This window comes from Bombina bombina, chromosome 11 (assembly GCF_027579735.1).
Source record: "Bombina bombina isolate aBomBom1 chromosome 11, aBomBom1.pri, whole genome shotgun sequence".
NCBI classification, from domain to species: domain Eukaryota; kingdom Metazoa; phylum Chordata; class Amphibia; order Anura; family Bombinatoridae; genus Bombina; species Bombina bombina.
Window position 1 is genome coordinate 29,214,270 of NC_069509.1, and position 129,740 is coordinate 29,344,009.

Here is a 129,740-nt window from a genome sequence, read left to right on the forward strand (position 1 = left end):
TTTTCTATGAACCTAACCAATATACATAAACAATATAACAGTACCTGAAGAGAGTTAACATTGCCCCCTGACATCCTTTTTACATTGAACTGATGAATATCCAAACTAGCTATTAAGATGGCATAATAGGGAGGTGCTTTGTCAGACCCAACTCCTAGCAACTGCAATTAAGTGAGAGGAGTCTAAAGGGCACGTAGATGGGTTACTAAAGCCATCCTATTGAACATAGAAATACAGCTAAGCTAGCTAGACACTATAAAAATCCTATGAGTCTATATGGCTAGTGGAGCAGATTAAACAACAAGGCTAAATAATAGCTGGTTAAAGGGAAAAAGCTCTAGCTATGAGATCCTTAATTGTCACGGCAGAAGAGGACCATGTCCCATAAGGGGAAATTTGAGCTGACTTCAAGGTGTCCCATTTTTCCCGGCCGCAGGAAACAGGACTAAGCGAGTTTGTATAGTCTTAAAGGGACGCTGAACCCAAATTTTTTCTTTCATGATTCAGATAGAGCATGCAATTTTCAAGCAACTTTCTAATTTACTCCTATTATCAATTTTTCTTCATTCTCTTGCTATCTTTATTTGAAAAAGAAGGTCCAGAACCTTGGACAGCACTTGTTTATTGGTGGATGAATTTATCCACCAATCAGCAAGAACAACCCAGGTTGTTCACCAAAATGGGCCGGCATCTAAACTTACATTCTTGCTTTTCAAATAAAGATTCCAAGAGAATGAAGTAAATTTGATAATAGGAGTAAATTAGAAATCACAGAAACAACAAACTCCGGCAAACCTCCAGGCGTAAGAAAAAACGTCCTTTATTTGTAGCGGAAAACAAGCTAAAACATATAAAATAAAAACAAAGTGTCACAGCAGGACTAGTGTCTGTGTCTCACGCGTTTCGGCTATGATCCAGCCTTACTCATAGACATACCTATTACCCATCAGTCAGGGCTTAAATAGCCCTAGACTGATTTGTTAACCCTGTCCTGCTGTGGTGGAAAACACATTTAAAGGGAACCACACCAATACAAAAAGAGAGACAAATAACCCTGGTGATGAACAAATCTACATAGTGAACGTTAAGCAAGTGTGCACATACTTCAAATATTATTAAACAGACATTAAAAAATGTATATTTCCTTACAATGCAAAAATGGACCAATCTACACTAAATAAGCCGTATAGAGATAACACAATCAGTCTATACTTATAGACAATATAAACCTAAGAAGGACACTTTAAAAAACAGATGTCAAATATTGAAAGATTACAGTAAGTTTGACTTTTACCTACTAAGTCAGACATTCCTTCTTTTTGGCTCGTATACAAGGCAATTAGTGGCCCTACTGATTCTGCTTTTATTTATAAATACAAGGTTCTAAGTGAAGGTCCATGCCAAATATTTACATTATATAGGTTAAATTGACACTTGTTATTCAAACCTTCCTTCTTTTTGGCTTGTATACAAGGCAATAAATGGCCCTACTGATTCTGCTTTTATTTATAAATACATGGTTCTTAGTGGAGGTCCATGCCAAATATTTACATTATATAGGTCAAATTAACGCTTGCTATTCCTCATACACTCATATCATTAAGGTGAGTTTCCATCATATCACTTTCTTTGCCAGAAGTTTATAACATCATAATCTATATTGAGCCCTCCTGGTCTACGACTTTTTAACTGAAAAATCCAGTATGCTTCTCTATACAACAATCTTTGCGCCTTATCACCCCCTCTGGAGGAGGGTCTAATGTATTCAATGATCTGCCATTTGAGACTGCTCACATTCTGGTTGTGCACTTGTATAAAGTGCTGTGTTAAGCCTGAACACTCAATTGATTGCTCAATATTCTTTAAATGTTCTCGTATACGTGTCCGTGCTTCTCTCGTTGAGCACCCAACATATTGCTTATCACACAGAGAGCATTCTACAAGATACACAATGTGTGTAGTTCTACAATTGGTCAGATCAAGAACATTGTACATTCTCTGAGTTACCTTAGACTGAAAAGTATGCGTGGTCTTAGCATAGCTACATGCTATGCATTTACTGTAATGACATTTGTAATGTCCTTTCACCTGAAGCCAACTACTTTCAGATGTATTATCTGCCTTTAGCATGCTTGGTGAAAGTACGTTTCCCAAAGTGCAACCCCTTTTGGCAACAAATTTACATCCTTGTGAAATATAATTCCTCAAGCTGTCTTCAGCTGACAAAATGGGAAGATGTTTGTTGACTATATTGCAAATAGCCTTGAACTGAGGGCTATATGTAGTGATAAAAATAGGTTTCTCCTCACCAAACTTAGTGATAGCTTGTCCATGACTGTCACCGTGTATCATGTCATCTCTAGACATTCTGCTTACTTCTAGGTAAGCTCTATTAATAACTTTGTTCTTATAGCCTCTCTCCTTTAGCTGGTTCTTAAGTATACTACTGTCTTTCTCAAAATTCAGGTTACTCGAGCAGTTCCGTTTAATACGGATGAATTGCCCCTTGGCAATGCCAAAACCCGTGTGAGGGGGATGGTTGCTGCGTGCATGCAAAAATGCATTTGATGCAATAGGCTTACGATACAAAGTTGTATCAATATGACCACTAGATACATCCCCCATCAGGGTGATATCTAAATATGGAATTTCAGTCTGATGGTGCACAAAAGTGAATTCCAGGTTCACTATGTTATCATTCAAAAAATGGACAAATTCTTGTGCATCCACTTGTGTGCCTGTCCACACCAACAGCAAGTCGTCTATGTATCTTTTATACACTTTGATACATTTTCTAAAGGGGTTTCTTTCTACATAGACGTGGGACCGCTCCCACCAACCCATGAAAAGGTTGGCGTATGCCGGAGCAAACTTTGCCCCCATAGCGGTCCCACGTCTCTGCAGAAAGAACTCCCCACCAAATTCAAAAAAATTATGTCTAAGTAGAAACTCAATAACCCTTAATAGGTACCTCTTCAATCCACTATCATAATTGCTGTACATGTTCAAAACATTTTCAATAGCTTCTAAACCACACGAATGGGGGATGGCAGAATAGAGCCCAACAACATCTATCGTAAGCCACGAGCAGTTGGCATCCCATTGCACTTCTTCAAGTGTCTTCAAAAGATGTTTCGTATCTCTTACAAAAGAGGGCAACAGATAGACGAAGGGCTGCAGGAGGGTCTCAACCCAACCGGACAATTTTTCAAACAATGAGCCTATACCTGATACAATAGGTCTTCCACGCACCTCCTCCAAGGATTTATGTACCTTAGGGAGGTGGTGGAAGATTGAGGTAACAGGTCTGGCCACAAACAGAAAGCCTCTGGTATCTTGGTCAATTATACCCTCATGCAAGCCGCCGTCCAAAAGGTCCCACAACTGATTTTGATATGCTTCAACCGGGTTTCCTCTTAATTTACTGTATACATTTACATCATAGAGTTGCCTTTTCGCTTCTGCTATATAGTCACATTTGTTCATAATGACTATACTCCCCCCCTTGTCAGAATTTTTGATGATAATATCCTTTCTACTTTTCAACTGTGTGAGAGCCTGTTGTTGCAGTGTGTTTAAATTAGGGAAGACATGTTTGTGGTTCTTAGCTAAGTCAATGAGGTCTTCCTCTATTCTGCGGTGGAAAGCTTCTAGGAAAGGTCCACGTTCTCTAGTGGGGTAAAAAACTGAGCGGGGTTTAAAACCCCCATGTGCACTTCTAGTGTTATGAGCGGTATCATAGGCAGAAGATTCAGAAAGAAGGTCATGCAAAGAGAGATAGTCACATGTATCTGCAAAATCTATGAGGTCCGAGGGGTTACCTATGTCACAATATCCAATATCTTTGGCTAGTTGTGTATTACCATATGTCATACCCTCAGTTTTGCTTCTGTTCCAGAAGAACCTTTTTAATGTTAGATCTCTAACAAGCCTATTTACATCGACTATCGTTTTAAACAAGTCAAAATTACATGTGGGTACAAATCCTAACCCTAGGCTTAACACCTGTTCCTCTTCTGGGGTAATCAATACATCAGATAAATTGATTATTTTCAAATCCTGTACTTGTTGTGACCCCCTCTTGCTCTCCTGTAACCTCGTCTTCCTCTTGTGCATCTTCCTCTTTCTCCTCCCCCCTCTCTTTCCTTGGTGTCCACTTGAAAAACCTGCTTATCATTAGTTTTGATACATGATTTCCCTGGGTGGTTTAAAGGTCTAACATCCCCTTCATTATCACTCAAGAATTCTAGTCTTCTGTCATCTAGACGCTGTTCTGTGCTGTTTCTCTCTGCACTAATTAACTTCTGTGAATTCCTGGTGATAATGGGATCAGTCCTAATAGTACTGTTTGTCTTCGGTCTAACTATAGGTGTTTCTTCATCTGACAAACCACTAGAATCCCCTCTAGGGGCTAGTTCAGTTGTATCCTCATCAGAGGGTTCCGTATCACTGAAGGTAACTCTCTTCTCTTGTACTGGGCTATTTTCCCTGAATCTTTGGCGAGATCTAAAACGCCTTTGTCTGGAACTAGTGGAGGTGGAATTATTATGCCACACATAAACTCTATTAGTAGCATAATCAGTATTATCTCTATTAAATTTCTTTAATTTTAAATTGTCTAGTTCTGTTCTGAATCTATCTACTGTTTCTTGTAAAAATTTATCCAGATCCTCAAACTTGGGGTGATCTACAAACTGATGTAATTGGCCCTGTATCTTAACTACTTCTTCTCTTATAGTGACAAGCTGCATGGTTTTAAATTTAACAATCATGCCCATTAATTTCTTAGAACAGTCACTTAAAGTAGCATTCCACTTAATAAAATCCACATCATCAACCTGAAAGGTTGGAAATTTGTTTAGTCTCAGTCCTCGTGGGATTAAGTCCATCAACAAATATTTTTCCATGGCCCTCTTGTCCCACCAAACTTTATATTCTTTCAGAAGCATTTTTTCCATCCATAGGAAAGTCTCACTGATATTAAGTGTTGCTTGTTGTTTAATGAAGGTATCATCCAAGGTCAGTCTCTCAGTGTCAGTTTCAATTAGTGGTTTCAAAGAAAAAGAGCTTGTTTTCCCTGCTTCCATTTTTGGCCTTAATGTATTTGGTATTCAGTCTAAATTACAATCCACAGTAAAAAAAACCTTTTGTTTAATTATGTTGATTCCGTGGGGCTTCAGGATAAATAACACTATGTGTCATAGTATAATAGCAGCAGTGTGGTAAAAAAGCCAAGCCCAGGAGAAAATAATAGAATAAACCATTCATAGACAACACACAATCTCCCGATATTGGCTGCAAGGCTTTTCTTAACTGTCACTAATAATCGGTCGTTCACCCACTAAACACAAGTGGGGATGTACTATTATTTGCCAGCACAAAACACTTTAGACAGTCAGTAGGTAAATATAAGAAGACAAGAATCTCACCGTTGGTCCGGTACCCCGGTCTCCTTTCCTTTCTTTGTTGCATAAACCTCAGGAGCAGAGACAAAGCCCGGTACTTCCTCTTGACAGGTTTGCGTGCACGCCGTCTCGACAGCAGGCCCCAAGTAAATTAGAAAGTTGCTTAAAATTACATGCTCTATCTGAATCACAAAAGAAAAAAATTGGGTTTAGTGTCCCTTTAATCTTCTATATGAAGAAGAGTAAATTAATCAGATAGTATCTATATAAGAGTGGCATCTTGCTCTACTAAAATTAAATACAGTTAGGGATCTCTTAAGCGTCATAAGTAACATTCTCCTATCAAGAAAACTCAGTCATAACCAGTTTAACAGAGGTAGGTTCTCATAATGGCAAACATATGTAAAATAATCTCTACTACCTGCTTCCAGAAGTAAATAAATAGGAATAGCAAATCTGTATTAGGTAATAAACCAATTTCTGTCTCCATTCAATTCATGTTAACATTTCAAACCTGCAGGTCCTCATTCACTACACATATGTTGAAAGGAGCAAATTATACTTCGCTGTAGCTAATAGTGCAGGATGCTTCTAAAGAAAGAGACCTTATCATTTGAATGTCAAATTAAATACTATAAAAAGGTGTTACTGTTACTTGGGGGTTAGTAAATATATCGTTAGTAGTTTGTCCTTTATAAACCGTAAAACTAGGATTGGAATGAGCTATATTACTAAATATAAAGAAGGTAATAATACAGAAAATAAATCTAAATGTTGTTGTCTTGCAAAGGATCTAACACTTTCTACCAAATAATGAAATCAATCTATTTACAGCTATCTCTTCTATATATACAGTATGAAGAACAGCAGTTTCTTTCGGCAACTTTTGAAGTTCCATTAAGCTTTCCAATGCTGGAGTAGATCACATAAAACTTCTCTACAGCACCATGAGAGTTAGTTACTCCACTCTAGATCTTTTAATTATTTGCGGTATTAGGAGATCCTAGTTGCATTGCCGGCTCAGTCTGATCTGAAAATGTTTCTTATTAGTTCAATACCTACACATTAAGATACCATATTAAAGTAATATACATAGGAATGAATACAAATAAATTATAATTAAAAATTAAAGTGAAGATGTTGTCAAAGCATATAGAGAGATTATTTAATAATGTTACAAAATGTAAGTCAAAGTTTATTTAGAATTTAATTTAAAAAATGGATAGTTTAAAGTCCTTGTTAATGCCTACTGGAATAAGTGTTTACATTAAAAATATATTGCATTTCTGGCTGGCCCAGGATATTTGCTACATTTCCTCCTCGCCAGTGGGAAACAATCTCTCTAATGCCCATATATTAAATAATGTCCTTTTAGGTCATTATTATGTGTTCTAGTAAAATGATCAGAGAGGGATTGTTTCTCATACCCCCTTTTTTATGTTCTTTACATGTTCCCTAAATCTTGTGGCTAGGGTTCTAGTGGTCCTGCCAACATACTGTAGGTGACAGGAACATTCTACTCAGTAAATAACATTATTAGATTGACGTGTAATTACTTGATCTATATTATAGTATCTCATTGTTTCCACTAGATTTAAAAGTCCTTATGTTCCTAATTTGACTTAGAAAGCTTCTGCAACCCATTCACTTTCACTATTTGTAGAAGCCTTTAAGTTCCTCTGTCAACTATGTGGTTTTATTTAACTTCTATCTTTTATGTTAGGGACTTGTTTTAAAAATTATTTTGGGTTTTCTCCACTTATTTCAATTAATCCACTATCTTTCTTTAATATATCCCAAATGTTAATTAAATAAATAATTTAATTATTTACTTTAAACACAGTAGTTTAGAATAATAGGTCCAATTTAGGTCCTACTTGAAGTAATTTTTAATTTTAATGGTATAATTTTCAATGTAAATTTCCAAGTCCAGACAAGTAACAGATTTTTTTGCTTCTTTAACATTGTAATTGTATCTGACAATCATCATTCTTCAGATAAGGGACAAAATTGTCTAATTTGTTTTTGGATCATTTCCAAATGAAGAAAATGTCATCGATATACCTTTTATCGGCACCAGATTTGCACTCCAGCCAGGATTGCCATAGATGAATAAGTGTTCCCATGCTGACATGTAAAGATTAGCATAGCTGTGTGCAAACCTGGTGCCCATTGCTGTATACAAGGAAGTGGTATCGTCAGTTAAAAGCTACCTGTTTGGTTATCATTCTATATCTTTCAACAGTTGAAGAATATTTAGGGTGTCTTTAAGGTAAGTCATTGTTTTTTATAATGTATGGTTGCAAAATGTTATCAATATAGAAGGATAAGTTACTTGTTTAAAGAATTGACCTGGACACTATAGGTCTCCCTGGAGGATTCTTTTGATCCTTCTGTTTCTTGGGGAGAACATAAAATGTAGATATTTTGGGAAATTAAGTTTTTTATAAATGAATATTCCCTCTGATTGATCAACTCCTTCTTTAATCTATCTTAAAGGGGCCATGATACACAAATGTTGAAACACTTGAAAGTGATGCAGCATAGCTGTAAAAAGCTGACTAGAAAATATCACCTGAACATCTCTATGTAAAAAAGAAAGATATTTTACCTCAAAATGTCCTAAGTATTCAAATCCCATTGCAAAGGACTTTAAGCAGCTAATCAGTATGTCTGTCCCGGGACAGGCAAGGGAGGTGAGCCTCATGCACACTCATGTTATTTCCCTATTTAGTTTAAGGGAGTTTACTATGAAATCTCATGAGATCACAGTAAAAGAGTTCATGACCTCAGCACTGCTGATGCTGATTGGCTGCTGTTCATTTCTTCATTTTTTTATTTTTTACCTGCAGCTGAGTATAACTTTTTACACAGAACTTACTATGCTGAGCTGAGGAAATTGTGAGGTAAAAAATCTTCCTTTTTTACATAGAGATGCTCAGCTTTTTACAGTTATACTGCATCAGTTTCTAGTGATTTAGCATATGAGTATTATGTCCATTTAATCTATATTCCTATCCTTAGACTCTCCATGCATTAAAGGGGTATATATTATATTCCTATCCTTAGACTCTCCTTGCATTAAAGGGGGACTGGAATTGGGATAAATTAGACTCCTGGATTAATATGGCTAGCAAGGGTTACTTTCACCTCTATACTCCCTGTGGTACCGACTTCTCGCCTCAACAAGAGGAGATTCTAATCTCATTTGTATCTCCTCAAAGTGGGAATTTCTTTATTGTGATATAGATGGAGATGCTATTAAATCTTCAATTAAGAAAGTACACACCTCTACCTTATCTGTAACATGGTGAGAATCTCATCTAAATTGCTATATATGTCATATTACACGCCTAACACGGGATATAAATGGCATAACACTAGTTTTAATAAATACCCTAAGTGTTATTTTATAGGAGCTGACTTGGTACACATGATCTGGAATTGTCCTAAAATAAATTAACTCTGGTTAAAACTAGAATATTGGATGGAAAAAAAAAAGTTATAGTCCAGATTTTATTCCTCTCTATCAGCCAAAAATTTGTAGACGAAAAACAAACTCATCAATTCCATGATTTCGGCAACAAGAAATCTAATCTTTCATAAATGGAAGAAGAAGTGAATACTGAAACTTTTAGAAGTGTAGACTTTATCAAGAAACAATGTATAATTGAACAAAGAGATACAGACATGAATGTTGAATCACAAATCTCCTCTTTCTTTAGGAAATCGACTATTTTTATTAAAGCCCTCTCTAAACAAGAACAAGATATAATGATACTTCCCTTTAAAAACTCAGACTTGGTACTTTTGGGAGTATGGTACAAGACGTTATGTTAGGGTAAGGGTCATGTTTGTTTGTTTTATGTTTGTTGGTCAGGGTCTGATTGTTTGTCTTTTATAATATAAACGGGCAGACTACTATGTATTAACATTTAGCTATTGTATAGTGTAAAAGGTATAATTTGTCATATGGAAATGTATTGATTTTTTTTTTCTGTTTTTATTATCACTAGCAACTAGAGGATTTATTCCTCAATTCATTTCTTCTTTTTTCTTTTGTAATCTGCCTATCCTATAAATAAAATATAAAGGGGCATATATTATATTCCTATCATTAGACCCTCCATGTATTAAAGGGGCATATATTATTTTCCTATCATTAGACCCTCCATGTATTAAAGGGGCATATATTATATTCCTATCATTAGACCCCTCCATGTATTAAAGGGCATATATTTATTTCCTATCATCTAGACCCTCCATGTATTAAAGGGGTATATATATATTCCTATCATTAGACCCTCCATGTATTAAAGGGGCAATATATTATATTCCTATCATTAGACCCTCCATGTATTAAAGGGGTATATATTATATTCCTATCATTAGACCTTCCATGTATTAAAGGGGTATATATTATATTCCTATCATTAGACCCTCCATGTATTAAAGGGGTATATATTATATTCCTATCATTAGACCCTCCATGTATTTAAAGGGTATATATTTATATTCCTATCATTAGACCCTCCATGTATTAAAGGGGGCATTATATGTATTCCTATCATTAGACCCTCCATGTATTAAAGGGGCATATATTAATTCCTATCATTAGACCCTCCATGTATTAAAGGGGCATATATTATATTCCTATCATTAGACCCTTCCATGTATTTAAAGGGGTATATATTATATTCCCTATCATTAGACCCTCCATGTATTAAAGGGGCATCTATTATATTCCTATAATTAGACCCTCCATGTATTAAAGGGGTATATATTATATTCCTATCATTAGACCCCTCATTGTATAATGGGGCATATATTATATTCTATCATTAGACCCTCCATGTATTAAAGGGGCATATATTATATTCCTATCATTAGACCCTCCATGTATTAAAGGGGTATATATTATATTCCTATCATTAGACGCTCCATGTATTTAAAGGGGCATATATTATATTCCTATCATTAGACCCTCCATGTATTAAAGGGGCACATATTATATTCCTATCATTAGACCCTCCATGTATTAAAGGGGTATATATTATATTCCCTATCATTAGACCCTCCATGCATTTAAAGGGGCATATATATATTCCTATCATTAGACCCTCATGTATTAAAGGGGCATATATTATATTCCCTATTCATTAGAACGCTCCATGTATTAAAGGGGCAATATATTATATTCCTATCATTAGACCCTCCATGTATTAAAGGGGCATATATTATATTTCTATCATTATGACACCTCCATGTATTAAAGGGGCATATATTATATTCCTATCATTAGTCCCCTCCATGTATTAAAGGGGCATATATTATATTCCTATCATTAGACGCTCCATGTATTAAAGGGGCATATATTATATTCTATACATTAGACCCTCCATGTATTAAAGGGCATATATTATATTTCTATCATTAGACCCTCCATGTATTAAAGGGGTATATATTATATTCCTATCATTAGACCCTCCATGTATTAAAGGGGCATATATTATATTCGTATAATTAGACCCTCCATGTATTAAAGGGGTATATATTATATTCCTATCATTAGGACCCTCCATGTATTAAGAGGGGCATATATATATTCCTATCATTAGACCCTCCATGTATTAAAGGGGTATATATTATATTCCTATCATTAGACCCTCCATGTATTAAAGGGGCATATATTATATTCCTATCATTAGACCCTCCATGTATTAAAGGGGCATATATTATATTCCTATCATTAGACCCTCCATGTATTAAAGGGGTATATATTATATTCCTATCATTAGACGCTCCATGTATTAAAGGGGCATATATTATATTCCTATCATTAGACCCTCCATGTATTAAAGGGGCATATATTATATTCCTATCATTAGACCCTCCATGTATTAAAGGGGTATATATTATATTCCTATCATTAGACCCTCCATGCATTAAAGGGGCATATATTATATTCCTATCATTAGACCCTCCATGTATTAAAGGGGCATATATTATATTCCTATCATTAGACGCTCCATGTATTAAAGGGGCATATATTATATTCCTATCATTAGACCCTCCATGTATTAAAGGGGCATATATTATATTTCTATCATTAGACCCTCCATGTATTAAAGGGGCATATATTATATTCCTATCATTAGGACCCTCCATGTATTAAAGGGGGCATATATTATATTCCTATCATTAGACCATCCATGTATTAAAGGGGCATATATTATATTCCTATCATTAGACCCTCCATGCATTAAAGGGGTATATATTATATTCCTATCATTAGACCCTCCATGCATTAAAGGGGCATATATTATATTCCTATCATTAGACCCTCCATGCATTAAAGGGGCATATATTATATTCCTATCATTAGACTCTCCATGCATTAAAGGGGTATATATTATATTCCTATCATTAGACCCTCCATGCATTAAAGGGGTATATATTTAATTCCTATCATTAGGACCCTCCATGCATTAAAGGGGGCATATATTATATTCCTATCATTAGACCCTCCATGCATTAAAGGGGGCATATATTATATTCCTATCATTAGACCTTCCATGTATTAAAGGGGCATATATTATATTCCTATCATTAGACCCTCCATGTATTAAAGGGGTATATATTATATTCCTATCATTAGACCATCCATGCATTAAAGGGGCATATATTAATTCCTATCATTAGACCCTCCATGTATTAAAGGGTATATATTATATTCCTATCATTAGACCCTCCATGCATTAAAGGGGCATATATTATATATTCCTATTGTTAGACCCTCCCATGTATTAAAGGGGGCATATATTATATTCCTATCATTAGACCATCCATGTATTAAAGGGGGGTATATATTATATTCCTATCATTAGACCCTCCATGAGGGGCATATATTATAGTCCTATCGTTAGACCCTCCATGCATTAAAGGGGCATATATTATATTCCTATCATTAGACCCTCCATGCATTAAAGGTGGCATATATTATATTCCTATCATTAGACCCTCCATGTATTAAAGGGGTATATATTATATTCCTATCATTAGACCCTCCATGTATTAAAGGGGCATATATAGTATTCCTATTAATTAGACCCTCCATGTATTAAAGGGGCATATATTATAGTCCTATCATTAGACCCTCCATGTATTAAAGGGGGATATATTATATTCCTATCATTAGACCCTCCATGCATTAAAGGGGCATATATTATATTCCTATCATTAGACCCTCCATGTATTAAAGGTTCATATATTATATTCCTATCATTAGACCCTCCATGTATTAAAGGGGCATATATTATATTCCTATCATTAGACCCTCCATGTATTAAAGGGGTATATATTTTTTCCTATCATTAGACCCTCCATGTATTAAAGGGGCATATATTATATTCCTATCATTAGACTCTCCATGCAGTAGAGGGGTATATATTATCTTCCTATCATTAGACCCCTCATGCATTAAAGGGGCATATATTATATTCCTATCATTAGACCCTCCATGCATTAAAGGGGCATATATTTTATTCCTATCTTTAGACTCTCCATGCATTAAAGGGGCATATATTATATTCCTATCATTAGACCCTCCATGCATTAAAGGGGTATATATTATATTCCTATCATTAGACTCTCCATGCATTAAAGGGGCATATATTATATTCCTATCATTAGACCCCCTCGTGCATTAAAGGGGCATATATTATATTTCTAATCGTTAGACTCTCCATGCATTAAAGAGGCATATATTATATTCCTATCATTAGACTCTCCATTGCATTAAAGGAGTATATATTATATTCCTATCATTAGACCCTCCATGCATTAAAGGGGCATATATTATATTCATATCATTAGACCCATCATGCATTAAAGGGGCATATATTATATTCCTATCATTAGACTCTCCATGCATTAAAGGGGCATATATTATATTCCTATCATTAGACTCTCACATGCATTAAAGGGGAATATATTATTTTAATATCATTAGACCCTCCATGCATTAAAGGGGCATATATTATATTTCTATCTTTAGACCCCCCACGCACTAAAGGGGCATATATTATATTCCTATCATTGGACTCTCCATGCATTAAAGGGGCATATATTATATTCCTATCATTAGACTCTCAATACATTAAAGGGGCATATATTATATTATTATACTCTCCATGTATTATACTCCTCTTACATTAAATGGGCATATATTATATTAGTCCTCTCCTTGTATTAATACTTCTCATACATTAAAGGGGCATATGTTGTATTATGCCTCTCCTTGTACTATACTCCTCATACATTAAAGGGGGCATATATATATTATTTCTCTTTTTGTATTATACTTCTCATACATTAAAGGGGCATATATTATATTACTATTCCTCTCTCTTGTATTATACCTCCACATACATTAAAGGGACATATATTATATTATTCCTCTCCTTGTATTATACTCCTCATGCATAATAGGACATATTATATATATTTATATATTTGTATTCCTCTCCTTGTATTAAACTCCTCATACATTAAAGGGGCATATATTATATTATTATTCTTCTATGTGTATTATACTGCTCATACATTAAAGGGGCATATATTATATTATTATTCTTCTATGTGTTTATACTGCTCATACATTAAAGGGGCATATATTTTATTATTATGCCTCTCCTTGTATTATAATGCTCATACATTAAAGGGGCATATATTACAATATTATTCCTCTCCTTGTATTATACTGCTCATACATTAAAGGGGCATATATTACAATATTATTCCTCTCCTTGTATTATACTGCTCATACATTAAAGGGGCATATATTACAATATTATTCCTCTCCTTGTATTATACTGCTCATACATTAAAGGGGCATATATTACAATATTATTCCTCTCCTTGTATTATACTGCTCATACATTAAAGGTGCATATATAAGAAGCACTGTTACAGATATCAGTAAATACAGGTCACAAACATCTGTCTGGGCAATGCTAAGTGACAGCTCTGAAGCTGTAGGGAGCTATGACAGCCAGATCAGTGACCTCCGTGACGTCAGATCCGCTCTGCAGGCGGAAGTGATTTAGGGCTTACAGCTGACATAAACATGGAGAACTGCAGAGAGGATCAGGGGCCTGGATGGGGGAGAGAGAACAGGAGACCGAACCCCAGAGATGCTGAAAAAAGGAAAGGCAGGAAGAGACAGCGCAAGGAAAAGATGCACCCAGCAGGAGACAGCACCGGGCAGAGCCCCAAGTAAGGAACCGAGAGACGGCAGCAGAGACCAGGAAGGAGGGAGAGAAACAGAGAGACCAGGAAGGAGGGAGAGAAAAAGAGACGGCACAGCTGTATAATATAGAGAACATCAGAGACTGCACAGTTGCACAATATACAGCCATAGAGACTGCACAATATACAGCCATAGAGAGAGACTGCACAATATACAGAACTAGAGAGAGAGAGACTGCACAATATACAGAACTAGAGAGAGAGAGAGACTGCACAATATACAGAACTAGAGAGAGAGACTGCAAAATATACAGAACTAGAGAGAGAGACTGCACAATATACAGAACTAGAGAGAGAGAGACTGCACAATATACAGAACTAGAGAGAGAGACTGCACAATATACAGAACTAGAGAGAGACTGCACAATATACAGCCATAGAGAGAGACTGCACAATATACAGAACTAGAGAGAGAGACTGCACAATATACAGAACTAGAGAGAGAGACTGCACAATATACAGAACTAGAGAGAGAAACTGCACAATATACAGAACTAGAGAGAGAGAGAGACTGCACAATATACAGAACTAGAGAGAGAGAGACTGCACAATATACAGAACTAGAGAGAGACTGCACAATATACAGAACTAGAGAGAGAGACTGCACAATATACAGAACTAGAGAGAGAGACTGCACAATATACAGAACTAGAGAGAGAGACTGCACAATATACAGAACTAGAGAGAGAGACTGCACAATATACAGAACTAGAGAGAGAGAGACTGCACAATATACAGAACTAGAGAGAGAGAGACTGCACAATATACAGAACTAGAGAGAGAGACTGCACAATATACAGAACTAGAGAGAGAGACTGCACAATATACAAAACTAGAGAGAGAGACTGCACAATATACAGAACTAGAGAGAGAGACTGCACAATATACAGAACTAGAGAGAGAGAGAGACTGCACAATATACAGAACTAGAGAGAGAGACTGCACAATATACAGAACTAGAGAGAGAGACTGCACAATATACAGAACTAGAGAGAGAGAGAGACTGCACAATATACAGAACTAGAGAGAGAGAGACTGCACAATATACAGAACTAGAGAGAGAGAGATTGCACAATATACAGAACTAGAGAGAGAGGGACTGCACAATATACAGAACTAGAGAGAGAGAGACTGCACAATATACAGAACTAGAGAGAGAGAGACTGCACAATATACAGAACTAGAGAGAGAGACTGCACAATATACAGAACTAGAGAGAGAGAGACTGCACAATATACAGAACTAGAGAGAGAGACTGCACAATATACAGAACTAGAGAGAGAGACTGCACAATATACAGAACTAGAGAGAGAGAGACTGCACAATATACAGAACTAGAGAGAGAGAGACTGCACAATATACAGAACTAGAGAGAGAGAGACTGCACAATATACAGAACTAGAGAGAGAGACTGCACAATATACAGAACTAGAGAGAGAGAGACTGCACAATATACAGAACTAGAGAGAGAGAGAGACTGCACAATATACAGAACTAGAGAGACTGCACAATATACTGAACTAGAGAGAGAAACTGCACAATATACAGAACTAGAGAGAGAGACTGCACAATATACAGAACTAGAGAGAGAGAGAGACTGCACAATATACAGAACTAGAGAGAGAGACTGCACAATATACAGAACTAGAGAGAGAGAGAGAGAGAGACTGCACAATATACAGAACTAGAGAGAGAGAGAGACTGCACAATATACAGAACTAGAGAGAGAGAGACTGCACAATATACAGAACTAGAGAGAGAGAGACTGCACAATATACAGAACTAGAGAGAGAGACTGCACAATATACAGAACTAGAGAGAGAGAGACTGCACAATATACAGAACTAGAGAGAGAGAGACTGCACAATATACAGAACTAGAGAGAGAGAGACTGTACAATATACAGAACTAGAGAGAGAGAGAGACTGTACAATATTCAGAACTAGAGAGAGAGAGAGACTGCACAATATACAGAACTAGAGAGAGAGACTACAATGTACAGAACTAGAGAGACTGCACAATATACAGAACTAGAGAGAGAGAGAGACTGTACAATATACAGAACTAGAGAGAGAGAGAGACTGCACAATATACAGAACTAGAGAGAGAGAGAGAGACTGCACAATATACAGAACTAGAGAGAGAGAGAGACTGCACAATATACAGAACTAGAGAGAGAGACTACAATGTACAGAACTAGAGAGACTGCACAATATACAGAACTAGAGAGAGCGAGACTGCACAATATACAGAACTAGAGAGAGAGAGAGAGACTGCACAATATACAGAACTAGAGAGAGAGAGAGAGAGAGACTGCACAATATACAGAACTAGAGAGAGAGAGAGAGACAGACCCACCTGAAGTTAGACACTTTTTTGTTATTCATTATTCTAAAGCTTATGGGGATTTCCATGTTAAATAAAAACAAAGAAAAAATATGACTACTACCCAACCATACTCCTGACTAGGCATAACAAAATAATATCAAAGTTATGAATCTAACTTGGGGATTAGACCCCTCAGGAGCCCCCTGAATGCACTGCCCCTTAACCACTCTCATAGGTGATAATGCAAATACAAACATCATATAAACATCTACCCTATTAAAACTAGGCTTTGTGTCACTTAGTGACTATTATCCAAGTTGCCTCCAGAGAGAGCAAAATCCAATGACATCAAAGTTAGGACCCTGCAAGAGCCCCCTAAATGCACTGCCCCTATCCACTCTCATAGGTGATACATACATCATATAAGCACCTGCCCTACAAAAACTAGGCTTTGTGTCAGTGACTACTACACAAGTATACCACAGACTGAGCAGAATCCAATGACACCAAAGTAAAGACCCTAACTTGGAGATAGGACCCTTCAAGAGCCCCCTGAATGCACGGCCCATGTCCACTCTCATAGGTAATAATGCAAATGCACACATCATATTAATATCTGCTCTATAAAAACTAGGGTTTGTGTCACTTAAAGGGACACTGAACCCAATTTTTTTTATTTCATGATTCAGATAGAGCATGCGATTTTAAGCAATTTTCTAATTTACTCCTATTATCAAATTTTCTTCATTCTCTTGGTATCTTTATTTGAAATGCAAGAATGTAAGTTTAGATGCCGGCCCATTTTGGTGAACAACCTGGGTTGTTCTTGCTGATTGGTGGATTAATTTAACTGACAAATAAACAAGTGCTATCCAGGGTCTGAACTAATGCCGTCTGGATGAAGACTTCTGCCCGTCTGGAGGACCACTTCTCCCGGCTTAGATGCCTTCTTTTTCAAATAAAGATAGCAAGAGAACGAAGAAAAATTGATAATATGAGTTAATTAGAAAGTTGCTTACATTTGCATGCTCTATCTGAATCATGAAAGAAAAAATTTGGGTTCAGTGTCCCTTTAATGACTACTATCCAAGTAACCCCATAGAGAGCAGAATCCAATGACATCAAACTTAGGACCCTAACTTGGGGATAGGACCCCTCAAGAGCCCCCTGAATGCCCTGCCCCCATCCACTCTCGTAGGTGATATTGGCAAACTCATACATTGTATAAACATCTGACCTATAAAAACAATCGGCTAGATTACGAGTTTTGCGTTATGAGGGTTGCGGTGCTAACTTGCACGTTATTGTCACCGCTCACTTGCCTGCAGCGCTGGTATTACAGGTTTTTACAAACTCGGCGTTAAAAGGCAAGAAGTGAGCGTAGAGCAAAATTGTGCTCCATGCCGCACTCCAATACCAGTGCTGCTTAAGTCAGCGGTGAGCTGGTTGTACGGACTCGTACACGATTTCCCCATAGACATCAATGGGAAGAGCCGGCTGAGAAAAAGTCTTAACACCTGCAATAAAGCAGCGTAAAACTCAGTAACGCAGCCCTATTGATTCCTATGGGGAAACAAAATTTATGTTTACACCTAACACCCTAACATGAACCCTGAGTCTAAACACCCTTAACCTTACACTTATTAACCCCTAATCTGCTGCCCCCAACATCACTGACACCTACATTATACTTATTAACCTCTAATCTGCCGCTCCGGACATCGCCGCCACTATAATAAACATATTAACCCCTAAACCGCCGCACTCCCGCCTCGCAAACACTAGTTAAATATTATTAACCCCAAATTTACCACCCCTAACATCGCCGCCACCTACCTACATTTATTAACCCCTAATCTGCTGCCCCCAATGTCGCCGCCACTATACTAAATTTATTAACCCCTAAATCTAAGTCTAACCCTAACACCCCCTAATTTAAATATAATTAAAATAAATCTAAAGAAAACCTACTATTAATAACTAAATAATTCCTATTTAAAACTAAATACTTACCTATAAAATAAACCCTATGCTAGCTACAATATAACTAATAGTTGCATTGTAGCTAGCTTAGGTTTTATTTTTATTTTACAGGCAAGTTTGTATTTATTTTAACTAGGTACAATAGTTACTAAATAGCTATTAATTATTTACTAACTACCTAGCTAAAATAAATACAAATGTACCTGTAAAATAAAACCTAACCTAAGTTACACTAACACCTAACCTAACCCTACAATTAAATAAATTCCCTAAATTAAATACAATTAAATTTAAAGCAATTACGTAAATTACAAAAAACCCCACTAAATTACAGAAAATAAAAAACAAATTACAAGATATTTAAACTAATTACACCTAATCTAATAGCCCTATCAAAATAAAAAAGCCCCCCCCCAAAATAAAAAAAAAACACTAGCCTAAGCGAAACTACCAATAGCCCTTAAAAGGGCCTTTTGCGGCAAGTAGTCCTCAACGAAACCGGAAGAAGTCTTCATCCAAGCCGGGAGAAGTGGTCCTCCAGACGGGCAGAAGTCTTCATCCATCCGGCGCGGATCGGCTCCATCTTCAAGACATCCGGCGCGGAGCATCCTCTTCAATCAACGTCTTCTTCCAGAATGAATATCTCTTTAAGTGACGTCATCCAAGATGGCGTCCCTTAGATTCCGATTGACTGATAGAATTCTATCAGTCAATCGGAATTAAGGTTGAAAAAATCCTATTGGCTGATGCAATCAGCCAATAGGATTGAACTTCAATCCTATTGGCTGATCCAATCAGCCAATAGGATTGAGCTGGCATTCTATTGGCTGATTGGAACAGCCAATAGAATGCCAGCTCAATCCAATTGGCTGATTGGAACAGCCAATAGAATGCCAGCTCAATCCAATTGGCTGATTGGAACAGCCAATAGGATTAAAGTTGAATCCTATTGGCTGATTGTATCAGCCAGTAGGATTTTTTCAACCTTAATTCCGATTGACTGATAGAATTCTATCAGTTAATCGGAATCTAAGGGACGCCATCTTGTATGGCGTCATTTAAAGAGACATTCATTCTGGAAGAAGACTTCGTTAGAAGAGGATGCTCCGTGCCGGATGTCTTGAAGATGGACCTGCTCCGCGCCGGATGGATGAAGCTAGAAGATGCCGTCTGGATGAAGACTTCTGCCCATCTGGAGGACCACTTCTCCCGGCTTGGATGAAGACTCCTCCCAGCTTCGTTGAGGACTTCGTACTGCTTCGTTGAGGACTTCGTTTAGGATGGATGTCGGCTCTTCAAAACTATAAGTGGATCTTCAGGGGTTAGTGTTAGGTTTTTTTAATGGTTTATTGGGTGGGTTTTAGGTTAGGGTTTGGGCCACAATAGAGCTAAATGCCCTTTTCAGGGCAATGGGGAGCTTAGGATTTTTTAGTTAGGTTTTTTTTGGGGGGGTTGGTTGTGTGGGTGGTGGGTTTTACTGTTGGGGGGGTTGTTTGCATTTTTTTCCAGGTAAAAGAGCTGATTTCTTTGGGGCAATGGCCCGCAAAAGGCCCTTTTAAGGGCTATTGGTAGTTTAGTTTAGACTAGGGGTTTTTATATTTTGGGGGGCTTTTTTATTTTGATAGGGCTATTAGATTAGGTGTAATTAGTTTAAATATCTTGTAATTTGTTTTTTATTTTGTGTAATTTAGTGTTTGTTTTTGTAATTTAGGTAATTTATTTAATTTAGGTAATGTATTTAATTGTTGTGTAAGGTTAGATGTTAGTGTAAGACAGGTTAGGTTTTATTTTCCAAGTAAATTTGTATTTATTTTAGCTAGGTAGTTAGTAAATAGTTAATAACTATTTAGTAACTATTCTACCTAGGTAAAATAAATACAAACTTGCCTGTAAAATAAAAATAAACCATAAGATAGATACAATGTAACTATTAGTTATATTGTAGCTAGCTTAGGGTTTATTTTATAGGTAAGTATTTAGTTTTAAATAGGAATTATTTAGTTAATGATAGGAATTTTTAGTTAGATTTATTTTAATTATATTTAAGTTAGGGGGTGTTAGGGTTAGACTTAGGTTTAGGGGTTAATAAATTTAATATAGTGGCAGCGACGTTGGGGGTGGCACATTAGGGGTTAATAAATGTAGGTAGGTGGTGGCGACGTTTGGAACGGCAGATTAGGGGTTAATAATATTTAGCTAGTGTTTGTGAGGCGGTAGTGCTGCGGTTTAGGGGTTAATATGTTTATTATAGTGGCGGCGATGTTCGAATCGGCAGATTAGGGGTTAATAATTTTATTTTAGTGTTTGCGATGCGGGAGGGCCTCGGTTTAGGGGTTAATAGGTAGTTTATGGTGTTAGTGTACTTTTTAGCACTTTAGTTATGAGTTTAATGCTACAGCTTTGTAACGTAAAACTCATAACTACTGACTTTAGAATGCGTTACGAATCTTGCGGGATAAGCTGTAGTACCGCTCACTTTTTGGCCTAAAAAAAATAAGCTTGTAATATCGGCGCTATGGAAGTCCCATTGAAAAAAGACTTTATGGAAATTGCGTAAGTTAATTTGCGGTACGGCCAAAAAAAGTGTGCGGGACAGCTGTACCTACAAGACTCTTAATAGCAGCGGTAGTAAAAAAGCAGCGTTATGAGGCTTAACGCTGCTTTTTTACTCATAACGCAAGACTCAATCTAGCCATAAGTAAATTAGAAAGTTACTTAAAATCACATTCTCTATCTGAATCATGAAAGAAAAAATTTGGATTTCATATCCCTTTAACATTATATTCCCAAAAAGTAGAAAAAAAAATATATAATAAAATTTTAAATATTTCTTTTTTAGAGACGAGAAAGAAAATAAGTTAACACCAAAAGCACAATTGGGGCACTTACTAAACTAGCGTGGGATAATGTATCTAATACCTAATACAGATACAAATATGTTTTATACACATTTGAGCAATTCTCAGATTACCCCACATGCTTTTTCCTTGTTGTATTAAAGAAATAAGTTACTTTTTTACCCTTTGTAGCCCTCAGTCACCTTCCCAGAATGGAGAAGTTAATTTCCACTCGCTGATGGAAGATATTACCTGCTCCGTGTGCCTGGAACAGCTGCAGGACCCGGTGTATATTGCCTGCGGACACACCTTCTGCAGAAGCTGCATTTCTATTCACTGGCTCAACCCCCAGCCCCAGGGATTCCTGTGCCCAGAGTGCCGGGCGGTGTGCCCAAGAACTCTTATACCCGACTACAGACTGGGAAACCTCATCTCCAAAATACAACAGGGAGTGCATGAAAAGCATATAAAAGAGGTGAATGTGGGAACTTGCCAAGACTTAGGTTTAAACTGGATAATCTACAAATACCCCAAATATTATCTACTTACAGTATACAGCATCTATGTGCCCTCTCGCCTATCATAAATACTTATCTCAACCGTCACAATCAGCTGTTCCTCTGTGCGTGTCACTACACTAGCCCTTAAAGGGATAGTAACACCAAAAATTGTATTATTAAAAAAGATAGATAATCCCTTTATTACCCATTCCCCAGTTTTGCACAACCAACACTGTTATATTAATATACTTTTTACCTCTGTAATTACCTTGTATATAAGCCTCTGCAGAATGCCCCCTTATTTCAGTTATTTTGACAGACTTGTATTCTAGCCAATCAGTGCCCTCTCATAAGTAACTCTATAGGCATGAGCACAATGTTATCTATATGGGACACATGAACTTACGCCCTCTAGCTGTGAAATACTGTTGAATGCATTCAGATAAGAGGCAGCTTTTAAGGGCTTAGAACTTAGCATATGAGCCTACCTAGGTATAGCTGTCAACTAAATACAGAGAACAAAGCAAATTTGCTGATATAAGTAAATAAGAAAGTTGTTTAAAATGACATGCCCTACCTGAATCATGAAAGTTTAATTTGGACTTTACTATCCCTTAAATGTCCGAATCTAAATACTTAACCTGCAAAACTCTAAACAATGTTGATAACCAGTTACGTTGTCACAATCCATCGGTTGTTTTATGCAGATTATGATTTCTTGGTCTATATTGTCAGTGTTTTATTTCCCCCCCAGTTATCACAATCACAAAATGTCCTGCTGTAAATACCCACAAAATAATCATCCAAAAACAAAATATTAGTATTTGATTCTTTAATCTTGTGATATTTTATTGAAGAAAAAAAAGTGCCCTTGATAAAAGGCGAACAAAAGGGGTTAAAGGGGTTTAACGATTGCATTGCTTGTTTAAAGGGATAGTCTAGTAAAAATTAAACTTTCATGATTCACATAGAGCAGCAAATTTAAGCAACCTTCTAATGTACTCCTATTTTTTCTTTTTTCACTTGGTGTCTTTATTTGAAAAAGCAGGAATTTAAGCTTAGGAGATGGACCATTTTTGGTTCATCACCTGGGTAGCACTTGCTGATTGGTGGCTAAATGGAGTCACCAATCAGCAAGTGCTATCCAGGGTTCTAAACCAAAAATGGGCCGGCTCCTTAGCTTACATTCAAATAAAGATAACAAGAGAATGAAGAAAAATTAATAATAGGAGTAATTAGAAAGTTGCTTAAAATTGTATGTTCTATCTGAATCATGAAAGAAAATGTTGGGGTTTCTTATCCCTTTAATGAGTTTGCTTCCTGATGTCATCCGGTATGACCGGAGTAATTTCAGTCTGCTTTGAGCACTCACAAAACCAATAAATTACATCCAATGTTACAACTCTTTGGGTTATCTGAGAATAAGCCAATAATTGTTGCCTGGGCGTTAAGTCCTTTAGCTGTAGAATTAGATAAATGGCAGAGTACGTGTTAAAGGGACACTGTACCCAAAACATTTCTTTCGTGATTCAGATTGAGCATGAAATTTTAAGCAACTTTCTAATTTACTACTATTATCACATTTTCTTCATTCTCTTGGTATCTTTATTTGAAATGCAAGAATGTAAGTTTAGATGCCGGCCCATTTTTGGTGAACAACCTGGGTTGTCCTTGCTGATTGGTGGATAAATTCATCCACCAATAAAAAAGTGCTGTCCAGAGTACTGAAACCAAAAAAAAGCTTAGATGCCTTCTTTTTCAAATAATGATAGCAAGAGAACGAAGAAAAATTGATAATAGGAGTAAATTAGAAAGTTGCTTAAAATTGCATGCTCTTTCTGAATTACAAAAGAAAAAAATTTGGGTACAGTGTCCCTTTAAGTTTAAAAAAACTTGGTTTGTGATTGGAGCAACCAGGACTGGCACATGTTTAGTACGAAAACCGGTAATGAAAAAAATGCCTCTAATAAGCAAAGAAAATAGCTGATTGCGCCGACATTGAAAAGGACTTGTGTGCATTTGTTAATTATCAGTTTATAGATTACCAACCGCTATATTCCCAGACGCTCCCCAAACTAGGATAAATAACCTTAGGCTTTGTTTAAATAGAAAACTATCTGTAGATAAATTTGTCCTCAAAGTATTTAATGAAAAAAATTGAATTTATTAATTTAATTTATTTAAAATAATGTCCTGCATGCTCCAATGATCTTGTGTTCAGCATAATATTTTACTTTTTAAATGGTCTAATGTGCAACCTCTGACTGGCGCAGCCGTTGTGTTTAGCTCAAGACCAGTAGTGTATTGCTGGTCTGGAGCTGACTTTAACTATGTGTTTAATGTGTTTTTAAAGGGACACTAAACCCAAATTTTTTCTTTCATGGTTCAGATAGAGCAGCAATTTTAAACAACTTTCTGATTTACTCCTATTATCCATTTTTCTTTGTTCTTTTGCTCTCTTTATTTAAAAAGCATTTTTGGTTCAGAACCTAGGCTATGTTTGCTTATTCGTGGCTAAATGTAGCCACCAACAAGCAAGTGCTATCCAGTGTGCTAAATCTTAAATAGACCAGCTCCTAAGCTTTACATCCCTGCTTTTAAAATAAAGATAGCAAGCGAATGAAGAAAAATTGATAGGAATAAATTAGAATGTTGCTTAAAATCGCTGCTCTATCTGATTCATGAAAGGAAAACAAATTGGGCTGAGTGTCCTTTTAATGTCCCCATAAACGCACTGTTCTGTGCAAGCAGGGCTTTACCTTACAGCTTTTAGTCTTTGTATGTCCTTTTTACTTATTGTCAGACACAAATGGAAATGAATATTATTTATTAGAAGAGCTGGTAACGTGATACAGATTTAAACTGAGATAGCATTACTATAGATTGGAGTGAATTCATTTTTTAAAAGGTGATATTGGTGCAAAAAGGAAATGCTCTTGGGTGTTAAATCATTTTATTGTTGTTCTATGGTTTGTATAATAATGTGTTTAGCCTCAGCAAAGCGGTTAAACACATAGTTAAAGTCAGCCCCAGAGCAGCAATTTGCTACGCAAGCAGAACACATCTGGTGAGCTAATGGAGTATTTTTTGTTTCACTTTCTGTCCGCAGCTCGATCCTAGTAATGCTTTGCTGCTCCTGAGCCTTCCTAGTTATGCTTTTCAATAAAGGACACCAAGAGAATAGATTCAATTTGATAATGGAAGAAAAAAATTAAAGTCTGTTAAGTAACCAAAGATTGTTATGGTTTGATTTTAAAGTCCTTTCTAGGGAAAAATGACGATTTTGTTTCTGTTCAGGAGAGTCCTGAATACACCGATAACGAATACCCTGTTCAGCTTGTGTGGACAGACCGGGATGGGTTTCTGCATTTAGACGAGTCCACGGTGTATGATTGCTTCCTGGGCAGCGAGAGCACATTCTACCCTGTCTTTCTGCTGTGTATAATTGGGGAGAAGCGTCGGGGAAAGTCTTTCCTTCTGAACTACATCATGAGAGCCTTACGGAGTCAGGTAAGAATGAAAGAATACTAATTCCCGTAGGGTCACCTCTGGCCTAGCTTGGTGAGGGTTCTGACATTAGTTACTCATCAGTCGTGTCCCCTTGGCTATAGTGTTGCTGCAACAATGTTATTGATGGAGGAATTGTTCTGGAGATGCTGCTGTTGGAGTCCAAGTTCCCATTACACTCATTGGCTGGTGGTGATGGCTGCAACACAGCATTGTAGTTCTCTCTGGTATCCAAAGGGTCAACCATAAGCCTAACTTCACTTCACCCTAACCACAAACCTTAACAATAACCCTAAATCATGTTCCTAATCTCACTTCACCCTAACCACAAGCTATAACAATAACCCTAAATCATGTCCCTAATCTCACCTCACCCTAACTACAAACCTTAACAATAACCCTAAATCATGTCCCTAATCTCACCTCACCCTAACCACAAGCCTTAACAATAACCCTAAATCATGTCCCTAATCTCACCTCACCCTAACCACAAGCCTTAACAATAACCCTAAATCTTGTCACTAATCTCACTTCACCCTAACCACAAGCCTTAACAATAACCCTAAATCATGTCCCTAATCTCACCTCACCCTAACCACAAGCCTTAACAATAACCCTAAATCATGTCCCTAATCTCACTTCACCGTAACTACAAACCTTAACAATAACCCTAAATCATGTCCCTAATCTCACTTCACCCTAACCACAAGCCTTAACAATAACCCTAAATCTTGTCACTAATCTCACTTCACCCTAACCACAAGCCTTAACAATAACCCTAAATCATGTTCCTAATCTCACTTCACCCTAACCACAAGCCTTAACAATAACCCTAAATCATGTCCCTAATCTCACTTCACCCTAACCACAAGCCTTAACAATAACCCTAAATCATGTCCTTAATCTCACTTCACCCTAACCACAAACCTTAACAATAACCCTAAATCATGTCCTTAATCTCACTTCACCCTAACCACAAACCTTAACAATAACCCTAAATCATGTCCCTAATCTCACTTCACCCTAACCACAAGCCTTAACAATAACCCTAAACCATGTCCCTAATCTCACCTCACCCTAACCACAAGCCTTAACAATAACCCTAAATCATGTCACTAATCTCACCTCACCCTAACCACAAGCCTTAACAATAACCCTAAATCTTGTCACTAATCTCACCTCACCCTAACCACAAGCCTTAACAATAACCCTAAACCATGTCCCTAATCTCACTTCACCCTAACCACAAGCCTTAACAATAACCATAAACCATGTCCCTAATCTCACCTCACCCTAACCACAAGCCTTAACAATAACCCTAAATCATGTCCCTAATCTCACTTCACCCTAACCACAAGCCTTAACAATAACCCTAAATCATGTCCCTAATCTCACCTCACCCTAACCACAAGCCTTAACAATAACCCTAAATCATTTCACTAATCTCACTTCACCCTAACCACAAGCCTTAACAATAACCCTAAATCATGTCCCTAATCTCACCTCACCCTAACCACAAGCTATAACAATAACCCTAAATCATGTCCCTAATCTCACCTCACCCTAACCACAAGCCTTAACAATGACCCTAAACCATGTCCCTAATCTCACTTCACCCTAACCACAAGCCTTAACAATAACCCTAAATCATGTCACTAATCTCACTTCACCCTAACCACAAGCCTTAACAATAACCCTAAATCATGTCACTAATCTCACTTCACCCTAACCACAAACCTTAATAATAACCCTAAATCATGTCCCTAATCTCACCTCACCCTAACCACAAGCTATAACAATAACCCTAAATCATGTCCCTAATCTCACTTCACCCTAACCACAAGCCTTAACAATAACCCTAAATCATGTCCCTAATCTCACTTCACCCTAACCACAAGCCTTAACAATAACATTAAATCATGTCACTAATCTCACCTCACCCTAACCACAAGCTATAACAATAACCCTAAATCATGTCACTAATCTCACCTCACCCTAACCACAAGCTATAACAATAACCCTAAATCATGTCCCTAATCTCACTTCACCCTAACCACAAGCCTTAACAATAACCCTAAATCATGTCACTAATCTCACTTCACCCTAACCACAAGCCTTAACAGTAACCCTAAATCATGTCCCTAATCTCACCTCACCCTAACCACAAGCCTTAACAATAACCCTAAATCATGTCCCTAATCTCACTTCACCCTAATCACAAGCCTTAACAATAACCCTAAATCATGTCCCTAATCTCACTTCACCCTAACCACAAGCCTTAACAATAACCCTAAATCATGTCCCTAATCTCACTTCACCCTAACCACAAGCTATAACAATAACCCTAAACCATGTCCCTAATCTCACCTCACCCTAACCACAAGCCTTAACAATAACCCTAAACCATGTCACTAATCTCACTTCACCCTAACCACAAGCCTTAACAATAACCCTAAATCATGTCCCTAATCTCACCTCACCCTAACCACAAGCCTTAACAATAACCCTAAATCTTGTCACTAATCTCACTTCACCCTAACCACAAGCCTTAACAATAACCCTAAATCATGTCCCTAATCTCACCTCACCCTAACCACATGCCTTAACAATAACCCTAAATCATGTCCCTAATCTCACCTCACCCTAACCACAAGCCTTAACAATAACCCTAAATCATGTCCCTAATCTCACCTCACCCTAACCACAAGCCTTAACAATAACCCTAAATCATGTCCCTAATCTCACTTCACCCTAACCACAAGCCTTAACAATAACCCTAAATCATGTCACTAATCTCACTTCACCCTAACCACAAGCCTTAACAATAACCCTAAATCATGTCACTAATCTCACTTCACCCTAACCACAAGCCTTAACAATAACCCTAAATCATGTCCCTAATCTCACCTCACCCTAACCACAAGCCTTAACAATAACCCTAAATCATGTCCCTAATCTCACTTCACCCTAACCACAAGCCTTAACAATAACCCTAAATCATGTCCCTAATCTCACTTCACCCTAACCACAAGCCTTAACAATAACCCTAAATCATGTCCCTAATCTCACCTCACCCTAACCACAAGCCTTAACAATAACCCTAAATCATGTCCCTAATCTCACTTCACCCTAACCACAAGCCTTAACAATGACCCTAAATCATGTCCCTAATCTCACCTCACCCTAACCACAAGCTATAACAATAACCCTAAATCATGTCCCTAATCTCACTTCACCCTAACCACAAGCCTTAACAATAACCCTAAATCATGTCCCTAATCTCACCTCACCCTAACCACAAGCCTTAACAATAACCCTAAATCATGTCCCTAATCTCACTTCACCCTAACCACAAGCTATAACAATAACCCTAAATCATGTCCCTAATCTCACTTCACCCTAACCACAAGCTATAACAATAACCCTAAATCATGTCCCTAATCTCACTTCACCCTAACCACAAGCCTTAACAATAACCCTAAATCATGTCCCTAATCTCACTTCACCCTAACCACAAGCCTTAACAATAACCCTAAATCATGTCCCTAATCTCACTTCACCCTAACCACAAGCTATAACAATAACCCTAAATCATGTCCCTAATCTCACTTCACCCTAACCACAAGCTATAACAATAACCCTAAATCATGTCCCTAATCTCACTTCACCCTAACCACAAGCCTTAACAATAACCCTAAATCATGTCCCTAATCTCACTTCACCCTAACCACAAGCCTTAACAATAACCCTAAATCATGTCCCTAATCTCACTTCACCCTAACCACAAGCCTTAACAATAACCCTAAATCTTGTCACTAATCTCACCTCACCCTAACCACAAGCCTTAACAATAACCCTAAATCATGTCACTAATCTCACCTCACCCTAACCACAAGCCTTAACAATAACCCTAAATCATGTCACTAATCTCACTTCACCCTAACCACAAACCTTAATAATAACCCTAAATCATGTCACTAATCTCACCTCACCCTAACCACAAGCCTTAACAATAACCCTAAATCATGTCCCTAATCTCACTTCACCCTAACCACAAGCTATAACAATAACCCTAAATCATGTCCCTAATCTCACTTCACCCTAACCACAAGCCTTAACAATAACCCTAAATCATGTCCCTAATCTCACTTCACCCTAACCACAAGCCTTAACAATAACCCTAAATCATGTCCCTAATCTCACTTCACCCTAACCACAAGCCTTAACAATAACCCTAAATCATGTCCTTAATCTCACTTCACCCTAACCACAAGCCTTAACAATAACCCTAAATCTTGTCACTAATCTCACTTCACCCTAACCACAAGCCTTAACAATAACCCTAAATCATGTCCCTAATCTCACTTCACCCTAACCACAAGCTATAACAATAACCCTAAATCATGTCCCTAATCTCACCTCACCCTAACCACAAGCCTTAACAATAACCCTAAATCATGTCCCTAATCTCACTTCACCCTAACCACAAGCCTTAACAATAACCCTAAATCATGTCCCTAATCTCACTTCACCCTAACCACAAGCTATAACAATAACCCTAAATCATGTCCCTAATCTCACCTCACCCTAACCACAAGCCTTAACAATAACCCTAAATCATGTCCCTAATCTCACCTCACCCTAACCACAAGTCTTAACAATAACCCTAAATCATGTCACTAATCTCACCTCACCCTAACCACAAGCTATAACAATAACCCTAAATCTTGTCACTAATCTCACTTCACCCTAACCACAAACCTTAACAATAACCCTAAATCATGTCCCTAATCTCACCTCACCCTAACCACAAGCCTTAACAATAACCCTAAACCATGTCCCTAATCTCACCTCACCCTAACCACAAGCCTTAACAATAACCCTAAATCTTGTCACTAATCTCACCTCACCCTAACCACAAGCCTTAACAATAACCCTAAATCATGTCCCTAATCTCACTTCACCCTAACCACAAGCCTTAACAACAACCCTAAATCATGTCCCTAATCTCACTTCACCCTAACCACAAGCCTTAACAATAACCCTAAACCATGTCACTAATCTCACTTCACCCTAACCACAAGCCTTAACAATAACCCTAAATCTTGTCACTAATCTCACTTCACCCTAACCACAAGCCTTAACAATAACCCTAAATCATGTCCCTAATCTCACCTCACCCTAACCACAAACCTTAACAATAACCCTAAATCATGTCCCTAATCTCACTTCACCCTAACCACAAGCCTTAACAATAACCCTAAATCTTGTCACTAATCTCACCTCACCCTAACCACAAGCCTTAACAATAACCCTAAACCATGTCACTAATCTCACTTCACCCTAACCACAAGCTATAACAATAACCCTAAATCTTGTCACTAATCTCACTTCACCCTAACCACAAACCTTAACAATAACCCTAAATCATGTCCCTAATCTCACCTCACCCTAACCACAAGCCTTAACAATAACCCTAAATCATGTCCCTAATCTCACTTCACCCTAACCACAAGCCTTAACAATAACCCTAAATCATGTCACTAATCTCACCTCACCCTAACCACAAGCCTTAACAATAACCCTAAACCATGTCCCTAATCTCACCTCACCCTAACCACAAGCCTTAACAATAACCCTAAATCTTGTCACTAATCTCACTTCACCCTAACCACAAGCCTTAACAATAACCCTAAATCATGTCCCTAATCTCACCTCACCCTAACCACAAACCTTAACAATAACCCTAAATCATGTCCCTAATCTCACTTCACCCTAACCACAAGCCTTAACAATAACCCTAAATCATGTCCCTAATCTCACCTCACCCTAACCACAAGCCTTAACAATAACCCTAAATCATGTCCCTAATCTCACCTCACCCTAACCACAAGCCTTAACAATAACCCTAAACCATGTCCCTAATCTCACCTCACCCTAACCACAAGCCTTAACAATAACCCTAAATCTTGTCACTAATCTCACTTCACCCTAACCACAAGCTATAACAATAACCCTAAATCTTGTCACTAATCTCACCTCACCCTAACCACAAGCCTTAACAATAACCCTAAATCATGTCACTAATCTCACTTCACCCTAACCACAAGCCTTAACAATAACCCTAAATCATGTCCCTAATCTCACTTCACCCTAACCACAAGCCTTAACAATAACCCTAAACCATGTCCCTAATCTCACTTCACCCTAACCACAAGCCTTAACAATAACCCTAAATCATGTCCCTAATCTCACTTCACCCTAACCACAAGCCTTAACAATAACCCTAAATCATGTCCCTAATCTCACTTCACCCTAACCACAAGCCTTAACAATAACCCTAAATCATGTCCCTAATCTCACTTCACCCTAACCACAAGCCTTAACAATAACCCTAAATCATGTCCCTAATCTCACTTCACCCTAACCACAAGCCTTAACAATAACCCTAAATCATGTCACTAATCTCACTTCACCCTAACCACAAGCCTTAACAATAACCCTAAATCATGTCCCTAATCTCACTTCACCCTAACCACAAGCCTTAACAATAACCCTAAATCATGTCCCTAATCTCACTTCACCCTAACCACAAGCCTTAACAATAACCCTAAATCATGTCACTAATCTCACCTCACCCTAACCACAAGCTATAACAATAACCCTAAATCTTGTCACTAATCTCACCTCACCCTAACCACAAGCCTTAACAATAACCCTAAATCATGTCCCTAATCTCACTTCACCCTAACCACAAGCCTTAACAATAACCCTAAATCATGTCCCTAATCTCACTTCACCCTAACCACAAGCTATAACAATAACCCTAAATCTTGTCACTAATCTCACTTCACCCTAACCACAAGCCTTAACAATAACCCTAAATCATGTCCCTAATCTCACTTCACCCTAACCACAAGCCTTAACAATAACCCTAAACCATGTCCCTAATCTCACCTCACCCTAACCACAAGCCTTAACAATAACCCTAAATCTTGTCACTAATCTCACCTCACCCTAACCACAAGCCTTAACAATAACCCTAAATCATGTCCCTAATCTCACTTCACCCTAACCACAAGCTATAACAATAACCCTAAATCATGTCCCTAATCTCACTTCACCCTAACCACAAGCCTTAACAATAACCCTAAATCATGTCACTAATCTCACCTCACCCTAACCACAAGCCTTAACAATAACCCTAAATCATGTCCCTAATCTCACCTCACCCTAACCACAAGCCTTAACAATAACCCTAAATCTTGTCACTAATCTCACCTCACCCTAACCACAAGCCTTAACAATAACCCTAAATCATGTCACTAATCTCACCTCACCCTAACCACAAGCTATAACAATAACGCTAAATCATGTCCCTAATCTCACCTCACCCTAACCACAAGCTATAACAATAACCCTAAATCTTGTCCCTAATCTCACTTCACCCTAACCACAAGCTATAACAATAACCCTAAATCATGTCCCTAATCTCACCTCACCCTAACCACAAGCTATAACAATAACCCTAAATCTTGTCCCTAATCTCACTTCACCCTAACCACAAGCCTTAACAATAACCCTAAATCATGTCCCTAATCTCACTTCACCGTAACTACAAACCTTAACAATAACCCTAAATCATGTCACTAATCTCACCTCACCCTAACCACAAGCCTTAACAATAACCCTAAATCATGTCCCTAATCTCACTTCACCCTAACCACAAGCCTTAACAATAACCCTAAATCATGTCCCTAATCTCACTTCACCCTAACCACAAGCCTTAACAATAACCCTAAATCATGTCACTAATCTCACCTCACCCTAACCACAAGCCTTAACAATAACCCTAAATCATGTCCTTAATCTCACTTCACCCTAACCACAAGCCTTAACAATAACCCTAAATCTTGTCACTAATCTCACTTCACCCTAACCACAAGCCTTAACAGTAACCCTAAATCATGTCACTAATCTCACTTCACCCTAACCACAAGCCTTAACAATAACCCTAAACCATGTCCCTAATCTCACTTCACCCTAACCACAAGCCTTAACAATAACCCTAAACCATGTCCCTAATCTCACTTCACCCTAACCACAAGCCTTAACAATAACCCTAAATCATGTCCCTAATCTCACCTCACCCTAACCACAAGCCTTAACAATAACCCTAAATCTTGTCACTAATCTCACTTCACCCTAACTACAAACCTTAACAATAACCCTAAATCATGTCCCTAATCTCACTTCACCCTAACCACAAGCCTTAACAATAACCCTAAATCTTGTCACTAATCTCACCTCACCCTAACCACAAGCCTTAACAATAACCCTAAATCATGTCCCTAATCTCACCTCACCCTAACCACAAGCCTTAACAATAACCCTAAACCATGTCCCTAATCTCACCTCACCCTAACCACAAGCCTTAACAATAACCCTAAATCATGTCCCTAATCTCACTTCACCCTAACCACAAGCCTTAACAATAACCCTAAATCATGTCCCTAATCTCACCTCACCCTAACCACAAGCCTTAACAATAACCCTAAATCATGTCCCTAATCTCACTTCACCCTAACCACAAGCCTTAACAATAACCCTAAATCATATTTCTAATCTCACTTCACCCTAACCACAAGCTATAACAATAACCCTAAATCTTGTCACTAATCTCACTTCACCCTAACCACAAGCCTTAACAATAACCCTAAATCATGTCCCTAATCTCACTTCACCCTAACCACAAGCCTTAACAATAACCCTAAATCATGTCCCTAATCTCACTTCACCCTAACCACAAGCCTTAACAATAACCCTAAATCATGTCACTAATCTCACCTCACCCTAACCACAAGCCTTAACAATAACCCTAAATCATGTCCCTAATCTCACTTCACCCTAACCACAAGCCTTAACAATAACCCTAAATCTTGTCACTAATCTCACTTCACCCTAACCACAAGCCTTAACAATAACCCTAAATCATGTCACTAATCTCACTTCACCCTAACCACAAGCCTTAACAATAACCCTAAATCATGTCCCTAATCTCACCTCACCCTAACCACAAGCTATAACAATAACCCTAAATCTTGTCCCTAATCTCACTTCACCCTAACCACAAGCTATAACAATAACCCTAAATCATGTCCCTAATCTCACTTCACCCTAACCACAAGCCTTAACAATAACCCTAAATCATGTCCCTAATCTCACTTCACCCTAACCACAAGCCTTAACAATAACCCTAAATCATGTCCCTAATCTCACTTCACCCTAACCACAAGCCTTAACAATAACCCTAAATCATGTCCCTAATCTCACTTCACCCTAACCACAAGCCTTAACAATAACCCTAAATCATGTCCCTAATCTCACCTCACCCTAACCACAAGCCTTAACAATAACCCTAAATCATGTCACTAATCTCACCTCACCCTAACCACAAGCCTTAACAATAACCCTAAATCATGTCCCTAATCTCACTTCACCCTAACCACAAGCCTTAACAATAACCCTAAATCATGTCCCTAATCTCACTTCACCCTAACCACAAGCTATAACAATAACCCTAAATCATGTCCCTAATCTCACTTCACCCTAACCACAAGCCTTAACAATAACCCTAAATCATGTCCCTAATCTCACCTCACCCTAACCACAAGCCTTAACAATAACCCTAAATCATGTCACTAATCTCACCTCACCCTAACCACAAGCCTTAACAATAACCCTAAATCATGTCCCTAATCTCACTTCACCCTAACCACAAGCCTTAACAATAACCCTAAATCATGTCCCTAATCTCACCTCACCCTAACCACAAGCCTTAACAATAACCCTAAATCATGTCCCTAATCTCACCTCACCCTAACCACAAACTTTAGATATAACCCTAAATCATGTCACTAATCTCACTTCACCCTAACCACAAGCCTTAACAATAACCCTAAATCATGTCCCTAATCTCACTTCACCCTAACCACAAGCTATAACAATAACCCTAAATCTTGTCACTAATCTCACTTCACCCTAACCACAAGCTATAACAATAACCCTAAATCATGTCCCTAATCTCACCTCACCCTAACCACAAGCTATAACAATAACCCTAAATCATGTCCCTAATCTCACCTCACCCTAACCACAAGCCTTAACAATAACCCTAAATCATGTCCCTAATCTCACTTCACCCTAACCACAAGCCTTAACAATAACCCTAAATCATGTCACTAATCTCACCTCACCCTAACCACAAGCCTTAACAATAACCCTAAATCATGTCACTAATCTCACCTCACCCTAACCACAAGCCTTAACAATAACCCTAAATCATGTCCCTAATCTCACTTCACCCTAACCACAAGCCTTAACAATAACCCTAAATCATGTCCCTAATCTCACTTCACCCTAACCACAAGCCTTAACAATAACCCTAAATCATGTCCCTAATCTCACTTCACCCTAACCACAAGCCTTAACAATAACCCTAAATCATGTCCCTAATCTCACTTCACCCTAACCACAAGCCTTAACAATAACCCTAAACCATGTCACTAATCTCACCTCACCCTAACCACAAGCCTTAACAATAACCCTAAATCATGTCACTAATCTCACTTCACCCTAACCACAAGCTATAACAATAACCCTAAATCATGTCACTAATCTCACTTCACCCTAACCACAAGCTATAACAATAACCCTAAATCATGTCACTAATCTCACTTCACCCTAACCACAAGCCTTAACAATAACCCTAAATCATGTCACTAATCTCACCTCACCCTAACCACAAGCCTTAACAATAACCCTAAATCATGTCCCTAATCTCACCTCACCCTAACCACAAGCCTTAACAATAACCCTAAATCATGTCACTAATCTCACTTCACCCTAACCACAAGCCTTAACAATAACCCTAAATCATGTCCCTAATCTCACCTCACCCTAACCACAAGCCTTAACAATAACCCTAAATCATGTCCCTAATCTCACTTCATCCTAACCACAAGCCTTAACAATAACCCTAAATCATGTCCCTAATCTCACTTCACCCTAACCACAAGCCTTAACAATAACCCTAAATCTTGTCACTAATCTCACCTCACCCTAACCACAAGCCTTAACAATAACCCTAAATCATGTCCCTAATCTCACTTCACCCTAACCACAAGCCTTAACAATGACCCTAAATCATGTCCCTAATCTCACCTCACCCTAACCACAAGCCTTAACAATAACCCTAAATCATGTCACTAATCTCACCTCACCCTAACCACAAGCCTTAACAATAACCCTAAACCATGTCCCTAATCTCACTTCACCCTAACCACAAGCCTTAACAATAACCCTAAATCATGTCCCTAATCTCACTTCACCCTAACCACAAGCCTTAACAATAACCCTAAATCTTGTCACTAATCTCACTTCACCCTAACCTCAAGCCTTAACAATAACCCTAAATCATGTCCCTAATCTCACTTCACCCTAACCACAAACCTTAACAATAACCCTAAATCATGTCCCTAATCTCACCTCACCCTAACCACAAGCCTTAACAGTAACCCTAAATCATGTCCCTAATCTCACTTCACCCTAACCACAAGCCTTAACAATAACCCTAAATCATGTCCCTAATCTCACTTCACCCTAACCACAAGCCTTAACAATAACCCTAAATCATGTCCCTAATCTCACTTCACCCTAACCACAAGTCTTAACAATAACCCTAAATCATGTCACTAATCTCACCTCACCCTAACCACAAGCCTTAACAATAACCCTAAATCATGTCCCTAATCTCACCTCACCCTAACCACAAGCCTTAACAATAACCCTAAATCATGTCACTAATCTCACCTCACCCTAACCACAAGCCTTAACAATAACCCTAAATCATGTCCCTAATCTCACCTCACCCTAACCACAAGCCTTAACAATAACCCTAAATCATGTCCCTAATCTCACTTCACCCTAACCACAAGCCTTAACAATAACCCTAAATCATGTCCCTAATCTCACTTCACCCTAACCACAAGCCTTAACAATAACCCTAAATCTTGTCACTAATCTCACTTCACCCTAACCTCAAGCCTTAACAATAACCCTAAATCATGTCCCTAATCTCACTTCACCCTAACCACAAACCTTAACAATAACCCTAAATCATGTCCCTAATCTCACCTCACCCTAACCACAAGCCTTAACAGTAACCCTAAATCATGTCCCTAATCTCACTTCACCCTAACCACAAGCCTTAACAATAACCCTAAATCATGTCCCTAATCTCACTTCACCCTAACCACAAGCCTTAACAATAACCCTAAATCTTGTCACTAATCTCACCTCACCCTAACCACAAGCCTTAACAATAACCCTAAATCATGTCCCTAATCTCACCTCACCCTAACCACAAGCCTTAACAATAACCCTAAATCTTGTCACTAATCTCACTTCACCCTAACTACAAACCTTAACAATAACCCTAAATCATGTCCCTAATCTCACTTCACCCTAACCACAAGCCTTAACAATAACCCTAAATCATGTCCCTAATCTCACCTCACCCTAACCACAAGCCTTAACAATAACCCTAAATCTTGTCACTAATCTCACCTCACCCTAACCACAAGCCTTAACAATAACCCTAAATCATGTCCCTAATCTCACCTCACCCTAACCACAAGCCTTAACAATAACCCTAAATCATGTCCCTAATCTCACTTTACCCTAACCACAAGCCTTAACAATAACCCTAAATCATGTCCCTAATCTCACCTCACCCTAACCACAAGCCTTAACAATAACCCTAAATCATGTCCCTAATCTCACTTCACCCTAACCACAAGCTATAACAATAACCCTAAATCATGTCCCTAATCTCACTTCACCCTAACCACAAGCCTTAACAATAACCCTAAATCATGTTCCTAATCTCACTTCACCCTAACCACAAGCCTTAACAATAACCCTAAATCATGTCTCTAATCTCACTTCACCCTAACCACAAGCCTTAACAATAACCCTAAATCATGTCCCTAATCTCACTTCACCCTAACCACAAGCTATAACAATAACCCTAAATCTTGTCACTAATCTCACTTCACCCTAACCACAAGCCTTAACAATAACCCTAAATCATGTCACTAATCTCACTTCACCCTAACCACAAGCCTTAACAATAACCCTAAATCATGTCCCTAATCTCACTTCACCCTAACCACAAGCCTTAACAATAACCCTAAATCTTGTCACTAATCTCACCTCACCCTAACCACAAGCCTTAACAATAACCCTAAATCATGTCACTAATCTCACCTCACCCTAACCACAAGCCTTAACAATAACCCTAAATCATGTCCCTAATCTCACCTCACCCTAACCACAAGCTATAACAATAACCCTAAATCTTGTCCCTAATCTCACTTCACCCTAACCACAAGCTATAACAATAACCCTAAATCATGTCCCTAATCTCACCTCACCCTAACCACAAGCTATAACAATAACCCTAAATCTTGTCCCTAATCTCACTTCACCCTAACCACAAGCCTTAACAATAACCCTAAATCATGTCCCTAATCTCACTTTACCCTAACCACAAGCCTTAACAATAACCCTAAATCATGTCCCTAATCTCACCTCACCCTAACCACAAGCCTTAACAATAACCCTAAATCATGTCCCTAATCTCACTTCACCCTAACCACAAGCCTTAACAATAACCCTAAATCATGTCCCTAATCTCACTTCACCCTAACCACAAGCCTTAACAATAACCCTAAACCATGTCCCTAATCTCACCTCACCCTAACCACAAGCCTTAACAATAACCCTAAATCATGTCCCTAATCTCACTTCACCCTAACCACAAGCCTTAACAATAACCCTAAACCATGTCCCTAATCTCACTTCACCCTAACCACAAGCCTTAACAATAACCCTAAATCATGTCCCTAATCTCACTTCACCCTAACCACAAGCCTTAACAATAACCCTAAATCATGTCCCTAATCTCACTTCACCCTAACCACAAGCCTTAACAATAACCCTAAATCATGTCCCTAATCTCACCTCACCCTAACCACAAGCCTTAACAATAACCCTAAACCATGTCCCTAATCTCACCTCACCCTAACCACAAGCCTTAACAATAACCCTAAACCATGTCCCTAATCTCACTTCACCCTAACCACAAACCTTAACAATAACCCTAAATCATGTCCCTAATCTCACCTCACCCTAACCACAAGCCTTAACAATAACCCTAAATCATGTCCCTAATCTCACCTCACCCTAACCACAAGCTATAACAATAACCCTAAATCATGTCCCTAATCTCACCTCACCCTAACCACAAGCCTTAACAATAACCCTAAATCATGTCCCTAATCTCACCTCACCCTAACCACAAACTTTAGATATAACCCTAAATCATGTCACTAATCTCACTTCACCCTAACCACAAGCCTTAACAATAACCCTAAATCATGTCCCTAATCTCACTTCACCCTAACCACAAGCTATAACAATAACCCTAAATCTTGTCACTAATCTCACTTCACCCTAACCACAAGCTATAACAATAACCCTAAATCATGTCCCTAATCTCACCTCACCCTAACCACAAGCTATAACAATAACCCTAAATCATGTCCCTAATCTCACCTCACCCTAACCACAAGCCTTAACAATAACCCTAAATCATGTCCCTAATCTCACTTCACCCTAACCACAAGCCTTAACAATAACCCTAAATCATGTCCCTAATCTCACCTCACCCTAACCACAAGCCTTAACAATAACCCTAAACCATGTCCCTAATCTCACTTCACCCTAACCACAAGCTATAACAATAACCCTAAATCTTGTCACTAATCTCACTTCACCCTAACCACAAGCCTTAACAATAACCCTAAATCATGTCCCTAATCTCACTTCACCCTAACCACAAGCCTTAACAATAACCCTAAATCATGTCACTAATCTCACCTCACCCTAACCACAAGCCTTAACAATAACCCTAAATCATGTCCCTAATCTCACCTCACCCTAACCACAAGCCTTAACAATAACCCTAAATCATGTCCCTAATCTCACTTCACCCTAACCACAAGCCTTAACAATAACCCTAAATCATGTCCCTAATCTCACTTCACCCTAACCACAAGCCTTAACAATAACCCTAAATCATGTCCCTAATCTCACTTCACCCTAACCACAAGCCTTAACAATAACCCTAAATCTTGTCACTAATCTCACCTCACCCTAACCACAAGCTATAACAATAACCCTAAATCATGTCCATAATCTCACCTCACCCTAACCACAAACCTTAACAATAACCCTAAACCATGTCACTAATCTCACTTCACCCTAACCACAAGCCTTAACAATAACCCTAAACCATGTCACTAATCTCACTTCACCCTAACCACAAGCCTTAACAATAACCCTAAATCATGTCCCTAATCTCACCTCACCCTAACCACAAGCCTTAACAATAACCCTAAATCTTGTCACTAATCTCACTTCACCCTAACCACAAGCCTTAACAATAACCCTAAATCTTGTCACTAATCTCACCTCACCCTAACCACAAGCCTTAACAATAACCCTAAATCATGTCCCTAATCTCACTTCACCCTAACCACAAGCCTTAACAATAACCCTAAATCATGTCCATAATCTCACCTCACCCTAACCACAAGCCTTAACAATAACCCTAAATCATGTCCCTAATCTCACCTCACCCTAACCACAAGTCTTAACAATAACCCTAAATCATGTCACTAATCTCACTTCACCCTAACCACAAGCCTTAACAATAACCCTAAATCATGTCCCTAATCTCACCTCACCCTAACCACAAGCCTTAACAATAACCCTAAACCATGTCCCTAATCTCACTTCACCCTAACCACAAGCCTTAACAATAACCCTAAATCATGTCCCTAATCTCACTTCACCCTAACCACAAGCTATAACAATAACCCTAAATCATGTCCCTAATCTCACTTCACCCTAACCACAAGCCTTAACAATAACCCTAAATCATGTCCCTAATCTCACTTCACCCTAACCACAAGCCTTAACAATAACCCTAAATCATGTCACTAATCTCACTTCACCCTAACCACAAGCCTTAACAATAACCCTAAATCATGTCCCTAATCTCACTTCACCCTAACCACAAGCCTTAACAATAACCCTAAATCATGTCACTAATCTCACTTCACCCTAACCACAAGCCTTAACAATAACCCTAAATCATGTCCCTAATCTCACCTCACCCTAACCACAAGCCTTAACAATAACCCTAAATCATGTCCCTAATCTCACTTCACCCTAACCACAAGCCTTAACAATAACCCTAAATCATGTCCCTAATCTCACCTCACCCTAACCACAAGCCTTAACAATAACCCTAAATCATGTCCCTAATCTCACCTCACCCTAACCACAAGCTATAACAATAACCCTAAATCATGTCCCTAATCTCACTTCACCCTAACCACAAGCCTTAACAATAACCCTAAATCATGTCCCTAATCTCACTTCACCCTAACCACAAGCCTTAACAATAACCCTAAATCATGTCCCTAATCTCACCTCACCCTAACCACAAACTTTAGATATAACCCTAAATCTTGTCACTAATCTCACTTCACCCTAACCACAAGCTATAACAATAACCCTAAATCTTGTCACTAATCTCACTTCACCCTAACCACAAGCCTTAACAATAACCCTAAATCATGTCCCTAATCTCACTTCACCCTAACCACAAGCCTTAACAATAACCCTAAATCATGTCACTAATCTCACCTCACCCTAACCACAAGCCTTAACAATAACCCTAAATCATGTCCCTAATCTCACCTCACCCTAACCACAAGCCTTAACAATAACCCTAAATCATGTCACTAATCTCACCTCACCCTAACCACAAGCCTTAACAATAACCCTAAACCATGTCACTAATCTCACCTCACCCTAACCACAAGCTATAACAATAACCCTAAATCTTGTCACTAATCTCACTTCACCCTAACCACAAGCCTTAACAATAACCCTAAATCATGTCCCTAATCTCACTTCACCCTAACCACAAGCCTTAACAATAACCCTAAATCATGTCCCTAATCTCACTTCACCCTAACCACAAGCCTTAACAATAACCCTAAATCTTGTCACTAATCTCACTTCACCCTAACCACAAGCCTTAACAATAACCCTAAATCATGTCCCTAATCTCACTTCACCCTAACCACAAGCCTTAACAATAACCCTAAATCATGTCCCTAATCTCACTTCACCCTAACCACAAGCCTTAACAATAACCCTAAATCATGTCCCTAATCTCACTTCACCCTAACCACAAGCCTTAACAATAACCCTAAATCTTGTCACTAATCTCACTTCACCCTAACCACAAGCCTTAACAATAACCCTAAACCATGTCCCTAATCTCACCTCACCCTAACCACAAGCCTTAACAATATCCCTAAATCATGTCCCTAATCTCACTTCACCCTAACCACAAGCCTTAACAATAACCCTAAATCATGTCCCTAATCTCACTTCACCCTAACCACATGCCTTAACAATAACCCTAAATCATGTCCCTAATCTCACTTCACCCTAACCACAAGCCTTAACAATAACCCTAAATCATGTCCCTAATCTCACCTCACCCTAACCACAAGCCTTAACAATAACCCTAAATCATGTCCCTAATCTCACTTCACCCTAACCACAAGCCTTAACAATAACCCTAAATCATGTCCCTAATCTCACTTCACCCTAACCACAAGCCTTAACAATAACCCTAAACCATGTCCCTAATCTCACCTCACCCTAACCACAAGCCTTAACAATAACCCTAAATCTTGTCCCTAATCTCACTTCACCCTAACCACAAGCTATAACAATAACCCTAAATCATGTCCCTAATCTCACCTCACCCTAACCACAAGCCTTAACAATAACCCTAAATCATGTCCCTAATCTCACCTCACCCTAACCACAAACTTTAGATATAACCCTAAATCTTGTCACTAATCTCACTTCACCCTAACCACAAGCTATAACAATAACCCTAAATCTTGTCACTAATCTCACTTCACCCTAACCACAAGCTATAACAATAACCCTAAATCATGTCACTAATCTCACCTCACCCTAACCACAAGCCTTAACAATAACCCTAAATCATGTCCCTAATCTCACTTCACCCTAACCACAAGCCTTAACAATAACCCTAAATCATGTCACTAATCTCACCTCACCCTAACCACAAGCCTTAACAATAACCCTAAATCATGTCACTAATCTCACCTCACCCTAACCACAAGCCTTAACAATAACCCTAAATCATGTCCCTAATCTCACTTCACCCTAACCACAAGCCTTAACAATAACCCTAAATCATGTCCGTAATCTCACTTCACCCTAACCACAAGCCTTAACAATAACCCTAAATCATGTCCCTAATCTCACCTCACCCTAACCACAAGCCTTAACAATAACCCTAAACCATGTCCCTAATCTCACTTCACCCTAACCACAAGCTATAACAATAACCCTAAATCTTGTCACTAATCTCACTTCACCCTAACCACAAGCCTTAACAATAACCCTAAATCATGTCCCTAATCTCACCTCACCCTAACCACAAGCCTTAACAATAACCCTAAATCATGTCACTAATCTCACCTCACCCTAACCACAAGCCTTAACAATAACCCTAAACCATGTCACTAATCTCACCTCACCCTAACCACAAGCCTTAACAATAACCCTAAATCATGTCCCTAATCTCACTTCACCCTAACCACAAGCCTTAACAATAACCCTAAATCATGTCCCTAATCTCACTTCACCCTAACCACAAGCCTTAACAATAACCCTAAATCATGTCCCTAATCTCACTTCACCCTAACCACAAGCCTTAACAATAACCCTAAATCATGTCCCTAATCTCACTTCACCCTAACCACAAGCCTTAACAATAACCCTAAATCATGTCCCTAATCTCACTTCACCCTAACCACAAGCCTTAACAATAACCCTAAATCATGTCCCTAATCTCACTTCACCCTAACCACAAGCCTTAACAATAACCCTAAATCATGTCCATAATCTCACCTCACCCTAACCACAAGCCTTAACAATAACCCTAAATCATGTCCCTAATCTCACCTCACCCTAACCACAAGCCTTAACAATAACCCTAAATCATGTCACTAATCTCACCTCACCCTAACCACAAGCCTTAACAATAACCCTAAATCATGTCCCTAATCTCACTTCACCCTAACCACAAGCCTTAACAATAACCCTAAATCATGTCCCTAATCTCACTTCACCCTAACCACAAGCCTTAACAATAACCCTAAATCTTGTCACTAATCTCACCTCACCCTAACCACAAGCCTTAACAATAACCCTAAATCATGTCCCTAATCTCACCTCACCCTAACCACAAGCTATAACAATAACCCTAAATCATGTCCCTAATCTCACCTCACCCTAATCACAAGCCTTAACAATAACCCTAAATCATGTCCCTAATCTCACTTCACCCTAACCACAAACCTTAACAATAACCCTAAATCATGTCCCTAATCTCACTTCACCCTAACCACAAACCTTAACAATAACCCTAAATCTTGTCACTAATCTCACCTCACCCTAACCACAAGCCTTAACAATAACCCTAAATCATGTCACTAATCTCACCTCACCCTAACCACAAGCCTTAACAATAACCCTAAATCATGTCCCTAATCTCACCTCACCCTAACCACAAGCCTTAACAATAACCCTAAATCATGTCCCTAATCTCACCTCACCCTAACCACAAGCCTTAACAATAACCCTAAACCATGTCCCTAATCTCACTTCACCCTAACCACAAGCCTTAACAATAACCCTAAATCATGTCCCTAATCTCACTTCACCCTAACCACAAGCCTTAACAATAACCCTAAATCTTGTCACTAATCTCACCTCACCCTAACCACAAGCCTTAACAATAACCCTAAATCATGTCCCTAATCTCACTTCACCCTAACCACAAGCCTTAACAATAACCCTAAATCATGTCCCTAATCTCACCTCACCCTAACCACAAGCCTTAACAATAACCCTAAATCTTGTCACTAATCTCACCTCACCCTAACCACAAGCCTTAACAATAACCCTAAACCATGTCCCTAATCTCACTTCACCCTAACCACAAGCCTTAACAATAACCCTAAATCTTGTCACTAATCTCACTTCACCCTAACCACAAGCCTTAACAATAACCCTAAATCTTGTCACTAATCTCACTTCACCCTAACCACAAGCCTTAACAATAACCCTAAATCATGTCCCTAATCTCACTTCACCCTAACCACAAGCCTTAACAGTAACCCTAAATCATGTCCCTAATCTCACTTCACCCTAACCACAAGCCTTAACAATAACCCTAAATCATGTCCCTAATCTCACCTCACCCTAACCACAAGCCTTAACAATAACCCTAAATCATGTCCCTAATCTCACCTCACCCTAACCACAAGCCTTAACAATAACCCTAAATCATGTCCCTAATCTCACTTCACCCTAACCACAAGCCTTAACAATAACCCTAAATCATGTCCCTAATCTCACTTCACCCTAACCACAAGCCTTAACAATGACCCTAAATCATGTCCCTAATCTCACCTCACCCTAACCACAAGCCTTAACAATAACCCTAAATCTTGTCACTAATCTCACCTCACCCTAACCACAAGCCTTAACAATAACCCTAAATCATTTCCCCATTCTCACTTCACCCTAACCACAAGCCTTAACAATAACCCTAAATCATGTCCCTAATCTCACTTCACCCTAACCACAAGCCTTAACAATAACCCTAAATATTGTCACTAATCTCACTTCACCCTAACCACAAGCCTTAACAATAACCCTAAATCATGTCACTAATCTCACTTCACCCTAACCACAAGCTATAACAATAACCCTAAATCTTGTCACTAATCTCACTTCACCCTAACCACAAGCCTTAACAATAACCCTAAATCATGTCACTAATCTCACCTCACCCTAACCACAAGCCTTAACAATAACCCTAAATCATGTCACTAATCTCACTTCACCCTAACCACAAGCCTTAACAATAACCCTAAATCATGTCCCTAATCTCACCTCACCCTAACCACAAGCCTTAACAATAACCCTAAATAATGTCCCTAATCTCACCTCACCCTAACCACAAGCTATAACAATAACCCTAAATCTTGTCACTAATCTCACCTCACCCTAACCACAAGCCTTAACAATAACCCTAAATCATGTCCCTAATCTCACCTCACCCTAACCACAAGCCTTAACAATAACCCTAAACCATGTCCCTAACACCAGCTCTTGTCCTATCACACATTCCTAACCCAAACCTAATAGTAATTTGGTCCAAATCCCTAATCTATGACAAATATGTAACTTTAATGCCTTTCATCAACCCTATCCCAAATCTAGCCCTACTGTAAATACCTAAATACAATCCCAAACCATAACTCCAGATCTTAACCAGTAATGTGGCCTCTAACTCTATCCATAATCCCTAACCCTATCTCTATTCCCTAACGCTAGCCCTATCATAAATAACCACAGTCCCTAACCCCAACCATTTTACTGTAATTTAGCCTGACATCATGGTTAAATCTAACATAACTTCATAATCCTTACGTTGATCTCCCACCAAAACATCTTGGCGATTGGGTTGTAGCTCATGCTCTCCTGGACATCACACTGTGGTCAGATATCCTTTGTGATTGCAGTGACTTACTTTAGTGGATAAACCAAAGTTATATAACTCATAGATTGTGCCTTATTTATATTTGTGTAAGAGTCTAAGGAATAAGGAATTAATATTTGTACAAATTATAATCACTCTGAGGTTGTAGAGCCGTTTACAGGTGTTGAGCTACAAATACTATCTTGTATGTCTACGATATATTCAAATACATTTAATTCAATCCTCTAAATAAACCCTTCTACACTACAATATAGACAGTGCAGCAAGTAATATAAAACAGTAATAGCAAAGCAACCAAACGTTTACCAAAGTCCCATAAAGCTCTTTTGTTCAGAGCCTCTGTTTGTAACGGTAAATAGCACGTGCATGGCTCAGTTCAACATTAAAGGGACAGTAAAGTCATAATTAGACATTCACCATTTAGACAGAACATACGATTTTAAACAACTTTCCAATTTACTTCTATTATTTATTTTGCTATCTTCTCTTGTTATCCTTTGCTGAAAGGTTTATCTAGGAAACCTCAGGAGCAACAAATAACCTAGGTTCTAGCTGCTGATTGGTGGCTGCATATATATATCCCGATTGTCCCTGGCTCACCCATGTGTTCAGTTAGCAACCAGTAGGGCAGTGCAGCGCCTTCAGCAAATGATACCAAGAGAATGAAGCAAATTTGATAATAGAAGTAAACTGGAAAGTTGTTTAAAATGGCATGTTCTACCTAAATCATGAGAGAACAAAATCTAGGTTTCATGTCCCTTTAATGTACAATAATGACCCCTTTTACTAATCTAATTATATAATATAAAGAGCAGTGTTGTCCCCAGGACCTATTTAATGACCACACCAAACGGCTAATTTTACTGACAACCAACATTAAACTAAAATGAGCTAATATTGATTTTTTTTCAAAGTTTGTTTCACAAATTATGATTAAATGAATTTATGTTAAATTATGCAATTAATTTGTGCTTTGGATGGATAAAGAAACATTTCTAAAAAACACAAATATTTTAATATTGAAAAGTAATAGAGTGCCCCCTACCTGGCTACCTCATGATGCCACTTGGCTGGCAACATTTTCTGTGAAGAACACTGAAGAGTAAAATATATATCAGGTTTAAGATAGCACAAGTCTTTTCTTTCTTTCAGTAAGAGAAATGGATACAATAAATACAACTGAGATCTGTATTTGTAGGAAAGGGGTGAGGGTACTAACCTGGGAGAGGAGGAAGAGCCTCTGCAGGGCTTCGAGTGGACGTCTGGGACTAACAGTACCACTAAAGGAATATGGATCTGGAAACGGCCGTTCATTCTGGACCATGATGGACAGAAGGTGAGAAACGGCAAAAACTCCATGACTTCTCCCTGTGCGTTGTCTGTGATTAGCATTTTATGTCTCATTGAAACCATAGAATAGTCAGGGGCTAGGGTGGCTGAATTTAACCACTGGGCTGCCAGAGGGTGCTTGAACCCATTGTTACACATGATTGGTTCTCATTGGGAATGTAGCCCTGATGACTATTCTGCAGCTTTTACATTATATCGCAGCCATGATGTTACCTGGGCCATGTTAGACGGTGGAGACAAACTAATCCTTAAATCTAATCCTAACCGCAATTCTTAAATCAAATTTCAGTTCCTAATCTTTCCCTCAGTTCTTAACCCTTATTCCAACTCCCTAATCCTAGATGTAATATAATCCGCATCCCTAATTCCAGTCCCTATCTCTAATCCCTAACCCTATCTCCAATCCCTAAACCTTATCACAAATGTTATCCCCGTTCCCTAACCAAATTCTTAATCACTAACCCTAATCTGTAGCCCTTTCACTTATTCCTAGCGCTGAACCCCAAACATAACCCTAAACACAGGACCCCCTCTTCTGAGAGTCCCCATGTAGGGCTAATAGCAACAAATGCACAAAATCCAAGTTATTTGAGATGACAACAGTTACTAAAAATTAGGTAGAATGCTTTGCGGCCACAGAGCAATTCAAAATGACTGAGAGAAATTTTTTATAATTTAGAAAAATTTTATGAGCACATTTGTTAAAAATCCATAATAGATCCTAGGATCCCAAGTACCAAATCAGATCTGGCGTGGTTCATGCTAAAACAGCCTGACCTTAGCCTTATCTGAGATTGAGATAGTTAGCCACAGCGTTGGCAAGTAATGGGCAGAGTGATGAACTTCCAAACCTTAAGACAGCGCCACACTCTCCAATATATAGCGATTATAGCTGTTCAAAAAATGAAGATATAAAGATTCAAGACAATAGTACTTGTTTCGTTAGTCCAAACCAATAAAAATGGGGTTGCTGCTCCTACTTTGCCCAATGGTGTCTATTCCCAGGCTTTGTAAGAAATATTTAGAAATGTTTCTCTAAAAAGAGAAAAGAGAGAGAGCGCATCCACGATCTAAGTGTAGTAGAAAATGGTCACACTTTATTGAAAATATAAAAACAACAATTGCTTACTCACAAAAGTGCCCTCAAACATATGAGGTATGTCTGTTCCTTTAAAGATGCACACACGATTCCACTCCAGCACTGTTAGGTTTCCTATATGCCTCCCTCTGTATCTGCAAAGTTCTTAATGTAACAGTGAAGCACAGGGGACTTGGCTGTAATGTTTGCTGTGGGACCTAAGTGTGTATCGAGGAGATCGTGTGAATGCGCTATGGGAAACAAACTGTACTTGCCGGCTGTTAGTTTGATCCGAGCATCATTCACATTCCCTTCTCCTCACACGTCTGATTATGGGCGTGGCCTTACGCGTTTCGCGGGCTCCTCCCGCTTCGTCAGAGGCTATGCCCATACTGTCCATAATCCGCCCTTATGTGTCACTGTGTAACACACGCCCCTAATGTTGATTGGATTAAACCAGGGGCGTGTAAACAGTGGGTGTCATCTGCTTTCTATGGTATTGGCTGGTCTGCCGTAACACATATCTATTTGGCTACAATAACAGCGCTCCCAGCTACTTGGTATTTAAACATCTGAACAAGCAAATAACTAACTAAATCCAGTACATACCATGACAACACATCGATAAAAACATATACATATACAAAATCTAAAAACATATCTTAAAATTCATATTATACACATAATAAACATATTGGAATTCATATTAATACATAATAAAATATAATATAATTAATCCAACCCGAATAATAAAATCATATAAATATAAAGAGTTCACATAAGATAAATCAAAGGATTTCATATGTCCGTTTCTTAAAGACGTGTTTCTCATATAAAATAAAATCACTAATTATAAATGGTATAGTAATCGTATTATAGTTTCTATATATATAGCCAGTTATGAATAGTGTAATTAATAATAATAGGCTTATTCATATTCTTTATAAGGTCCTTGAGGTGCTTCTGTATATATGAGCACCTCCCTTCATGATCTTAGATATCCAGAAAAGCTGCTAGGTCAATGTCACGGTTCAAACCCCTTGGACCCACAGTTTGTAACCTGTGGATCCAGAAGGTTTCCCATTGTCTGAGTTGTAAAAGGCGATTACCCCCTCTCACATTCCTTTTAATATGTTCAATCCCAATGACAGTGAGACCTGTACTGTCCTTGTTTTGTGTCTCTAGAAAGTGAACTGACACACCATGGGTGTCTAAGCCCGCCTCTATATTTCTAAGATGCTCGCTAAATCTTGTTTTTATAGAGCGTTTAGTACGACCTATATAGATCTTATCACACGAGCATCTTAATAGGTATACCACATAATTCGTTTTGCATGTCATTAAATCTTTAATTTCATACTGCCTATCACCGTTTGTTGCCCCAAAAAAGTGATTTTTGGGATCTATGTGGCAGCAACAAGTGCATCCTTTTCTTCCGCACTTAAAAAACCCCGAGCTTGTCTCTCTAGCCAGTTTTTACCTTTTGTACAGGGTTTTAACATACTTGGACTTATTTTGTTTTTTACACTCATGTTTCTCTTAAAGATCACCTGTCCCTTATTGTTTAATGTTTCCTTCAGCATTGGATGTTGCATGAGGATTGGCCAATGTTTTTTTATGGCCCCTTCAATATCCTTTGCTGCTCTGCTATACCTGGTGACTAATTGTACCTTTCGTTTTTCTAATTTCTCATTGTCTAGACTTTTTGTCTTTTGTTTATTGATAAGCACTTTCCTATCCATTTTTTCCACTTTATCTTTCGTATCATTAAGTAGTTTTTGTGGATAGCCTTTGGCTAGAAACCTGTTTGTAATTACTTTGGATTCTTTTAGGAAGTCACTTTGTTTAGCACAGTTCCTCTTTGCTCTCTGATATTGCCCAAGTGGAATGTTCTTCTTCCACTTGCTATGATGCCCACTCTCAGCATGCAGATACCCGTTGGTATCTGTGGGTTTCCTATACAACTTAGTATCTACCTCACCATGTTCTTGTATTATTTCTAAATCCAAGAAAGTCACTCTTGTTGGATTAGACTCCATGGTGAAGCTGAGATTTTATTATTTCTAAATCCAAGAAAGTCACCCTTGTTGGATTAGACTCCATGGTGAAGCTGAGATTCACCATAGAGTCTAATCCAACAAGGGTGACTTTCTTGGATTTAGAAATAATCCAATCAACATTAGGGGCGTGTGTTACACAGTGACACATAAGGGCGGATTATGGACAGTATGGGCATAGCCTCTGACGAAGCGGGAGGAGCCCGCGAAATGCGTAAGGCCACGCCCATAATCTGACGTGTGAGGAGAAGGGAATGTGAATGACGCTCGGATCAAACTAACAGCCGGCAAGTACAGTTTGTTTCCCATAGCGCATTCACACGATCTCCTCGATACACACTTAGGTCCCACAGCAAACATTACAGCCAAGTCCCCTGTGCTTCACTGTTACATTAAGAACTTTGCATATACAGAGGGAGGCATATAGGAAACCTAACAGTGCTGGAGTGGAATCGTGTGTGCATCTTTAAAGGAACAGACATACCTCATATGTTTGAGGGCACTTTTGTGAGTGAGCAATTGTTGTTTTTATATTTTCAATAAAGTGTGACCATTTTCTACTACACTTAGATCGTGGATGCGCTCTCTCTCTTTTCTCTTTTTAGAGAAACATTTCTACAATGGGCAGAGTGATATCTTCATGTGTAAGCAAAGGCATTGTGGCTGCTGTTCTGGCCACCACAAAGCATTGAAATACCCACAGGGAATAGATCGTTTCTATTATCTCTGGCTAAACTCTATGGGGCCAATGTATCATTTGTTGGACGGACAGGATTCACTGTAGCGAATCATGTCCGCCCGACATTGATAAATGCCAACAGCATACGCTGTTGGCATTTATCATTGCACAAGCAGTTCTGGTGAAATGCTTGTGCAATATCGCCCCCTGCACATTCCGCTAGCAGGGGGTGTCAATCAACCCGATCGTATCCGATCGAGCTGATTGCTGTCCACCGCCTCAGAGTTGGCGGACGAGTTAAGGAGCAGCGGTCTTACGACCGCTGCTTCTTAACTTCTGTTTTAGGCGAACCTGAAGCGGAGTGGGTCGGAAGCAGCATCCGCTGCTTCATATATCGACCCTTATGAAATCTCCTGCTTTCTACAGATAGCCGTGTATGTTCTGGCCACCACAAAGCATTGAAATACCCACAGGGACTAGATTGTATTATCTCTGGCTAAACTCTATGTAATCTCCTGCTTTCCATAGATAGCTGTGTATGTTCTGGATACAGAGGGCTCACTGGATACTGAGGGCGACAGGGAGACCTGCATCCGGCTGTCTGCATTATCCATGCTGCTGAGCTCCCACTTGGTAAGCATAGTCATTAAAGAGTGAGGGGTCTCTATAAACCCTTAGTGAATCAGCTCTGTAAAATGAATGTATACCTTGTCATCTCACTGAAGAGTTCTTTGTATTCTTACATAATCTAAGCCACTATATGAAGACTTGATCCTGGTAAATAGCTGAACATTCAGACCTTTCTTTCAGATTTTTAATGTGACCATGAACCTCAAGGAGACGGAGCTGGATTACCTGGAGGTGAGTGGTGCCCAGCTGGGCACGCAGAGCCTGTCATGTCACCTCGGTGTCTAGACCTGGATTATACGGAACTAACCCATTCTTTGCTTACAGATGTACCTGAATATGGGGGAGGAGTGTGGAACGCAGCATCTACAGGTAATTGTTCCAAATTAAAGGACATTTTTTACTGAATAATATTCTGTTACGCATGTGAAAGAGCAGCATTTAAATATCTTGAAAATATTAAAGGGGCAGTATGTACACAATTAATATCTACAAAAGGGATCTAGCGTTTTCGGCTGCTTTATCCAGCGCAGGAGCATGCTACATTTATCTGATCACCCCAACAAGATGGTTGTAATTGAAGAGAAACCCTGTGATGCAGCGTCAGGAAGGAGAGTGTAACATCTTACAGTGGAGGATTTCTTAAGACCCTGAATGTTTAGAAAATAGTATTTGCACAAGGTGAGAGCGCTATTGTAGATATTTCTTGTGCACGTACTGCACAGTTATGGAGGGGACATTGAATATGTTTACATTTAAATTAAAGGGACACTGTACCCAAAAAAATTCTTTCGTGATTCAGATAGAGCAGCAATTTTAAGCAACTTTCTAATTTACTCCTATTATCAAATGTTCTTTATTCTCTTGGTATCTTTATTTGAAATGCAAGAATGTAAGTTTAGATGCCGGCCCATTTTTGTTGAACAACCTAGGTTGTCCTTGCTGATTGGTGGATAAATTCATCCACCAATCAAAAACTGCTGTCCAGCGTTCTGAACCAAGAAAAAAGCTAAGATGCTTTCTTTTTCATATAAAGATAGCAAGAGAAGGAAGAAAAATTGATAATAGGAGTAAATTAGAAAGTTGCTTAAAATTGCATGCTCTATCTGAATCACAAAAGAAAATTTTTGGGTACAGTGTCCCTTTAATAGCAATACCGTTGTACCATTTGTCTAAATCCTGCTGATGCTGATTGGTCAATAGCTACTTCCTGCTAATGCTCATTGGCTGATAGCTACTTCCTGCTAATACTCATTGGTTTATGAGAGTCTCCTGTTAACACTCATTGGCTGATATTGGGGCTGCTACTTCCTATTAATGGTCATTGGCTTATGGGAACCTCCTGCTAATGTTCATTGGGTGAATGGTACTTTCTACTAATTAATATTAGTGGATAAGTACTTCCTGTTAATGTTTTTGGCTTACTGACCAACAACTACTTCTGGCTAATGCTAATTGACTCATCAGATCATCTTGCTAGCGCTGATGATGCGCTGGTGCTGATGTTGCGCTGATGCTGATGATACCCTGATGCCGTTGCGCTGGTGCTGATGACGGGCTAATGCATGGGTACATTACATTTTGTTTTGCTAAATTACAGACTTCATGCACTTTGTCTTTCAGTATCTAGATATCCTGGTGCGTGACTGGCATGACTCCATGGATTGCAGTAAAGAAGCTGCCCGATGTTATATCAACCGGGAGATTGAGGTAAAGTATGTAGACATTATCATGTGGCAAAATCATACTGTACGAACTGCTCACGCTCAGGGTACTAGTAATATCATAAAGACTTATACAGTGTAATAAAATGTGGGGTTTAGGGGACACTGTAATGGAAAAATGATATGAGTCAAGGAGGCTAAACATATAGGTAAAGTCACACTCAGAGCCAGGCGCATTGTAGCTGACTAGCAGAACTTTACCTATGTGTTTAACCTCCTTGCAGGGGTGAAATACATACTTATCTAGGGGCACTAACAAACCATGTCATTTCTGCTTTACAGTGGTAAATGTAGTAATTAAATAAGGAAGCTCTGCACATATGCCGCTCTGGCTCAATGGGCGTGTTTAGCTCAGGACCAATAGTGCATTTCTGCACTAGAGCTCATTTAAACTATGTGTTTAACACCTAATAGTGCAATATGAAAATGCCCCTGTTAAGAATGCATTGTGTGTATTTACTCAAATTATCAAGAACAACGTCCCAAATCCTCTAGCACTGTATAAGTAATTACCAGGCCATATGGAGCGTGTGCACTTTATAGACTTAACAGAATATAGGGTCGGTCTTCAGTTTTTCCAGGGCTGCTTTTAACTCCTAGTGCGGCCCTGCTCCTGTGCAAACATTGTATCTCTAGCATGGACTTGCAGATGACAACTCTCATACGCATCAGTCTGTTGTGCACATGGACTATGAAAATAAAGCTGAGCGTCTGAGGGTGAGGGCTCTCGTAAGGAAAGAGAACTTATCCCGGGTGAAAGTGACCAGCCAGAGTTGTTAGTTTGGGCTTGTTTGAGCCATACTCATGTGGCTTCATTTAAAGAGTATAAAGGAGGGGGGGTCTGTGGATGTATTTGGTGCTGTTGGTATTGTGTGTGTGTGTGTTACACAGACTAACAGGAAGTGACTGAAGAGGGGCAGTTCTTAATTTCTGTTCAGATGAAGTGGTCAGAGGTGACTGGGTTTGCCCATCTTTATGGGGATAAAATTGGTTGTAAAGGGGTAGTTTAGCGTCCCGTCCCAAATTCGGAAGGTACCACATCCCGCCGGGGGGGGGGGGGGACACACACTATGGATAGGTTCCCATCAGCGGTTGCGGCGCCCGGGAACAATATTGGAACAGAGTGTTGTTGCGGCCGGGAAACGATATTGGAAAAGAACGGTCTGTTCCAATACCTGCCCTGGGTGCTGTAACCTCCGCTGGGAACCTAATTATGCCCCCCCTCACGTTACCTTTCTGAAGTAATTCCCACTGTAATGTGTACATTTCTGAAGTAATTCCCATGGTAAAAATATTACATGTTTAGGTAAGTGTGGAGTTGATTGCTCTGTTCCAATATCATTTCCGGGTGCCGTAACAGCTGCTGGGAACCTATCCATGCCCCCCTCCACGGTGGGATGTGGTACCTTCCGAATTTGGGACGCTAAACTACCCCTTTGCCAAATGGTTTTATTGTATTGATTTGGCTTTAATTTCAGTAGGCTTAAAGGGACATTAAACAAAAGTTGCTTTTATATGAGGTGTGAATTATTATATTTAATGGGTTTCCTATGTGCAGTGCAGCTGTTCTGTAACAATAAACTTCAATATCTTGTTCTGCTGGGGTCATACCCTGGTTTACTTCCTTTTTTCTATAGTTCTATTCTGCACAAAGATGTATTTTCTAGCATGTTTAGCTAACCACAATATGCTTCAAAGACCACAAATCAGTTTAAACCAGACCGATTATTTCTGCAAAAGTAAAAATAGCTTAGATCTGTAAAAAGAGAGAGAATAAATGTGGTTTATTGAACAATAAAGTAAAATGAATACATTTACCAATGGTGACAAACTTTTTTATCTTTATATCATCACTGCTGAAAATCTGGTCCTAAAGCACAAAGTGTTATTTAAAATGACATTGTAAGGCAGCACAGCTCTTTAGGAAAATAACAATCTTATAAACGTGTGCACAAAATATTGCCCCACAAACAGCGCTAGTACCTGTTATTCACCATCGTCGCCTGACGTCAGAAGAAGCAATGTCTGTTGCCATGGAAACAATAACCATCTAAACCATTTACTTATCAGCGCTGCTACATTAGGATCACAGCTAATAACGTTATGGTAATTATTATTATTATTACAAATTCACCTTTTGATGGTAACTTCCGTAGGTGGCCATCTTACTGGCCACATCATTTCTGCCTTCTACAGAGGCTCCTGTAATCTAATCAATTATTTTTTTTTTTAAAGGGACCGTAAAGTCAAAATTAAACTTAAAGGGACAGTCAACACCAGAATTGTTGTTGTTTAAAAAAATAGATAATTCCCTTTATTACCCATTCCCTAGTTTTGCATAAAAAACAGTTATAATAATATACTTGTTACCTTTGTAATTACCTTGTATCTAAACCTCTGCAAACTGCCCCCTTATTTCAGTTCTTTTGACAGACTTGCATTTTAGCCAATCAGTGCAGACTCCTAGGTAACTTCACGTGTGTGAGCTCAATGTTATCTCTATGAAACACATGAAATAACGTCCTCTGATGGTGAAAAACTGTCAAAATGCATTCAGATTAGAGGCGGCCTTCAAGGTCTAAGAAATTAGTATATGAGCCTCCTAGGTTTAGCTTTCAACTAAGAATACCAAGAGAACAAAGTAAAATTGGTGATAAAAGTAAATTAGAAATTTGTTTAAAATTACATGCTCTATCTGAATCCTGTAACTTTATTTTGGACTTAACTGTCCATTTAAAAGGATGGAATAGAGGATGAAACTTTAAACAACTTTCCAATTTATTTCTCTTATCAATTTTGCTTAATTCTCGTGCTCTCCTTTCTTAAAGAGTAAATCTGTGTGAACTCTTAAGACATCTAGCCGTCTGCTGCCATAGATTGCTGGAGACACATGCACGCTCCTAAGCTCTTATCAGGCTACCTAGGCTTACTCTTAACAAACAATATCAAGAGAACAAAGCACACTTGAAAATAGAAGTAAATTAGAAAGTTGTTTTAAAATCACATGCTCTCTAAATCGAGTCGTTTTTACTTTACTGTCTCGTTAAGCCTCTGCAAGACATAATATCTATAGAAAGACCATACCTCAAACTGGCACTGTGTATATTTCAAGGTGAAAATAACGAATAGGAAACAAAAAAATAACTTTACTCTATCCGTGCTACCCTCCTACCTAATAATAAACTGATTAAAAAATTAGAATAGAAAGGAAAAGAGAAAAAAGGGGGCACAATCTTCTACCAGCTATAAAATATATAATTTATTCATTTAAAGTTAAAAATCATAATCCCAGTTGGATACAAACTTGGGACTAAACTATCCTAGGACCAATGAGAAGTAATATTATAGGGATAAATTACAAAAACTGGGGCTGCACAAAGGATCATTAACTAGGTGGCTGCAGCATAAGTTACATTTATTCAAACCTCCAAACGCTTGGTTAGTCACAGAGACGCATCCCTCAAGTGTGCCCGGCCGATATACTGGAACTGTACTGCCCACATTGAAAAAGGCCTGTTTACCGCCAAAACACGTTTGTTTGATTTGTTTTAAGCTTGGATTTGTTTCTTACACATTCCCCAGACTGATGATGCCGAGGTTCCAGTATATTGTTTGTATCTTACTGGGATTGTTATTTTTAACTTTGAATGAATAAAGTATACATTTTATAGTTGGTAGATTGTGTCCCAATCCCCTTTCTTCTCTTTTCTTAATTTTTCCTTTTTTTTTTCTTTGTCTATTTTACTTTCTATTCTAATTTTATACCAGCATCTATGTCACTGGGGAAACGTTACAAAATCAGTTGCTTGTCTTATATGAGTTGTATGAGACCTCTACGCAGAGGGCAGTAAGGCATGGGACTGCTTTTGTCCCCATAGCGCAGGTCTCGGAGGCAGCGCTGAGTTTACCCAGACCCCGCTCTCATGAGTATGTATACAGGGAGTGCAGAATTATTAGGCAAGTTGTATTTTTGAGGATTAATTTTATTATTGAACAACAACCATGTTCTCAATGAACCCAAAAAACTCATTCATATCAAAGCTGAATAGTTTTGGAAGTAGTTTTTAGTTTGTTTTTAGTTATAGCTATTTTAGGGGGATATCTGTGTGTGCAGGTGACTATTACTGTGCATAATTATTAGGCAACTTAACAAAAAACAAATATATACCCATTTCAATTATTTATTTTTACCAGTGAAACCAATATAACATCTCAACATTCACAAATATACATTTCTGACATTCAAAAACAAAACAAAAACAAATTAGTGACCAATATAGCCACCTTTCTTTGCAAGGACACTCAAAAGCCTGCCATCCATGGATTCTGTCAGTGTTTTGATCTGTTCACCATCAACATTGCGTGCAGCAGCAACCACAGCCTCCCAGACACTGTTAAGAGAGGTGTACTGTTTTCCCTCCTTGTAAATCTCACATTTGATGATGGACCACAGGTTCTCAATGGGGTTCAGATCAGGTGAACAAGGAGGCCATGTCATTAGATTTTCTTCTTTTATACCCTTTCTTGCCAGCCACGCTGTGGAGTACTTGGACGCGTGTGATGGAGCATTGTCCTGCATGAAAATCATGTTTTTCTTGAAGGATGCAGACTTCTTCCTGTACCACTGCTTGAAGAAGGTGTCTTCCAGAAACTGGCAGTAGGACTGGGAGTTGAGCTTGACTCCATCCTCAACCCGAAAAGGCCCCACAAGCTCATCTCTGATGATACCAGCCCAAACCAGTACTCCACCTCCACCTTGCTGGCGTCTGAGTCGGACTGGAGCTCTCTGCCCTTTACCAATCCAGCCACGGGCCCATCCATCTGGCCCATCAAGACTCACTCTCATTTCATCAGTCCATAAAACCTTAGAAAAATCAGTCTTGAGATATTTCTTGGCCCAGTCTTGACGTTTCAGCTTGTGTGTCTTGTTCAGTGGTGGTCGTCTTTCAGCCTTTCTTACCTTGGCCATGTCTCTGAGTATTGCACACCTTGTGCTTTTGGGCACTCCAGTGATGTTGCAGCTCTGAAATATGGCCAAACTGGTGGCAAGTGGCATCTTGGCAGCTGCACGCTTGACTTTTCTCAGTTCATGGGCAGTTATTTTGCGCCTTGGTTTTTCCACACGCTTCTTGCGACCCTGTTGACTATTTTGAATGAAACGCTTGATTGTTCGATGATCACGCTTCAGAAGCTTTGCAATTTTAAGAGTGCTGCATCCCTCTGCAAGATATCTCACTATTTTTGACTTTTCTGAGCCTGTCAAGTCCTTCTTTTGACCCATTTTGCCAAAGGAAAGGAAGTTGCCTAATAATTATGCACACCTGATATAGGGTGTTGATGTCATTAGACCACACCCCTTCTCATTACAGAGATGCACATCACCTAATATGCTTAATTGGTAGTAGGCTTTCGAGCCTATACAGCTTGGAGTAAGACAACATGCATAAAGAGGATGATGTGGTCAAAATACTCATTTGCCTAATAATTCTGCACTCCCTGTATATGCCACCGTGTGCCTTAATCATTATGGAGGAGAGCTGCAATTCCTAGCTACAATAACTTATTTGCCTTTTGGGTGCTTTAAGGCAGAAATTGGAGTGCTGAAGTCGGTATTTGGAGTGGTAGTTGAGAGCTTCTCTACGGTGACTGAGCACATTACTGGGTCTGGATCAGTGTTGTGATTACGTAAAACACAAACGTTTCCTTTCATGGTTAAGAAAACGCATGCAATTTTAAGAAAGTTTCCAATTTCCTTTTATTAACTTTGTGCTCTAATAACCAGTTGTGCAAACTGCTGCCATCTAGTGATCAAAAGTACTTTAAACATGTGCACATTACCTACTTAAAGGGACAGTCGACACAAACTGTGGAATTACTTATTGCTATGTAGTTGTTAATGTTGTTTTAATCCTCCTTTAGCCCATGGCTAATGCATATCTAGATTTTATTAAAAATCACTTACCTTGCATCCTCTTTCCGATTGGAAATGGCCGCCAGACCCTTTCCTTTTCCTGACGTCATTCTCACTGAAGACTTTGTTGAAAAGAATGGTCTTCGTGTCGAGCAAGACGTTTCTTGCTCGTGCACTGTATTTTTTGCGCATGCACATTGCATTTTGATAGTCAAGGAGGGCTTTTAAAACCCGGGACATAAAAGTCAGAATTACACTTTCATGATTCAGATAGAGTATGCCATTGTCAGTAACTTTTCAATTTACACCTATTTCAAAAATTACTTCATTCTCTTGTTATGCTTTTTTGAAAAGCATATCTAGGTAGACTCATGAGTTGCAGTGCACTACTTGGTGCTAGCTGCTGATTGGTGGCTACACAAATATCCCTCATTTTATTGGTTCACCTACCCTGTGTGTTCAGCTAGCTCCCGATAGTGCACTGCTGCTGTGAAGATGACTTTGTTTAAGTCTTTGTGTTTAACCTCTTTGCATGCAACCAAAACCATAATAAAAGAATGCTCTAGCATGTTAGAAACTAAAAAAAATTATAATTGTATTTCCCTTTTTAAGAAGAAAACAAATTCAACCGATGTTTTCTTTCCATGTGGAGATTCCGTTACAATTCTTTCTTTCTTTTTTTTTTATTGAGGTTTACTAGATCAAATGTCATTCGATATACTGGTATAGCCTAATCTGAAATAATCCAATATGTGGTGGTCTTAAAGGGATATTAAACTGTGCTTCTTTAGTAAAAAGAAATAGGTTAAAGTGAACCTAAAAAGAAACAGATTGTGTTGAAACACAGCAAACAACTTACTTGTTTTAATGCTAAATTCTCAGTTTAGTGACAAGAAAGCTACCATTACAGAACTTGGGTTTCACGGTCACAACAAAAGTCCTATACTAAACATAAGCAATAAACTTATTGCAGCTAGCAGATAGGTGTCTCCTAGCAACACTTCAAAGGAAAAAATGATAATCTGTCTTCCTGCAGAGATCACAGCCCTCTTGTGGGGCTGTGACAGGAAGTATTAGACCCTGCACAAATGAAGTTAAAAAAGTAATAAAAGGTCAAATCCTTGTAAAGTGATGAATAATACATATTGCAATAATTTATATTACGGGTAACCCACTGCTTAGTGTTTTTGTTTATTATCCCTTTAAGTAAAAATTCAGTAGCACAGAAGCTGCTATTGCATTTTCTTTTTATCAAGCATTTGTTGATTAGACATTTCTAGTGTATATAATGGATCTTGTGCTGTATACTTGTCTAATTCTCTGTAATAATTCTGTCCCTTTTTTTTTTTTTTTTTTTTAATTGATAGAAACTTCAAAAAGGTAACAAATACCCCAAGGTTTTAAAGGAACTGAAAAGAATGCATACTCACTGTAATCTGCTGCCTCATCCGGGAAAGGGGATAACGCGCTCAGGACAAGGGAGGCTGAAAGGTAACGAACAATCTCTTTCAGTTCCAAAAGGCCAAGATTACATTAAAGTTGGTGATTATTTTTGTCAGACAGACATTAAAATGGTGGTCGTAATGTGTATAACTTGTGGTTGTCTGCTTTCTCTTTTTTCCTCAGATGCAGTACGTTAGTTGTGGGTCACTTTGGTTCCCTTTGTTTAACATTAAGGCCGCGATCCGATATACGGCGCAGGTTTCGGCGCAAGCGTGGAAACCTGCGCCGCCCGTAGTTTCAGTTCGCAACTCGAGCTATCACATATACGGCGCCGTCAGATGCTAAAGTGCCTTAAGTCTGACAAACCAGCGATGTCCAGAAATCTGCGTAAGTACAAATTTCTGGAGTCGCCAGTGACTTACGGCACTTTAGAAACTGCTGCCGCATAAAAAAACCTGACTAAGTTATTAAATCACCCGTACTATCTAACATGCCTCCCAAACATAGCCCGACACGTATACCCCTCTATCCGCAACCCCCCTCTCACTCCTAACAATAAATATATTAACCCCTAAACCGCCGCTCCCGGACCCCGCCGCCAGCTACATTATCTATATTACCCCCTAATGTGAGCCCCCTACACCGCAGCTACCTATTTTAACTATATTACCCCCTAATATGAGCCCCCTACCCCGCCGCCACCTACATTAACTAAGTTACCCCCTAATATGACCCCCGGATGCGAGCTACTTTAATTCTATTGGATGATTTGAATAGCCAATAGAATAAGAGCTACTGTAATTCTATTGGCTGATTAGAATAGCCAATAGAATTACAGTAGCTATTATTCTATTGGCTATTCAAATCAGCCAATAGAATTAAAGTAGCTTGCATCCGATTGGCTGATTTGAATTTGAAGGCTCAAATCAGCCAATAGGAATTCAAGGGACGCCATTTTTAATCGCGTACCTTGAATTCCTATTCAGTGTACGGCGGCGATCGTATGAAGAGGATCCTCCACGCTCCGGCTCCGGTCTTCAGTTCCAGAGGTCTTCAGTTCCAGCGTCGCCGGTCTTCAGTTCCAGATGGACGGTCTTCAGCTCCGCGGTCATCGGTCTTCAACTCCTCCGCTCCGCGCCAGCTGGATCCTGGAAGAAAAAGAGGTCGCCGCCTGGAAGAAGACTTCTCCGTCTGGAACAGGAGCTTCTCGGCCGGTCTTCAGGACAGGTAAGGAGCACTTGGGGGTTAGACTTAGGTTTTTTAAGAGGGGATTGGGTGGGTTAGAGTAGGGGTATGTGGGTGGTGGGTTGTAATGGGGGGGTTGTTGTTTTTTTTTACAGGCAAAAGAGCTGATTACTTTGGGGCAATGCCCCACAAAAGGCCTTTTTAAGGGCTGGTAATAGAGCTGTTAACTTTTGTAATTTAGATTAGGGTAGGGAAATTTTTTTATTTTGGGGGGCTTTGTTATTTTATTAGGTGGCTTAGAATAGGTGTAATTAGCTTAAAATTCTTGTAATCTTTTTTTATTTTTTGTAATTTAGTGTTTGTTTTTTTGTAATTTAGTTTAGTGTATTTAATTGTATTTTAGTTTAGATATTTGTAGTTTATTTAATTTATTGATAGTGTAGGTGTATTTGTAACTTAGGTTAGGATTTATTTTACAGGTAAATTGGTAATTATTTTAACTAGGTAGCTATTAAATAGTTATTAACTATTTAATAGCTATTGTACCTAGTTAAAATAAATACCAAGTTACATGTAAAATAAATATAAACCCTAAAATAGCTACAATGTAATTATTAATTATATTGTAGCTATCTAAGGGTTTATTTTATAGGTAAGTATTTAGTTTTAAATAGGAATAATTTAGTTAATATTGTTAATATTACTTAGATTTATTTTAATAATAATTAAGTTAGTGGTGTTAGAGTTAGATAGGGTTAATATATATAATATAATTATATTAACCCTAATATAATTAGGGTTAATATATTTAATATAGGTGGCGGCGGTGTAGGGGGATTAGATTAGGGGTTAATATATTTAATATAGGTGGCGGTGGTGTAGGGGGATTAGATTAGGGGGTAATATATTTAATATAGGTGGTGGCGGTGTAGGGGGATTAGATTAGGGGGTAATACATTTATAATAGGTGGCGGCGGTATAGGGGGATTTAGATTACAGGCAAAAGAGCTGATTACTTTGTGACAATGCCCCGCAAAAAGCCATTTTAAGGGCTGGTAAAAGAGCTGATTACTTTGGGGCAATGCCCCGCAAAAAGCCCTTTTGAGGGCTGGCAATAGAGCTGGTTACTTTGGGGCAATGCCACGCAAAAACAGGTAGATAGACATTGCGCATGTGTTAGGTTATTAGCAGCTAGTTTAGGGAGTTACGGGGCTCCGATACACAGCGTAAGGCTTACTACACCTGCAATTTGTGGCGAGGTGAAAATGGAGTAAGATTTCTCCATTTTCGCAATGTAAGTCCTTACGCTGTATATTGATACCAAACTGCGCTGGTTTGGTATACCTGTCTATGGGCCAAAAAACTATGGCCGAAGGCAGAAATATACGAGCGTAACTTCTATGTTACGCCGTATATGTGATACCAAACCAGCGCAAATTTTGGCGTCGCCGGCTTTTGCGGGCGACGATTTATATCGGATCGGGGCCTTATTTTCATTCACTTCAAACTGAAGTTAAAAAGTTTACATCTACCTCTACAAGGTGTAAAAGTAAACAATGTCCTTTACGACTAGTATTACAAAATGTGTGAATAATTTTGTAAAACTAAATAGTGACAAATAAATAAAAATAATATCAGGTGTTAAACAAACATAACTCTTCCCCAATTTTCACCTAATGATCAGAAAGTTTTTAGAAGAAATGTAACACATTTTGCTTAGAAACTCTGATATAAAATACTTACAATTTTTGTATGACACCTTCACCTGTGATTAACTCAGCTGCAAAAGGCAAACAAATGTATTTAGCAATATATTAAATAAATATTCAATTTACATCTCTGTTAAACTCCTCAAGGTAATATTTTATCCTCAAGTTAATATTTTAATTCAATACATTTTCTTTATAAAATATTTATTATGTATTTAATATTATATTAAGATTATAGGTGCTATAGGTAGCAATACTAGTTTAGCCCTTTAGATTTATTAGAGACAGAGAGAGAGAGAGAGAGAGAGAGATTCCACATGTTCTAGGAGACAGATCACACTTGCACATACAAGAGCTTTAGAAGGCAAATAGGGCGGAGCCCTCTCATCTGATCCTGCAGAATGCTGGGAATTATAGTTCCCAGGAGGGGCCTAGAGAAGATACACTGTGCCGTTTGTCATGACAGCAGTGTGATGGGGCCTTCAGTTGCAATTTGCTTATAGTTCTCAGCCAAAAGATCCAGGTGTGGTAGGTCTGTGGCTTTACCAGTGACCTTCTCTAGTGTCACATCCCTCTTCCCACCCAGCACATTTGTTCTTATTTCAGCACTTCGTTTTCAGTACGGTCATGCCTGATATGGCTTCTGCTTGAAAAACAAATATATGTAATACATTTATCATTTTTATTAAATGTCAAAAGGAAACGTTCACGATTCATATAGAGTGTGCAGTTTTAATAAAGTTTCATATTTTCTTAATGTATTTTAACTCTTCCCTTGGTCTTCTTTGAAACGTATCTTTTGCCCATGAAAGCATACCGAGGTATGCTCTGGTGCATGCACGTGTTAGTTTTTTCTTTTTTAAATTGTAAGTTCTATCCAAATCATGAAAGTTTTTTTTAGTTTTGAATTCAGCTTTTTAATTTTTTTTTTACCGTCGGCAGATCTTAAGTATTTCTAGTCTCATACCCTCTCCTCATCTGCTGACAGATATGGATGAAGACTTTAAGGAATGCCTGCGTACATACGTATCAGATGTGGTTACTAGTGTCTGGCAGCGTGTCAAGTATGATGAAAGTGGAGTCGTTCTTACCTCGACCTACATTCCCGTCATGCTACAGGTATGTATGGAAAATATGTGCACAGAATTACATATAAACGGTCTGGGTGGATAACAACCATTGTGTTTCCTTGTAGGAGTTTGTGGAAATCCTCCAGAAGAATAAATATGGCTTCTCGTCTCCAATGGAGGTGAGAATTGTACAAAAATATGTTGTAAGTGCTCACAGTTATGTAAAACATTATTCATAACAGTTTTACATAGAACATATGTCTCTGGGACTGGTCCCCATGTCTGCAGCGCAGTCAGTCTGTTTTAAAGAATTCTTAAATTGCTTTTTACTCTTGACTGATTGTGTTAAAGGGACATTTAAAACTAAAATAAATGCTGGATAGAATGATGCATTCATAGGAAAGATTAGTCTAATAAATACATCTATGTGTTATTGTCAAAGTTTTATTAGTTGTTTAAATACTGACAAAAAGAATTTACAGGAAAAAGGGACAAAATAAATCATGAAAGTATATTTCAAAGTTTCTTTTAATATATATAATATATCAGTTTATATTACCATCTCAAACTATTTAGTGTCCCTTTAAATGTATTGCTACAGAACAAATAGCAGTTCTGATAGGTATACAATTGTCTTATGGTACCACACACCCACTGTATCAGGAGGTAACAACATCATAAGCAAGCAATAAAAATCTATTTGTTTTTATTGGCCAGTGTTCAGTCTGCTAGATTATTATATATATTTTATACATATTGCTCTCTGCTATCGTAAAACAAATTCTCAAATGGAAGAATTATCATAGGAATGAATGAACGAACAAAATTAATGCCATTTCTTAATTTGTTCATTCATTATTCTGCAGAATGAAGGGACTTTACTCAGAATAGCCAATCTCATCCGCTTGATTTGTGTCCAAAGGACATAACGCTACAATATGCAGTAGAACATTTTCTTATTGCCCTATTGTTTGTATATAACTGTTCAATCCCTGCGTAAGAGGGACAGCACACTATCTAAACCAATCGCTTGCACAAGTCAAGCTCAGGAGCGGAAGTGTTTACTGCTCTGAAGCTGACTTTTAACTATGTTCTTAAACCCTTGGAAGCTTTACTACTAATGCAAATAGTAAATTTTATAACTTCTTAGTAATTAGCTTTCTTTACTTACATTTAATCGTATATATATATACTGTAGTTCACTTTAAAACAAACTGTAAGGTAAATAAATATTAAGGACCAGATTACTAGTGGAGCGCAAAATGCGCTTCCATAGGCTCCAATGGGAGCCTCTTTCTTACGCCGGTAGACACGGCAGAGAACCTATGGCTGAGAAGGGGGTAAGTTGCGCAGCGATGGGCAGTAAAGTTTAAATATATATGTATGTGTATATATATATATATATATATAGTGAAATAGAACTGGATCCAACGGACGGCCTCCGTTGTTTAGTAATATCCAAGAACAGCGGCACACAGGAATTTTTCAAAGATCCGATTTAATTGGTAAAAGAGAAACCAGACGTTTCGGCTCTACCGTGAGCCTTTCTCAATGGTATACAGACCGGATCCAGTTCTATTTCACTGAATGTACTTTTCTCTGCTGAGCACCAGGTGGATGCTAAATTGGCGAGTGCCGTTTCCCACAACCTACTTCTATATATATATATATATATATATATATATATATACACACACACATCCCCTCACTTTAAGCCCTTAAGGCTGCGCTGTACAGTTATTATTTTATAAAATTAAAGATGCTACTTTTAATTTATTTTAAAGCGCAACACTACACTTTATTTTAGGAGCAATTGGGGCACATTTTTTAAATTAACCAGAAATCTGAGCTTTGGTTAATTTTCTGGGGGGTGCTAATTGCTACCACAAGCTTACGATAGCATTAACCAGCCACTTGTAATGGGCAAATTTGCCCGTTTATGGGTGCATGTTAAATTAGCGCTCCACTTGTAATCTAGCCCTATGTTTTATTTTCATTTAATTTCACCAATATCAAAAGTGGTAGTTTAGGAAAACAAATGCTAAACTATAGTTTTTCATTGACTTTATATATCCAGTAAGTGTTAGGTTCTACACTATTAAATTAATTGTTTGGTAAGTGCATAAAGATCAAGTTTTTTTGTGTTTTTTTTTTTTTTAAAGGGACAGTCTAGTCAAAAATAAACTTTCATAATTCAGATAGGGCATGCAATTTTAAACAACTTTCCAATTTACATTGATCATTAAAATTGCTTTGTTCTCTTGGTATTCTTTGATGAAAGCTAAACCTAGATAGGGTCATATGCTAATTTATAAGCACTTGAAGACTGCCCTTTTCCTACTGCTTTTTGATAGTTTTTTGTGTGCAATATAGATAATTGTGCTCACTCCCGTGAAGTTAACAAGAAGTCGGCACTGATTGGCTAAATTGCAAGTCTGTCAAAAGAACTTAAATAAGAGGGCAGTCTGCAGAGGCTTAGATACAAGGTAATCACAGAGGTAAAAAGTATATTAAAGGGACAGTCAACACCAGAATTGTTGTTTTAAAAGATAGATAATACCTCAATTACCTATTCCCCAGTTTTGCATAACCAACACAGTTATATAAATACACTTTTTACCTCTGTGATTACTTTGTAACTAAGCCTCTGCAGTCTGACCCCTTATTTCAGTTCTTTTGACAGACTTGCATTTTAGCCAATCAGTGCTAACTCCTGTAAATTCACGTGCATGAGCTCAATGTTATCTATATGAAACACATGAACTTTTACCCTCTAGTGGTGATAAACTGTCAGTGCATTTAGATTAGAGGCAGCCTTTAAGGTCTAAGAAATTAGCATATGAAACTCCTAGGTTTAGCTTTCAACTAAGAATACCAACAGAACAAAGCAAAATTGGGGAAAAAGTAAATCATGACTGTCCCTTTTAATATAACCGTGTTAGTTATGCAAAACTGGGGAATAAAGGGATTATCTATCAATTCTGGAGTAGACTGTCCCTTTAAGAATTAATATAAACTTATAGTGCTACACAATAGTAAATATTTTACTTTATAAATAAAATAGTTCACAGATGTTTTGTAATTAAAGTATTTACAGTGATTAATAGTTGTAAGTTTTTACATTATGTGCAGTGCAGAATGTTGTCATATGTCATTACCCAGTAATTAATTATGTTAATATTTTTTTAAATATATTTTTTAAGAATTTAAATGATAGTGTGTTTGTTTCCTACTGCTAGCATCTTGCATACAGTTCAGAATGTTCACAGCTGACTTTGCAAAAAGTTTTTTTTTTTTTTGTTTCTGTGCGCACGTGCCTTTGTCTGAGTTTGTGCATGCGCATGCGTGTGTGTACATGTAAATGTGTGTATACCCTAATCATGACCAGGTTCCAAATAACTTATTTCAGTGCCTGGATTTTATTTTTTTCATCCAGAGTGGGGGTCCCATTACTCATACTTCATCTTGTAGTATCTGTGTTTGTACTCAGTCACTGATTACCTGACTTCAGTAGTATTATCACGAGTAATTAGTTACATTTAAGAAAACCTTTGTATCTAATCATGCAGGCACGTGAAAGTTTGCCTATGAAGACTGAAAGTGAAACTACCCCATCAGAGCAGAAGCCTTCTTTCTCAGCAGTGCCATCAGCTGTGGGCAGCAGCGAGGAGCAACCTGGCCCTAGCAGCGAAATGTTCATCCTACCCAGAAAAATAAAGCGAGAGACAACAGAGACACAGCACGTAGAATTAGAAATGTTTGGATCAAGAGTTGAACTCCCATCTTGCTCACGTAGACTTTCCGTTAGGGACCCATATAGCAGCAACACTTCCAGCTCCAGTGCCGCAACAACTGCTAGTGGCGTCTTTCCAACTAACATATCTGCCACTTCTGTCGCCACAATCACCAGCAATGTTCTGTTGTTCACAACTCCCCAGAGTCATCAGCAGCAGGTTCTCAGTTTTGAGACGGTTTCCTCCCCTACATGTGATAACACTACCAGTAGCAGCAACATCAACACCAGTGGCATTGCAGTGCAGGAGCAAAGCATTAATACCTACTCAGTTTCACGACGAGTAGCAGCTGGCATAGAGCGCCGTAGTAAAGTGTGGGATCATTTTGAAAGTGTGGGAGATGGTAGCAGTGCAAGGTGCAAGTTGTGTGGTAAGGAAGTCAGTCGGGGGAAAGTAATGGGACATTTCACCAGTTCTGGGATGAACCAACATCTACGCACACACCACAGAGCGGTTTTGCTTCAGGAGACAAGTGGTGGCACTGGTAGTAACAACCGCAGTACCACAGCACCCACCGTCACCACTAGCAGTGGCATTAGTAGTCAGGGCAAAAGATGTGTTGAAGCTTTAGCTGCCTCTAGTGTTAATAGAGCAGTTTCCATGAAACAGGTGAGGCAAGGACATCAGTCCACCCTTGAACAATTTGGGGCTTTCAATTCAAGGGGTATGTCCAAGCAGCAGTCAAACAAGTTGACACAGTTGATTGGTCAGCTGATTGCTGTTGGAGGTGCTCCCTTCTCTATGATAGAGGGAGAGCCCTTCAGGCAGCTGTTAGAGGCTGTTGTTCCCCAGTACCACTTACCTTCTTGCTCCACCATTAAAAGGAATGCAATACTATCACTCTATCATTCCTGTGTAGCACTGTTGAAAGAAGAGCTGTCTAAGGCTGCTGGACAGAGTGTGCACTTCACATCTGACATATGGGTTGCCCCTACCGTACAACATGCCTTTCTGTCTCTTACAGCACACTGGTGGCAACCCAAAGTCTCAGGGGAGGGAGCTACTGGTGCTGCTGCAGGAACATCACATGATGAGAGGGTTGGAAATGGATCAAGGGTGCCTCTAAGATATCGCTCTTTTCTCCTTCATGCTAAGGTTATGGATCAGAAGTATAACTCAGCTCACATTTTAGCAGCACATAGGAATATGCTGGCACAGTGGGTTGGACAACAGGCAGGCACATCTGTTAAAATGGGTTTTGTGGTGACCAAAAGGGAAGCAAACATGGTGAAAGCATTAAGAGATGGTAACTTTGAGGTTTTACCATGTGCAGCACATATTCTCCATCAGGTGGTAAGGTCTGCCCTTCCATCTGAAGGTCATGGAGGGCTGGCCAGCATTATTGAACGTTGTCGTAAAATTGCTGGATATGTCCACCAAAGTGTAAAGGCAAGCAAACTACTGAGGGAGGAGCTAGAAAGAGCAGGTCTACCCCAGCACCATCTACAACAAGATGTGGCCACTCTGTGGAACTCTACCTTGGAGATGCTAGAACAGATCCTGGAGCAGCAGCAAGCCCTTCAATCCATGTATTCCAAGCAGAACATTGGGGTGACATGTCCACTGGGTAGAGACGAATGGACAACAATAGGGCATGTTGTGACAGTCCTCAAGCCATTCAAGGCTGTCACTGAATATTTAAGCCAAGCCACTGCCAGTCTGGGTCAGGTTATCCCCTTATTTACTCACCTGATAAATAAAATGAACACTTTCCTGGACAACAGTGAGGCTTTATTCGGCAATGGGGTATGTGTAGAAGTTACTACCCTCATCATGAATCTGAAGGAAGAGCTAAAAATGCACTTGCACAGCCTTGTAGAAAACAACCCACAGTTCATGCTGGCCACCTTATGTGACCCAAGGATAAAGGACACGCTGGCACACAGGAGTAACACCCTGCCTACTTGGAGGGAGAAACTTATCCACATGGTTCATGAGCTGCAGCGGAAGAGAGGGATGCTAAGGGAGGAAGAGGTGCAGGAGTTGGGCTTACCTGAGGAAGCTCCCTGCAGTAGCAACCAGAGCTCTGTCCAAAAGTCTTCCTCCCAATCCTCAGAAAATGTCCATGGACACTGTGCAACCCAAGAAAGCAGAGCATCATCATTTTGGGCAGAGGCCCTTAACTTTTTGGTTGGAAACGATGCCCAAAAACCTGACAGTAGTGCCTCAGAAATGGTTAAAGCCTACCTCTCAGAACCTCCAGTGCCACCAAATGCTGACCCCTTAACTTACTGGGATCGGAAAAATAGCGTCTGGCCTGCCCTCTCCTTGGTTGCCCAGGAGCTTCTTTCATGCCCACCCAGCAGCATCCAAAGTGAGAACGTTTTCTCTATTACAGGCAATATCCTTGATCCTCAGCATGAGCATTTCTCCCCACACCTGGTTGAGCAGATGGCCATCTTAAAATTCAATATGCCCAAGCTGGGATACCCATCTTTACATTTTCAGGCAGACTGAAAAAATATTTTGTCACATTCTGCAAATGTAACGAATTAGCCCACGTATAGTTTGTATGAGTTTTTTTAGCTGTATTGTTTCTCACCTGATGCCAGGGTATCCTGATTACTGGCCTGGGACATGCTGGAGTAACACATGACTTGAGCAGCCCTGTTTGTCATTCCCCATTAGCTGTAAAATATAGACCATCATGGTGCTTCTACTCGCCTGGGTACTCACACATGCATTAGCTGGTTTGTGGTTATCACTGTGGTGATTTTAGCGCTGCGTGATCAATGAGTGTTGTATTTATGATCTCCCTCGACCACAAATAGGTTAAAGCTTTCTCAAATTACTGTAAATATTCACAGCGCCCTTTTCCCTTGTTGCCTAACTGTATAAATCATTCTGTTTCTGTCACTCACTGCTAACTGACTGAATTTGACTTTCTCATGTGCATACCCAGTTACTTCTGCTTACCTGCTGTTTTTCTTTTACAAGCTATGACGAGTCCACGGATTTCATCCTTACTTATGGGATTACGCCCCCTGTTCAGCAGGAAGTGGCAAAGAGCACCACAGCAGAGCTGTATATATAGCTCCTCCCTTCCCTCCCACTCTAGTCATTCTCTTTGCCTGTGTTAGTGATAGGAAGAGGTAAAGTGAGGTGTTAGTTATAGATTCTTCAATCAAGAAGTTTTTTATTTTAAAATGGTGCCAGTGAGTACTATTTTTTTCAGGGAGAAATCATCAGTCACTTAATCCCTAGGAGGAGTGGAGACATCTTATTTTTCTGCCCTGATGTTAATGACCTTAGCAAACATTATCTAAGATCCGGCTGGTTTTCCACTGAGCAGTTGAAGGTAGTCTAAAGAAATATCTTCAGTGTAGAGAACCGTGTCATGCTACAAGCAGCATTTAGGTATGTTCAGTCATTTGTTTCTGGGGAGACTTGATACATAAGAACAGGCTGACATTTTTCCCTAACTGGGGAGGGATAATCAGTAGGCACTATAGAAATGGAAATGGTGTACCTGGATTCCCTTTTATATTGATATTTAACAGTGTGTTTGATATTTCACTTATATATATGTGGGCTGACGCTGGGAGATGCGGTTTGCTGTCCATGAGCTGGTGTTATTAGGTCAAAAAATAACAGGCCTGGGAGAGAGCTATATTTATGGTTGTTGCGCTTTTATTGTTAAAGTGTGTATTATAAGGGGCACATGGTGTTTTTTAACATTTATGTTGGGATATCCGACATGTTGGTTTTCGGCCCATGCGGGACTCAGTGCGGCTCAAGTTACGCCCACGGTGGGCGGGGCCTAATTTTGCACGCTCAGCTGCGCAGTCTTCATCCGGATCTAGCAGCAAGGTCCTGGGCTCCGGTGGGGACTAAGTTATTTTGTACTCCAAGGGTACAGAGGGACTTAGGAACGCTATCTAAGCCGAAGCAGTGTGATCTGGGGGCAGGTAGGCGCCACAGCAGACCTGTGGCGAGGTGCAGGGGCTTAAAGTGTTGATAAAGTTGATAAACTGGTTAAACTTCATAAAAGTTGATATTATTTGATAAATAACATTGCCAAACAAGTGGTGCAATATTGTAAAGTCTATTTGGACACATAAGGGGAAAAATTGTTGCGCTTTTATTATTTAAAGGTGCAGTACACGTTTTAGTTCAAATTTTTTGTCTATGTAATTTGACTTCAGAGCTCAATATATAAAGTAAAGAACGACTATTATTGCTATTGTTAGTCTGTTTAACATGTCTCAACTTGAGGAAAGTACTTGTTCTATGTGTTTAGATGCCATTGTGGAATCCCCTCTTACTTTTTGTCCCTCATGTACTGAAAGGGCCTTACAATGTTAAAGAGCAGATTTTCTTTAAGGAAAGTGTGTCTAAGAATGCTTCTCAGTCTGATGAGAATCGGGGTATGCCGCTACTTTCTCCCCAAGGGTCACAACCTTTTAACGCCCACCCAAGCGACGCCGGGTTCTTCAACCGCGTCCACTTCATTTACACTGCAGGATATGGCTGCAGTTAGCGCGTAGAGCATTATGGTTAAAGTCTTGGTCTGCTGATGTGTCATCTAAGTCAAAGCTTTTGGCTATTCCTTTCAAGGGGAAAACCCTATTCAGGCCTGACCTGAAAGAAATCATTTCTGACATTACGGGAGGTAAGGGTCATCTCCTACTTCAGGATTAAGCAGTTAAACTGAGGGGTAAACAAAATAATTTTCGTTCCTTTCGGAACTTCAAAGGAGTCCCCGCTTTTCTTTCGCTAAACAGGAAGGGAATTTTGCTCAAGCCAAGACCGTCTGGAGACCCAACCAGGCTTGGAACAAAGGTAAACAACCCAAGAAGCCCACTGCTGCTCCCAAGACAGCATGAAGGGGCGGCCCCCGATCCAGGACTGGATCTAGTAGGGGCAGACTTTCTCTCTTTACCCAGGCTTGGGTAAGAGATGTTCAGGACCCCTGGACACTGGAAATCGTGTCCCAAGGGTATCAACTGGAATTCAAAAATTCTCTCCCAAGGGGGAGGTTTCTTCTTTCACGATTGTCTGTAGACCAGATAAAAACAGAGGTGTTCTTACGTTGTGTAAAAGACGTCTCTACTATGGGAGTAATTTGTCCCATTCCAATACTGGAACAGGGGCAGGGGTTTAACTCAAATATTTTCGTAGTTCCCAAAAAAGAGGGAACGTTCAGACCCATTTAAGATCTCAAGAGTCTAAACAAGTTTCTCAGAGTCCCATCCTTCAAAATGGAGACTATTCGAACAATTCTACCATTGATCCAGGAGGGTCAATATATGACTACCGTGGATTTGAAGGATGCATACCTTCATATTCCTATCTACAAGGATCATCATCAGTTCCTAAGGTTTGCCTTCTTGGACAAACATTTTCAGTTAATGGCTCTTCCTTTCGGGTTGGCCACAGCACCCAGGATCTTCACGAAGGTTCTAGGGTCCCTTCTGGCGGTTCTCAGGCCACGGGGTATTGCAATGGCGCCTTACCTAGACGATATTCTGATCCAGGCGTTGTCTTACCTTCTGACAAAGTCTCATAAAGACTTGGTTATGTCCTTTGTGAGGACTCACGGGTGGAAGGTGAATCTAGAAAAGAGTTCACTAATTCCACAGACAAGGGTCCCCTTCTTGGAAACTTGGATAGATTCCATATCCATGAAAATTTTCTTGACAGAGGTCAGAAAGTTAAAGATTCTGAATACATGCCAAGCCCTTCAGTCCAATCCTCTGCGATCAGTGGTTCAGTGCATGGAGGTAATAGGATTGATGGTGGCGGCAATGGACATCATTCCGTTTGCTCGTTTTCATCTCGGACCGCTACAACTGAGCATGCTCAGGCAGTGGAATGGAGATTATGCAAATGTGTCTCATCAGATAGATCTAGATCAGGAGACAAGAGACTCTCTTCTTTGGTGGTTGTCGCCGGATCATCTGTCCCAAGAGACGTGCTTCCGCAGACCCTCATGGGTGATAAAGACAACGGACGCCAGCCTACTAGGTTGGGGTGCAGTCTGGAATTCCCTGAAGGTGCAGGGTGTGTGGACTCGGTCAGAGTCTCTACTTCCAATCAATATTCTAAAATTGAGAGCAATATTCAATGCGCTTCAAGCTTGGCCTCAGTTGGCTTCAGCCAAATTCATTAGTTTTCAGTCGGACAACATCACGACTGTGGCTTATATCAATCATCAGGGAGGAACAAAGAGTTCCTTAGCGATGACAGAAGTATCAAAGATAATTCGGTGGGCGGAGGCTCACTCTTGTTATCTGTCAGCAATCTACATCCCAGGAGTGGACAACTGGGAAGCGGACTTTTTAAGCAGACAGACGTTTCATCCAGGGGAGTGGGAACTCCATCCGGAGGTCTTTGCCACCCTGATTCTCAGATGGGGCAGACCGGATTGGATCTGATGGCATCTCGTCAGAATGCCAAGCTCCCAAGATATGGATCCAGGTCCAGGGATCCTCAGGCCGAACTATTAGATGCCTTGGCAGTACCTTGGTCGTTCAGCCTAGCTTATGTGTTTCCACTGTTTGCTCTCCTTCCCCGGGTGATTGCTCAGATCAAACAGAAGAGGGCTTCAGTAATTCTAATCGCGCCTGCGTGGCCTCGCAGGACTTGGTATGCCGATCTAGTGGACATGTCTTCTCTGCCGCCGTGGAAGCTTCCATTGAGGCAGGACCTTCTCATTCAGGGACCCTTCCAACACCCGAATCTAGTTTCTCTGAGACTGACTGCTTGGAGATTGAACGCTTGATTTTATCTAAGCGGGGGTTCTCTGATTCGGTCATTGATACTTTGATTCAGGCACGTAAGTCTGTTACTAGAAAGATCTACCATAAGATATGGCGTAAATATCTTTATTGGTGCGAATCCAAGGGCTACTCATGGAGTAGAGTTAGGATTCCCAGGATTCTGTCTTTTCTCCAAGAAGGATTGGAGAGAGGGTTATCAGCAAGTTCCTTAAAGGGACAAATCTCTGCTTTGTCTATTTTACTACACAAACGTTTGGCAGATGTTCCAGACGTTCAGTCTTTTTGTCAGGCTCTAACCAGAATCAAGCCTGTGTTTAGATCAATTGCTCCACCCTGGAGTTTGAATTTAGTTCTTAATGTTCTTCAAGGGGTTCCGTTTTGAACCCATGCATTCCATAGATATTAAGTTGTTATCTTGGAAGGTTTTATTTTTGGTTGCTATTTCTTCTGCTCGTAGAGTTTCTGAGCTTTCAGCGTTACAATGTGACTCGCCTTATCTTCTATTCTGATAAGATGGTTTTACGTACCAAACCTGGTTTCCTTCCTAAGGTTGTTTCAAATAAGAATATTAATCAGGAAATTGTTGTTCCTTCATTATGTCCTAATCCTTCTTCTAAGAAGGAGCGTCTGTTGCATAACTTGGACGTGGTCCGTGCCCTCAAGTTTTACTTGCAGGCGACTAAGGAATTTCGTCAATCATCTTCATTATTTGTTGTGTTTTCTGGAAAGCATAGGGGCCAGAAAGCTACGGCTACCTCTCTTTCTTTTTGGCTGAAGAGTATCATCCGTCTGGCATATGAGACTGCTGGACAGCAGCCTTCTGAAAGAATTATGGCTCATTCTACTAGGGCTGTGGCTTCCTCATGGGCATTTAAAAACGATGCTTCTGTTGAACAGATTTGCAAGGTTGCAACTTGGTCGTCTCTTCACACTTTTTCCAAATTTTCCAAATTTGATACTTTTGCTTTTTCTGAGGCTGGTTTTGGGAGAAAGGCTCTTCAAGCAGTGGTGCCTTCCGTTTAGGTTCCTGTCTTGTCCCTCCCTTTCATCCGTGTCCTATAGCTTTGGTATTGTATCCCATAAGTAAGGATGGAATCCGTTGACTCGTCATATCTTGTAAAAGAAAAGGAAATTTATGCTTACCTGATACATTTATTTATTTTACGATATGACGAGTCCACTGCCCACCCTGTCATTTCTAAGACAGGTAGTTATTTTTGTTATACTTCAGTCACCTCTGCACCTTTGGCTTTTCCATTCTCTTTCTAACTTCGGTCGAATGACTGGAGTGGGAGGGAAGGGAGTAGCTATATATACAGCTCTGCTGTGGTGCTCTTTGCCACTTCCTGCTGAACAGGAGGCGTAATCCCATAAGTAAGGATGAAATCCGTGGACTCGTCACTCGTAAAAGAAATACATTTATCAGGTAAGCATAAATTTCCTTTTTTGTCTCCCCACTGCTGCTGTTCTTGTCCAACCCTTGTCGCTGCTTTGTGCATACTTCAGTCTGACATTTTTATCTGCTAGTAATGTACTCTTGCATTGATAAAAACATTTTACACCAAAACAGCAACTCATTTCCTTTGTTTTACAAAGACTTGCCCATCAGTGTTACGTAAGCCAAAGACTGTGTTGTAGGCATTGATCCTAGGACATTTAAAGGATTACTTTCTGTTATAATTTTTAAGCCAAACAACTAACATATTATTGTTAATAAACATTAATTAAAACCTACTGACCTATATTTTCTCCAAAACGAACTTTCATAACGTTATAAAAGTTATATCTTTTATTCGCCGATGATGTCACGTTATCCTGCCCACTATTTTCAGCACTGCGTGTTCAAAATACTTAAACCAATGAAATTGTGTTTAAAGCGCCATTTTGAAACCTAGGTATTGTAAACGGATTGGTACAGAGCAAAGGATACCCACGGAGTGGGTTTGGAAGACAATTAAATTTGCAGACAAGATTTCTGATATACGGTAGAGATATGTTAATGAAATGCTATTGATAAAAAGCGTATTTGGGGTAGTTAGTTAGTAACAGGCATAGAAAATATTTACTTACAGTGGCCCTTTAACTGTTAATTAAATATCCTCTCACTTGTTCTGCAGCATTTCATATAATACTTGACATCTATTTCCATACTTAGATTTGGTTTATTAAATCAGGTTACTGCCTATTCCTTATTGAACTTTGTAGCTCAGTATATTATTAAAATCATCAGTTATTTGTAGATTGCCAACAGGTTCCGCAGCGCTGAAGACATGGGTCTAATATGCAAGGTGACAATTATAGGAGACAAAAGGATAGAGGGCCCTGCGTAGAGTTTCACTGTTGTAAATCATCTCTCATGAAAGTGATCTACAAAGCAGATGAGCTTGTAGGCTGCATGCTAAGGGGGAATATGAGATTTTGTAGCTACAGTTTCTTATTTCTTAAAGAAACATTTACATGAAATGAAAGACTGTAATAATGTGTGCGCCTAAATGTGTACCAATTTCTATCTCTTTATTCTCTCACAATTTACAGCGAGTTGTGTAATTCTTATCTTGGAACTCACAAAGGTGCTTTAGACCAGGCATAATGTGATTTGTCTTCAGAGTGACTGGGGCTTTTTAATGAGGTATAAAATGACATATTTTATAAGAAATTAGTAGGTGTGTGCATTCAGTGGCTGAGGCCGCGACCGCCCGTTCCATTCAGTTATTTTTGGCACATAATTTATTCTTGTGAAACTGTAACCCGCTAAGATATTTGCAAATCCAGACCTAAATGTGTTTTGCCATCTCACAAGAATAAATTTGCCTCCAAAAACAGCTCAAGTTGAGAGAAAAAAAAATGTTAATTCAGAACAAGAATATTCGTACTTGATAGCCCCGGAGTTAAAAACCATCCATTTCACGTGCAGGCTGTGATTTTGTACGCTTTGCACATACATAAGCAGATCACACTGATGTGCTACAAAAAGAAACCTCTGACTCACTAAAGTATTGCCCCACCACTGCTCTGGCTTTGTAAATAATGTCCCATATTGGTAAAAAAAAACTGCATAAACAGCACAACAAACAAATATCACTATGGAAACTTCACGGTTTTGTACCCATTGTACCTGTATAGCACAGACTGTATTTAAAGGGACACTGTACTATAAAATGTGGTGTTTCAAATGACTTGTTATACCTACTGCAGAGATTAAATATGCCAAATGAATCCTTCATGTTTATTTCTATATTTGAAAAAATGTAATTGTTAAGTCACCTAAGACATGCTCACACCAATGGGCTGAGCCTGCAAGTATTTATGTTAGGTATTAACATGCTAGTTATGGCGGGGGGTAGCTGTTTGCAAACAATTAAATATACTCCAGCAAATAAAATGGACCATTGGGAACACATTAAAGGGGAAACAATTTTAGGGTTCAATTTTCCTTTAAGAAAATCTGTTTAATATACACCTGTATAATTGGGGACTCACCACTATATTAACAATGTCACACATGGTATTAGCATTGTCTCAGCTCTGTCAGCTTCCTGTTTGATTGACGGCTCTGCATATGTAGCACTGTGCGCCTTAAAGTCCCTGCGCATGACTATGAATATGTCATTCATGAATTTGTAATTGTACCTTTTAAATGATGTTCTCATTTTCTATTTTTAGGGGAGATAAGGTGAAAGTTTGCTAGTAGCGGCGTTTTAAATGTATAATTCTTAGTTAATTTGATTTTCCGTTAAACAAAGCACTGTAGGAATTTAATTAGTAAACAGATTTGGTTAATTAAATTCAGACAGAACTGGAAAAGAGACATTTATTTTGGATGAGACAATGGTCATGTGCACAAGTAGAGTGAATACAAAGATAGATCTCTCCAGAGAACAGACCCCATGAGTCGTCGAGATCTTACCCCATTAAACATCAATTACCTTAAACCTTTTACCCAAAAGAATGCCTTGACACTTGTTCTTGGTAAAATACTGACCACAGCCTGTTTATTAAATAACAATGTAAAAAACACATAAACTCTTAGAACCGTAAATAAACTTTATTAAGTGGAATGACCCAGAACAAAACCCTGGAGGTACTAAGCCCACATTATTCTTAATCTTCTATTTTCCCTTTTTTTTGTTGACCCCGGCTGTATTGCTTTATTCACCTGGACTTAAAGGGATATTATACACCAATTTTCATATAACTGCATGTAATAGACACTACTATAAAGGGGCAGTACACTCATTTTCATATAACTGCATGTAATAGACACTACTATAAAGGGACAGTACACACTCATTTTCATATAACTGCATGTAATAGACACTACTATAAAGGGACAGTATACACTCATTTTCATATAACTGCATGTAATAGACACTACTATACAGGGACAGTATACACTCATTTTCATATAACTGCATGTAATAGACACTACTATAAAGGGACAGTATACACTCATTTTCATATAACTGCATGTCATAGACACTACTATAAAGGGACAGTATACACTCATTTTCATATTACTGCATGTAATAGACACTACTATACAGGGACAGTATACACTCATTTTCATATAACTGCATGTAATAGACACTACTATACAGAATATGTACAGATACTGATATAAATATACAGTATACACTAATTGTCATATAACTGCATGTAATAGACACTACTATAAAGGGACAGTATACACTCATTTTCATATAACTGCATGTAATGGACACTACTATAAAGGGACAGTATACACTCATTTTCATATAACTGCATGTAATAGACACTACTATACAGGGACAGTATACACTCATTTTCATGTAACTGCATGTAATAGACACTACTATACAGGGACAGTATACACTCATTTTCATATAACTGCATGTAATAGACACTACTATACAGGGACAGTATACACTCATTTTCATATAACTGCATGTAATAGACACTACTATACAGGGACAGTATACACTCATTTTCATGTAACTGCATATAATAGACACTACTATACAGGGACAGTATACACTCATTTTCATATAACTGCATGTAATAGACACTACTATAAAGGGACAGTATACACTCATTTTCATATAACTGCATGTCATAGACACTACTATAAAGGGACAGTATACACTCATTTTCATATAACTGCATGTAATAGACACTACTATACAGGGACAGTATACACTCATTTTCATATAACTGCATGTAATAGACACTACTATAAAGGGACAGTATACACTCATTTTCATATAACTGCATGTCATAGACACTACTATAAAGGGACAGTATACACTCATTTTCATATAACTGCATGTCATAGACACTACTATAAAGGGACAGTATACACTCATTTTCATATAACTGCATGTAATAGACACTACTATACAGGGACAGTATACACTCATTTTCATATAACTGCATGTAATAGACACTACTATAAAGGGACAGTATACACTCATTTTCATATAACTGCATGTAATAGACACTACTATACAGGGACAGTATACACTCATTTTCATATAACTGCATGTAATAGACACTACTATACAGGGACAGTATACACTCATTTTCATATAACTGCATGTAATAGACAATACTATACAGGGACAGTATACACTCATTTTCATATAACTGCATGTAATAGACACTACTATACAGGGACAGTATACACTCATTTTCATATAACTGCATGTAATAGACACTACTATACAGGGACAGTATACACTCATTTTCATATAACTGCATGTAATAGACACTACTATACAGGGACAGTATACACTCATTTTCATATAGCTGCATGTAATAGACACTACTATAAAGGGACAGTATACACTCATTTTCATATAACTGCATGTAATAGACACTACTATAAAGGGACAGTATACACTCATTTTCATGTAACTGCATGTAATAGACACTACTATACAGGGACAGTATACACTCATTTTCATATAACTGCATGTAATAGACACTACTATACAGGGACAGTATACACTCATTTTCATATAACTGCATGTAATAGACACTACTATACAGGGACAGAATATACTCATTTTCATATAACTGCATGTAATAGACACTACTATACAGGGACAGTATACACTCATTTTTATATAACTGCATGTAATAGACACTACTATACAGGGACAGTATACACTCATTTTCATGTAACTGCATGTAATAGACACTACTATAAAGGGACAGTATACACTCATTTTCATGTAACTGCATGTAATAGACACTACTATAAAGGGACAGTATACACTCATTTTCATATAACTGCATGTAATAGACACTACTATACAGGGACAGTATACACTCATTTTCATGTAACTGCATGTAATAGACACTACTATACAGGGACAGTATACACTCATTTTCATGTAACTGCATGTAATAGACACTACTATACAGGGACAGTATACACTCATTTTCATATAACTGCATGTAATAGACACTACTATAAAGGGACAGTATACACTCATTTTCATATAACTGCATATAATAGACACTACTATAAAGAATAAGATGCACAGATACTAATATAAAAATCCAGTATAAAACTGTTTAAAAACTTACTTAGAAGCTCACAGTTTGGCTCTGTTGAAAAGGTAGCTGGAAAGCCCACTGCAAGTGGGAAATAAGACACTCCCCCCTCCCCCTTATTTTGCATATGAAAAGACCCTTTACACAAACAGGAGCAAGCTGGAGTAGGTAGTCGAGCGTATTCACATAAAACTTTGGTGCTTGGTTAGGAGTCTGAAAATCAGAGCAATGTTATTTAAAAATAAGCAAAACTATACATTAAAAAAAAAAAAAAAACTTTGAGCTATATAAATCTACAAAACATTTATACAAAGAAAAAGGAGTGTAATGTCCCTTTTAATACAAGAAATACTGAATGACTTTTTTTTTAAAATACGTTTTAGATTTCTAGCTATCAAATGTAAAATTCATCTAATATTACAGTGACAGCTTAAAGGGATAGTAAGCTCAAAAAATATCTTAATCCCATTACACAGGATAACTAATAAAATCTTTGTCAAATACCTTGCGTTGTGCTAATTTTTTCAGTTTCCCTGCTATTTTGACTCAAAAGTGGGTGGATTTCCAAACCCACCGTGAGGCTAATTTGCATTAGCCAATCACGGTGGGCAACCAGAGTTCTCCCTTTCCCAGCAGTTCCGGGTAGCTATTAACAGGCCACACAAGCGCTCTTATAGGCAATACTCACATGCGCATTCCAATACGGACTTCCCTGCCTGACGTCACTGCTGTAGTGGTCACATGACCACAATTAGTCCCGGGTTGGAGCCAGAGGCGCAGCATTAACATCAATGAGTGAAGAGTGAGAGAGGCACTGTATCAAATATAAGCATTAAGGAATCTCCCCTAAATATACGAGCATTGTAAATAAGTACGCATGCGGGAAAATTTTTAAGAATACCTGGCAAAAGTCTTCATGTTTTGCCGTGCCCATGCGTGAGATATGTATTACAAATGCGCATTTGTGTTGGTGGGAGTTAATTTATGCTAATATTAAATAATCCATGGGCGTTTTATACATTTAGTAGCACAGCCCTTTTTGGTAGGCTGGCAATTGAGACGTCACACTGATACAAGAAATATAGATTTCTTTCATGTAATTGGCAAGAGTCCATGAGCTAGTGACGTATGGGATATACAATCCTACCAGGAGGGGCAAAGTTTCCCAAACCTCAAAATGCCTATAAATACACCCCTCACCACACCCACAATTCAGGTGGTGAAGTAAGTTTGTGCTAAGATTGCTAAGCTTCCTGATATTCACTGTTTTGTACAGGCTTTGGTCCGTATCAAGCCTGTCATTAAATCAATCTCTCCTCCTTGGAGTCTTAATTATCTGCTCTTTCTTGTAAATCTCCTTTTCTGATTTTCCATCAGGATAAGGCGGTTTTGTGGACTTCATTTAAATTTCTACATAAGGTTGTGAATTCTAACAACATTAATAAAGAAATTGTTGTCCCTTCTTTGTGTCCTAATTCTAAGAATTCTTTGGAGAGATCCTTACATTATTTGGATGTGGTAAGAGCTTTGAAATATTATGTTGAAGCTACTAAAGGTTTCAGAAAGACTTATAGGGGCATATTTATCAAGCTCCGTATGGAGCTTGATGCCCCGTGTTTCTGGTGAGCCTGTAGGCTCGCCAGAAACAGCAGTTATGAAGCAGCGGTCACAAAGACCGCTGCTCCATAACCTGTCCGCCTGAGCTGCTTGTGAGCTGCTGGTGCAATGCTGAATACGGCAAGTGTATTGCTTGCCATATTCAGTGAGGTCTGGCGGACCTGATCCGCACTGTCGGATCAGGTCCATCAGACTTTCATAAATAGGGTCCATAGTCTATTTGTTATCTTTTCTGGTTCTAGGAAAGGTCAGAAGGCTACTGCCATTTCCTTGGCATCTTGGTTAAAGCTTTTGATTCATCAGGCTTATTTGGAGTTAGGTCAGGCCCCGCCTCAGAGAATTACAGCTCATTCTACTAGATCAGTCTCCACTTCGTGGGCTTTTAAGACTGAAAGCTTCAGTTGATCAGATTTGCAATGCAGCAACTTGGTCTTCTTTGCATACATTTACTAAATTCTACCGTTTTGATGTATTTGCTTCTTCTGAAGCAGTTTTTGGTAGAAAAGTTTTTCAGGCAACTGTCTCAGTTTGATTCCTCTGCTTATGTTTAAGTTTTTTCTTTTCATTATGAAAATAAACTTATAATTTGGGTTGTGTATTAATTTTTTCAGCGGAAAATGGCTGTTATTATTTTATCCCTCCCTCTCTAGTGACTCTTCCGTGGAGTTCCACATCTTGGGTATTACTATCCCATACTTCACTAGCTCATGGACTCTTGCCAATTACATGAAAGAAAACATAATTTATGTAAGAACTTACCTGATAAATTCATTTCTTTCATATTGGCAAGAGTCCATGAGGCCCCACCCTTTTTATGGTGGTTATGTTTTTTTGTATAAAGCAGAATTATTTCCAAATTCCTTTGTTGATGCTTTTTACTCCTTTCTTTATCACCCCACTACTTGGCTATTCGTTAAACTGAATTGTGGGTGTGGCGAGGGGTGTATTTATAGGCATTTTGAGGTTTGGGAAACTTTGCCCCTCCTGGTAGGATTGTATATCCCATACGTCACTAGCTCATGGACTCTTGCCAATATGAAAGAAATGAATTTATCAGGTAAGTTATTTATAAATTCTGTTTTTAACGTTCTTAGAAGCTTCGTTTTTAAAAAAATTTGAGTTCACTTTTATTCATTTATGTTCTGTAAACGTGTGGTGTAAGTTAAAAACAGAGATTTTTAAGTTGACTTTACTAATCCTTTAAAAATGAGTAGACTAGGACAGACTGTCCGCTAACAAGCATTTATCATATTAAACTAATATCACCACTTGTAATAATAAATGTGATCTAATGTAATGAAAAATTCATTATTATTCCAAAACAATAACGATACGTGATTAAGTCCTTCTAAAGTTGCACCTCAATGGAAAAGGGTTTACTTACATGTACACAAGCTTAGCTTTATTGCACGCTCACAACCTATCACACATCCGGTACATACAAAGTAAATTGTTTTTTAATCAAAATATTAAAAACACTAAGTCATAATAGGGTACAAGGATATCTCACATGTATTTAAATTACTTAGCTTTCCTCTCCAATTGCAGAGATTTTCCATTTATAGTATCTTCATATAACTCAAAGTCCTTAAAGGGTTCAGCGCTGCGGAATCTGTTGGCGCTCTACAAATACCTGATAATAATAATAATAATAATAATGTTAAACCGTATGATATTGTAATATAAACGTTTAATTATGAGTAGTTAAAAAAAAAAAAAAAAAACTTTGTAAAATACTTTAATCTTTATTTTGTCCACTTTTCCTGTTATTTAACTCTGAATTTATTTATTTATAAATTCTACTGTTTCTATTAAGTAATGGACGCTGCTATCTTTAAACTTAAAGTGAATGTTAATTTTGATGCTAAAGTGCCCGGTTTTTAAAAATTCGATTAAAAACAGGGGCACTTTAATTCATCAAAATTTACATTTCACTCCTGTTGTGACAAAAAAAATACTTACCTTTTAAACTTGACAGCAGCTCCAGCTTCCTCTGGTCGTTGCAAGCCATTTCTGACTTCAGAAATGATGGATAGGTCCTCCTCCAATCACAGCTCCCCCCCCCCCCGGTGTCTGATTCAATGCTGTGATTGGAGGAAGCCGGATTCCTAATTTTAGACCCAGGAAGAGGCTTTGCAACGGTGGAGGAAGCTGGAGCTGCTGTGAAGATTAAAAGGTATTTTTTTTTTTTTTTTCTCAACACGAGTGAAATGTAAATTTTGATGAATTAAAGTGCCCCTGTTTTTAATCGAATTTTTAAAAACCGGGCACTTTAGCATCAAAATTGACATTGACTTTAAAGTGAAGGTCAAGTTTTGCGACTTTCTATCCTCTATTCTATTATACATCTAGTATATAACCTGATCGCTACGTTTTTTTTCCCAAAAAGTATATATATTCTATTAGTTTATTAACTTTATATTTACCCTCTCTGCCGTTCTTCGCTCCTCCCTCCTTTCATTTCCTGGAGTTTTGACTATATTACGTACAGAGCGGTCCCACCCGCTCTGTACGTACTTCAAAAGCCTGTTCACGAATGACGGCTCACTTGCACATGCGCAGCATCCACCGAGGATTCAATTTGCGCCTGCGTGACATAAACAAATAGATACACAGGACGTCGCCTTATAAATACAAAAAAGCGCATGCGCTAAACTGGAACGAGCGTTGTCAAGAAAGTAAAGGAAATGACGGCCACGCATGCGCATATCGAACAATAAGGCGGTGACGTAATATGACGGCCGCCTAACGGCCAGTGTTTCCATTGGATAGTCTAAAAACGTGACCGGCCTTATGGAAAAAAAAAAAAAAAACGTGATGTTTTACATTTGTTCAGAATCGGATCAAGAAACGGTAAGAAAGCTTGAAATATATCGATTCTAAATTTTTGATGACTTAAACTCCCATTTATTTTAATAGTATTTGCAGGGGAAAAAGTTTAATAGGTTCAAGTTTACCTTCACTTTAAGTTTTACCTTATCTCACTGTCCTGCTGCAAACAATGATATAAAATAGACTGATATAAACAAGGTTGCATTGGCTTCAGCACAGTCCTGTTTACACAAACTCTGGTTTATATATCTTTCCCCAAGACAAATAAATAAATAAACAACTAGTTCAAACATGACAGCGCCCAGTACTTTATCGAATCTAGAGTACTGTAGAGAAAATAAACTGTTACACTTACATCATCAATAAACAACTAATATAATGGTAAAACACACATATACATATTATTCTAGGGCTAACCTTTTCTTTGAATACATCATGTCTAACAGGCATTCACTCTTCAATATCCCTTTAATAATTCTAACACGTGTTACAAACAGCTGCTTTGTGAAGGATATTAATCTCCATTAGGGTTGCCACCTTGGCCGTGTTTTCCTGGAGACTTATGAGTTATACATGCTGGTGGGTGTGCAGAGGGGGACATGAATTGCACAACTGGACAGCACACAAGCAATGATACTGAACAGCACTATTCGTGTTCCTCTCTGCACAGCATGCATGAGAGCATGTGTAACGCATAAGTGTCCAGGAAAACATAGCCAAGGTGCCAACCATAATCTCCATACGTGTCCAGGCTTATATAGTTCTATATGATTGGTCCCTGTCAATCACACTCATATAGAACAAATTACCTTATTGTCATTTTCTTTCCTGATGAGTTGCAGCTTGTTAACCTAGAAGTCCTTAATCACTCATCCTTATTTTTTGGGGATCTCAAAAACTTTTTTTTTAATTTTGTTTATTATTACTATCATTACATTTGTTAATGTTGTTATTAATTGTTAGTTCTGGTTTTCACATTGTTACATGTTTATTAAAGTGCCATAAAACATGTTGAGATTTGTGTATATCCTAAAAGGGCTAATTAAGTAAAAAATAGTTTGCTTAAAAAAATTGTTTGATAATTATATTAATATTTTAAAATTTTCGAAAATAAGCAAAAATACTTAAATAGCATGCTGCCTGGAGCAGTCTGCTCTACCCCCCCTATCAGTGTTTAGACACAGGCATTGTATTTAAACGGAGTTCACAGCTTCTAGGCAGCTCCAGCAGATAATCCCTATTCATTTGTGCATTTTACCTAAACAACAATGGATATAGCTACAGCCATAAAAGGAATTGTGTGGGGGGAGTTAGAGTTGTACAATTCAGAAACTAAAAAGAAAGGGTTAATGGCGAGGCACTGCAGTATAAATTTGCAGGTAAAGTAATTAAAGTAAATATTATTATTTCTCTTGCAAGATGTATCGAGTCCACGGATTCATCCAATACTTGTGGGATATTCTCCTTCCCAACAGGAAGTGGCAAAGAGAGCACCCACAGCAGAGCTGTCTATATAGCTCCTCCCCTAACTCCACCCCCCAGTCATTCTCTTTGTCGGCTCTAAGCAATAGGAAGGGTAAAGTGATTGTGGTGACAAAAATATTACTTTTATTTTCTTCAAGCAAGAGTTTATTTTAAATGGTACCCGTGTGTACTATTTACTCTCAAGCAGAAAAGAGATGAAGATTTCTGCATGGAGGATGATTATTTTAGCATTTTGTAACTAAGATCCATTGCTGTTCCCACAGAGGCTGAGGAGTACAGGAAACTTCAGTTGAGGAACGGTTTTGCAGGCTATGCTGCACTGAGGTATGTTCAGTAATTTTTTTCTAGAAAGACAGTGATATTTCAAGAAAAGGGCTGACATTATCCCCATGAGGGGAAGGGTAAGCTGTAATCAAACACTTATGGTAGTATTACAAGCTTGCATAAGGGCTAAGTTACTCTGCTGGTTGACACTTATAATAAAGCAAACGTTTTTTTATGAATTTGGTAAAAACGTTTTTGGGACTTTTTATTTAGAGGGTTAATTTGGCTTATTTTGAGATTTACATCCCACATGGCTGTTTTTAACACTTGAGGTGGTGTTACTTTAAGGCCCAACAGACATAGTGTAAGAGGTGGGTGGGGCCTAATTTTGCGCCTTAGATGCTCAGTTGTTTTTATTTCTGGACAGCAAGCTGCAACACAGGAGGGTCCTGAAGCGGTTTTGGGGCTAAAACAAAGCTTTATTCCCTCAAATTCAACCCCTAAGTGCAGGTAGGCGCCACAGCAGAGCTGTGGCAAGGTGCTGGCTGTATATTTTCCGTTTTTTTGACTCTTGTCAATCCGGTTTTGTTATTAAGGGGTTAATTTCATTATTTACTAGTGGTGCAACCTTACTAAGGCTTACTACATATACTGTAAAAAATTTGAAGGATTTGTGACATTTTTAAGCAGTTTTGCAGAACGTGTACATGTTTTTTTTTTCTCTTAAAGGCACAGTACCGTTTTTTTTAAATTGTTGTTTTACATTGAATAAAGTGTTTTCCAATCTTGCTTGTCTCATTACTAGCCTGTTAAACATGTCTGACATCAAGGAAACTCCTTGTTCAATATGTTTAGAAGCCATTGTGGAACCCCCTCTTAGAATGTGTCCCACTTGTACTGATATGTCTATACATTTTAAAGAGCATATTGTAGCACTTAAAAATGTAGCGCTAGAGGATTCTCAGACAGAAAGAAATGAGGTTATGCCATCTAGTTCCCAAGTGTCACAACCAGTAACGCCAGCACAAGCGACGCCAAGTACATCTAGTGCGTATAATTCATTTACCTTACAAGACATGGCAGCAGTTATGAATTCTACCCTCACAGAGGTTTTATCTAAGCTGCCTGGGTTGCAAGGGAAGCGTGATAGCTCTGGGTTAAGAACAAATGCTGAGCTTTCTGACGCTTTAGTAGCCGTATCCGATATTCCCTCACAATGTTCTGAGGTAGGGATGAGGGATTTGCTGTCTGAGGGAGAGATTTCTGATTCAGGAAAGACGCTCCCTCAGACAGTCTCTGATATGACGGCCTTTAAATTCAAGCTAGAACACCTCCGCTTGTTGCTCAGGGAGGTATTGGCGACTCTGGATGATTGTGACCCCATTGTGGTTCCAGAGAAGTTGTGTAAAATGGACAAATACTTAGAGGTTCCTGTTTACACTGATGTTTTTCCGGTCCCTAAGAGGATTGCGGATATTGTTTCTAAGGAGTGGGATAGACCAGGTATACCGTTCGATCCCCCTACTTTTAAGAAAATGTTTCCCATATCTGACACCATGTGGGACTCATGGCAGACGGTCCCTAAGGTGGAGGGAGCTATTTCTACACTAGCTAAGCATACAACTATACCTATTGAAGACAGTTGTGCTTTCAAAGATCCTATGGATAAAAAAATTAGAGGGTCTCCTGAAGAAAATTTTTGTTCATCAAGGTTTTCTTCTACAACCTATTGCATGAATTGTTCCTGTAACTACTGCAGCTGCTTTTTGGTTCGAGGCTCTAGAGGAGGCTCTCCAAGGGGAGGCCCCATTAGATGATATTATGGATAGAATTAAGGCTCTTAAGCTGGCTAATTCTTTCATTACAGATGCCGCTTTTCAACTGGCTAAATTAGCGGCAAAAAATTCAGGTTTTGCCATTTTAGCGCGGAGAGCGTTATGGCTTAGGTCATGGTCAGCTGACGTGTCATCAAAATCAAAGCTTTTGACCATCCCTTTCAAAGGTAAGACCCTATTCGTGCCTGAACTGAAGGAAATTATTTCAGACATCACTGGAGGGAAGGGCCATACCCTCCCTCAGGATAAAACAAATAAATTAAAGACCAAACAAAATAATTTTCGTTCCTTTCAAAACTTCAAGAGTGGTCCCGCTTCAGCTTCCCCTGCTGCAAAGCAAGAGGGGAATTTTGCCCAATCCAAGTCAGTCTGGAGACCTAACCAGGCTTGGAACAAGGGTAAACAGGCCAAGAAGCCTGCAGCTGCCTCAAAGATAGCATGAAGGGGTAGCCCCCGATCCGGGACCGGATCTAGTAGGGGGCAGACTCTCTCTCTTCGCTCAGGCTTGGGCAAGAGATGTTCACGATTCCTGGGCTTTAGAAATTGTTTCCCAGGGATATCTTCTGGACTTCAAAGACTCCCCCCCCCCCCAAGGGGGAGATTTCACATTTCTCAATTGTCTGCAAACCAGACAAAAAAAGAAGCGTTCTTACGCTGTGTAAAAGACCTACATACCATGGGAGTGATTCACCCGGTTACAAGAACGGAACAGCGGCAAGGGTTTTACTCTAACCTGTTTGTGGTTCTCAAAAAAGAAGGAACGTTCAGACCAATCTTGGATCTCAAGATCCTAAACAAATTCCTCAGAGTCCCGTCTTTCAAGATGGAGACTATTCGGACTATTCTGCCACTGATCCAGGAAGGTCAATATATGACCACCGTGGGCCTAAAGGATGCGCATCTGCACATCCCTATCCACAGAGATCATCACCGATTTCTCAGGTTCGCCTTTCTGGACAGACATTACCAGTTCGTGGCCCTTCCCTTCGGGTTGGCCACGGCTCCCAGAATTTTCACAAAAGTGCTAGGGTCCCTTCTAGCGGTTCTAAGACCGCAGGGCATAGCAGTGGCGCCTTATCTAGACGACATCTTAATTCAAGCGTCAACTTTCCAACTAGCCAAGTCTCATACGGACATTGTGTTGGCTTTTCTAAGATCTCATGGGTGGAAGGTGAACATAAAAAGAGTTCTCTCTTCCCTCTCACAAGAGTTTCCTTCCTAGGAACTCTGATAGACTCGGTAGAAATGAAAATATTTCTGACAGAGGTCAGGAAATTAAAACTCATAAACACCTGCCGAGCTCTTCATTCCATTCCGCGGCCGTCAGTGGCTCAGTGTATGGAGGTAATCGGACTTATGGTAGCGGCAATTGACATAGTTCCATTTGCTCGCTTACACCTCAGACCACTGCAACTATGCATGCTCAAACAGTGGAATGGGGATTATGCAGACTTATCTCCTCAGATAGATCTGGATCAGGAGACCAGAGATTCTCTTCTCTGGTGGTTATCACAGGTTCACCTGTCTCGGGGAATGTGTTTCCACAGACCAGAGTGGATCATAGTTACGACAGATGCCAGCCTGCTGGGCTGGGGTGCAGTCTGGAACTCCCTGAAAGCTCAGGGGTTATGGTCTCAGGAGGAGACTCTCCTCCTGATAAACATTCTGGAACTGAGAGCGATATTCAATGCGCTTCAAGCGTGGCCTCAACTGGCTGCGGCCAAATTCATCAGATTTCAGTCGGACAACATAACGACTGTAGCTTATATCAATCATCAAGGGGGAACAAGGAGTTCTTAGCGATGATAGAGGTTTCCAAAATAATCCGATGGGCAGAGACTCACTCTTGCCATCTTTCAGTAATCCATATCCCAGGAGTAGAGAACTGGGAGGCGGATTTCCTAAGTCGACAGACTTTTCATCCGGGGGAGTGGGAGCTCCATCCGGTAGTGTTTGCCCAACTGATTCGATTATTGGATCTGATGGCGTCTCGTCAGAACGCCAAACTTCCTTGTTACGGGTCCAGGTCAAGGGATCAGCAAAAAAAAAAAGGAAGAAGCGGAGCACTGAGATAACATAAAAGTTATACAAAATTTTATTGAGGCAATTTAAAAAAGAAAAAGCATCAAACAGGATAAGGGTGCTATTCCTCGCATAGGATTCAGCTCAGACAGCTGCTGACATGTTTCGGCATTTCACCGTTATCAAAGCTGCTGAACTGTGTTGGGAATAGCCCTCTTTTAAAACACAATTGCTGAATCCTATTGGGCAATAGAAAAGGGGGGCAGAAATTACTCCTTAACCCCTTGGTTACCTTACCAATTAAATATATATATACAGTTGAACAGAATACCAAGAACTAAGTACATTTACCAATGTTTCGCATTTACGCACAAATAAACTTATTGAATCTGACATGTTGTTAGCAAAATATTCAAAAATAAACAAAAACATTCTTAAACACATAGGTAGTTCAGTGTTTAACAGTAAAATTTAGCTTTACATCTTAAAAATTCAGAAAAGCAAAAAATGCATATAAGGCCTATGCTCTTGGCTAGACCATTTCTGGGGAAACACTGACTGAGCTATGGACATTGATTGAAAATATCAGTGTAACTTAGTAATTCTCCGTTCACAGAGAGTGTTCTCCAAATGAAATTATCAAGAATTGATAATGCAATTACATGCCTGTAGCTATATGATAAGCTCATTTGAGAGGGCCTTAACTATTAATAGATTTGTGTTTCCTAGCCCAATGTGTATCCCAATGGGTATCTCAAACATATATTAGTTGTAGTTGTATTGATGTAATGCTAGTGGGGGTATAAAATGATGATGATGATGATGAAAGGTGCTCAGAGTATTGCAAAGATACAAGTCCAATGATAGGTATGTTACCCTAGGGACTGGCAATATTCAGTAGAGAAATATATCTACCTTAAATTTGGGACCCATTATAAACAGATGACACTTAGATGTGTAAATACTAGTGGCATATAGCTATCCTTTGAACTGATCTATTATGTGCACTACATATACTAGTTGTAAACATAAGTGTAAGATGTAAGGATTAAAGGGGAACTCACTGTTCGGGAGTTGGAGGGAATGGTCCTCCGCGTCACTATCACTCCCAGTGATTAATCAGGTCATACATGAGTTTAGACCTATGGGGTGTCGGGTTTTTAATGTAAAGATCCAAAAGATCTCACGTTTGGATAAAAGTTTATCCCTATCACCTCCTTTAGGAGGCTTGAGTACTCTCTCAATACACGTCCAACGGAATGTATCAGAACTTTTATTATGGACAGTTGTAAAGTGTTGGACCAGGGGGGTACTTGCTGTTCCCACCCTGATGCTCGAGAGGTGCTCCCTGATTCTTGATCTAACCTCCCTGGTAGTGAGGCCAACATACTGCTTGGCACACGCTGTGCATGACATTAGGTAAACCGTGTAGGTCGAAGACACAAATTTATAGGGAAAGATTGACCCGTGACCGATGACCTGAAGTGATCGTCAATTTCGACTTTTTCGCAGGCGACACACTCCCTATTGTGACATTTAAACATACCCTTCTGGGTGAGCCAGGATGACTCTTGTCTTTTAGTATGTTCACTGATTCTGGTTGGAGAAACCACATTACCTATGGTTTTACTTCTCCGGTAGGTAAAGTAGCAGGACTTGGTTTTTAAGTCTGCTAAACCCTCATCTGCTCTGAGCATAACCAAATGTTTCTTAATTATCTCACAGATCTGTGGGTACTGCTCTGAGTGGTCAGTCACGAAAAAGAGATCATTCTGCGTATTGCTCCTTTTGTTTTGTTTTGGTTTAGGGTACAGCAGATCCTTTCTGTTAATTTTTCTGACCTCTTCCAGGGTTGATGTTATACAATTGCTGTTATAACCCCTGGCTTTAACTCTGAGCAATTCTGTTTAAGACGGATAAACTGTCCCTTTATAACACCTTTGAACACGCTCTTGGGGTGACAGCTCGTTGCATGTAGCAATGTATTGCCCGAGATCGGTTTTCTAAAGGCTGTGCTACAAACTTTTTCACCAATTACCCCCAAGAGCGTTACATCAAGGTAGTTGATGCTCGTACTGTTAGACTCAGAGGTGAAACTCAATCCTAAGTCATTTTCATTGAGAAAATTCAGAAATGCAGATAATTCATCTGAACTCCCCTTCCAAATGAATAGGTCATTAATGAACCTCCTATAAAAAACTACATTCGAGCAGAGGGGGTTCCCACCTCCATAGATGTGGTCCTGCTCCCACTAACCCATGTAGAGGTTGGCGTAAGATGGGGCAAACTTCGCCCCCATCGCAGTCGCACAAATCTGGAGGTAGAACACCCCCTCAAACTCGAAGTAGTTATGGGATAAAAGAAACTCTGCCACACGGAGCACATACTCACAGAAATCTGGCTCCTTGCCATGGTATTTATTTAAAAACCAAGACAGAGGGAGGCGGAGCTAGCCAGCAACAGGAGAAGTCGCAGGTCTGTGTAGCTCTGCACATAAAACTCCTAAAAGTAGTTATAAAGCTGACAAATTCAGGCAAAATTTCCTAAATTCCAACCCCTGAGTTCTAGCAGAGGTGTTCAACCCTTTTCAACAACAACCGAAAGGTTTTAAGCAAGATCGTTGGGGACCGGATCATCAGCACCGGAAGAAAAGCAGGAAAGACCGCGGCTGCGGCCCATCCGGAACCTCGATATAGACCCAGAAATCGAAGGGAAAAGATAATAGTAAGGGGGAAAATACCAGCAGCTAACTTAACCTTGCAAACCCTCTGGAAACATTTGCCGGAAGATTGCGGGAGAGACCCGCCACCTTTGCTGCAGAAGTTACACGCTGCCGAAAATCTCAAAACCCCTTAACCTGGCCTCACTGTGCCTCTCCGGAGGGTCGGGGCCCCGCTCCGGAGGGACACAACAGACTCCAAGATACAAGGTGAAGTGATACCATCAACACTCACATTGGCCCAGAAGATTCAGATCACGGAGGCCTACCATTCAGCAACAGATGCGGACGCACATGCGACCTCCCACGATCTAAAAGCCACAAACGCAATTGCAGCACCCGATAAGGTCACTACTCCACGGAGAGGTTCTATCACAAGTAAGTCAATCAATACTTGAAAGTAATTAGGGGAGGCGTTGGCGCGAATTTCCGCCATACTGTTTTTGCGCAATTTGCAAGCATACTAAGCTAGGCCCAACTGAGGGACTCAGGACAGTAAGCTATTAACAGACCCCGCTACATTGAGAGGGGTAAGCACAGCAATCAGTCCCCCAGACTATCACAATTCAGGCCTAACCTCTAGCAAAAGACCCTGGACATATAAAGTTATCATATAGGCCAACAAAATAACTGGCTGATCACGCATATACACTATACCAGCACTGTCAGTACAGATCCATACAAATTAAGCTTCAGACACAACTGACAGTGCAGAGACAATCCCACCAAGGATTATCCTAGCTAATATTCAGAGAACAAAACAGGGTAATAACCACTGACACACGGAAAACAGAGTGTTCCTCAGTAAATCACACCAATGTGAGTGCTAGTTCCAACACTCCTAAATAGTCTCCTTATAGGACTCCAACAAAACCAAATCCTCTACCTAGGCTATCACTAATGATACTGGTGACCCGGGAATATCTGAAGGGGATTAACAGGAGCCTGCAAGTCATTCGACAAGAGAGACTTCACACTACCACCATACTCCTCCTCATATAAGCTAAATGTGAAAGTGATGTGAAAAGAGGCAGCTAAGAGGCCTGAATATCGAACACGACTGCCTTTTGAGTATGGGGTAACAACAGCTATGAACAAAAATTCTTAATTAGCACTTAGAGATCCTGAGAATAAACTAGCACAAGGGCTATATAAAACAGCTGCATTACAAGGAAGACCCCATAAAAGATTCATCTCACCACCCACTGAAAACCTCAAGATGAAAAATAAATCACAAACAGTAAAAGAGTGCCTGTCAAGATCTCAATCAAAGCATAAAGGACTTGATAAAAGTATTCCTAACCCTATAACTAGCCCACAAGCACAGAGCTCAGAAATACATGAGGGAGCCAGAATAGAAGAACCAAACAAAGAGCTTCTACAGCAGATTAAATCTCTATTTCAAGAAGAATTCAAGACAGCTCTATCAGAAATAAAACAAGATCTCAGGGAAATAGGGGAGAGAACTGCTGAATTAGAGGAAAAACTTGACAATGTGACTGAGGAAATCCCTATTTTAAGAGACTCTATCCAAGATAATTCGGCATATATCAGCAGGCTTGAAGAGCAGATAGAGGATCTAGAAAATAGATCAAGACGATCTAACTTAAGAATCCGGAACCTACCAGAGACTTACAAAAATTTAGAAGAAACCATTACTGAGTTGTTCACACAACTAGTCCCAGATATTGATCCATCTACACTCCTCATGGACAGGGTACACAGGGCCCTTACAAGACCCCAACAAAATGCAAATAGGGACATAATCCTGAAAATGCACTATTACCACGTCAAAGAAAGAATCTTGAAAGCAGCCAGAGAAAAAAAATGCATAGAATTTGAAGGACACAACATTCAAATATTCACAGATCTTGCTCCCATCACACTCCGAAAAAGAAGGGATATGAAACCAATTACTGCAGCCCTAGTGAAGGAACATATAAAATATAGGTGGAATTTCCCTTTCAAACTAGTTTTCTCATACCAGAACGGAAGCTACAGCTGCAATACCCCCGAGGAGGGAAGAGTACTGCTTCAACGTCTTCAAATCCAAGCTGACATACCAACAACTCCTACTGGACCTTCACCACCAAGAAAATCTTTCCAGAAAGAATGGATACCAGTGGGAAGAAGTGGCAAAGCAAAAAAACAAAGAATTGCTCCCAAACAGGACACTGGTGAAGCTGATTCGGATGAGACTGAGAGCACTTTGTCCTGAGAGCTAAGTAGAATATAATTCATTGAGTGTAACAAGACTAACTTACTTTAAACAGAAACTGTTTCTTTAGGTTGGGCCTTGCCCAACATGGACTGTCATGTTATCTTTTCTTTGTTATACAGGTTTGGTATTGTTATGTTCATTTTCTTCCTTATTTAACTAAACTTGAGCTCTATTACCTATGAGCCACATTTGTTATACAACCCTCACCCTTGAAAGGTATGACTCCCGTATTAACATCTTAACTACCTCAGCCAACTTAAGGCACATTAAAGCTTATTATCTGGTAGGCTGCAGGAGATATAACTAACCTCCCAGAGGGTTCCTTACATTGTACTCCCCATATTCCCCTTCAAGAGGGATTAATGATGTTTATTCCAATTATATGTTTTCTCAGGATCTCCCCCCCCCATCCCCACCCTCCCCCACCCACCCCTGCACCCCCCCCCAAAAACCTCACTCCCTCAAACCCCCCCCCCCACCCCCCGATATACTTAACTCCATACTCAGGGATAAGCTAAAATTGAGTTTAGGTTTCAAAGTTGCCTGAATGTTATTGTTTTTTCAACTCACTTACACAATGTTATTTCCAATGTTGATTTTCAAAATACTATTGTTATATCTTTGGTCATTTTTTTATTGGTTACTCCATGCTACATATAAGGAGATTTATACGTCATCTACAACAAAAGCATTAGATACCGTCAAGAAACCTGCTAGACTAGATTTACCTATTAACTCTTATAACGGTTTGATATGTTTTTCTGTAGCGAGAACTGAGACTGGCCTGGTCTGCGGGGCCCCCCCTCAAATGGAAGAAGCCCTGACACAACCCCAAAAGATGCACAGGTACCACATCATGAAAATTCCCCCTAAACAGTCCCCATGTCTATAAAAATAATTTCGCATAATGTTAGGGGATTAAACTCAGATATCAAAAGGAAAAAAGCAATCTTAGAATATAAAGCCATGAATGCTAAAATAGTGATGCTTCAGGAAACACACTTCACGTCTATGTTTACCCCCAAATATTGGGACAAAGTATACCCGACACAATTCCATGCCATTGGCCCAAAAAAGAAATGTGGAGTCTCAGTGCTAATCCATTCATCCTTAAACTTCCATGAGGAATCCATAATAAGAGATAGAGAGGGCAGATACATCATAATACAGGGTTCTATTCACAACACCCCAGTACTGCTAGTGAATGTATATGCTCCAAATGAGTTACAATCTAATTTTATCACCAAACTCAGCAAACATTTAACACTGTGGAAAAAATATAAAACCATAATAGGAGGAGACTTCAACCTCACCATGAATGATAAAATTGACAGATCCTCACAAGCCTCCGCACATACCAACTCTTCCACAAAATCAAATAGAATTTTGCTAGATTTCACTTCAGACCATAACCTGACTGATAGTTGGCGAGCAATGAATCAAGGGGTACATGACTACACATATTACTCTCCCATGCATGCATCACAGTCAAGAATAGACTACATATTCGTAAGCCAAATTCTGGTCCCCCTAATAATCAATACAACCATTACTAATTGTTCTTGGTCAGACCACTCCATAGTGGAAACAACGATGGCAGGACTAGTTAACCCACAAAGAACAAAATCTTGGACACTCAATGCATCACTACTTAAAGAAGGCCCAACTTTAGAATTGATTAAACAACAAATGGCTGAATTCATAGAAATTAACAATAACTCAACTAACAATCCAGCACTAGAATGGGGGGCATTGAAAGCCTACACACGAGGCCTACTCATATCCGAATCTAGTAAGCAAAAAAAACAGAGAGAGGCTAAACTACTAAGCTTAAAATTAGAGACTAATCGACTTAGGTCACAATTAGGAAACAATCCTTCACGATCACTAACTACCCAGCTTAAAAACAAAAACGCGGAATTAGATTCACTCTTAAACTCAGAGGCCATCAGATCAATCAGAGTAGTCGACACGCAATACTATATTTACGGAAACAAGCCAGACCGGATGCTAGCAAATAAATTGAAAGAGATTGTCAGGGCCACAACCGTCCCACAAATACAATGCCCAGATAATAAAATCACTAATGACCCACAAGATATTGCTAACTTATTTGCCGATTACTACAATAAACTGTATAATATTCCTAACTCACATAAAGGCAAAAACAAAACACCAGACTTAATATCGTTTCTTGGAGATAGTAAATTACCAACACTAACAGAGGAAGAATTAGACTCCTTAAATCGCCCCATAACACAAGAAGAAATAAAACTTAGTATCAAAAACCTTAAAGGATCCAAAGCCCCAGGCCCTGACGGCTATCCTGGCATCTTCTACAAAACACTACAGCCACTACTAGTACCACAACTAGTTAAAGTATTCAACGCTTTGATGCAGGGTAAGGAAATACCAAGAGAAATGTTGATGGCCAGAATTTCAGTGATCCCAAAACCAGGCAAGAACAAACAACACTGCCAAAATTATAGGCCCATCTCCCTGATTAATCAGGATATCAAACTATTTACCAAAATTCTAGCAAATCGCCTAAATCCACTTCTTCTTAAATTAATTCACCCAGATCAAGTGGGATTTATTTCCCAAAGAGAAGCCCCAGATAACACGAGGAAAATTATAGATCTTATTAACGTGGCCACTGTGGGACGGGTGCCTTCTCTGTTTCTGTCTTTGGATGCAGAGAAGGCATTCGATAGAGTTGACTGGGGTTTTATGTTTGCAGTACTTGAAAGAGTAGGCATCAAAGGGGAGTTTTATGATGCTATCAAATCTCTGTATTCATTCCCGACAGCTTTTGTTAAATTATCTGGCTACCAATCTTCACCAATACATATTAACAACGGCACCAGACAAGGTTGCCCGTTGTCCCCACTTTTATTTGCTTTAAGCATTGAACCACTGGCCATCAAAATCAGAGAAAGTAGGGACATTTCAGGAATTGAGGTGGGACACTCTGAACACAAGATCTCCCTATTCGCGGATGACGTAATATTGACATTAACAAAACCACTACTATCCCTTCCTCTAGTATATAAATTCATCCATCAATTCGGGACTTTATCGGGCTATAAAATTAACGGAGATAAATGCGAAGCCCTGGGAGTTGGAATTCCAGCCCACACCAAAAAATTAATAGAGCTAAACTTTTCCTTTGGATGGCCCAAGAAGTCTATTAAATATTTAGGAATCCATCTTACCAACAATATACATTCTCTATATAATATAAATTATCTCCCCATGTTTAAGAAAATCAGAGCCCTTTTAACCAAGTGGATGAAACTTAAAATCTCCCTTTATGGTAGAATTATCTCAGTCAAGATGTCTCTATTACCCAAATTACTATACTTATTTCGCTCCTTACCCATCACCCTTCCTCATTCTGACTTACATAAGCTTCAAAAAGACATTTTACGATTTGTGTGGCAGGGGAAACGAGCCAGAATCAACAAAACACTTATGTGTTCCCCCAAAAAGATAGGAGGAGTGGGTCTCCCAAACCTAATTCCATACTATTACTCAGCCCGCATTGCCCAAACTTTACACTGGTTCAAAACTAAAAACAACTTACAGTGGCTAAACATTGAATCGGCTGTTATGAACACTACACCACTCTCACACCTATTATGGACCCCAGATACCCCCACCACTCATAAGAAAAGCGAATTCATTGCAATTCAACACACTTTACACATCTGGAAGATATTGAACTCTAAATTCCCATTACTAAATAAAAGATCAACGATCACACCATTGATAACCCAAACTTCCTCATTCGATAGAACTGTACAACAGAAATGGCATAACAAAGGGCTTTACAGGATTGCAGACGTATATAAAGAGGGTAAAATTATTTCCTTTACACAATATCAGGCCCTAGACACAGAAGATAGGAACATCTGGTACCATTACCTCCAACTTAAATCTAGAGTATATCAAATCATGGGGACCGAGAGAGCTCCTGTAACCACCACACTAGAAAAGCTCTGTCTGGCTGATTATCATATAAGAGGTGGAATCTCAACCCTTTACACCTTATTTAACAACCCCCCTTCTGATATCAAACCCCCCTTAATGTTTAAATGGGAAAATGACACTGGGAGGACTTGGTCAATTGAGACTTGGAGAGAAAATCTCAGCGATGGCTTATCTTTCACACAAAACGCAACCCTCAAAGAAAATTTTATTAAAGTAGCCTTCAGATGGTACCTATTCCCGACTAGATCAGGGGGAAAAGAGGACCCATTGACCAAGTTCTGCTATAGAGGATGTGGGGAGCTTGGGACATACCCACATATGTGGTGGGAATGTAGATACGTTAAAGAGATATGGGATCAAGCCTCAAATTTCTTGAGCAAGATCTTCGAAAAAACAATAAAGCTAACCATGGAACAAGCGCTGCTCCACTTCCCGATCCCGGGACTCTCTAGACACAATAACAAACTAGGAAGATGGGTTTGCACAATAGTTAGACTAAGTATAGCCCAATTTTGGAAGGGACTCCCCCCGAGCTTCGAACTGATAAAAAAAAAGATGATATACCATTTTGATAAAGCAAGTGCCTCAGCAGAATACCTAAATGATAAAAAAACATTCCTGTTACAATGGGAACCTTTCATACATTATCACGAAGCTACCAGGAGGAGAGGGGGGGCGGACGCGGACTAGGCCAGACGAAATATTGTTTGTACCATCTACATTGAATGCATAGAACGAACTGTATTAACTCCGAATCTGTATAACATTACATGTATTTTTGGAGTATTCACTCTATTATTGGAATGACCTTTGACTATTGGAATATTTGATTATTGATTTATTGTATTTGTAAAATCCTTAAATAAAATCTTTTCAACATAAAAACCAAGACAGAGCTTCCAAGCCTTTATTGTGTGGGATTGAGGAATAGAGTGACTTAACGTCAACTGTAAGCCAAACAAAGCCTCCCACTCGATGTTCTCTAGTAGTTTTAAAATGTGCATGGTGTCTCTTGTATAGCTCCATAAGTTAGGTACCATTGGCTGTAGGACCTGGTCCAACCACTCAGAGGTGTGCTCCAAAAGAGAGCCAATGCCACTGACAATGGGTCTTCCTACCACATTGTCAAGTGACTTGTGGACCTTAGGTAGGAGGTTAAAAGTCGGAATGGTGGGAGTGTTTACCAATAGATAAATACTGGTTTCTTGATCCAAGAACCCTGCCTCAATGCCATCATCAATTAAACTCTCAAGTTTTCTCTTAAAGATGACAGTAGGATCAGTGCTCAGCACTCGATAATCCTGGGCATTGTGCAATTGTCTGTGGGCCTCCTTGATGAAATCTGTTCTATTCATCAACACCACAGACCCACCTTTATCCGCAGCTCTAATCACCAAGGTGGGATTATTACCCAGAGTGGCCAAGGCCTCCCTCTCCCTCACAGTGAGATTATGTTTTTTATTTTTGTCCATATAATAAAGCCTATTTAGGTCAGCTTCTACCCTACTTTGGAACCTTTCAATGATGGTTCCCCTTGCATGTATGGGATAAAAGCGGGAAGGACATTTGAACCTGGGGAATCTATTGGAAGAATGAGTCAAAGCTTCGGCCTCAGAGGTGTTCAGTGCTTCCAATGTTGAAAGACCACAGAGGTCTTGAAACTCAAAACCATCTAGAGTATTACTGGTCAAAGGTGCCGTTACCCCCTTTAAATCATCTTCCAAAATACCCCTATCAGACTTTGTAGAAAAATATTTCCTAAGTGTAATCTTACGTATCAGTTTGTTCACATCAATCAAAGTTTTAAATAAATTAAAGGTACTTGTCGGGACAAATCCTAATCCCAAGCTTAACACTTTGATTTCTGTGGCATTTAAGGTATATGTGGATAGATTAATTACTGATATCTCGTCTGTCTCTGACCTTTCTGGTTTTTCCTGAGAGCATAGCCCCCCTTGTTCGGTGCTTTTGCCCCTTGTCCCCCCCCCCGTCTCCTTGCGCGGGGGGGGGGAACCTGGTTGAGTTCCACACTCTCTAATCGATTAGGTGTTTCTTGGGTGTGTACAATGTCAGGTGCTTGTGGGATGTATCTAGAGGCTGGTAAAGCATTCTTTAATATAGGTGGCGGTACTATTGTAACTTTTTCTTGATGTATACTGGGCTGATTAGGCAAATGGGTGTATTTATTCTGTGTGTGATAGACTAAGGGGGCGGAGCTACCATGTGATGCAGTGTCAAAAGTAGATATTTCATCTTCACCTGAGGTTGAACTATCTTCCCCCTGAATCAGCTTCACTGTCAGAGAATCTAATTTGTCACTGTTGTCTGCCTCTTCCCCTACCCCTACGTCTGCCTCTAAATCCTCTTCCCCTGTTAGAAGTGCCAAGATTCTGGTTATTTTCCCTATATTTTTGTGTTCTCTCTCTTTTATTCCAAATATACATGGTATTGTTGTTAAAGTCTGTTTGGTCCCTAATATACTTTGAATGCTTTATTTCAAGTAAAAGAGATTTAGCCTCTGCAACTGCTTCTTGTAGCAGATTATCAAACCTGGCAAAGTCTGTGTTGTCGCACCTTTTGTTAAGCTCCTCTTGTACTTGGCTAATTTTAACCGTAATTTCTTGGACCTGTTTGTTTTTATAAATAATGAGAAGCCGCATTAGATTCCAGGAGCACTCGGACAGGGTCTCATTCCATTCACTTATGAAGGCCCTGTCCTCCGTATAGAAAGTGGGGTATTAATTTATTCTTAAACCCCTGGGTATGAGCTTAAGCAGATAGGAGCTTACCAAGTGTCTGATGATAAGCCTGCTCCTGAATAAAACTTTATTTCATCTACTTCAAGCCTCAGCATTCCTTTTTCCTCATTTGTATGAGCTTAAGCTTCAGATAGTTCTCCAAGGTCCAAACATCCCACTTATACTTATTTTCTTTATTTATCAGGAGTTCCATCTCTTCAAAGAGGGTATTTAATCTTTGTTGTGTCCTATCCATTGTGAAAAAATTCTCAGCTATCACCATGTTTGTGTCCCTCTCACTAGCATTTCTCAGTGAGTAAAAATTCATACTAACAATAGTTCCTGTATTTGTTTCTGTTTCCACCCTATTCTCCATGATCCCTGAATTGAGTAAATAAAGTCCAAATGGACACACACTGCACAGTGTCAAAATCTAACAAATAGCCCAAATAAATGCGACAAAGAGAAGTGTAGTCCCTTATTGTCGCATATAGTGCTAGGTCAAGGGATCCCCAGGCAGTGCTGATAGATGCTCTAGCAGTGCCCTGGTCCTTCAACCTGGCCTATGTGTTTCCACCATTCCCTCTCCTTCCTCGTCTGATTGCCAGAATCAAGCAGGAGAGAGCTCCGGTGATTCTGATAGCACCTGCGTGGCCACGTAGGACTTGGTATGCAGACCTGGTGGACATGTCATCCGTCCCACTATGGACTCTGCCGCTGAGGCAGGACCTTCTGATTCAAGGTCCATTCAAGCATCCAAACCTACTTTCTCTGCGTCTGACTGCTTGGAGATTGAACGCTTGATTTTAGCAAAGCGTGATTTCTCTGAATCGGTCATTGATACCTTGATTCAGGCTCGAAAGCCTGTCACCAGAAAAATCTACCATAAGATATGGTGTAAATATCTTTACTGGTGTGATTCCAAGGGTTACTCATGGAGTAAGATCAGGATTTCTAGGCTATTATCTTTTCTCCAAGAAGGATTGGAGAAGGGATTATCAGCTAGTTCCTTAAGGGACAAATATCTGCTTTGTCTATCCTTTTACACAAGCGTCTGGCGGATGTTCCAGACGTTCAGGCGTTTTGTCAGGCTTTAGTTAGAATCAAGCCTGTGTTTAAACCTGTTGCTCCGCCATGGAGTTTAAATTTGGTTCTTAAGGTTCTTCAAGGGGTTCCGTTTGAACCTATGCATTGCATAGATATTAAGCTCTTATCTTGGAAAGTTCTGTTTTTAGTAGCTATCTCTTCGGCTCGAAGAGTTTCTGAGTTATCTGCTTTACAGTGTGACTCCCCTTATCTTGTTTTCCATGCGAATAAGGTGGTTTTGCGTACCAAACCCGGATTTCTTCCTAAGGTTGTTTCTAATAGGAATATCAATCAAAAAATTGTTGTTCCTTCTCTGTGTCCTAATCCTTCTTCCAAGAAGGAACGTCTGTTGCACAACCTAGATGTGGTTTGTGCTTTAAAGTTCTACTTACAAGCGACTAAAGATTTCCGTCAAACATCTTCATTGTTTGTTGTCTATTCTGGAAAGAGGAGAGGTCAAAAGGTTATGGCAACCTCTCTTTCTTTTTGGCTGAAAAGCATCATCCGTTTGGCTTATGAGACTGCTGGCCAGCAGCCTCCTGAAAGGATTACAGCTCACTCTACTATAGCGGTGGCTTCCACATGGGCTTTTAAAAATGAGGCTTCTGTTGAACAGATTTGTAAGGCGGCGACTTGGTCTTCGCTTCATACTTTTTCCAAATTTTACAAATTTGATACTTTTGCTTCTTCGGAGGCTATTTTTGGGAGAAAGGTGCTACAAGCAGTGGTGCCTTCCGTTTAGGTACTTGTCTTGTCCCTCCCTTCACCTGTGTCCTAAAGCTTTGGTATTGGTATCCCACAAGTATTGGATGAATCTGTGGACTCGATACATCTTGCAAGAGAAAACAAAATTTATGCTTACCTGATAAATGTCTTTCTCTTGCGATGTATCGAGTCCACGGCCCGCCCTGTCTATTTAAGACAGGTAGTATTTTTTATTATAAAACTTCAGTCACCTCTGCACCCTATAGTTTCTCCTTTTTCTTCCTAGCCTTCGGTCGAATGACTGGGGGATGGAGTTAGGGGAGGAGCTATATAGACAGCTCTGCTGTGGGTGCTCTCTTTGCCACTTCCTGTTGGGAAGGAGAATATCCCACAAGTATTGGATGAATCCGTGGACTCGATACATCGCAAGAGAGAGAAATTTATCAGGTAAGCATAAATTTTGTTATTTTGTCTCTATCCCAACTTGTTTTATGTCCCTTTTAATGTTCATTATTCTCATGGACATCTACATAAGTCTACGGGAATCAACGTTTAAAAGTGTTTTTCAATATTTACCGTCAAATTTCAAATGTTAATGTTTCATGTTTAAAACGTTTAAAAAATAACATTAAAATCATTCTAGAGAAAATTTTGAATTGCATACTGAGTGTCAAGGGAAATACTTTGTTTTATTATTATTTCACCATTTGCTCTTCATCCTCAGATGTTCTATGCTATAAAAAACCGAAGGATTATGGAAGAGATGATGAAGGAGTTTCAGAGATACCTCGAAAACCAGGTGAGGAATTTAGACCTATGCTGAAAAATTTTGCTTTGCACCTCTTCCGCCGGAAACGTGTTTTCCATCAAATAGATTTTCATTAACAACTGAATTCCGAATGAACCCCTTCATGAATATCAAATTAAATAAAAATGTTTTGTTTGTGTGTGTGACAAATGAGGCGTCCAAATAATTTTGTGTTCGTGCAGTTGTCTAATACACAAAATATTTAGTATTGTACAATCATAATAAGGGAAAACTGCAGGACATTTACAAATGCCAGATCAGATGTATTTTTATTTTATTCTACTCAGGTGCCACAAAATGTAAAAACATATACACACATTATATATATATATATATATATATATATATATATATATATATATATATATATATACACACACACACACGTCCAACCCAGACCTCATGTGCAATTAGCACATTCGAATATCCGTGCCAAACCATCACCTCAAGACAGATTCCTACAATGTGGGACAATCCTGGGACAAGAAGCCAAATTCCAGGACTATCCTGGAGAAATCAGGACAGCTGGAAAGTTTGAAAAAAAATCAGAAAAATCCACAGAAAAAGTTACTAGTCCGGTAGGACGATGCGCGTGGGCCTACAGCTAGGGAGCTGGCCACACGTTTGTACGTAGACCAAGAATCTGCGTAATTAAACACACAGATATATATTTTCTGTATGCAGCGCTGTCTTGGTTCCTAGCTACATTACTTACTATGGAGTTTGCCTGCAAGCAGAGGGGAACTTTTGTAGTGTAATTAGGAGCAGATTTATGTGGCTGAGATAAGACCGTGCTGTTTTTGAAACACTATTACAATACACCTGTCAGAGGTGTGAATCTGCGTACGCGTCTGGTGAAGTGCGGTGTGCGGGACAACATGCGCCTGTAATGTTAGCACGTTGCTCTTGGTAACTATATACCCCAGCAGAAGAATGATAGGGACACTAAGCACCTTGTGTTTGCAAGACGTTTTTGTTCTCTTGCTATAGAATTTCATATAATCCAACTCTAAACTCCCCCTGCCCCCCGCCACTTATCTTATTTGGAGGAGCCAATCCTGTCTTGCTCCTGGAGAAAACAAAGATATGCTCTGTCATGTTTGTATAAACTGCATTGTTTTGCCGTTATTATTTGCTAAACCCAATCAGGGATATATATGTGGCAAGGTTAGCCTTGAGACAGCTGCAGGTTGCATTTCAGGTGAAGGGAATTTCTATGTTATATTGCATAAAAAGGGGGCAAAATAAATGATGAAAATATATTGCAAAGTTGTTTTACTATGCATAAGTAAACCTGTTAAAATATCAAGATGTTTACTGTCCCTTTAATCACAAAGCTAAAGTCCTGCTTGGGAGGTTCAGTACACTGCAACTGTTCAGCTGGAAACTACTAGTTGGCCAATAAGGAACAGCATACACAGGTATCCTCCAATCACCAGCTGTCTTCTGTCTGGGTGCTGCCATGTTTTAGGGCTCCAGAGGAGGACTTGATATGTGGGGTAACAACTAAGAACAAAGATATTAAAGGGACATGAAACCCATTTTTTTTTCTTTCATATTTCAGACACAACATACAAATTTCAACAACTTTGCAATTCACTTATATTGTCTAGTTTGCTTTGTTCTCTTGGTATCCTCTGTTGAAGCAGCAGCAATGCACTACAGGGACCTAGCTGGACACATCAGGTGAGACACTGACAAGTGGCATATATCAGCAGATAGTTCTAGGTCGTGCCTACCTATGTATGCTTTCCAACAAGGGATACCAAGAGACTGAAGCACATTAGAAAAAATTAACTGGAAAGTTGTTTAACCCCTTAATGACCAAGAACGCGCTATGTACGTCCTCAAAAAATCGTCCGTTAACGACCAAGGATGTACATAGCACGTCCTCAGTCAAAATGAGCACTGGAACCGATTGTGATCGCTTCCAGCCGCTCTCAGGGTATTGCAGTGATGCCTCGATATTGACCCTTTAAGCAGTAACTGATGCAGAGGCCCTCTCTGCATCGGCCAGCGATGGTGGTGTGGGAGGGATAGGAGGGAGGCGGGAGGAGGTGTGCAAAGGGCAAGAGGGAGGTGTGCGAGAGGGGAGCGGGTGGTTTTCGGTAAAGAGATCTGGAAGGGGGGTAATGGGGGGGCAGCTACACTACAGAAGAATATGCATATTTTATTATTTTTATAAATAAAAAGCCTAATTTCCTGCAAACTGGGTAATGGCAGACAGCTTCCAGTACCTAACATGGCGGCTAATAGGTAGAGGGGGGAGGGTAAAAGAGCTTTTTTTTTGTGGGGGGGGTCATGGAGGTTGGGTGGTAAGGGGGGATCCTACACTGCAGAAAATATAAAAAAAAACTTTTATTTTTATACTGGCAGACTTTCTGCCAGTACTTAAGATGGGGATGACCTTTTCCGGGGTGGGGGAGGGAAGAGAGCTGTTTGAGAGGGGTCAGGGAGGGATCAGGGGGTGGGATGTGTCGGCTGGGAGGCTGATCTCTACACTAAAGCTAAAATTAACCCTACAAGCTACCTAATTAACCCCTTCACTGCTGGGCATAATACAATTGTGGTGCACAGCGGCATTTAGCATTTACAACCATTTGTGCCATAATTGCACAAGCTGTTTGAAAACAATTTCTGTGAGAACCTAAAGTTTGTGAAAAAGTGAACGATTTTTTTAATTTGATCGCATTCGGCGGTGAAATAGTGGCAGGAAATATACGAAAATGGGCTTAGATCACTTTGGGTTGCCTACTAAAAGAAAATGTATACATGTGAAGGGTTTTTCAGGAATTCCTGACAGATAAAAAATGGTTTGGAAAAAGTGCTACTTGTATTAATTGCCCTATAACTTGCAAAGAAGATGTAAACATTGGGTATTTCTAAACTCAGGACAAAATTTAGAAACTATTTAGCATGGGTGTTTTTGGTGTTTGTAGATGTGCAACAGATTTTGGTGGTCAAAGTTAGAAAAAGTGTGTTTTTTTCCTCATATTTTATAAAAATATTTTTTGTAAATTATAAGATATGAAAATAATGGTATCTTTAGAAAGTCCATTTAATGGCGAGAAAAACAGTATATAATATGTGTGGGTACAGTAAAAGAGTAAGAGGAAAATTACAGCTAAACACAAACACCGCAAAAATGTAAAAATAGCCTTGGTCCCAAACGGTCAACAAATGGTCTGGTCACTAAGGGGTTAAATCGCATGCTCTAGCTGAATCCTGATATATCTATATTTTTATAGCAAGTTTTCTTTTTGGGTTGGTAGAAGCAGTCCGGTTATATTGAGGTACAGGTCCTTTAGATTTTATGTTGCTGTTTGTTTAATGATCATGTGTATAATTCCTAATTAAAGGGACATGAAACGCAACATTTTTATTTCATGATTCAGATAGAGAATACAATTTTAAACAACTTTCTAATTTACTTCTATTATTTAATTTGTGTTATTCTCTTGGTATCCTTTAACTTACTGAACACATGGGTGAGCCAATGATAATAGGTATATAAATGCAGCCACCAATCAGCAGCTAGAACCTAGGTTCTTTGCTGCTCCTGAGCTTACCTAGATAAACCTTTCAGCAAAGGATAACGAGAAGGAAGTAAATTAAATAATAGAAGTAAATTGGAAAGTTGTTTAAAATTGTATTCTCTATCTGAATCATGAATCTATGACTTTACTGCCCCTTTAATTTATCAATTCATTTATTAATATTATTTTCAATGCCGTATATTTATTTAATTGGCCCCGTTCTTTACTGCTCTCCCTATTTATCATTTTCTCTATTTTCTCTTTATAAGAGTTCTATGCTGCTGCCCTCTACAATGAAGACTCTTATATCTGAAAAGTCCTCAGAGATTCTGAAAGAGTTTAAGGCTTCCTTACTGGGCCCCATTACTGAGCACCATTCCAGCCTGCTGAAGGAACTAGACTCACATCTACAGGAGGAACTGGAGAGGTTTAGCACCAGCTATACAACGCGTTTCACGTGCAGCGCAATCGGACTTGGTGTGACAGCTGGTCTGGGGCTCTATGGGATGATTGGAGCTGCAGCAGCCAAGGGAACTGTGGTGTTTGCAACTCAGACAGCTGTAGCCACAGGAGAGCGGGTAGTAGCCACAGAGGTGGCTACTGGGGCGGTATCACTGCTAAAATCTGGTCTCACTGCATTTATGGGCAGATTTTTCAGAGGAGGGCTGTGAGTTAAACGCTTGAGTACCAAGAAGGCATAAAGTCAACAAATTAAATTACTACTGAGAAATTGGCCCTATATTTTGTGCAATTTGAGGTTAAGTTTCTTAAAAAGATATATTGGACTTTTTGTTTGCTTCGAATACAACAAAACCAAAAATATAAACTTGCTATATATATATATATTAACCCTTTTCTTGGCGGAGCTACTTTGTCTATATCTATTTAAACAAATTGAAATCACGCAATCGTTCATGTGATCTCCTGATTTCAGTGATGGGATCAGGTCAGGAGGGAGTGCCTATGACGCTAAACATTTCCTCCAGCCCAGATTCCATTTACCAAGCCTCTATGGATTCAGGACAGCCAAACGGCTAGGACGTTCCAGGTGCTAATGCCCAGCGACAGCATGGAACATCCTAACAGCAGGAAGGGGGTAACAAAAAGAGATTTGTTTTTCTGCATTTTATAGGGACAAGTTGATTATCTTTTCCTTATCCCGTCCGTAATCTGTGTTAGCTGAGAATCACACATTTCACAAATACTCTTTCCAACTAATGTATGTGCACCACCTCTTTATATAAATTACGTTTTCCTGAGACCTGAGTATTGTCTAAATCTGTGATGGCTGACTTCCTTACACACAGGGTAGGAGATCAGTATTTTAGAAGTATTGAGGGCTGCAGATCAGTATTTTAGAAGTATTGAGGGCTGCAGATCAGTATTTTAGAAGTATTGAGGGCAGTAGATCAGTATTTTAGAAGTATTGAGGGCTGCAGATCAGTATTTTAGAAGTATTGATCAGACCTGAGTATTGTCTAAAACTGTGATGGCTGACTTCCTTACACACAGGATAGGAGATCAGTATTTTAGAAGTATTGAGGGCAGTAGATCAGTATTTTAGAAGTATTGAGGGCTGCAGATCAGTATTTTAGAAGTATTGAGGGCAGTAGATCAGTATTTTAGAAGTATTGAGGGCCGCAGATCAGTATTTTAGAAGTATTGAGGGCCGCAGATCAGTATTTTAGAAGTATTGAGGGCAGCAGATCAGTATTTTAGAAGTATTGAGAGCCGCAGATCAGTATTTTAGAAGTATTGAGAGCCGCAGATCATTATTTTAGAAGTATTGAGAGCCGCAGATCAGTATTTTAGAAGTATTGAGAGCCGCAGATCAGTATTTTAGAAGTATTGAGAGCCGCAGATCATTATTTTAGAAGTATTGAGAGCCGCAGATCAGTATTTTAGAAGTATTGAGAGCCGCAGATCATTATTTTAGAAGTATTGAGAGCCGCAGATCAGTATTTTAGAAGTATTGAGAGCCGCAGATCATTATTTTAGAAGTATTGAGAGCCGCAGATCAGTATTTTAGAAGTATTGAGAGCCGCAGATCAGTATTTTAGAAGTATTGAGAGCCGCAGATCATTATTTTAGAAGTATTGAGAGCCGCAGAGCAGTATTTTGGAAGTATTGAGAGCCGCAGAGCAGTATTTTGGAAGTATTGAGAGCCGCAGATCATTATTTTAGAAGTATTAAGAGCCGCAGATCATTATTTTAGAAGTATTGAGAGCCGCAGATCAGTATTTTAGAAGTATTGAGAGCCGCAGATCAGTATTTTAGAAGTATTGAGGGCAGTAGATCAGTATTTTAGAAGTATTGAGAGCCGCAGATCAGTATTTTAGAAGTATTGAGGGCCGCAGATCAGTATTTTAGAAGTATTGAGAGCCGCAGATCAGTATTTTAGAAGTATTGAGGGCTGCAGATCAGTATTTTAGAAGTATTGAGAGCAAAAGGAAGTGGGATACTCCGACAGCGCTAACTTGAGATGTGACCTGTAGCTCCCTTACAATTGGGTCCCTAGTTACCCAATAGAAAATCTAACAGAACAGTGAATATGTAAGGAGCGCCTAACTGAAAGGCAAGGTCAGCACAACTGGGCCAAGATCAAATATGAGGTCAACACAATCGATAGTAAAAAGGGTCGTTAATAAATGATGTAAAATGTATAATTAGCATAAAAGATGTCAGTTTAATCTCTAATTTAAAACTGTGTAGGTAAAAAGGTGTTTACATAAACGTATAATACAAATACATTTAATAACATGGATCCATGATACAATGATAAAAACAAAAGACGAATATAGATAAAATCAATTTGCAGATATGAATGACAATATGAAAATAAAAACAAATGTGAACAATATAATCAGTGTAAAAACGACAATGTGTGATCGCTCCAAAGTAAAAACAATATGAGATAAAAAGTGCTCCTGTGTACAATGTGCGTTTTACTATTGGCAACATTTTAGTTTTTATCGGTTTTGTGAGTTTGTAGTCACTTAAAACGCACATTGTACACAGGAGCACTTTTTATCTCATATTGTTTTTACTTTGGAGCGATCACACATTGTCGTTTTTACACTGATTATATTGTTCACATTTGTTTTTATTTTCATATTGTCATTCATATCTGCAAATTGATTTTATCTATATTCGTCTTTTGTTTTTATCATTGTATCATGGATCCATGTTATTAAATGTATTTGTATTATACGTTTATGTAAACACCTTTTTACCTACACAGTTTTAAATTAGAGATTAAACTGACATCTTTTATGCTAATTATACATTTTACATCATTTATTAACGACTCTTTTTACTATCGATTGTTTTGACCTCATATTTGATCTTGGCCCAGTTGTGCTGACCTTGCCTTTCAGTTAGGCGCTCCTTACATATTCACTGTTCTGTTAGAAGTATTGAGAGCCGCAGATCAGTATTTTAGAAGTATTGAGAGCTTAAAGGGATATTAAAAACTAAATACATTTCATGTTACCTTCCTCTAGCTATGGGTGCTGCCATTTTGAAACCTAGGTTCCATTGAAGTCTATGGAGGAATACGCAATATTAGCATACATCCCTGCTTTTCAAAAAAACAAACAAAGAGAACAAAGAAAAAATGATAATAGAAGTAAATTAGAAAGTGGTTTAAAATCACATGCTCTATCTGAATCATAAAATAAAAAAATTGGGTTTCATATCCCTTTAACCCCTTAACGAGCAAGGACGTGCCAGGAACACCCTAGAAAAAAACACCCTTAACGACCATGGACGTTCCTGGCACGTCTTCTGAGGTTTGAAGCTCTGGAAGCGATCCTGATCGCTTGCAGGGTATTGCAGTGATGCCTTGATATGCAGGCATCACTGCAATTCCCTTTTTACACCACCGATGCAGAGAGAGCAACTCTGTGGCCCTCTCTGCATCGGCAATCAATGGGGCCGTTCATGGTGGGTGGGAGCTGCAGCTGGGAGGCCCCTCGTTACATACATACCGGCAATCGGTCCTCATTATGTGTTTCAAGTCCCGCGGTTGCGACGGGGGGGGGCGCGAGCGTGCGTGCTCCGCATTTACCGGCTGCTAGTATAAAAGTAATGAGAAGGAGGGAGACGGAAGGTGGGGTAAAATGTGCTTGGGAGGGGATCTAGGAGGGGGAGGGTGGGTAGGGTATTGAGGGGGGGCAGCTACACTACAGAAAATTATAATTTTTAAAGTTTAAAAATAAAAAACAATTTGTTTTGGGCAAATTGGGTACTGACAGACAGCTGCCAGTACCCAAGATGGCGGCAAATTTTAGAGAGCTGTATGGGGGGATAGAGGAGGTTGGGGGCTAAGGGGGGATCCTACACAGCAGCATATGTAAATATGCTTAAAAAAATTAAAGATACCTTTTTTTGTTTATCAAGGTTTTTTTATTAAGGTATTTAGCAATACAACATTCATAGTATAAACATGACCTCCACGATATGAAAACATGCATTTGTTGAACTTAATAGAAAGAATAAATACCAGAGTAACCTCAAGGTTTACATGTCACATTACAGAAATACAATTCCTGATACTTATCATAATCTAAATAAATGAGCTCAAACTAGAGGAACGTATATGGTGTGGAGGCCTATGACCTCTATTCTTAGGGCTAATCTGACATACCATACTTCTGGTGGATCACAGTTTACAATATTGCTGGTCTTGCAATGATACCTTAGTATTTTTATTTTATTCAAGTTACTGTAGCACCTCTTTATCATGAAGTAATGCCTAATATAGTGACACTTTAAATTAAACTATAAAACCTTAGAACAAACTATCTTAACTGAGAGGTACCTACGCTTACTAGGTTGTAATACGTTTCCTCACTTGACATAGAATGTAACTCTTGTACCTATTGGTACATATAGTGTAGAAGAGGAAAATTATCATTAGGTAGCGGATTAATACAGCTAAAGAATTCACCAAATAGGGTGAATTTTAAAATTAATAAATTAGCTAATGATGAATATGGTCCCTAAAGGACCCGATCATACTTGTGAGTCTAGTTACACAGAGCTCTTAAAAAGAAAAATCTTTCCTATATGAACTCAGAAATGTATGTACTAGTAATGTGTAGTATAGCTCATTTCCACTAACAAAGAAAGAGGAGACGGTTGCATAAAGAAAGTGCAGGGCAAATAGCCCGGAGCGTAGCTAAGGGTTAAGGCCTGGTTGAGTGAGTGCTGCTGCTGTGTGTGTGTTGTTACAATGTTGCATTGTGTTGGGAGGGGTTTACCAACCTTATATATGGGATGGGCAGGGATTCCACTTCCTCTTTGTTCCTGTGGACCCCTGGAAGATCTTTCTATATCACAGCTTGCAGCAGCATTTCCAATGGAAGGCGAACCTGTGGAATGGGAAGAGATGGAGATTGAGGACGTTGATTGGGTCGCACCATCCCCATCAGGGACTGTTACGGTGGGTCAGGGCCATGTGTCTGGGTTATATCTCCCTGTTTCTCCCTCGGGGGGGGGGGGGAAGAGGGTAGCCCTAACCTATTCCCTTCTCCTGCACGGGAGAATTGGGTAGTGGATGATGGGCGTCGGCTCGGATGGTCAGTCTTTGGGGGGTGTTGGGCCTGAGGGGCATGTAGGAGTAGGCCTTAGGCAAGGATGTCAAGGAGTAGGGCCTAGGGGGTCCCAGGGAAGTTCTGGGTTTTGTTCTGAGGGTTCCGGTAGCATGGTTGGTGGTTCCGGAGTAGGCCTTAGGCAGGGGCCTATAGTTTTAGGGCCTGGGGAGTCCCAAGGGGGTTCTGCGGTTGCCTCTGGGGAGGGTTCCGGTGGCGTTGGTAGTGGGAGCAGTGCAGCCTTACCTGCGTCAGTAGTCCTTTCCGGGGAATCCGTGGCGGCGGTGGCCCTCTTGCAGTCCTTGGCGTCGGTCCTCGCGGGTGCGTCATCGGGTGTGGCTGTACTCCAGTCCCAGGCTTCGGTCCCTTGTGGTGCGCAGGCCTCCGGTCTGTCTTCCCCATCCAAGATGGCCGCCGTGTCGACTTCCGGTTGCGTTGTGCGCCCCGACGGTACTTCCGGTGACGTCACTTCCGCCTGCGGCACTCGGATTTTGGACAGCGAACGGAGAGGATCGTTCCCCCCTGGCTCCGATGGTAAGAAGGGAGCACCTCGGGGGGGGGGGGGACAACCGCTCATGGGGGCAAGCAAGTTAGGCCTCAGAGGGCTGGGGGGGGGGGCGCATTTCAGGCCGGCTCAGGGTATGGCAGTACGGAGTCAGGGGGCAAATTTGATTGATGATGCGGGGCAGCAAGGCCCCCCGGGGTGGTGCAACGAGGTGTGCGCACCAGAGCTTCGGCAGTGGCCAACAATAAAGGAGGGGAGGCCGATAGGGCACCCTCCTCACTCTCGCGGCCTACTTCAGGAAAGGGCAAGGCGAAGGCGGCCCCCGTGTGCTGGGGCGCAAGGTAAAGGAAAGGCCCCCGTGGCTAGAGCCGCGCATAAGGGGTCTTGCATGACACAGGGCTTAGGTGGTGATACCGCTGAAGCGGAACCACAAGCAGAAGGTCTGCAGGGTACAGTGACACCCAGCAGGACCTCACCGGCCAGGTCAGGACAGATAGCCACGAGAGGGGCAATGAAGAGGGGCCATGCTAGTATTAGCGATAGCCCTAGTGAAGGCCTAGAAGGCCCCGAGAAGGGGTCGGCAAGACAGGCCAGGGTAGCGAGGTCCCAAGGGCGGGGCAGGACTGTGAGATTTCAGGAGGATTATGCATGTGGGCAGGCCGCTAGTACGGATGACGATGGCAGCTTGCCATATGGTGTGAGTGATAGTGACCGTGAGGGGTATCAGGAATTTGGGGTTGGGGAGGATAGGGAGGAAGCGGCTGGCTCTTCCCGAGGTACTCCGCTCTTGGCTTCTGTTTTACAGGTATCCATGGCATCCTCATCCAGCAGAGACATGGCGACTCAGAGTTCCAGGGCTCTCAAGCCTAGAGCGGTGGCGACACGTGCGGGTGATAGCAGCACTTCTGGACCCGACCAGGCCCCTTTGGGTACTTCATCTGGTGAGTGCCAACTTGGTTTGCCTAGGGGGCGGTGTGACTCCTCCAGTTCTAGTGGGTCTGGCTCCGGGTCTGAGATAGATGGGTCCCTGGGGTTGCATACGAAAGGACACAGGAGAATGTATAGGATGTTAAGAAAAATGAGTAGAGGCAATCCTGGGGAGGGTAATGCCAGTAGCGTGGCTCAGTCATCTCAACTCCTAGGGGTACCTGGGGGGTCACCACAGGCAGTGAATAGGAAAGCAGCAGTGCATGGGGATACTTACTCGTGCCAGGTACACAGCTTGCATGCCCACCTCAAGTCAAAGATGGTGAAGCGTATCCAGGATGGTAAGTACGTCAACATGTTTGAGTTATCTGCAGAGGCATTTCAATTTAAGGAAATGGCAGAGGATGGTACGGGCCCTAAAAAATTTAGGCGGCCTGATACACTTGAGGAATGGCATCGGTGTTTCCGGGTATACGCCACATGCTATTTAGAGAGGTTTCCCGATCAAGGGGACGGGATTATTAAAGTATGTTGACACCATTGATGCAATACATAGGAAGTTTGCTGACGGTGCTTGGAGGGATTACGATATGATCTATCGTAAGAAGAAGGTGGGCAACCCATTGCTAGACTTTGAGACTATGGACTTACACCTCTGGGCGCATCTTGATGCGGAAAGGAGGGCACAGGGAGGCTCAGGGGTAGTGACTCTGGGGAACAGGCAGACATTGCGCTTTCAGCCGGACAGGGCTGCTGCTCAATTGTTAGATGGTGGCCTGCGTAGGGGTTTTATTATTCCCGTAGCGGGTCGGGTATTGGGGTCACGGGTCAGGAAGAACCTGAAATCGGCCTCTCAGTACCCAGAGGCAGTCAGGGAGAAGTTAGGGAAGGAAGTGGCCCTGGGCAGAGTTGCAGTCCCTTTCAGGGACTTGCCAATGCCGGACTTGGTAATTTCTCCGCTAGGGGTGGTTCCCAAAAAGGAAACGGGTAAGTTTCGGCTTATACAGCATCTTTCCTATCCAAAAGGGCAGTCGGTGAACGACGCCATTCCAGAGGAGTTGAGCTCGGTCCATTACCAGTTGTTTGACGACACGCTGGCTATGGTCAGGGAAAGGGGCCTTGATGGCAAAATTAGACATAGAATCCGCGTTCCGGCTTCTCCCAATTCACCCATCATCCTTCAGGCTGATGGGGTGTTGGTTTGGGGGGGGTTATTACGTGGACCGTTGTCTTCCCATGGGCTGTTCAATATCCTGCGCATATTTTGAGGCATTTAGTACTTTCCTCCACTGGGCGGTGGTCGGCAGCAGGAAGTGACAGGGTAGAGCACTATTTGGATGATTTCCTTCTGGTGGGGTCTGCCGATTCGGGGGAATGTGCCTCCTTGATGAACGTCATGAGGTTCATGATGGACAGGTTTGGAGTTCCTCTGGCTGAGGATAAGATGGAGGGACCTTGCACGTGTCTGACGTTTCTGAGCATAGAAATTGACTTGGTTGCAGGGGAATGCAGGCTGCCTAAGGAAAAGGTGGCCAAGATGCTGGCGACGGTTCGCGCTATGGCTTCAGCGCGAACATGTTCATTGAGGGAGCTGCAGTCGCTCCTCGGTCTCCTGAACTTCGCAGGGAGAGTTATCCCGTGGGGTAGGGTGTTTAGCAAACGGTTAGAGCAGAAGTTGGGCGGAGGCAAGACAGCATCATCACGCAGCCGCATCACGGGGGATCTCGTGGCGGATTTACAGGTTTGGGAATGTTTTTTGCAAGATTTTAAAATGGCATCTGCATGTGGCGAGATGACCCAGTATCTAATCAATCATTGCATCTGTTCACAGATGCCGCTGACGCATCTGGGTACGGTGCTTACTTTGAAGGAGCATGGAGTTCGGAGCCCTGGCCGTCTGAGTGGGCGGGCCGAGGGCTTACACGCAACCTTTGCTTCCTGGAGCTGTTTCCCATCTTAGTTGCAGTTGAGCTGTGGGGTCACCTGTTTAGCAACAGGACTGTGATTTTCTGGACGGATAATTTCAGCGTGGTTTTTGCCATTAACAGACTTTCAGCTTCATCGCCTGTGGTGGTGCATTACCTGCGGCACCTGGTGTTGAGATGTTTGCAATGGAACATTGATTTTAGGGCTCGTCATGTGCCAGGGGTGCAGAACATAGTTGTGGATGCATTGTCTCTCTTCCAGTGGGAGGCGTTTAGGGCGGCGTCGCCTGCTGCGGCTCCTAATGGTCTTTCTTGCCCTCTCTTCCTGTGGCAGATGGCGAAGGATTACAACGGCTGATCCCCCTGCTGCAGGCTTTTTTGCCACCCAGCACCTGGTCGGCATACGTGAGGTATTGGAGTGAGTGGGTAGGTTTCTGTGACCTACTTGGGTTTCCTTCTTGCGAAGGGGAACAGGGATTTCTTTTGCAGTGGCTGGCTGACCTGAGAGGTAAGCAGGTAAAAAAGTGAGCAGTGGTCTCTAGGCTCTCGGCCGTAGCTTTCTTCTGCAGGTTGTACGCATTTAGGGATGGGTCACGCTCCTTCTTAGTGAAACAGCTAATCAGGGGATGGGGCCATCTGGAAGTTCCACAACGGGACGAGAGGGAACCTATTACTGCGGAACGGCTGGTATTACTGCGAAACGGCTGGTTAAATTGCTGGCAGTACTGCCAGAGATTTGTTCCTCGCCTTTCGAGGTTCAACTCTTCGGGGCGGCTTTTGGCCTGGCGTTTCATGGGGCATTGAGGGTAGGCGAGCTGGTCCCACGCGCCAAGACGGCGGTCTCAGGGGGAGTCATGCACAATCACTTGAGGGTGGTGGATGACTCTGTGCTTCTGTTTATTCCCAGGTCTAAGACGGACCAGGAGGGCCTGGCTTTCCCTGCCGGGGGAGCCAGGGGTCACCTGTTGCCCGTTACGTTTGGTATCTTCATACCTGGAAGTGCGGCCAGGAGGCTCCTCCAGGTTTCTTATACATGCAAATGGAGACCCGCTGACCAGATACCAGTTTGGAAAGGTTTTAGGTCGGGTAGCACAGCGAGCGGGTCTTGATGGGTCTCGGATTGCCCCGCACTCTTTCCGAGTGGGGGGGGGGGACGACAGCGGCAGAGCTGGGTTGGTCCTCCGATCGCATTCGCTCATTAGGGCAGTGGAGGTTGCAGCGGTACAAATCCTATGTTAGGCCATTGTACGCATAAGAGCGTGGGCTAATATGGGTGGGGCAGCAAGGGTCTGGGGGCTTGCATGAGTGATACCAAAGGGGGAGTTGGGCCACAGGTTGATGATGATCTGGTCCATTGTTGGTGCAAGCTAACTCTTGTTTTCTTTATTTCAGACATACGTCCAGGTCCTGTACGGGTGTGGATTGTCGGCCATTCTTATGTGCACTGGGCTGCAATTAGAGCCGCAGCCATGCCAGGAGGACAGCAGCTAGGATTCCCATCGTCCACGGCTGTGTTGCGTTGGCTAGGGCGCAGGGGTTTGGCCTGGGCAGATCTGCCTGCATTGCTATAGGATGCCGCAAGAATGTGGGAAAAACCCTATATTCTGATATTACATGCCGGCGGCAATGATGTGGGGGCCATCCCCACATTAGATTTAATCTGGGCAATGCAGTCAGACCTGCGGCAGTTCAGACTCTGGTTTCCAGGTGTGCGAATCGGGTGGTCAAATGTGATCCCTAGATTGAGGTGGAAGCACATGGTGTGCCATAAAGCGGCTTTCCAGGTCAGGAAAAAGATAAATAGGGACCTGAGGAAGCAGGTAGGGGACCTCGAGGGTTTTGTGATTGAGCATGGGAACATCTCAGCAGCCCATAAGGGTTTATTTAGGCAGGATGGGGTTCATTTAGAACCGTCGGGAGTAGATTTGTTCTTGCAGAACATTAGGCAGGCGTTACTCCTAAGGATGTAGTGGTTGCGGCAAGAGTCTGGACCATTTAATATGCAGGTCGGTCTCTTGTGGCGGGTGGTCAGGATCACGGCTGCAGGCTCGAAGGAGGTTTGAATGACGGCCATTGCGGTCAGGGTGACGTCACAGGCTTGGTATGCTTGGGCATGCTCGGGCTGATTATTGACGGGCCAGTAAACCCCTTATATATTAAAGCTGCGTGAGTATCTCCGCCTTGTGGTCTGCAGCAGTGTCCCTTGGCCATTTTCTAGAAGGGGTTATTTATATAGTTAGTATGTAGGCCCCGATTGCCGCCACCCGTGGTTTATTTACCTGTCTTTCACCCACAAATTGTGTCGAGTTTTATTGACAAAGCATTAAAGTTATCTGTTAAGTGTTAAGTTATTGTTTAAATACAGACACTCAGGAGATGTAGGGCATTTAATCCCTTAAGAAAGTGCAGGGCAAATAGCCTGGAGCGTAGCTAAGGGTTAAGGTCTGGTTGAGTGAGTGCTGCTGCTGTGTGTGTGTTGTTACAATGTTGCATTGTGTTGGGAGGGGTTTACCAACCTTATATATGGAATGTGCAGGGATTCCACTTCCTCTTTGTTCCTGTGGACCCCTGGAAGATCTTCCCCCACCCTCCCATCCCTGTTATGCATTGTTGATTTGAAACTGTTATGTAAACGGTGGCAATCGTTTTTCTCTTTAGTGTCTCTAATTTGAGGCTAGGTGTCTGAGGAGGGAAGAGGGTTACTCAAACTATTTCCTTAAGTCCAAGGACGGTAACTTGAGCTCCCCAGTTACTGACATGCTGTTCGTCAAGTCAAGGCTGGACCTACTGGTTTGGAGTTTCTAATGTTGACACCCTACTCTGGCGGGTGGTCAGGATCACGGCTGCAGGCTGGAAGGAGGTTTGAATGACGGCCATTGCGGTCAGGGTGACGTCACAGGCTTGGTATGCTTGGGCGTGCTCGGGCTGATTATTGACGGGCCAGTAAACCCCTTATATATTAAAGCTGCGTGAGTATCTCTGCCTTGTGGTCTGCAGCAGTGTCCCTTGGCCATTTTCTAGAAGGGGTTATTTATATAGTTAGTATTTAGGCCCACGATTGCCGCCACCCATGGTTTATTTACCTGTCGTTGCCAGTTCCCATTGCTGGTATTAATAAATACGACCCATGGGTCTTTCACCAACAAATTGTGTTGAGTTTTATTGACAAAGCATTAAAGTTATCTGTTAAGTGTTAAGTTATCGTTTAAATATGTTACAAACAGACACTCAGGAGATGTAGGGCATTTAATCCCTTAGGTATTTTACTGTATTTCTGGGAACATATACTCATTAAAACACCCTAGATTCTCTAAAGAGGGCACCAACCTCTGCTCCCCAGCGGACTATTGGCTGAGAATAGATAATAATAATAAGAGCCCGCTTATGTAGTAGAGATAGGCAATAATATAATGTTATTAGCTTAATGTTCACAAATCTAAATGTGGCATAACAAATGCTGACAGCATCTGAAATAAATACACTCAATACACATGAAATGGACAGTTATCCTGCTCAAATTCTAACTGGACTATAATATCTCCTGTCATTTCAAGCATTGCCTGACGTTACTAAGTAAAGAGCCATTTAGATTTATAAGCAAAATGAATTGACCTCAGCTTGAGCATAAGCATTCAATAACATTTATATACACCAAAAAGAATAATGTGGGGAATATGTTTATGAGAGTAATGCTAGGAGCAGTGGAAAACTACAAATACTTAAATCTAACGACATTAGTGTATATAAAAGAACAAACTGGACGAAAGAAATAAGTTTGGGATATTGCATGAAGTGAATTCCCTTATATATCTGATATTTGATGAAACTAAACCTATGCCACGTTGGAGTGTACTATAAGGGGGGGCAATTTGTATCTGTGGCAGCTCTATCTCAAGCCCAAATAGCCAGGACCCCAAAGGGCACAAGCAATACTGTGGTGAGAGAGTCAAAGGTAACTATACCCAGGCACGGCAGTCCAGGCTTAAGGACAAGTTTCAAAGCTGCAATGCGATATGCTGTAAATAGAGTCATACATTTCTCGTATCCCAGAACAACTGAAGGTGCGACTTGTATCATCTTCGAGCAGCAGGTGACAGCCACAGTAGCCTCCAGGGGTCCGGTCGCAACACCCAGAAGAGTCACCATGAGCACGACCTCCTTAATAATCTGGTTGCACTGGGTGAATATTGTGTCACCTGCCAACAACACTGGGACGATATTTGCGTTTTGTAGCATGTGTGCTCGACCAGCGGACTAGGAGATGTTTACGTGTTGACTTCTTGGCGCATTTTATAATACGCTGGGACATCACAGCGCATCTCTGATAATTCTAAAGATAGTGTATTTGTCCGTTGTATTTCTCTCTCCTCCGCCGTTCCCAACACACCACATCGAAAGAGTTCTGTTGCTGGAACACATTGCAATTTTTTAGCCCTATATGACTGGGCTCTAATTAGCGAGGCGGGCTCAGTTTCTCGCTCGGTAGGTAAAGAAACTTCCTGATCATCTCCTTGCAGAGTCGTAATGATATCAGCTAAGTTGTGGTGGAGCTTTTGCTCAATTTCTTCAATAAGAGAGATCACTCAAGCATGATTATAGCGTGGCACTTTACCCTGGCCTGGGGGGGAGGTGAAGATGTTTGCTGTAGGCCGCAAACTGCGATCAGGGCTATCTGAGAGTGATTCTGTACTGCCAGAGCACAGTGTGAGTCGTATATATCTGAGCAGTTAGGATCGTAGGTTCTGTCAATGTATTTAGAGTAGTTAGATGCTGGTTAGACTTTATGTTTATAGGCAGATTATATAAATCTCTTGAAGAGCTTCAGAAAATGCGAGCGACCATCTCTGTTTCTTGGACACGCCCCCCAAAGATACCTTTTATTTTAGTACTGGCAGATTTTCTGCCAGTACTTAAGATGGTGGGGACAATTGTGGGGTGGGGGAGGGAAGAGAGCTGTTTTGGAGAGATCAGGGGGTGTGATGTGTCAGGTGGGAGGCTGATCTCTACACTAAAGCTAAAATTAACCCTGCAAGCTCCCTACAAGCTACCTAATTAACCCCTTCACTGCTAGACATAATACACGTGTGATGCGCAGCGGCATTTAGCGGCCTTCTAAATTAGAAGTTCTAATTACCAAAAAGCAAAGCCATATATGTCTGCTATTTCTGAACAAAGGGGATCCCAGAGAAGCATTTACAACCATGTGTGCCATAATTGCACAATCTGTTTGTAAATAATTTCAGTGAGAAACCTAAAGTTTGTGAAAAAGTTTGTGAAAAAGTGAACAATTTCTTTTATTTGATCGCATTTGGCGGTGAAATGGTGGCATGAAATATACCAAAATTGGCCTAGATCAATACTTTGGGATGTCTTCTAAAAAAAATATATATACATGTCAATGGATATTCAGAGATTCCTGAAAGATATCAATGTTCCAATGTAACTAGCGCTAATTTTGAAAAAAAGTGGTTTGGAAATAGCAAAGTACTACTTGTATTTATGGCCCTATAACTTGCAAAAAAAGCAAAGAACATGTAAACATTGGGTATTTCTAAACTCAGGACAAAATTTAGAAACTATTTAGCATGGGTGTTTTTTGGTGCTTGTAGATGTGTAACAGATTTTGGGGGTCAAAGTTAGAAAAAGTGTTTTTTTTTTTCATTTTTTCCTCATATTTTATAAAAAAAAATGTAGTAAATTATAAGATATGATGAAAATATTGGTATCTTTAGAAAGTCCATTTAATGGCGAGAAAAACGGTATATAATATGTGTGGGTACAGTAAATGAGTAAGAGAAAAACTACAGCTAAACACAAACACAGCAGAAATGTAAAAATAGCGTTGGTCCCAAACAGTCAGAAAATGGAAAAGTTTTCTGGTCACTAAGGGGTTAAACACTTGCCCCGGGAATGAAGTGGTTAAGTATAGGCTGTTGACAAGCTATGTAAACACAACGAGCAGAGAAAATTCGGTTTACAGACAGATATAAGGAAGCATGTGTGTGTGTAGAAGGTGATAACATAAGATTGGATTTTACCTGCAAACTCAACCCATTTTAATAAGTTGTGCTTTCAAAGAACAAAACACCTATTTCATATACACAAATAAACACAAAGACACAATCTCTCATACATTTTATACTCTGCTTAACAAATCATTGAAAATACATTAAGGGAAAAACGATTTTACCCTATATTATCCCTTTAATGTAATACAGTAAAGTATATACCTCAGGGACTAACCAATCATGTGCTGGGGACCAGAAACAAAACTATATTTGAAACTACAAGCTCGGAAGTCAAAGAGTTAAATAGTTTTCAGATGAAGTTTGTGTAATAATTATATAACTTGCTACTTCTCTATTTTATCCCAAACTCCCCAATGAAACAGTTATTTGGTGCAATAGTAAGGCAAAGGGTCCTCCTATCTCAAGAGGGAACAGCTGCAGCCACTAAATGAGAATCACTGACACACCAGGCGCACGTGGCTGTATTTCGTGCTTGTAAAAAATAAAAAAATGTTTAAAGGGACATTAAATTCATTTTTTTTAAATGTTTACCCCATCTGTTAAGAGGACATTTCTGTTGTTAAGTCTAAACATTTTTAAAACAAATAAACATCTTGTTTGCTGCAGTTGTTTTTTAATAGCCAAACTCCACCTACCACTTGCCTTATTTAGAGGAGCCAATCAGGGTTTGAGTCTGCAGACAAGGCTAGTTGCTGCCATAAAGTTAGTATAAAGTATATTGTTTTGCCGTTGTTATCTGCTAAATCCAATTAGGTACATATATGTAGCAGGGTTGGCCTTGAAAAGTCTGCAGAATGCTTTTCCAGCTCTGAGAATTAGAAAAGCCAGTTCATTTGCATTAAATAAGGGCAAAAATAATGAAAATATATTGCAGCTTTACTTAACATAACAAAACATTTTGGGCTCCATTTAAAGGGACAGTCAAGTCCAAAATAAACTTTCATATTCAGATAGAGCATGTCATTTTAAACAATTTTCCAATTTACTTTTATCACCAATTTTGCTTTGTTTTCTTGGTATTCTTAGTTGAAAGCTAAACCTAGGAGGTTCATATGCTAATTTCTTAGACCTTGAAAGCCACCTCTCATCTGAATGTCTTTTGTCAGTTTTTCACCACTAGAGGGTGTTAGTTCATGTGTGTCATATAGATATTTATATAACATTGAGATCACGCATGTGAAGTTACCTAGCAGTCAGCACTGATTGGCTAAAATGCAAGTCTGACAAAAGAATTGAAATAAGGGGGAGGTCTGCAGATGTTTAGATACAAGGTAATCACAGAGGTAAAAAGTGTATTAATATAACTGTTGGTTATACAAAACTGGGGAATGGGTAATAAAGGGATTATCTATCTTTTTAAACAACAAACATTTTGGTGTTGACTGTCCCTTTGAGAAGCTGTGAATGCAGCTTGGAATATAAGAATAAACAGTCATCGGAGCACTGCTTCTTAGTCTCCTGCAACTATTATAAAGTGTTGTTTCTCAATCCCCCCAGACTTCTTCAACCGGGGTGTACGAGCAGGGAGTGTCAACCATTACACACATTCATTATTATCTATATGTGTGTACCACAGTGTATATATGTGTCACCTCATGCTGGTATACTGTATACCTAATTACATGTGTGTGACATTATCTATATGTGTGTATCACAGTGTATATATGTGTCACCTCATGCTGGGTATATACCTAATTACATGTGTGTGACATTACCTATATGTGTGTACCACAGTGTATATGTGTGTCACCTCATGCTGGGTATATACCTAATAACATGTGTGTGACATTATCTATATGTGTGTATCACAGTGTATATGTGTGTCACCTCATGCTGGGTATATACCTAATTACATGTGTGTGACATTATCTATATGTGTGTATCACAGTGTATATGTGTATCACTTCATGCTGGGTATATACCTAATTACATGTGTGTGACGTTCCCTATATGTGTGTATCACAGTGTATATGTGTGTTGATGTCATTAGACCACACCCCTTCTCATTACAGAGATGCACATCACCTAATATGCTTAATTGGTAGTAGGCTTTCGAGCCTATACAGCTTGGAGTAAGACAACATGCATAAAGAGGATGATGTGGTCAAAATACTCATTTGCCTAATAATTCTGCACTCCCTGTATACCTAATTACATATGTGTGACATTACCTATATGTGTGTATCACAGTGTATATATGTGTCACCTCATGCTGGGTATATACCTAATTACATGTGTGTGACATTACCTATATGTGTGTACCACAGTGTATATGTGTGTCACCTCATGCTGGGTATATACCTAATTACATGTGTGTGACATTATCTATATGTGTGTATCACAGTGTATATATGTGTCACCTCATGCTGGGTATATACCTAATTACATGTGTGTGACATTATCTATATGTGTGTATCACAGTGTATATGTGTGTCACCTCATGCTGGGTATATACCTAATTACATGTGTGTGACATTATCTATATGTGTGTATCACAGTGTATATGTGTGTCACCTCATGCTGGGTATATACCTAATTACACGTGTGTGACATTATCTATATGTGTGTACCACAGTGTATATATGTGTCACCTCATGCTGGGTATATACCTAATTACATGTGTGTGACATTATCTATATGTGTGTATCACAGTGTATATATGTTTCACCTCATGCTGGGTATATACCTAATTACATGTGTGTGACATTATCTATATGTGTGTATCACAGTGTATATATGTGTCACCTCATGCTGGGTATATACCTAATTACATGTGTGTGACATTATCTATATGTGTGTACCACAGTGTATATATGTGTCACCTCATGCTGGGTATATACCTAATTACATGTGTGTGACATTATCTATATGTATGTATCACAGTGTATATGTGTGTCACCTCATGCTGGGTATATACCTAATTACATGTGTGTGACATTACCTATATGTGTGTACCACAGTGTATATATGTGTCACCTCATGCTGGGTATATACCTAATTACATGTGTGTGACATTATCTATATGTTTGTATCACAGTGTATATGTGTGTCACCTCATGCTGGGTATATACCTAATTACATGTGTGTGACATTACCTATATGTGTGTATCACAGTGTATATATGTGTGTCACCTCATGCTGGGTATATACCTAATTACATGTGTGTGACATTATCTATATGTGTGTATCACAGTGTATATATGTGTCACCTCATGCTGGGTATATACCTAATTACATGTGTGTGACATTCCCTATATGTGTGTATCACAGTGTATATATGTGTCACCTCATGCTGGGTATATACCTAATTACATATGTGTG

The 129,740-nt window shown here is 39.8% G+C and overlaps 1 protein-coding gene across 4 annotated transcripts; it reads left to right on the top strand.

Moving 5' to 3' along the window:
* Positions 1 to 14,489: 14,489 nt before the first annotated feature.
* On the top strand, positions 14,490 to 112,698 carry LOC128642404 (RING finger protein 112). 4 transcript variants are annotated; one of them, XM_053695169.1, is made up of 13 exons: positions 14,494 to 14,681; positions 22,055 to 22,337; positions 25,660 to 25,872; positions 48,891 to 49,028; positions 53,385 to 53,489; positions 53,667 to 53,717; positions 53,811 to 53,855; positions 55,107 to 55,193; positions 62,486 to 62,609; positions 66,444 to 66,574; positions 66,651 to 66,728; positions 107,820 to 107,894; positions 111,709 to 112,698. In XM_053695169.1, the coding sequence occupies exons 1-13, from the start codon at positions 14,533 to 14,535 to the stop codon at positions 112,108 to 112,110; spliced, it is 1,881 nt and encodes a 626-aa protein (XP_053551144.1). In that variant the 5' UTR covers positions 14,494 to 14,532; the 3' UTR covers positions 112,111 to 112,698. The 4 variants fall into 4 exon arrangements, with proteins under 4 accessions (XP_053551143.1, XP_053551144.1, XP_053551145.1 ...); XM_053695170.1 differs by having other exon boundaries at positions 66,651 to 66,704; XM_053695168.1 differs by lacking the exons at positions 107,820 to 107,894; positions 111,709 to 112,698 and adding an exon at positions 70,095 to 73,294 and having other exon boundaries at positions 14,490 to 14,681; positions 66,651 to 66,704.
* Positions 112,699 to 129,740: the final 17,042 nt, after the last annotated feature.

What these genes read in the sequence shown, in the direction of transcription:
- LOC128642404 (XM_053695168.1), top strand. Translation starts at nt 14,533, where the DNA reads ATGGAGAACTGCAGAGAGGATCAGGGGCCTGGATGGGGGAGAGAGAAC. An exon ending in TGCTGCTGAGCTCCCACTTG is followed by an intron (nt 53,490 to 53,666) that starts GTAAGCATAGTC and finishes CCTTTCTTTCAG; the next exon opens with ATTTTTAATGTGACCATGAA. An exon ending in AGGACAAGGGAGGCTGAAAG is followed by an intron (nt 62,610 to 66,443) that starts GTAACGAACAAT and finishes ATCTGCTGACAG; the next exon opens with ATATGGATGAAGACTTTAAG.